This window comes from Panthera tigris, chromosome C1 (genome assembly GCF_018350195.1).
Source record: "Panthera tigris isolate Pti1 chromosome C1, P.tigris_Pti1_mat1.1, whole genome shotgun sequence".
NCBI classification, from domain to species: Eukaryota; Metazoa; Chordata; class Mammalia; order Carnivora; family Felidae; genus Panthera; species Panthera tigris.
Genome location: NC_056667.1, coordinates 211869199 through 212011050, shown reverse-complemented (window position 1 = coordinate 212011050; position 141852 = coordinate 211869199). Strand labels below are relative to the sequence as shown.

At 45.6% G+C, this 141852-nt stretch overlaps 3 protein-coding genes, 1 non-coding gene and 1 pseudogene across 6 annotated transcripts; 2 read left to right on the top strand and 3 right to left on the bottom strand.

Moving 5' to 3' along the window:
* The first annotated feature begins 21711 nt into the window (after window positions 1-21711).
* Window positions 21712-22973, top strand: LOC102954739 (annotated as a pseudogene).
* Window positions 22974-27526: 4553 nt separating this feature from the next.
* LOC122241631 lies at window positions 27527-27634 on the bottom strand. The gene has a single exon (XR_006221872.1). It is a non-coding gene; the product is annotated as a U6 spliceosomal RNA (small nuclear RNA).
* A 12748-nt stretch (window positions 27635-40382) lies between these two features.
* Window positions 40383-64510, bottom strand: COPS7B (COP9 signalosome subunit 7B). Of its 2 annotated transcripts, none has more exons than XM_007082966.3 (7): window positions 64289-64510; window positions 57649-57826; window positions 53822-53897; window positions 52151-52239; window positions 50285-50487; window positions 47864-47969; window positions 40383-41628 (listed from the first exon to the last, which is right to left on the bottom strand). In XM_007082966.3, exons 2-7 carry the CDS (start codon window positions 57808-57810, stop codon window positions 41470-41472), a joined length of 795 nt encoding a protein of 264 aa, XP_007083028.1. In that variant the 5' UTR covers window positions 57811-57826; window positions 64289-64510; the 3' UTR covers window positions 40383-41469. The 2 variants fall into 2 exon arrangements, with proteins under 2 accessions (XP_007083028.1, XP_042851567.1); XM_042995633.1 differs by lacking the exon at window positions 64289-64510 and adding an exon at window positions 59716-59824.
* A 344-nt stretch (window positions 64511-64854) lies between these two features.
* PDE6D (phosphodiesterase 6D) lies at window positions 64855-116809 on the top strand. Its single transcript, XM_042995634.1, has 5 exons — window positions 64855-65120; window positions 112565-112653; window positions 113262-113387; window positions 114112-114217; window positions 116224-116809. Exons 1-5 carry the CDS (start codon window positions 65071-65073, stop codon window positions 116303-116305), a joined length of 453 nt encoding a protein of 150 aa, XP_042851568.1. The 5' UTR covers window positions 64855-65070; the 3' UTR covers window positions 116306-116809.
* Window positions 116810-131508: 14699 nt separating this feature from the next.
* PTMA (prothymosin alpha) lies at window positions 131509-136512 on the bottom strand. Of its 2 annotated transcripts, none has more exons than XM_042995630.1 (5): window positions 136267-136512; window positions 133448-133519; window positions 133085-133181; window positions 132507-132580; window positions 131509-132260 (listed from the first exon to the last, which is right to left on the bottom strand). In XM_042995630.1, exons 1-5 carry the CDS (start codon window positions 136309-136311, stop codon window positions 132213-132215), a joined length of 336 nt encoding a protein of 111 aa, XP_042851564.1. In that variant the 5' UTR covers window positions 136312-136512; the 3' UTR covers window positions 131509-132212. The 2 variants fall into 2 exon arrangements, with proteins under 2 accessions (XP_042851564.1, XP_042851566.1); XM_042995632.1 differs by having other exon boundaries at window positions 133085-133178.
* Between the last annotated feature and the right edge of the window lie 5340 nt (window positions 136513-141852).

The following is a 141852-nucleotide window of genomic DNA, read 5'->3' as shown; positions in this document are numbered from 1 at the left end:
GGGTCGGCCAGTTTCTCTCAGACCTGCTAGAACCATGAGCTTGGCAGTTCCCACACCTCTCACCTCCCAGCATTCCCATCAGAGACAAACTGGGGGCTTGGGGGGGGGCACTCTGAAGGGAAAAATCCCAGGGATGGACCCCATCTGGTCTAGCTGGGGTCAAGGACCCACCTCAGGCCCACTGACCATGGCCAGAGTCCAGGGGTCTTGTGATGCGGGCATCCCATCCCCACGAGGACCACTTGCATTCGGTTGCTGTGGGGCCGGATTCACCCTCCCGGTGGGGGCTGGGCAAAGTGCATGTCCCAGCAGCTGGGTGGGCCTGGGGTATAATTCCCCCGGCTCCCCAGGGTTGGTGCTTGCCATGGTCAGGCTGCCGCCAGCGGCTGGCTCTCCCTCTGGCTGCGGCAGACATAAGCCATCTGAGCTCTGCACATGGCTGCCTGCCCCTTCCTGCAGCAGGTGGGGGCGCTTAAGAAGGGCAGTGCCTACTGTTGAGTGCTCCGTACCACATGACCAGAGGGAAGGTGCTGGGGGAAAGGGGACTGTCCCCCTGGAGGACGGAGCCACCGGAGGGCCTCAAGGTGGCCAGATGACGGAACTGCCTCCAATCCCCCACCTTCTCCCTGGGAGACCATGGACACTCTCTCTCCTTCCACGGAGACTGGGGAGATAAGGGTCCTGCTCTGGCTGATGCCCAAGAAGTGGGCTTCCTGCTGACAAGGGCCGGGCCCTGACCAGGGTGGGGAAGACCTCTGGGCCTACAGGAGGCTAGTCTGTAAAAGTGCATTCACCTGCTGGAGGCCCTGCCTAGGCTGCACCAGCCCCAGACGGACACCCTGTTCTCAATCCCAGCAGCGAGCTTTCCTTCCCAGAAGCTTGGGGGTTCCTGCCCCCTCCCCAGACAGAAGCAGCCCTGAGGGTAGAGCACTGGGTGACTTTGCCAAGCAGCCCTGGGCTTGGGGCCCGGCTCTCCCAACCAGCCGAAAGCCTCCCAAAGCACGTGGTTCCCGTCCACAGATACCTTGCTGGGGTCCAGTGACCCACAAGACACCCCCTAGGGCGCTGGAGAGCACATCAAGAGGCCAGGGCTGACCTTGCCCACTGCCCACATGCCCCTCGTGGGTCCTGGAAAACCCATACTCTCCCCATAGGCCAGGTTGGGCCACTGCTAAGCCTGGCCCTGCCTGCCCCCAGGTGCCCCGGGTGACTACGAGATCTGCTTGGAAGGGCTCTGGACTTGCCCCAGCGCAGCACCCACGAACTGAAATTACTCACAGGCCCTCACCAAGCCCTGTGTCTCAAATGCCATGGGCTGCTTTTGGAAATGGGTGGTGGTGGTTACAGAGAGTGCCAGACTCTCCCATCATTTCCAGATTTGCTCAGCAACCTAACCATGTCTGGGAGGCAAAGTAATGGCCCTCTTAAAGAAGCCCACATCCTAATTCCGGAACCTGGGAGTATTTTGGCTTACGAGGCAAAGGAGACTTTGCAGATGTCATCACACCTCAAGGGTACAGACCTTGAAATGGGGAAATGATTCTGGATTATGTGGTGTGCCCAGTGTCCTCGCAAGGGGCCTTAAAAATGGAGGAGTGAGGGAGACGGGTCCCTCAGAGGGAGACATGAGCACAGAAGAAAAGCACGGAGATGCACTCTGCGGGCTTTGAAGGTAGAAGAAGGGGGTCACGAGTCAAGGAGAATGTGGGCACCTCTAGAAGCTGGAAAAAGTCAGGAAACAGATATTCCCCTGCAGCCTCCAGAAGGGAAGGCTCCCACGCCAACACTTCTGATTTGTTGGTCTTCTTAACCTACCGAACTGTATGGTAAATTTGTGTGGTTTTAAGCCACAAAGTTTCAGTAACTCGTTCCAGCACCACTAGAAAACTAATATGCCGTGACAGCCTGGCTGCTCAAGAGAGAAAATTTCAGAGCTGCCGCAGGGTTTTTAACTTTTTGTAACAGCTTTGTGGAGATGTAATTCACATATCAAGCGATTCTCCATTTGAAGTGCACAGCTCACCAAAGAATTTTAAGGGTTTGTTGGTGTTGCCGTTGCTGTTGTTGTTTACAACCTCTGAAGTAACCATCATTAACCAACTCCAAGGGGTGCCTGGCTGGCTCAGTCGGTAGAGCACGAAACTGGCCGTCTCGGGGTTGTGAGTTCGAGCCCCACGCTAGGTGTAGAGATTAAGTAAAAATAAAATCTTTTTTTAGAACACACTGACAACATTCCAAGTACATCTCAGGGGCCTGTGCAAAATATTTTGCATCTTATCAGTGGTTCTGAAACAAACGACTGATATCAAGTAGCTCATCCTCGTCCGGTTGTGCTTCCTGACGCAGAGGTTCAACATGAGGTGAGAGGAAGTGAACTTGGTCTTGGCTTACCAGCTGGCAGCAGAAGCCCTCTTGGGAGAGGAGCAGAAAAACGCCTTGACATGTTGGGGGAAAGGCGAGCTTGGAGAACATGGAGGGGACAAACATTCGGTCATCAGGGCTGGCTGAGCTGTTCCGTCGGGGACAAGGAGGGAGAGAATGAAGAGAGAGGGCCAGAGAAGCTGGGGCCAGAGGGCCGGCCATGCCAGCAAAGGAGGAGGAGGGACACTGACACCATCTGCATCAAAGGGTCCGTTTGTAGTTGTTTTTGCCAAGATGGAAATCCTCCTCCTGGTGGGTGGGCGTTTGGGGGATGGGAGGATAAAGGACTGAGCCGCACGCTTTGATCCTGGCCTGCAGAGCAGGGTCCACGCTCATCACTCATCGCTCATCGGTGACTTGGGGAAAGCACTAGGTGCTGCAGAGTCCCGTGCAGGACTGCTCAGGGCGCCCAAAGGACCCCAGGGGGCCAAGAGACAACCCCCACCTGACACGGACGTGCCAAGCTCATGTGTACTTGTGCATAGGTGGGGAAGAGTTTATCAAGTTCTTGCTGTGTCGCACAGCTTTTTGCCTTACTTGAGCCAATAATTAGTGTTCGCTGCAAAAAATGTGGTATTTTGTTTTTTTAAGTTTTATTTATTTATTTTGAGAGAGAAAGGGCATGAGCAGGGGAGGGGCAGAGAGACTGGGAGGGAGAGAGAGAATCCCAAGCAGGCTCTGCGCTGTCAGCACAGAGCCCGATGTGGGACTCGAACTCATGAAGCCCTGAGATCATGACCTGAGCCGAAATCAGAAGTCAGAGGCTTAACCTACTGAGCCACCCAGGCGCCCCCAAAATATGTTTTAAATCAAGAAGTGACCAGCATCCTCCCAGCTCCCCTCCAAGCCCCCATGCTGTGGATGGATGTTGGGGTCCCCGCCCCTTATTATATATTCTCCTCTGTGTGATCCCCGAGACTCTTAAGCGCCAGGTATGATCTGGGCTGACCGCCGCTGTTCAGGGAGTTTGGAAAGCATCTAGTCCTGCAGCAACCTGGGGGGGGCATGACCCGCTGGCTGGATTGGGCACAGAGGGCAGGAGCTGAGTCTGCAGTTCTGGCCTCTGCTCTTGGTTGAGCCATGAGGCCCCTTCCCCACCCCGCCCCCAAGCAGGCCCTGTCTGGGGCACATATATGACCACACCCCTGTGGGGGTGGGGTGAGGTGGCCCAGAAGGCCCTGTGTTGTTCTGAGGCCAATCTTCCACAAGCCCTACAACTAAGGTCCTCTGTTTCCCTCAGGGATTCTCCAAGGGGTTGGTCAGATTTTTTTCTTTTAACCTTTGAAACAGGAGGGCTGATTACAGCCGCTTTGCCCAGGTCATTGTCAGGTTCCCTCGTTTGAGATCAGAGCGCTCTTGTCTTGCCCCTCTCTTTAATGTAAACTGAGGCCAGGGGCAGGCATCCTTTCCCATTCTCCTAAGGTGGGCAGGGACTGCTGTCAATGAGTCCACGGAGGTTTTCCTGGCAGCTTCTTAAGAGTAAAAGGAACAAAATATAAACTTGGGCTCTAACAGCGTACCCTGACATTCCTATAATTCTAAGTTTAATTTTCAAGCAAAGACAGTAGTTACTCTAAACTGCAATGTGTGTTTATTAAATTATATGCCTGTATGCTATTTGGGTAATTTAAAACATCAGCAGCACAGTCATATATTTTGTACTTAAACTAGGACAAACGATATTTTATCATACATTAAAAATAAATTTAGAATTTCAGCTCTATGCAGAGTGATTTTTGTCCGTCATGCTCGCCCCTGCATTCCCAGCATCGAGAAAAGTTCCTGTCACATAGTAAGCACTCAATACATATTTGTGGAAGGAGTGAAATAACTAGTTAATCAATTTTTACAGATTTTAAAAATACATTAAAATATCTTTGGTGTTACACCTCACACCTTCCTCGCAATGCTAAAGAAGAATAGAATGCAGTCATTTCCACATTCTTTTAAAGATATTCCATCTATCAATCGTGCCTTCCTTTAAGTGTATTTAATGTTTTATTAGAACGAAGGGGCACCTGGGTGGCTCAGTAGGTTAAGCATCCGACTTCAGCTCGGGTCATGATCTCACGCTTCGTGAGTTCAAGGCCTGCGTCAGGCTCTTTGCTGACCGCTCAGAGTCTGGAGCCTGCTTCAGATTCTGTGTCTCCCTCTCTCTCTGCTCCTCCCCTGCTCATGCTCTCTCTCTCTCTCTCAAAAATAAACATTAGAAAGGAAGGAAGGAAGGAAGAAAATTGGAGGAGTGCCTGGGTGGCTCAGTCAGTTGAACATCTGACTCTTGATTTCGGCTCAGGTCTTGATCCCAGAGTTGTGGGATCGAGCCCCTGCTTCCTGAGCCTCAGTGTGGAGCCTGCTTAAGATTCTGTCTCCCTTTGCCCCTCTCCCCAGCTTGTGCTCTCTCTCTCTCTCTAAAAAAAAAAAGAAAGAAAAATGATTAGAGATCCCCATGGCATTACATTTATCTCCCCTGAAATGAAGCCATAATATATTTTCACTAATAACCCTGAAACTTTTGACCTGATGGAAATTCACGGGGAAAGACCAGAGCAAACCATATTGGCTCCAAGAAACCCATGATGTAATAAAAATTCAGAAAACCACAAGTTAACCCCTGATTTTACCACTTAGTATCTCTGTGACATCAAGAAAGTTCACTAAACCCAGGACTTCTCATTTGCAAAATTAATATAACAGCTCATCCTCTCACTTCATGCGGTTGCCATGAACATCAAATGGAATCACACATGGGAGCATTTTGTAAAACACCACTCAAAATTAAGCGATCCTAAAAAATAGGTATGGGTGCCTGATTACACATACCAAAAATGAGTATCTTAATTTTTAAAAAGTCAATCGGATAAACAAAAGTTGCTCAGACAGTTGTCATTTGTATTTCCTAAACCCCACTGCTTATATACATAAAGTTATGTAAACATATATATGTATGCATTGGCTTTTGATCAGTGCTTAAAGAGAGCTCTCTGACCTTAAGATTATAAAATATTTTACCTGTATTTTTCTTTTTTGATAGATTTATTTTTATATTTAATTAATCTATCTGTCATTTATTTCAGCATTTAAATTTTTTTTTTAACGTTTATTTATTTTTGAGACAGAGAGAGACAGAGCATGAACGGGGGAGGGTCAGAGAGAGGGAGACACAGAATCCAAACAGGCTCCAGGCTCTGGGCTGTCAGCACAGAACCCGATGCGGGGCTCGAACTCACGGACCGTGAGATCATGACCTGAGCCGAAGTCGGCCGCTTAACCGACTGAGCCACCCAGGCGCCCCTATTTCAGCATTTAAGATAAACAGCAGGGAATCTAAATAACTCATTTCCCCCCAATGATGAGCCAGTTGCCCCAAGGCCATTTATTGGCTAACCTGTACTTTCCACACTGATCTTTTTTTTTTTTTTCTTCCAGACTGGTATTAATTGCCTTTTTTTTCAGCTACTAAATTCCCATTTGAACTTGAAGTCAGATCTGGACTCTGTTTTAATCTGTTCATCCGTCTATCTCTATGCCAGCATGACACCATTTTGATTACCATAGGCTCAACAGAGTAGTTAAATATCTGATAGAGGGTAACTCTCAAGACATCACGCTGGGTGAAAGAAGCTGGACACAGAAGAGAACATTGTGGAAGATTCCACGTCGATGAAATCCTAGAACAGGTGAAACGAATCTACCGTGACAGAAAATCAGTGGTTGCCTCCATCAGGCCCAGTGTTGGGCGGGGGACTAGGGAGGGTAACCTTAAAGGGGCATATGGGAACCTTCTGTGGAGATGTTCTATATTTTGACTGGGTTGGTGGTTACAAGAGTACATACATTTGTCAAAACTTATCTAATTGTAACTTAAAATGCATTACATTGTATGTAAATTATACCTCATCTAAAAATTTCTAATAAGGCAAGTTTCCTCGTTTCGTCGCTGTTCCCAAAAATTGCTTTTCTCTGCTTATACAATTATTCTTCCAGATGAATTTTAGAACACCTTTATAAAGTTAAAAAAAATTCATCAGACTTGTGATAGGAATTGTGTCCAATGTGTTTATTAATTTGGGGTACAACTGACATTTCTATATTAAGACCTTCCATCCACAAAGAGGATGTATCTCTTCATTTGTCCAAGCCTTCTTTGATACACTTTTGTCATTTTGGTAAAGCTTTGTCATGTATGGCACATGTAGGCCATGCACATTTTTATGAAGTTATTTTAGGATATATTTTATATGTGGTTGCTATTGTCAAAGGGTTATTTTAAAAATTGTATTTCCGAACTCATTTCTGACATGTGAAAAGGCTCTTGATTTTTATGTATTTACCTTGTTTCTGGACACATTATATGAGTTTCTTATTGGTTTTTTTTTAAGTTTATTTATTTATTTTGAGAGAGACAGAGAGACAGCATGAGTGGAGGAGGAGCAGAGAGACAGGGAGACAGAGAGGATCTCAAGCAGCCTCCACGGTGTCAGTGCAGAGCCCCACGTGGGGCTCAATACCACAAACTATGAGAGCATGACCTGAGCCGAGATCAAAAGTCAGACACTCGGGGCACCTACGTGGCTCAGCCAGTCATGCATCTGACTTCAGATCAGGCCATGATCTCATGGTTTGTGAGTTCAAGCACCCACACTGGGCTCTGTGCTGACAGCTCAGATCCTGGAGCTTCTTCGGGTTCTGTGTCTCCCTCTCTGTCTCTCCCCTGCTCACACTCTGTGCCCCTCTCCCCGCCCCCCCCCCTCAAAAATAAATAAACGTTAAAAAAAAAAAGTAAGTCAGACGCTCAACCGAGCCGCCCAGGTGCCCCAGTTTCTTATTGTTTTCATATTCTGTTAAGTTGATTTTATTTTTTAGGTGGATAATCATATCATCTGGACATATGATGGTTTGTCTTTTATTTTCCAATTTATCCTCAACTTTTCTTTTTTAACCAAATTTAATCATCTGAAACATCTAGAGCTTTTGAATAGTTGCTATGATAATGGGCATTTCTGTTTATTCTTGATGTAATGAAAGTTGCTTCTGTTTTTCCTTGGAGTACAGTGTTTGCTGTTGGTTTCTGATAAATACTTTCAACCATGCCAAGGACTCACACTCCTGTTTTTAGAGTTCCCAGCATTTTGGTCAGAAATGGATGTTGAATTATAACCAGTGTCTTTTCAGCATTTACTTAAGTCAGTGGCTCAATATTGGCTTCACATTAGAATCACCTGGAATCTTTAAAAATACTGTTGTCTGTGTGCCCTCTTGCCTAGATTCTGATTTAATTGGTTCAGAGTGGAGCCTAGGGATCAGCATTTTTAGCTCTTCTCGCAATTATTCCATCTACCCACAGGTGAGAACGATCGATCTAGAGCTTTGCTTCTCAATCTTTATTTTTTTTTAATGTTTATTTATTTTTGAGAGAGAGATCAGGGGAGGGGCAGAGAGAGAGGGAGACACAGAATCCGAAGCAGGCTCCAGGCTCTGAGCTGTCAGCACAGAGCCCGATGCGGGGTTCAAATCCACGAACCATGAGATCATGACCTGGGCCAAAGTCGGCCACCCAACCAAGCCACCCAGGCGCCCCCAATTTTTTTTTCCTAATATTTATTTATTTTGAGAGAGACAGCATATGTGTGTGAGCAGGGGAGGGGTGGAGAGAAAGAGAGAGAGAGAGAGAAAGAGAGAGAGGAAGAATCTCAAGCAGGCTTCAAGCATCAGGACAGAACATGACATGGGGCTTGATCTCAAGAGCGTGAGATCATGACCTGAAACAAAATGAACAGACATTTAACTGACTGAGCCACCCAGGGACCCCTGCTTCTCATACTTTAATGTGCATAAAAATCGCCAGATAATCTTGATAAAATGCAGATTGAGATTCAGGAGGTCTGGAACTTGAGATTTTGCGTTTCTTGTACTAAAAGTGGCATCCTTAAACCACCAGCGTGGGCATCATCCAGGAGCTTTCTAGAAATACACACACTCAGCCCATCCCAGACATACTGGATCGGAACCTGCATCTTGAATGGAGCTTCAGGTAAATCTTGCGTGTATTAAAGTTTGAGAGGCACTGAAGATAATTATGTATAAGGTTTTTTTTTACTTTTATCCTATTAATGTAATAAACTACAAGACCAAATTTCCCAAAATTGTAACTACTGTTGCACTCCTGTAATAAAACTGGCTTGATATGCTGATGAATCAGATTTTCTAATATTTTATTTAATATTTTATATCAATATTCAAAAGAGAGATTGATCCGTATTATCTTTTTGTGCTGATTTGTCAGGTTTTGGTATCAGGGGCTGACTCAAGGGTTATTCTTGCATATTCATGCCTCATTATATGTACTTTTTCTTTGTAAAACTTGCCAGAAGGTTTCATCATTTGTTGATCTTTTCAAGGAATGAGCTTCTTTTTTCCCCCCTTTAATATATGTTGACTTCCCATATATCCCAAAGTCTATTTTTGAGAAATTCTTTTTTGACCCTTTGACACTATTTAATTTTTTTTAATTTATTTTTTAAAGTGTATTTATTTTGAGAGGGAGAGTGTGTGCGTGCAGCGCATGAGAGTGGAGGAGGGACTCAGAGAGGAGGAGAGAGAGAGAGGATCCCAAACAGGCTCCGTGCTGTCAGCACAGAGCCTCACTCGGCACTCAGTCTCACAAACCACGAGACCACGACCTGAACCAAGGTCAAGAGTCGGCCAATTAACCAACCGAGCCACCCAGGTGTCCTCATTTCACGCTATTTTAATTGTTGTAGCTCTGGGCGGTATTTTTGTATCTCTTACCAAGAGATTTTGGTAAATCCATGGAGCATTCTAAAACCTCCCTTTTGTCTCTAAGTTGGTCGCTCCCTCCAGGAGTCTGGTAGAACGTCAGGAGATGTGACATCACTTCGGAAAGGGTTCACCGTGTACCACTCTGTTGGCTGGCAGATGCTTGCCGTGTAGGTATGTGGGCCTCCAATCTGTCAGGCCTGAAACACATTCACCTTAATAAATGTCTTTACCACATGCTGAGAAGTCCTGAAAAGGAGCCTGGGACTCTGGGACCAACCCAGCCAAGAACACTCTGTTCCTTCCTCCATCTTCATAATGAAACGCTGACTGCTTGCTAAAAGATGCACAATTTATTTTAAATATATGAATAGGATGATTGTTTAAAAAGAGCTCCAGCTGGTTAAATTCAGGCCCCTGCAATAAAACTCCCCTCCGGCACATTCTCTGGCTTTGGGCCCCACGGGCTGCAGGTTCTCTCAACTAAACTGGAGACTGTGGTCTTGCGTGTTCAGGTTTTCCGGTGGTGTATTTGATGTTCTGAGTCAGGGCAGCAGGAACCGCACTGGCCTCCAAAGGACTCCCTCCATGATTTCAGTGATCCACTTGTAGACCACTCTTGCCAGTTAGGAAAAATGTCGTTTGGTAAAATACGTTCAGTGAACCATTGGGCAAAAAAACAAAAAACAAAACAAAAAACAAAACAAAAAACAGGTGGCTGCTTTCTTTTGCTGTGATCCGGCAGGTTCTGTCTCCCCCATCCTTTGTGTTCAAAGGACTGACTTCTTGAGGTCCACCTTCCAGGGACGGAAGGGCCTTCCTGAGCTTCAGGCCATCCCAGGTATCAAGTTTACCAGGGCTTTACCAGGCCTTCTTCAGCAGGTTCTCAGGTTCAGTTAACAGACTCAGCCTGGCATCCAAGTCAGTCTTGCCAAAGCCCCAAGGCTGCCTGGTCTCTTCTCTTTGTCTCAGTCACCCTGTGAGGTCTTTTTCCCTTGGCTTCCAACATCCTCTTCTCTGTATCAGGAGGCACCTGGGTCCTGTTCGCATGAGGATGGACCATGGAAAGTGCCCAGAGGTGGCTTGGGGTGACGCACGGTTGTCAGGACTGCATGTCAAAGAGTCTAGGTTAGGAGCAGGTAGGGCTGTGCCGACACTACTTCTAACACAGAGCGAGGGAAGACACAGGATAGGGTACCAGGGTGGGGCACCGGGGTGAGGGAGAGTCAGGGAGAGTGGGGGAGCATCGCTGAGCTCTGTCTCTAGTGATCTGTGTTGGGAGAGAGGAGGGATCAATGGTCCTGGGTTGGCTGTCTTCATGAAGTTTAGGACTTAATTAGGTGGAACAGAGGAGTTGGGCATACGAATGTACATGGGGTGCATGTGGAATGGAAGGTTAGTAGAGGGAAGAAGAGGAAGATGGGGCTGAAGTACTGGTTGCAGTTCAGGTGGGAAGAAGCTTCAATGCTGAGCCAAGGCGAATGGACTTAATTATCAGGCACTGGGGAACAGGAGTAACTTAAGAAGTCTATTTGGGCAACAGCTTGCAGGATGTCTGGAGCCATGAACTCTGCTCTTCACACTCTGCTTATCCTTGAGCTTGAGAACAATGTATCAGGCAGGTTCCCGATGAGTTGTACTGGGTAACAAATGAACTCAGAAACCCAAGTGGCTTAGAGCAGCAATCAACTATTTCACATTCATAGATCTGCAGGTTGGCTGAAACAGCTCTACTTCAGGCTCTGGGTTCCATTTAGTGTCCCTCCGTGTTTCTCATTCTGGGGCCTATGGCCACCTGAAGTATGTTCTTCCCATGGTGAACAGCAGGAAGTGCAAGAGAGGTGGGTAGCATCACACATCCTCTTTGGAACTGGAATATCTGTCATTTCTGCTCAGATTCCAATTGAATTATCTGAGCAGGTCCCTTTGCCCAGCCCAACATTCACAGAGCAGAGAAATTCACTTTGCTTACTCCAGTGGAAAGCAACTCAGCATCTCAAAGCAAGAGTACGGATGTAAGATTGGAAACAATGATTTGATTACCACCAACACCAACTAACTTCTTCAACAACTTTAGCTCCTGGTTCATGAGTGTCCACGTGGCATAACAGGAGTGCTGAATAAGGTCTGGGGTCCTGGGCTCTAACCCCAACTCTGCAAAGCATTTAGTATTAAAGACCCTCAATGTCCCCCTCTTCCACATAAAAGTTTTTTCTGCCTGCTTTTCCAGATCTCCTCCAGCTCCAGCCATCATGAGTCTTCGATGCTCAGATGGTTCCAACTGTCATAAGCATGATGGATTTGCTAGGGGTGAAGACCAGAGGCTGGAGATCATGAGATGAGCATGTAAGAGCGCAGGCCTAGAGTGGAAAGAGGGGAGTGAGTTTGCAAAGAAGAAGAAAGCTGGGTGTTAAGGAGATCCTGGTGTTGGTAAGCAAGGTTACACATTTGATTCCTGTTCCGTGGGCCAGTTTTCCACACTCTGCCTGACAGGTCCAATGATTCCTAACCAGGATTATGCGATACGTGGAAGGTTTGTAGAGAGAAAGCAGGCCCGAGAGATCACTTCTATGCATTCTGAGATGAAGAATCAGAATACAAACATAAGTTCTGTGACCTTTTCCTCATTCCACCAACCTTCCATCTGGATTCCAATTCGTAGGTCAGGAGCTATTTTGAAACCAATAGTGGCCTTCATACCTTTAATCTGTCAGAGTTGTGAAACCGAACAGCTCTCAGCGGGTGAAATTCAGCAAATGAATGTTGGAGGTCTCTGGTTGCAAACAAGGGAGTCTGTGTGTCTGGACAGAAGAAAGTATGTAGGAAGGCTATCAGATAACTCAGAAGGCTGATGGAAAAGCAAAAGAAACAAGCTCGAAAACAGCAGGGGACAGGGTGGCACTGCACCTGCAATGAGCCAACATTGATTCTTTTCTGTCCTGTGTCCCTCTACTTGTCCTCGTATCTCAGAGTCCCACGAGAGTCTGATGGATGGAGCATAGGTCCTATGACCCAAGGAGTCATGGGCAGTCTGAGTTCTGTGATGGGATATGAAGACCTCTTTGGTTTCCCCAGCAATCAGGTTGAGAACTTTCTGATTTACTGCTTCCCAAAGACTGCACCCAGTGGGACAGGGGTGTTTTCCCCCAAAGAGATCAAGGGAAATGGACATTGGATGGCCATAAACAAGTGCCCATGACAAATGTATGGAAAAGCACTGAAAAATGTACCATTGCAGTGGTAGAAAGACAACAATTCATAGAATTGCTCTCAGCCATAATGTTTGGAGAGGACTAAGACCCACAAGGGGATGCCAGCGTGGATATCCTAAGCCCCAGACCAGGCAATCCCATGGCATTCCTTTCTGTGACTTTCTCTGGAATGGCCAAAATTGCTAAGGTTTGTTATCCCAAAAAATGTCATTTAACTCCTCTCCCATCTTCTACTTTACAGTAAAAATAGCTAATATTTACAGGGCAGTTACTATGTGCTGGGCACTCTTCCAATAATTAACGTAAATCATCTCATATAATCCCCACAACGATCCTTATTAGGTGATTACTATACTTATCCCCATTTTATAGACGAGAAAACCAAGGCACAGATGCTAGCTCACTAGGCTGGCAAAAATTAGAATCAGGATCTAAACCCGGGTAGTCTTGGTTGGAATCATTTAATCCTTCCATGAACAATCCTTCAAAGAGGATGCCCTGGGTACAAGCTTGCCAGAGGGACTTAGGACAAAGAGAGGTCTTAATCAGGGGAAACTGGGGCTATTTTGCAGGTGCCTGCAACAGGAAGTAATCATGAGGCCCAAGGAGGAGAAAGAGACTGGGTGGGAGAAGGCAGTTCTTAAAATCCATAAAATAAAACACAAGGATGGAAAGCTTTAAAAACCCTGGAGGATTTCTCTGAAGTGTTGAACTGTGTGGAGAGTCGAAATGGCTGCTAATATCCTCGCGTTCCTACTTCTGCTCCTACCTGGCGAGGGACTTGCATTTCCTGCGGGTTCCCGGGATGGTTTCTATTCCATTCCGAACTCGTCTGTCACGCGGACTGGCCCGTGTGTGCAGCCAGGTGTGGAGGCTGAGCACAGCTGGCTCTAATTTGAGGGGCCTTCTGCCATTTGAAGATGACCTCACTCCATTCCCTTGACTTTTTAATATGCAATTCACGCCATTTTTCAAAAATTGGGGTAATGATTTATTGGCTTCTTTTCTTGCTATTATCCTGCAGTGTGAGGTTTTGTGTGTGTGTAAGGGCTTGATAACTGTTCTTGATAGGAGGATTGTAAATGTATCTACTACAGGAGTGATCACTTTATTTCCACCATGCTCGCTATATTTTAGTCCTGGCCAAGGAACTCCTTCCCATCATCCTGTGTCTCCCACCTCTACCTTTGACAGGTGAATGTAGAACAAAAGGGTGATGGTTAAGTGGCTTTGGCATGAACAGCTCTGTACCTTGCCTCTGACATTTAGCTGTATGACTTTGGGCAAAACAGGGGACTATACCACATGGTCTATCCCAGCAGCAGCAGGAAATACCCGCTCCCTCGGTCCCTTCTGTCCCTCCTAAGGCAGTGGTACTCTGTACTGCCCTGACCACAGCTGATGGGCCAGGGTAGGCATCTGACCTATGAATGTCTGGCATGAAAAGTGAGTGGAAACGAATGAGGCCAATCAGATTCCCTTTCAGAAACCTAAATTGGGAGAGGCACCTGGGTGACTCAGTAGGTTGAGCGTCCAACTTGGGCTCAAGTCATGATCTCTAGGTTGGTGAGTTCAAGCCCATGTGGGGGCTCTGTGCTGACAGCTCAGGGCCTGGAGCCCGTTTCGGATTCTGTATCTCCCTCTCCCTGCCTTCCCTGCTCATACTCTGTCTCTCAAAAATGAATGAACATTAAAATAAAAATAAAAAGGAAAAAAAAAGAAACCTAAACTGGGATAAAGAAGCAGCTTTAATCACAGCAGCTGGGTCTCAGTGGGCAGTGGTGAAACCTGGCAGGGAAGCCCCAGATCATCTTTTAATTTCTTTTTAATGTTTATCCATTTTTGAGAGAGGGAGAGAGACAGAGCGTGAGTGGGGGAAGGGCAGAGAGAGAGGGAGACACAGAATCTGAAACAGGCTCCAGGCTCTAAGCTGTCAGCACAGAGCCTGACGCGGGGCTCATACTCACAGACCGTGAGACCATGAGCTGAGCTGAAGCTGGACGTGCAACTGACTGAGCCACCCAGGTGCCCCTTAGATCTTTTTTTTTTTTTTTAATGTTTAATTTATTTTGGGGAGGGAGCAACAGAGCTCAAGCAGGGGAGGGGTAGAGAGAGAGAGGGAGACACAGAATCCAGAGCAGGCTCCAGGCTCTGAGCTGTCAGCATAGAGCCTCACACGGGGCTTGAACTCACCAACCAGGAGATCATGACCTGAGCTTAAGTTGGACGCTTAACCGACTGAGCCTCCCGGGTGCCCCTTAGACCATCTTTTTATCAGATGACAGAATACCTGGTCCTAGAGCTACCTTAAATCCACAGCTCATCTCCAGGGTGCGGGGACACAACGGTCTCTGTGTTAGAATGTTGGGGGGCACCTCTCCATCTGATTATAAATGAAAACAGGAGGCTGCAGCCATGTTTGCCCGGGAGGGGAGGGGATGGAGGAGGCAGCCCACTCATGTCGGTGGGGAAAGAAACCTTTACACAGCTCTCCTCCCCTCGTGGGGGCTTGTGGGGAAGGGATAAAGAAAATCAGGGAAGAAAGAGACGCCTCTGGTAGTTCTTCAGTCCCCTTCCAACGTGTGTGCTCAGCAGATACTCTGTTTAGCAGAGTATTATTGGGGTTGGGGCTGCCTGGGGAGGCCCGGACCCCAGTGAGAGAGGAAATTAAACTTCTCGGCACGATGTGGAGGAGGAGTTTGGAGGAGGCACAGAAAAGACCCCCAAAACGGAATCAGGGTGTGTTGGGAGCGCCTCTCCAAATGTCCAGGAGGCTGCAGGCTGCCAAGAGAGGTATACAGGGGAAGTTCCCGATGATGGACACCTAGAAGATTTTTAAGACAATAAAAATATTGAGTCAAACAGTTTGCATTCCTGTGAGGTAAACACCTTTTACCATCCAGCACGTTCAGTAAAATAGCACAAAATATCCATTAAGAAAATACCCCAGAAGACAGAGTGCCTGGGGGTTTCTGGATCCCTCAATGAACACCCACTGCTCGAGGAGCTGGGGTGAGCCTCTTGTTTCTAGAACCAGAAGAGTCTGCTACAGAACATTTCCCGCAGCAGGTCACAAGGACTGGGGCGTGGGGTGCACGGAGTGCCCAGCACGGTGCCTGGCGCGGGGAGGGGTGCAGCCCATAGCATCACACAGAAGCTAATCGGCACCACCCCCAAGTGCCCACTGGGTGGAACACGCAGCAAAGATGGAAACAGAGACAGGACTTCCTGTTGGGCTGACAGCCACAGCCTTGTTGATCCAAGGGCTGAGGGGACACAGGCATTTGTCAGGAGAAAATGAAATGGCCCGGAGGCAGCTTCATCAGGTGGTAAATGCCTTGAAGGGACCACAGTATCACCTGAAAGACAAATGAGCTCTGGATTTTGTGTGGCCCAAGCTTCCCAGTCCCACCAGCCCTCATCACAGGCATGGAGGTAACCTGTGCTACCATGGGGACAACCCCCATTTACTCCCAAGGACCCTCTCCCTTTGCACAGTTCCCTGCGGCCGTTTTCTGGGAGGCCACAGAGGTAGTCACACATGAGCTCCTGGACAACCCCATTCAGCTCCTGCAGGGTGTGTGACGGCCTCCCCACTTGTACCTACCACCGGCATCTGTCAGCATGGCCGTCGATGCCCCGTACATCTCGAGGGCCCAAAGCTCTGAGCCACTGTTCAGAGCTGAGTGTTGAAGCTCATGCTCTTTGACCTCAGCTCTCAGGACAACTAAGATGAAAGGCTGTCAAGGCAGGGCATGAGGGAGCAAGCTTTCATACTGCTAGTGAGTTTGGTCCAAGGATCACAACATAAACTCATTTCCCTACAAGAGAAACGTACTGTTCACGTATTCGGTCATCGAAAACAAAAACAAAAGCAAACAAACCCCCATGTGTTCCAAGGACTTGGACATTTTCACATTGAACTTGGCATCTCCAATCTAACTTTTGCGAGGGGCACTCTGGGTCTCTTGTAATAATCTGTGTCCTGTCTGGGACACATACTGTTATCTGTTCACTAGATGATTTCCACCTCATCTGGACTTCACTTCCCAGCCTCCTTTGCAGTTAGGTGTGGCCATGTGACAGTTCAGAGCAAAGGAATGTGGGCAGCAGTGACATGTGCCACTTCCAGGCTGGCCCATGGAAATCTCCCACGTGTGATCCTCTGTGCTCTTCACCCCCCCCCCCAGTCAGCTTGATGAGGACAAGCATGGCGACCCTGGAAGTGACATGAAGACAGCAAGGCCATAAGACGGCAGGGTCCTGGGCCCAAGAATCAGTGCCTAGAGGAGAGCCAGCCTGCCAAGCACAACACCCACTTTGGACTTTCCATCATGTTTGAGCCCCATATATCATGTTTCTTTGTTACAGCAGCTAGCATTCCCTTAAGTAAAGCCAACTGGAAGATCTATGTGACCATTAGGGAAAATGTTGTCCTGTTCTGAAACTTGGAAACTTAGATGTGTTTGTGGTATCTGCTTCCTTTCTTAAAGCTGCACAAACGAACTTGATTTTGTCAAATACTAAAAATCAATATACGGTGCTAAACACATGGAGAGGAACAGCAAGACCTGCTTCAACAGCTTAGGATAAAAAGGGAGTCACGTCTCTACTGAATTTCTAGTTACATGTCTACAGCTTTTATTAGCAGGAAGTTCAGTATGTCCATCTTGAGGCCTCCCCAACACATATCTGACACCAGGCAGAGAATCACTGCCGTCTTTGCCTCTGATGCTGCCACCCACTGTCACTGCTAACAAAGGGTCCCCAAATCTGCAGGATGCTTTGGACCGCTGCAGTGATGCCCCTGCTTATGCTGACCCTCGTCTGAGCTCCAAGGCCTCAGTTTGTTTGGGTCATCTTCATGAGCTTGGGACGCTGCCCAAACCGCCATGCCAGCAGGGTGGCTGAGTGGGGGACTGCCAGCCTCAGCCCACACTGTGCACAGAGCAGCACGGCCCTGTCAGCATAGCAACCTTGGCCAGAGTCCGCTAGATGACCCCACGGGCCTGCCTAGCTTCGAATCTCAGGGAGAAGGGGCTCGGGTCTCAGTTCTTTCCTCCCCGGAGGCTCTTGGTTTGCGTGTGCCAGAACTCTGCACGCCAGGGAGGCCAGCACCTGCTAAGCCTGTTCTTCACTGACCCCCACCTGGAAAATGAGAGCCCACTCTCCTTCCATTGCAAAACAAAGGGGCCACCCAGTGACTCTCAACAGATCCAGATCGACTCTAAGATGTCCTTCTGTTTCGGCTTGTTCAAAAAAGCAGCTGGGAGCTTTTTCTTCTCTATTAAAAAAAAAAAAATTGCTGCTTATTACATTGAGTTGAAGGGAATAGATGATGAGCCCCTGGGAAGATATTAATTTCTATTTTGTTACAAAAACATCCAAGCAGACTGCTGAGAATCTGATCCCCTCATTTTGCTTGTAAAACATGTTTTATATTAGTTCATGCTTTTTTCCAGAGTATATTAATTTGCATTCGCTCCTTCTTAGAATTTGGCTAATGGCTTATTAATTTTTTTAAGACTGTCTATAAAGGAACTTTCCCTTCAAATAACCATAGTATTAAATCCTCTAAAGAACCAGCCCAAAAAGAATTTGTGAGCCCAGCATAGCCAGTCTCCCCGCTCTGTGCCCGCATTTGTCACCTGTGACTGGGGTGACTTCACCCAGCCTGTGGTATCCGATCCCCAAATGCTCTGTCCTGAGGGCAGGCAAAACCAAGAACTTGTCCTTTTCTCACTCAAGATGAAATCCAATTTCTTCTTAAAATTAAAAACAAGATAAGACAGAGGAAAAGGAGGACCCTTAAGCAGCGTAGGACCACACGGATTTATGAAGAAGGGGTGTCAGGCCCACGATAGGGTGCACTTGCCTCAAGTTGTGTGCCTCCCTCTCCCTGGCTGCAGGGTCTGCTGGGCGCTTTCCTGATTTTGAGCATTCTCTATTCCACCCCAAGTACTTCTGATACTGATTAGGGCGAGAACTCCCGTCAGGATCCACGGCCAGTGGGTGGCCACAGGGCTAACTGAACCCCCTTCCCCAAGCCCACTTGCCCCCAGGCATCTGATGGGAAGGAAGAGTGGACTGCCTGGAGAAGCCAGGCCCCTTCCTCCATCCTGTCCCACTTTGCCCCACTCTGCAGAAGGGTCATTTCCTTCCACGTGCTATTGATTAAGTTTATCAATTCTCTCTCTTCTTCCTCCATTTTGTTTAAATTTATTACTTCCTTTTTCTCCTTTCTCTTGGTTTGTAACTTAAAGGGAACAAAGTTCATCAGGTATGGACTTGATTTATTGTTTCTCTTTTTTTCTCTCCATAATATAAGCCCTGGGAGCAATAAATCTCCTCTAAGTACTGCATTGGCAGCATCCCAGAAATTGAGATATGTCACTTCCATGGTTTTGTTCTTTAAATATTCTGTAGAGTCCTAAATGTCTTCCCTAACGAAAGGTTTATTTAAGAAAGGATCTGCTCCGCTGAACACAATAAGAAACAGCTGAAAAAGAGGTTCAGCTAGAGGAAGGGAAAGGCCGGAGATAGAATGATCATTTGTTGATAATGTGATTTTATTCCTAAAATTACCAGATGAAAAATTCTTAGGACTAATAATAGTTTACTTAAAGTGAATGGATACCAAATAATTCACAAATCAATTCCTTTCCTCTATACTAATAATCAGAAGGCAAAAGGGTGGGGGAACAGTAAAAGTACATACACTATAGCAACTGTAATAATATACCCTAAAATTAGTTTAACAATAAATGTGCAGAAACTATATAAAAACTGAGAGTTACAAAACAAGAAAGTAAAAATGCATGCCATGTTCATGGTAAAACTCAATGTTGTAATGATTTGAATCTTTTCAAATCGACTGTATAATGTCAATCAAAATATCAATGGAAATTTTTAGGAAAAGTGCCCAAATGATTCTGAAGCACATCTGGAAAACTAAAGAGACACAACTCCCCCCAGGTCTCCTCCTGGGGAGGAGAAGGTCTGGGCTGGGAGAGTTGGGCATAAATGGCAGGGGTGGGAGGCAGGTAGGGACAGGGCAGTGGCCACTACCAGGCCTTACAATCCCTGAGCTTTGAAAGTGGTCCCAGTTGTTAACTCCCAGACGTGACTTCAGGCATTTCCCACTGAGGAAGACGCAGTTCCAAAAATATTTACTGAGCATCAGGCTGCAAAGGGAGCAAGCATACTCTTGGTGAAATTGGCTGTTTTGTTGTGTAGCGCTCTGACTCTTCTGTTCGTGTTGGAGGGCCATGTATCTTCTAAGAGCCATAAAAAGAAACCTTCAGTGACAGATAAACTTTAGAGTGTCATTCAGTGACAAAGATAAGGCAGTTTCTCGATGACAATGTTGAAGTATAAGTGGAGTATTATTTGCCCATATAAATTATGGCTGAGGCCGGGTTAATTTTTCCAAAGGTTATATATGGATGAGAAAAAGGGTGTTAGCATTTTTATGAGGTCATGGAATGTCAGGACTGACTAATGTTTCTGAATAAGTATCTCATGCATGGAACTTAATCCTCTCCCAGCTCCCTCGAAGAGGAAAGCCCAAACGGTCGGACAGCCACCTATGATCTGCCATTCCTGTGTTAGAGCACTTGCTAAAAAACTTACTTTGCAATGTGGAGGCCATGGACTCATTCTTCAGGGCAGAGAATGACTGATCACCACCCTCCTGTCTCTTTGGGATGCTTGACCAGTGAGAAGTGCACATGCCTGTAGCCATACTTATTGATTTCATAGGATCATAGTCACTCTGCAGGCCCCATACCCAGAGGCCCTGCTGTAGAGGTAGATTGATTATAGATTCGTGTTTGATGGTACTCCTTGGGGCTTACAATAAGGCTTCTTCCAACTCTCCAAAAATGTGCAAGAAGGGGAGAAAAGATTGCCCTCCAAGAGTGATCAAAAAGAGGCTTGTAAGAATAGCCAGTTAGGACTCCACCTGACCTATGTCTGACCACCACCCTCCCCCACAGAAAGAATGGCTTATATTTGTGTTAGGCTTCTGTGTGGACATGATTCCCATTCTCTCGGTATATACCTAGGAGTGAAATTGCTGGGTCAAATGGTAACTCTATGTTGAACTTCTTGAGGAACGACCAGACCATTTTCCAAAGTGGCTGCACCATTTTACATTACTACTAGCAATGTATGAGGGCTCCAATTTCTCCACATTCTTACCAACACTGTTTTTTCGGTCTTTTTGATTATAACAATTTTAGTGGGTGTGGGGTGGTATCTCACTGTGGTTTTGATGTGCATTTCCCTGGTAAACGATGTCGAGCATCTTTTCACATGTATTGGCCTTTGTATATCTCTTTGAAAAATATCTATTTGGATCCTTTGCCCATTTTTTAATTGGTGAGAGGCTATTTTCCCCCCTCCTGACACCAGATACATGGTATCTTTTCCAACTTCACTTCTTCAACTCTCCAGCGCCAACTGGGTGTCCAACAATTAATCCTATTCTAACACTGCCTGGAGTTAGCACCAGACTCCACAGGTTTAAGAGCTCAGTCCCACAAGAGTGCCTCCACTTCAGAAGCCACCTGCAAGTATTAGGTCCCCAGGTTACCTACACGTCTGTCCAACTTGGCTAAAAGTCAGGGGTTCCCACCCACCCCAGGTTCAATAATTTGCTAGGACAACTCATAAAGGTCAGAAAAACTCCAATGAGTCCTGAGCATAGACGCCTCGGTCCTCATGGAGTTGGGCTGTGCCACCCTCCTGACCTATGGATGCGTTGGCCTACTCAGAAGCTCTCCAAACCCTGTCATTTAGGGGTTCTCGTGGAGGTTTTATTATGTAGGCATGACGGTGCCATTGGTGATTATCACAATCCCTAGCCCCTCTCCCCTCCCTCGAGGTTGGGGGGTAGGGTTGAAAGTTCCAAGCTTCTAAACAAGGCTTGGACTTTCTGGAAACCAGTCCCTGTCCTAGATACCAAGAGGTGGGCCCCTCTTCCAGTTTCCTCCCTTGCTTCCCCCCTTCTCCCTCCTCCCTCTCTCACACACACCCCCCTTTGGGCCTCCTTTCTATGACTCCATTTTCTCTGCTGCCGCCAGGGGCCAGGGTCTCCTGCGGGGAGCCCAGCCGGTACCCCAGGTCTCCCTTCAGGGCTGGGGTGAACCTCCGGGAGAGCCAGGAGGGGAGAGATGGGAGAGGGTTGGGGCAGAGGGAGCAGCGAGCCCACCAAGTTTTGGGGGGGGGGCGGTAATCAGACGGGGGAGGGGGCAGTAATCAGGCAGGGGGAGGGGAGGAGCAGGGAGGAGGCCTCAGGGCCCCCCCACAACTATGGAAGAGCAGCTGCTGGGGCCTCCCCCTCCAGGTGGGGGCTGGGAGCGCCTGGGATTGGTGGGTGGGGAGCCTGGGGACCCTGATGAGCCTCCTAGTGGCAGAGACCCTGGTGCGGGGAGGGAGGGGGTCCCGGGAGGTCGATGGAAGCAAGACATCAGGGACTTTCTGCAGCAGATAATGACCATAACCGACCAGAGCCTGGACAAGGCCCAGGCCAAGAAACACGCCCTCACCTGCCACCACATGAAGCCTGCTCTTTAGTGTCCTGTGTGGAACCAAGGAGAAAACCGGCCTCGGCATTCGAAGCTCCCAGAGGAGCCGGTGGGCCCACATTGGATGCGCCCAGACAACCCGCTTCTGGCATGGGTGTGGCTGGGCCTGAGAAAGGAGGGGGCTCAGCAGCAGCAGTGTCCCCCTACAACTCCATCCAACACTTGGGCTATGGCAGCAAACCTGCTCAGATCTGCCACATCTGCCATTGGGAGCTGGAGAAACGTGAGCGGCGGGCATGAATCGAGTTCACAACCACGTCACAAACCTGCTGAGGGAACAGAGCCGCACTCGGCCTGTGGCACCCAAGGAGATGGAGCACGTGTCATCCATGGAAACTTCCGTGCCATCCAGATGCAACTCAGGCAGAGCACCTGTGAGGTTGTCATGGCCCCACGTTCCCGCTTCTTGGATGGATGGCAGAAGAAAAGGCTGCAACTTGAGCACACAGGCTACCGAGGTCTCAGTGAGTATTTCTACTGGCATCTGAGTAACCCAGAGCCTAGTGATGAGGCTGAGGAGGAGCTTGGCAAGAAGTGTGGAGGTGTCTCGGGTCTCCAACTGGTTTGGCAACAAGCGGATTCGGTATGAGAAAAATACTGGGAAGTTCCAAGAGGAGGCCAACACCTATGCTATCAAGACCTCCACATCAGTCTCCCAGGAGGTCCACAGCCACACCAGCTCCCAGATACCCCCTTCCTCTGCAGGCTCTGGTGACTCTTTCAATCTCTCAGGATCTGGAGACATGTTTCCGGGGATGCCTGGGCTCAACGGAGATTTCTACTCTGCTCCCCAGTGGAATCACTCCGGCACTCAGTGGGGTCAGGGGGCTACAGGGATAACCTTGGGGGAGGCCAGATGTACAGCCCTCAGCAAGTAAGGGCAAATGGTGGCTGGCAGGAGGCTGTAAGCCCATCCTCAGTGATGTCCCCAACAGGGGGACCAGGGAGCATTCACTCTGACACCTCCAACTGATCTTGCCCTCAGGGCCACAGGGGTGGGGGCTCACAAAACGACTTTTGAAGAGGACACCGGCATCCAGAGGACAAACCCCAGACACAGGAGAAGCACAAGACAGAGAAGGGAGAATGGGGTCATCCCTTCCCCAATCAGACTCTCTCAGTGCTGGGGGTGCTGTGCTGACTATGTGGCAGGGAGAATGGGCTCCCCTAAGGGGAGAGTGGGGTCTGTTGTCTCCTTTTTTCAAGTCTTTTTCTCTTTCTCTCACAAATACCCAGAATCCCATTGTTCAGATCCCTTTCCCTTCTTCCTGTCCCCCAACCACAAACCATATTCCATTTCTTTCTTTCTTTCTCTCTTTCTCTCTCTCTCTCTCTCTCTCTCTCTCTCTCTCTCTCTCTCTCTCCCCCACTCTCCCTCCCCAACCTTATCTGCCTATCTGCTCTGGGATCTGTGGAGAAGCCAGCCCTGCCTGACCAGAGATGCCAAAACTGCAGACACACCTTCTGGACAGAGGACATGGGCCACAAACCCCGTGTCTCCCCACCCCCTACCCCTCCAGATGGCTTTATTACCTCATATGCAGCTCATCTTAAACCAACAGAATCGCTCAGTGGACTAGGGGGAAAAAAAGATACCTAGAGGTGGATGAAGAGTCACCCCATTAGAACAAAAGAGGCTCCTGTCACACTTATCACTCAGGAAATCCCAAGGGTTTTAGGAGCTCTGTGCCAGGAACTAAAAACAAGGACCAAATATCTTTCGTGTTATACCACAATTAAGTTATTTGCCTTTTTGTTATCGAGTTATGAGTTCTGTACACAATCTAGATATCAGTTCCTTATCAGATGTATAATTTCTCCCATTCAGTAGGCTGTCTTTTAACTTTCTTGTTGGTGTCTTTAGCGCAAAAGATTCAATTTTGATGAAGTCCAATTTACCTGTTTTTTGTCTTAGTTTCTCACGCTTTTGGTATCATATCTAAGATGCCATTACCACATCCGAGGTGACAAGATTTATCCTTATTTTCTTCTAAGAATTTTATGGTTTTAGCCCTTATATTTAGGTCTAAGATTCATATGGGGCTAATCTATCTAATGTGAGACACATCCACAACTTCAATTTTTTTTGCAGGTGGATATCCAGTTGTCCCAGTGCTGTTTGTTAAAAACCCTATTCTGGGAGAACCCCTCTACTTGCTAGACGGGATGCGGCCTGATTCATGAATCACTTAATAAAGCCAATTAAGATCTTCAAAACAAACCAACGAACACGAACACACACACACACACACACACAGCGCCACACTATTCTTTCCCCCATGGACTGTCTTGGCACCCTTGTTAAAAATCAGTTTGACTACAAATGTGAGGTTTATTCCTGGACTCTGAAATCTATTCCATTGATCAATGTGTCTATCTTTGTGCCACTACCACATTGTCTTAATCACGTTTTTTTCTTTCTTTTTTAGTAAATGCTGAAATTATAAAGTCCTCCAAATTTCTTCTTTTTCAAGATATTTTTGGTGTTCTTGGCCTCTTGAGTTCCCTACGAATTTTAAGATCAGTTTGTCAATTTCTGCAAAGAAAACAGCTGGAATTCTGACATAGATCACATTGAGTCTATAGATCAATTTGGGGAGTATTACCAGTTTAATAATACTAAGCCTTTTGATTCATAAACAGGATGTCTTTCCATTTATTTGGGATTTTTAAATTTAACATTTTGCGGTTTTAAGACTGTAAGTTTTACACTTCCATTGTCAAAGTTATTCATTTCATTCCTTTTGGTGTTACTGCAAATGAAAATTTTTTTTTAATGTTTGTTTATTTTTGAGAGAGATAGAGAGACAGAGTGTGAGCAGGTGAGGGGAAAAGAGAGAGGGAGACACAGAATCCGAAGCAAGTTCCAGGTTCTGAGTTGTCAGCACAGAGCCTGACATGGGGCTCAGACTCACAAACTGTGAGATCGCGACCTGAGCTGAAGTCGGAGGCTTAACCAACTGAACCACCCAGGTGCCCCTGAAATTGTTTTCTTAATTTCATTTTTAGATTATGCATTATAAGTATATAGAAATTCAACTGATTTTTTATATTAATCTTGTATCCTGCAACCTTGTTGAATTTATTAGCTCTAATAATTCTTTTTAAAAAACACTGTATACTAAAATGACAGAAGTTAGGAACTCTTCCTCAAACCACTTCATTCCAAAAGTTCAGAGAACTAATTTCACATTAAAAAAAAAAAAAAAAAAAAAAAAAAAAAAGAGGAACACAAAGTATCAATGTAAAAGTCCCACCCAAAGTATCTGTAAGAAAAAAAAGATAAGCAGAACATCCATACAGACAGTAAGTGAAACTATACCAAATATTCCAAGTCAAGAAAAAAAACATTACAAAAGTCAGAGTTAGAAAAACTCAGAAGTGAGAGCACAGCACTTAGGATAGATTTAGAAATAAAAGAAACAATAATTTCAGATATGAAGTCTAAATTAGAAGAAATACAAGAGCAAATCAGATGATGCCTCATGAGACATAAAATGTGAAAAGTAGGAATTTTTTAAATCAAAAAAGAAAAGCACACATAAAGGAGTTCAAGAGAAAATGACAAATACTGGAAGTAAGCAAAGAAGTCCCTGAAAATGAAACTCATAACAAGGGAACATAATACTAAAAACAATAAAAATTAAATTAAAAATTAAAAATAAAGAGCATGGCAGAGATTTGATATTACATTGCATTAGTCAGGATCCACTTAGAAGAAAGAAACCACAAAGGGGGACACCTGGGTGGCTCGGTCGGTTGGGCGTCTGACTTCAGCTCAGGTCATGACCTCGTGGTTCGTGAGTTTGGGTCCTGAGTCGGGCTCTGTGCTGACAGCTCTGAGCCTGGAGCCTGATTCGGATTCTGCGTCTCCCTCTCTCTCTATGCTCCTCCCCTGCTCACACTCTGTCTCTCTCTCTCTCTCTCAAAAATGAATGAACATTAAAAAAAAATTAAAAAAGAAAGAAAAAAGAAATCACAAAGGACTCTGAGTAGGAAAAGTCTTATATAAAGGATTACTAACTGTAACAGGAGGCTGGAATAATGGAGGGATGACCAGTAAAGATTAAAAGGAACTTTAAAGAACACGGAAGCAGTAAAGCCTCTACACCTAGGGCTGAGACAGAGGAACCGAGAAAAGGGCCTCCTTCCCCAGGGTTGGTACCAAGACCCTGGTAGGAGACACAGCTGTGACTCACTGGATGGTGGCCTGAAACCAGCCAAGGGGATGCCAAGGGAAGCTTTCCAGGGGTGGCGCCCTGTAATGCTGACCACCAGGCTCTGCTGGAGCTAGCTCCGGGAGCTGCAAACACTGCATGAGCCTGGTGCAAGAGGCACCCTAGGGTCAAGAAGAGAAACCCCTTCCTCCTCCAGTGCCCCTACAGCGCCCTCTACTGACAAAGTTCAACACTGGGCCAACTCACAAAGGGGAACTAGCTTTCCGGTTTAGCTCCATTATTGCAGAGCGGACAGTGAAGATGGCTTTGGAAGCTGAGACACTATAGATTAATAACTGGTGCCTATATATTAAAAAAGAACACAATATGCCTGAGAAAACTGACTCAGAATGAGCAACACCAAGACATATTTTGGTAAATTTACTGGATATTAAGAGGTGGAGGGGATCCTTTAATCATGGAAGTGAAAAAGAACAAGTGACTCACAAAGGAAAGAAAATTAGATTATCATCAGACTTTTCAACAGCACTTCTTTGTATGAGAAAAAAAATGGTGTGACCTATCTAAGGCAAAAGTCTGAGCCAAGGATCTTATATTCAAGAAAAATGACCTTCAAGTATAAAAGGTACGAACTGTAATCAATGTACAAGAACTCAGGGAATATTGTTCCCATGAGCATTTCCTGAAGAATTTACTAGAGAACAAGCCTCAGACTGCCAAAATTACTAGCTATATCAGCAGAAGAACTAGCAGAGAGCATTAAATACATAATTACTTGTAGAACCAAAACTGTATGACATTTAAGAGAGGATATGGTATATGAAAGCTATACGCTCTATTGATGTAAATACAGAACAGCTAGGGGTGCCTGGGTGGCTCAGTTGTTTAAGTGACCCGACTCCCGATTTTGTCTCAGGTCATGATCCCAGGGTTGTAGGATCAAACGCATCAGGCTCCATGCTGAGCATGGAGCCTACTTGGGATCTCTCTCTCTCTGCCCCTTCCCCACTTGCACTCTCTTTCTCTCTCTCTCTCTCTCAGAATAAATAAATGAATATTGTATTTAAAAACACAGGGGGGTGCCGGGGTGGCTCAGTTGGTTAAGCGTCCGACTTCAGCTCAGGTCATGATCTCATAGTTTGTGAACTCAAGCCCCATGTTGGGTCTGTGCTGACAGCTCAGAACCTGGAACCTGCTTTGGATTCTATGTTTCCCTCTCTCTCTGTCCCTTCCACACTCGCACTCCCTCTCCCTCTCTCTCTCTCTCTCTCTCTCAAAAATAATCATTAAAAAAAATTTTTAATACAGAACAGCTATAAAAATTAGGGTGAGAACCTTTTTTTTTTTTTTTAATATGGAACGCTTCACAAATTTTGTATGTCACCCTTGCACAGGGGCCATGCTAATCTTCTCTGTATCATTCCAATTTTAGCATATGTGCTGCAAGAATGAGCACGAGAACTTTCAAACTCTTCTCAGTTATCATTCTGGTGGTAGCAGCATTAGTATTGATATTCCCTGTTGTGTGTGTAATGTAGCCTAAAACAAGTGAGTAATTATGAGCTATTTTAACTATCATCCCCCGTGTCCTAAAAATCAAGATTCTCAGTGTGGAAGAAAGAAGAGACAGCTGTAATTTTTTCAAAGATTAAATAAAAAAAAATCTATAGTCCTGAAACTTAATTGGAAAAACAGTATGAACTTATGACGTTTTCAATCTATCATTTTATCTCTATCGAATAGCTCTGTCCGTTGAAAAGGCCTGGAAACAATGACCAACTCATAGCAGCTAGTATCCCTGGAGTCCACACTGTGGACATGTGGACATTTTATGACTGTGGTCATAAAATGCCATTTCCCACTGAAAGTCAGAGCTGCATGCAGAAATGACTGACTGCAGGTCAGAAGAGGAAATACAAACGAAGTCTAGAACATCTTGACATAAACGACAGCACACACGCCATCACAGACAGGCTCATCGAGCCCAGGGTAGCGTCAAAAGAACACCGAAGCCAATTCACAAGGGTTCCCACTGGCCAAAGACAGGACAATTTGAGCTTCGAACATAGTACCAATGGCAACAAACTGAAACTCACCAGGTTTATTTAAATCCGTGAACTCATAATGATAATGAAAAAGTGAACTGGTCACCTCCAGAGGATAAGGAACCAGTTTATTATTTTGCAAACTGATAAACACAAGGAATAAAGGCATTTATCCTGCCTCTTCTACATGAGCTATACCACTGGGTAACCTCATGGTAGATGAAAGGAAGCATCTGTTTATAAAGAATTCCAGCAAATAAATGAAAAAGAAATGACGGAATTAAAATATCATCATTTTGTAGTGGTGGCAGCTGTGGTTCTTCTCATTACCTCATGTAAAACACTGGAACAGTCTCATCAACGTTGCCATCATCTGTTTAACATTCTCAAGGTATTTTCTCAAAGCCTATTTACTTATAAATTGTGTGGAATGACAAAATTAATAAGCAATAAAATGTGAATCATACCACAATGAAAACGATATATGCCACCATTTTGGACCCCCAGGGAATTAAGGATCTAGGGACTGAGCATCCATAGCTATGAACACCACCAAAGGAGAGACAGCCTGACATTATGTGGCCCCTGATGAAGGAACACATCACCACCTAGAGTCTTGCCAGAAGACAGAAGCTGAGTCTGATCGAGCTTCTCAATCCAGCTGACAATGCGTGCGGCACAGGCAAAGGGCAACGGAGCATGCTGAAATGTCCCATGCGTGGGCAGCAAACAAACCCCGCACTGTGGGAAATGCTACAGTCAGATGGCCTGGATTCAACAGACAAAATGAAAGGAAAAAGATGAGAGGGGACTCGAAACATGAAAAGGAGGTAAATAAAGATACATTTTTAAAAGTGGGCAAGACAGAGCCATCATTTCTAAAGATGCACACTTGGACGCTAAGACCATAAACATAAGGAAGTGATTACTACAGAAGCCAGGCAGTGGTTACTCCTGGCGGGGGGTATGACTGTGACTTGGACAGGGAACATGAAGGCGTTTCTGGGGTGGATGCAACATTCCACCTCTTGGGTTACAAAAGCATTTGGGGTGTTTGCCTTATACTTCGTGAAGCTCTTTGTTTTGTGTATTTTTCTGTATCTCTATTCCAAAAAAAAGTTGTAAGTACAAAGATTTAAAAAGGAATATTAAAAAACTGATGCACGTGTCACATAACACCATGGTACAAAATAGTGCGCTTTGAGAAATGTTGAGCTTTTCCATAAGCTCGGGTACTGAGAGGCACTAAAAGCCACCTTGCCACAGGAAAGTCCCTCTCAAAGATCTCTGTGCCCATCTGGACTGGGTGGACTTCACGGTGGGGGTAGGGAAGAGTAGAGCAGGAAAGTGACGTCCGTACCGGACAGCCTGAGCAACTGTCCAGTGAACGCAGTGTAGATGGGGTGGGGCAGGGAGGGAGGGCTCCCACCTAAATACATCCTAAGCCGTGCCTAGCAGATGCAGCTGAGACCCAAGACCCTGCCTCAACCACAGCATCTCCTAAGCGGCCCACCGGGCTCCTGCAGACCTGTACCAGGCCAGTGGGGACGGCCAGAGATGCCACCACCAGCTTAAAATCTTGAGGCACGTGGAGACCCGCAGAACAGGGACTCGGAGGCATGGACCTCTATTGTGGTAGAAACCTCCTAGGGTATCTGTCCAGCTGTCATCCCCGTTTATGCAAGAACTGCACCCCCATCCCAGTAGACATGCCTGAACTATATGATCCTGTCCTCCCCATCACAGCTGATTTGACCAGAGAGGAACGCCCCGTGCTGGAGGCAGTAGACCCCTGTGGTCTTACTGTCCAGCATTTATTTCCCCTCCCACTCGCAGCAGCCCCTCAATTCTTTTCAGACACCTCCTGTCTCCCATGTGGTCAGGGGATGGGATGATCTTATCTCTAGTTTAAGTTTAAATTAAACCAATAAAATATCCCTATATCCAAGTGTTCAAGGAGCAGTTAGGAGTCCAGGCACAAGCCAATCAGTGAATGTCATTCCCTTGGCCCTGTGATTGGTTGAGGGATAGGCACTGAAACTGGTCCAGTTAGAATGAACCTTACAACTCCTGTAGGAAATGATGAAATCCCCCCAGTCCCTCACTTCTGTGTCACATGCAGTGAGGATGAAAGGTCCAGGACTGCTGCAGCTTCTGTTGATCTTGAGGGAAGGTGCCTGAGAATAAAGCCAGAACTCAAAAGTATGCAGAGCCATGGACATTCCAGAGAAATGGAGCAAGATTTCTGATGGTACTTTGAGCCTCCGGGACCAGTTCAGTCATTCCTCTGGATTTTATTACATGAACCATTATTCCTCCCTTTCCTTTTTTTTTTTTTTTTTGAGAAAGAGAGCATGAGAGTGGGGGAGAGGGAGCATGGGGTAGAGAGAGAGAGAGGGAGACAGAATCTCAGACTCCACACTCAGCACAGAGCTCAACTTGGAGCTCGATCCCATGACCCTGGGGTCATAACCTGAGCTGAAATCAGGAGTTGGATGCTTGGGGCGCCTGGGTGGCTCAGTTAAGTATCCCACTTCGGCTCAGGTCATGATCTGGTGGTTCGTGAGTTCGAGCCCCGCGTCAGTCTCTTGCTGACAGCTCAGAGCCTGGAGCCTACTTCGGATTCTGTGTCTCCCTCTTTCTCTGCCCCTTGTCAGATGCTCAATGCCACCCACGCGCAAACTGGCCTGGTTTGCAACAGATTTTCTGCACTTTGTAATGGTGTGTATGTTAGGAATGTTATGGCTGAAAGTAACAGAAAATGCTACTGACATTTGACTTAAACAAATATAGGTATACTATTGCACAAAACAAGAAGTCCAAAAGATGGTGTCTAGGACTATTCATATAGCTCAGCAATGCCATGCACACACATGAATGCATGTAAAAGTCATGGCATCTGAATAAGGCCTGGATTGTACCAATATCACTTTCCTAGTTTAGATACTGTGCTAACGTTATGGGAGATGCCAGCACTGGGGGCAACTGGGTGAAAGGTACATGGGGTCTCTACTTTTTGCAACTACTTCTACAGCGGTATTTGTAATTATCTCAAAATTAAATGTTTTTCAAAAGAAGACATGTAAGTGCATAGACAATTCTGCATAAGATTTCAGGGCTTCCTATCTCCCGGAGGCTCATCTAGCTCCTGGAGCAGCATTCACAAGTCCCCTGCCCTTCATAATCCCACTTTCCACAATCGTCACCAGGCCATCCCTATTATGCTGTTTCAATTTCTCAGTGAGACTAAGAACAAGACAGCTCAAAGAGAGTGCCTGGCATACACGACAGTGTATTCAACCATGCGTGTGTGCATATACACACCCTTACTCTGGCAACAACCTGGGACTCACAGTGCCACAATGACAGGAAAAGTGCCTTCCGCCTAAGGGCTCCTGGATGTCTCCTACCAGACAGAATTCATCTACCACTCTGGGACCTACAGTCTTGGCCTTTAAAAGTCATCATCTTGTTCCAAACCCACCCATACACTTTCAGACAAATCATTCACTTTGGATAGGAAAGTAACCATCTTGTCTAAGTTCCCCCTGAACCCATTGACGCCAACACCCCAGGACCCAGGATCTGACTGTCAAAAATAACACTGTTAAGGTTCGGGTTTCAACACCATGTCTTCAGCACCCTGGTGCACTGCTGCACTCTGCTGGTGACTTCTAGGTAGTACTTAGAAATCCTAAAAAAGCAATGGCCCCAGTGGAGAAATGAAATAAGGGACAAGAACAAGAAAGTCACAAAAGAAGAAATGCAATGGGATAATCAGCATATAAAAAATATTTACCTTCACTGGTAATTAAAGAAATTCAAACTATAACGTCAAAAAGATACTATTCCCTCTTAATCAGATTGGCTATAATGGAAAACAATGGTAAGGTCTTGTGCTGTTCAGGGCTTGTGCCACGAGGCACACACAGAAAGTACTCAACACCAGCAGGGCACCCTCTGAAACCACCAGGGCTCGGGCACCCTGTGGTGAAGCTCTGGCTCACACAGCTGGACAGAAGTAAGTCAGCAAGGCCTTTTGGGGGAGTTTGGTTCTATGTACCAATGACCTTAAAAATTCCAACTACTCTCTCAAACATTTCACCTCTAGGAATTTCTCCTAAAAAGTCATCAGACAATTGAGTGAAGAAATTATAACCAGAGGAGCCAGTCTTCATATTGCCATGTTCTCAGACAAGATGCCCTCATTCTTCTCCCAGAAGTGAACCAGGCAACCATTTCAAATTTAAACACTGCTCACCCAACCACCCCCCCCCTCCCCCCCCCCCAACAAAACTAGAACCAAGCCTGTGGTTCCTTTGAAGCCGACCCCCAAGAGGCTGTTGCGTGAAACCTTTCCCCACACTCACAGTAATGGGGCCGGTTTTTACCTCTTTTACTCCTTTACTACCTCTGCACGAGAACAAAAGCTCTGTGAAGTCAGATGTATCCTCTGGTTCCTTCACAGCACTCAGAACGTGCCTGACACACTGTAGACAAACAATACTTGTCGAATGAATGAATCTACAGGCATCAGGCACGGTCTGGAAGCAAGAAGGTGAATAAAGGGGACTCGCTGCTCTTTAACAATGGCAAGTGCCACCCACCCTGGAATTGTGTTGAGTTTAGGGAATTCTTTTCTTTAACAGAGATCTAGGAAGGCAGTTCTACAGACCTGCTGAGAGCAGAGACCGCACCATTTTCTAGCTGTATGACCTCGGGTCGTGTCACCTCTCTGACCTTCAGTTTCATCATCTTAATAAAAAGATAATGATGCATGCTTCAAAAAGTTAATGTCAGAATTGAATTATGTGATCCATGCAAAGTGCCAAACCAAGTGCCCCGAACAGAAAAGTTATTCAATAAATGTTATTTGTTAGTAGTCTTCCTTACTGCTGAGAATTTGTATTTTTCCTTGAGAGATGCGGAGAGAACAGCCAAGAAGATCGAGGCCTCAGCACTGTACTCAGGTAGGCAAGGCCAAGTTCTCTGCAGAGGGGTGAAGAGAAAGAGGGGATCATTGAATGTCCAAGGAAGAGGTCCCCAAGGAGAGCATTACCACATGGATGAAGGCAGGCCAGGAGTTCCGTGGGTAGGAGGGAGCTGAGGCCCAAGGGAGCCAAAGCAGCATGGAGGAACTGACCCAGGCGGATATGAGACAACACCCCACCATCCCAAAATGCTAGGTGAAGGGGACAATCGTCAAAGACAAAGGGCTAGTATCTGTTACGTGCCTATAAAACTCTACATGAATAGGGAGATTTTTCACATAAATACTGTATGACCAATTGTCCAATGGCTATACAAATTGATGCATTTACATCATGGACAAAACTAGGGCCTAGCACTATTCTTGCTGATATCTCTTCCAATTAGCTAATGCTGAGTAACAAGCCACTCCCAAGCCAGAAGCCTAAACAATAGCAGCATTTACAGACAGTACTCGATACGTGATAATTCAACTTACGATTCTTTTGATTTTACGATGGCGCAAAAACAATACACTCTCGGTGGAAGCCATATTCCAAATTTTTGATTTGGATCTTTACCCACGGCTAGTGATGTGCACTGTGATCCTCTCATAATGCTGAGCGGCAGCAGAGAGCTGCAGGTCCCAGTCAGCCACCCAATCAGAAGAGCTAAGGGGCACCTGGGTGGCTCAGTTGGTTGGGTGACCAACTTCAGCTCAGGTCATGATCTCATGGTCTGTGGGTTCGAGCCCCTTATCAGACTCTGTGCTGACAGCTCCTCCCCACCCCTTGTGTTCAGTCTATCAAAAATAAACAAACGTTTAAAAAAAATTAAAAAAAAGAAGAGCCAACAACTGATATATACAACCATTATGTGTGTCATTTTCACTACAGTATTTAATGAATTACATGACATAGTCAACACTTTATTATAAAATAGGCTTTGTGTCAGATGACTTTGCCCAACTACAGTTAATGTGAGTGTTCTGAGCACGTTCAAGGTACACTAGGCTAAGCTATGATGTTTGGTAGGTTTTTTTTTTTTTTAATCTTTGTTTTTGAGAGAGACACAGAGTGTGAGCAGGGGAGGAACACAGAGAGAGGGAGACACAGAATCCGAAGCAGGCTCCAGGCTCCGAGCTGTCAGCACACAGCCCAATATGGGGCTCGAACTCACCGACTGTGAGATCATGACCTGAGCCAAAGTCGGATGTTTAACCGACTGAGCCACCCAGGCGCCCCGGTAGGTCAGGTGTTTTAAATGCGTTTTCAATTTCTATTTTCAACTTACAATGGGTTTATCAGGACATAACCTCAATGTAAGTCAAGACAGATCTGTACCGTATTTTCCTCACCAGTCTGCAATCTGAGGGCTCGGCAGGGAGAGCTGGTCTCCGCTCCAGTTTGACACCGGCCTCCAAAGTTAGGCACTGGAATTACCTGAAGACTTGCCCGTTCTTAGGTAGCACCTGTACCAGGCAGATGCCTTGGCGTCTCTCTCTCTCCCTTCTGCCCTCCCTCCTCCTGCCCCTGCCCCTAGGGGTGATCTCCCAGCAGGGCAGCATCAGCAAAGCCAAGGATTCCAAGGCACGCATCCCAAGAAAGAGGCAGGGGGAAGCTGTATTGCCTTTTCTCATCCAGCCTCAAAAGACACTCGGCCGTCACTTCTGCCACAGTCTATTCAACAGCAATGTGTCACTGAGATGGACCCATTTTCAAGAGGAGGAAAATCAGGCTCCACCTTTTGTGGGAGGAGTAGCAAAGACTTTGTAGACATACGTTAAAACCACCACAACATGGAAAGATGTTTACAATACATTAAGAGAAAAAAAATTACAGAAGAATAGGAACAGCCTGGGAGAGCAAGAGCCCCTTTGCCGTCTATGTACACCCAGTCCTGGGGCCTGAAGCTGACCTCCCCCAGCCTCCCAGAGGTACAGCCATGCCTTAATTTCAGGTGCCGTCTGAGTGTCAGGTCTGGATACATAAATCCCAGCTCTGCCACATGGGAACTCAGAGCTCTTTCCTCAGTAGTAAAACCAGAGTAAAACCAGAGTAGTAAAACCAGTAGCGCTCACCTTACAGTTCCTGTGAGGATCCAGCGAGCTACCCGTGAGGAGCGCTCACCTCAGCACCCAGAACACGGGCGCCAGCTGCCCCACCTGGACAAGCCTAGACTGACGCAGGCCCGTGCGCCGGGAGCCAAGATCCTGCTGAACGTCCTGGGGCAGCGACAGGATGCCATTCTACGTTCCACTAGCTCCCCGTGACAGCGCAGCGCGCCTCCGCCTTCCGGGGCTCCAGGTAACCACAGCAGCCGCCTCCACCCACACCTGCCCGAGACCGTGCCTCTGCCAGTTCCTGTGGCACAAGCACTGTGGGCTGGGGAAGGCCTCTCCCTAACTGAGCACCACGGAGGCATGAGAAGGGAGCACAGCCCCTGCTCTGAAGAAGCTCATGGTCTAGTTGGCGGGGGGAGGGGCAAATCAATCACAAAGGACTATAATGCAAGAAATAGGTGGGAACACCAAAAAAAGGAGTAGGGTACCAAATGGTGCAACTGGGGATTGCCCCTGGCAATGGGAGCTTTTGTGGACGAGCGTTTGCCAGGTGGAGAGGGGCAGGGGAGGGAGGAAACCCAGACAGAGCAAAGAGCACAAAGGTAAAGAGGTCCAACGGTGCAGACGGGCACGGCGCTTTCTGAGCCACAGAAGTTCAGGAAGACTGGAACATACGGGGGGAGGAGGGGAGGGACACGTGACAGGGTCTGGGCCCACAGCGTGAGGGGGCTTCTCAAGACCAGACAGAAACTTGGATTTTATGGAGGGGATGCCATGTAGTCTGCAACAGGGACTACTTACTTGAAAGATGACGAGGGAGGTGGCGAGAGGCTGCACTGATGGCAGGAGAAACTGCTGCCACAAACAGGGAAGGATGGAGAGGCTGAAATTTATGTTCTCCCCAAATCTGTGTTGAAGCCCTAACCCTAATGTGACTGTACTCGGGGATAGGCTTTAAAGAGGTAATTAAGGTGAAACGAAGTCATAAAAGTGGGGCCCTAATCCAATATGACTCGTGTCCTTATAAGAAGAGACAGAGACAACAGGGATATACATGCACAGAGAAAAGTCCACGTGAGGCCACACGAGGCCACAGTGAGAAGGGGCCCATCTGCAAGCTGAGGAGAGAAGCCTCAGGAGACGCCAAGTTTGCCAACACCTTGATCTTGGACTTCCAGCCTCCGGAACTGTGAGGGAATACATTTCTGTTCTTTTAGCCCCCAGTCTGTGGTATTCTGTTATGTCAGCCCTACAAAATAGTACACTTGGCAAATGGTAGGCACCATTTATGGCCTACCTGAGTACAGCTGGAAAACAGCACGTACAGATGCCCACTTGGCCGCTGACCACACAGGCTGGGAGAACGAGTGGAAGTAGATTGGGGTGTTAGGCAATAGACACGGAACCATGGGAATGAGTCACAGAACTTATGGAGAACGTACAGAAGTAAAATAAGAAGGTCACCATGGAACCCTAGCAAACGCCTACAACTAAAACCAAAGGAAGAGATGCCCCTGAAAAACATTTAGAACAGACAGGAAAACACAAGACAAATCTAGAGACAGGCCATGAACACTAAGAGAACACTTAAATAAGTGAGCTCAACAGTGTGAACTGTAACATAAAGATGAAGGCAGGTAAAGACTGAAGTGATCAGGGAGCTGGAGATCAATGGTCTCCTTGACAAGAAATTCATCAGCAGGTGGTTCGCAGTAGGCATCACGTGGCAAACAAATGTAGGTGTGAGGAAGGAAGTAGAGACAGGGTAGGCAACTCTCCAGCCTGACTGTCAAATAGAAAAAAGGTGGTGGCTGGGGACATCAGGTTCAGGGAGAGTCTCTGAAAGTATACAATTCCTCATCACACACAGCCATTAAGATGAAAGGCGACAGAGGCAGAAAACTCCAGGGACAAGAGAGGCGGATCGATACAGCACAGGTGGATGAATTACACTCACATGGAAGGAGGGTCATCCTTTCCACTGTGGTAAGAACAAAGGATGTAAGGCTGGAAGGTGGGGAGACCCTAGTGTTTTCTTTCCACTACAAAGCCGGAAAATACAGTCACCCGCTGAGAGTGACGGGTGATGGAATAAGCTGCTTCAAGAGGATGGTGAAACTCGAACAGCTGTAGGCCATGAGCGTGTGCTGCCTAAGGACAGATGTTGGGATGGCCCAACAGCTCTGAGGACTCAGTTACATTTAGAAACAATCGTGCAGTGGCACCACCTTGCAGTCGTGGGACTTCTCCAGCAGCAATAGGAGGTGCTACATGAGTTCTCAATCTCTTCAGATTTTCCTGTGTTTCTCTGCCCATGCTAAGATTTCTTCAGGGGCATCCCTCTCTTCCTTTAGTTTTTTTTTTTTGTTTTTTTTTTAACATTTTTAAAAGTTCTTAACTTATTATTTATTTTTGAGAAAGACAGCATATGTGAGCAGGGGCAGGGCAGAGAGACAGGGAGAATCTCAAGCAGGCTCCGTGCTGTCAGTGCAGAGACCAATGTGGGTAGGGCTCGAATTCATGGAAACTGTGAGATCATGACCTGAGCCAAAATCAAGAGCTGGACGCTTAAATGACTGAGCCACCTGGGAGCCTCTCTCTCTTCCTTTAGAGTCTAGCTGGGAGTGTTGCTAGGGTTCTGTGGTGACCTTCTTATTTACTTACATACCCTCTCCATAAGTCCTATGATTCACTCGATAGTCTGGGAAGGTAACTAGATGAATGCATAGTGGGGTCTGGCTAGGGAAAAGCAGTATAAAGACAGGCATAAATGACCCCAAGAAGAGTTAGGCTGCACCCTATCTTTCCTTTCCCCATCACTTACCTCCTTGTGGGTTTCAACCTTAACTAAGAATAGTTCTTATCCCTAAAAGACTCAACATTCCCTTTTGATAATAAAGTTACCACCCACCTTTACCGTCCTGAGGTCAAGTCATACACAATCTGCCTAACAAACATAAAGTTTAAAAGATCCTTTTTAAGGTCCTCAGGATAACGTAAAGGAAACACAAAGTGAAATTTCTAATAAAAAAATAGATTTCAATCTGTAAATCTCAAGCATAACTACAAGAAAAGACTTAATGAAGCAGTCAGATGCTCATAGCTGTATACAGGACCCCCAGGAAGATACCGGTATAATCACAGAATGACCAAAGTATGCTATACTCAAAATTCAAAATACATGAGTATGCGACAGTCCTTCAGGTCCAGTAAAAATCAATCAATTTTCAAAAAAATGTTTGAAATCTCAGGCTGTTAGAATACGACTCTAATTCTAACAACCAGAAGGTGGTTTGGTTTCCAGCAACCAGCACATCAGACAGAGAAGACAGCAAATACATCGTACATCACAAGCTGTTGATCACCTTAGTTCTTTGGTCATCACCCCATTTTCTAAGGCTGAGAAGCACAGGGTGAAAAAGAAATCTACCATCAGTGGTGGTCATCTCAGACTTACAACATATGAACAGCCTGTACTGGGGGCTTTGACCACCTCCCTACTGCTTCCCAAGTAGGAACCAGAATGTGTCTCGTTTGGACAGTAAAGACCAGAGGACTTCAGGAAGCAAACAGCTGAGGCTTAAAGAAGGTGGTTAGAGGCACTGCTGCCAAGCTGATCCCGCTTAATGCTGCAGCGTCTCCCGCCTAAGATGTTGCCCTGTTGATGACGACACTCCTTCTAACACCATACGTTAAAACCTTCTGGTGATTTCAGTCCGAAGCCCAAGCCATCACAGCATGGCAAGTGGGACACCCAACAGAGCAGTGAACATCCTAGCTCTTCCCACCATGCCTGAAGACCCACCACCATCCTCTCTGCGTCCTTGCAAAGTGGCTAAGTGGGTTTGGGAAGCAGAGGCTGTGGTGCGTGGGGTGTCACTTAAAACAAGATGAGCCCTCGGAGGAACAAGGAGGAAAAGGATGCCAAGGGTCTGTCTGGGGAGCGGACAAATTTTAGTACATGTGCTGTTGACACAGCACTGGGGGGCAGACGCTAAATCAGAATGTACCAGAGAGAAGATGGCGGGATGTACGACTCAGATCTAGGAGTCTGTCTGCCACTTACATCAGGGTACTTCGGGTCTCTGAGTCGCCACTTTCTCATATGGAAAGTGAGGATGACTGTGGTAATACCTACTTACTTACCCTTTACCGGCCGGAGGAGACTGAGTGGAAAGTATTCAATGGCTTATTGTACATGGAGACACTTTACAGAGCACTTGACAAATGTGTTCTAAGTGCTGCCGTTACCATCTTTAAGGAAGCAAACAGCAGACTTGTAAAGATGAACCTAGAGCTCCTTAGGGCCCTGGGGCAAACATTTCACACAAGTCAAGCCAGCTTCCTGGTCTACTTGCCAGGTGGGAAAGATAAGGATGAAAGACCACCTGCCAAGAGCAACATGCCTGTTTCAGGTATCGAAAGAGTATCTGTAAAAACCTAAGAGGCTGGAAGGTGTTTCTGAGAAACAGATAATGTTTCCAAAGATTTCCTCAAAATGTGTTCCACTAGCTATTACCAAGAATTTGGAGAGATCAGTGTGGGAATAGGTTTCCTCACTCAGGCCTCTTCTGAGACCTTAAAAATGAATTTCCAATGTGGATGTGGGATACAGGATGTGCCGTATTTATTTAATAACGGAACCCCTTTTCCACAGAGCATCTGTCAGGGGTTTCGTGGAACATACTTTGAGAATTAAACTCTCCAGTCGGGCACAAGGTTAGATGGGCACACAGACCAGCTGAAAAGGGAAACGAGAATACTTCACTGACATTCAATCCAACAGTCGACACCTGCTGGACAGTTTGGAAAAAGGAGAAACCCATTTTTTCACCATGGTACTGAAACAGTGTCACATTTTCCCTGAACCACCCTAACTCCAGACCCTCAAGATCCACCAGCCATGCAACCCCGCACTCCACAGTCACATACGTTAAATCTACACTTTTATTTTTTGTTCTAAAATGTGCTTTTACTCCCAATGAACTTGAATAAGTCGGTCCAGGACCACCACCTCCCCTTTAAAAACAACAACAACAACTACAACACACGCACACATACACACATGCCACCCTCCAACCAGGTGAAAAATCCCCGGCGATTAGTCTGTAACAAATATTGACACGAAGGGGAAAAAAAAGCATGTTGAAATGTATTAGAATCAGAACCTGTACAAAAAAAAAAAAAATTAAAATATAACCTGAAACAGTCAAGTTCAGAAAGGCCAGTCAAGTCCTTTTCTCTTGCCAGGAGAATGTCGTCATCAGAGGGCCCTGGGTCATCAGCCAAGGAGGGGCAGAAAGAGAGAAACAGAAGCAGCAACAGGTCCTTCACCAGACAGAGGGGCCTGGGCACTGCCATCCCCAGCACGGACACAGCCGGGAGGGATTAAAGATCTCGGGGGGGGGGGGGGGGGGGGGGCAAGTGTCGGCAGACAGTCCCGGGCGGCAGCTGGGGCCTTCGCACCGAAAACCAGTCTGAGTGGTCAGGGGCAGCAGGAAGCGAGGCCAGCAGAGAACACCAACCCGGAAGAAACTTCTGCCACCCAGCAGACCCACAGCGCCCTCCACTGGTGCTCAGATTCCAGAGGTTAGTGCTCCCAATGGATGAGAGATTGGAGCTGGGCTTAAGAGGCTGAAAACCCGCAGGTTTAGTAAACATAGCCCAGCATCACATCCCTCCGTGGCCTGATCGGAGCTGCCAACAAGGGATAAGGCAGGAGAGGGGAAACAAAGCATTTGATACCTGGCTAGAGATCACCTGCACCAGTGTGGGAACTGTGGTACATGGGCTGGAGAAGGCACACCCCCCTCCTCACGCAGAGAGGGGCCTCCTCCGCAGTCATCCCTGTGGGCCGGCTAAAGCTGCCTCCGGCTTATGACCAGCCTGACAAAATGACATGGAGCAAAAGAAAAACTGGGAGGGAGACAAGCCCTTACACAGAGACGAGAACCTCCTGGAGGAAAGCTGGGCAGTGTCTGACCCTGTTGGGATGGCATCAGTGGAGCCCCTGAGTCTGAAGGAACTGGGGGAGGAGGGAGGGGGTGAGGGAAGGGTTAACGGTTCTTCTGGAACAGTACCAACAGGGTGGGAGGCGCTGGTGAGGGGACGGGCAGGTCTGGAACTCACTGAAGGTAGAGAGGGGAGGAAATAGGCCCTTGGTGTCCCCTCCCCACCTGACCCAGGCCTGGTGAGTGCCAGCTGCCCCAGCCGGCCCTAGTGGCGGCTGGAGACCAGACCTTTCACTTTGGACATCTTCTTGGTGGGCTGCCTCTGCTCAGCGTGAGGGGGACACTCCCGTTCAGCCAACTGCTGCTCCATCTCCTGAGCCGAGGAGGAGGCGGTGGCTTTGAGTGTCTTCTTAATGTTGGTAACCTGGAGGGAGACACAGGATTAAGGTGCTCAGCCTCTAAGTGCCAGAAACTCACTGAAACCTGTTCTCATTGTACTGGGGGCCACCCAGGGAAGAAATCAGAATCCTCTGCAAGAAAATCTGAGATTATCTTCAGAAACCCAGATGAGGAGAAACAAGCAGGGGCCACTCATGAATCACGCAAAAAAAGGAACTAACACTTTCTTGGTTGAAAAGAGTGAATATGGGGCGCCTGGGCAGCTCAGTCAGTTAAGCATCCGACTCTTGATTTTGGTTCAGGTCATGATCATGCGGACAGCACGGAGCCTGCTTGGGATTCTCTCTCTCCTGTCTTTCTGCCCCTCCCCCTGCTCGCTTGCTCTCTCAAAATAAACAAACTTAGAGAGAGAGAGGATAAACCAGTGGAAGTGGACCATCTGACAAAGAGGTACAACACACCAGGTTAAAATGGCCTTAGAAACAAAAAGGAGGTCCCAAGAATGCAATAGTCAGCTAACCACTGGCTCATGTATGAAACTAAAAATGCTTTCATAGGAACTTTGGGAATACAGCTCCACGAGCCTTCTGGAATAAACAACTAGTGGATGAAATTTAGCCAACCAAGTGACAAATGATGAAAACACAGCAAAAGGACCGACAGACAAGATTACGCTAGGTTTCAGCATACCTTTCTTCACTTAACAAAGGAGGGCTCAAAAATATTTAAGCAACTTCTGAACATTTTCCACATCGGAATATATGTCCTTGGTAACATCTGCGTATTGTTATTAAGAATGTTCTACAATTTTTAAATTAGTTCCCAGTTTGCTTTGCACTTAGGTATAGCGCTGCTATGAACAGTCTCCTATATGTTTACCTGTTCGTACTTGTGTGACCAGCTCTGGAGGGCATATTCCTAGAAGTGAGCTTTCCAGATCAAAGGGTTGGCACATTTTACATTTTAACAACTATCATTATCTTGTGGAAACTGATTGCACCACCCTGTACTTCTACCAACTGTGTCCTCCTGTGCCTGTTTATATACACATTCCCCAACAGCCGTTCTAAAAGATCCTTTATGGGGCGCCTGGGTGGCTTGGTCGGTTAAGCGTCCGACTTCGGCTCAGGTCATGATCTCATGGTGAGTTCGAGCCCCACATCGGGCTCTGTGCTGACAGCTCAGAGCCTGGAGCCTGTTTCAGATTCTGTGTCTCCCTCTCTCTCTGCCCCTCCCCTGTTCATGCTCTGTCTCTCTCTGTCTCAAAAATAAATAAACGTTAAAAAAAAATTAAAAAAAAAAAAAGATCTTTTGTGCTTTTGCCCTTCAGCCAGATGAGAGGAAGAAAAACGGGAGGAAAAGCATTGGAAGGAAGAAGAGAAAGTAAAGATGTTTCCCCAGTTTGACGGCCCCCATGTTTTCTGGGAAGCAGGCCTGGCTTGCTATAAAGAAGGGAATTGTGGGGGTCAAAAGTTCTCAGCAGTTAGACTACCAGGAGCTGGAATAAGAGGCAGTTCAACCCAGAGACGAAACAATCCTGTGACTGAGGCCAACACCAGGCTCTTGCAGATCTATCATCTGCAGAATGAGCCTTGACTAGATTAAAGCTCATCATTTATTTTGGTTTTTGTTGTTGTTTTGTGATGAAGGAACAGCCACGCCCTAAACTGATGTCACCCTGATCAACATTATAACCTTTCTGAAAGGACGGTGAACAGAGGGCTGTGGGCTGGGACACTGAAGACACAGGGCAGCCTAAGTCAAGTGTGGCTTCGTCCTGTGTCCAGTCAGTCCAAGACATGCCATCTCGAACCCCAGGCGGCACACGTCCCAGGGCGTCACTGCCTGCTTTGGGATCTCTTGTTCAGGAGAGTTACTTGGGGATAGAGTAGAGAAGAATCTGAAGCAAATGGATGGCCTGCCACTTTTATCTTGTAAAAGAGATATTTAGGTTTTGTTTGTTTTATTTCAAGGCGTATTTTGGCTGCCAAGGTAGGTCCACCAATTAAACCTGTTGTGGCCGCGTGGAACAATCAGGACAAGTCCACTTCCTCTTTCACAGAGCCACCCTTCAAATGATGGCAAACATCCCCAATGACTTGTCTTTTTTGGCCTAAGTGTCCCTGGCCCCTTCCAATTTTCTTTGAGTAGCTAGCTGGCAGGCCATCACATCTCATTTACCAGATGACCTAGAGTTTGTCAAGCCCCACAAACCATGGGCCTCAGGAACTTTCAAATGGGACTGTACCCGCTAACAAGACTGCAGCCTAACTCCATCAGAGACCTTAAAGATTCAAGCCAAAGGAGGGAGAAGAGCCTCCTGGGGGAGGAAAACTTTTGGCTGTGGGGCAAAGGTGGACGAGAGGAAGCAGAGTCACAGCTGGGAAGGTCAAAGATGAGGAGAGCAGCGAGTGGTGAGAATGAGCCTCCAGGAGGAAGCAGGGGCACCCTGTACTCTGGCAGCCGCCAGACTCAATATCCATCACTAACTTAACCCCCTGGGATTCTCTACAGAATGGAAAGCAGCTTACTTTGCCCAGTTACGGTTTTTCACCTACATGCCTGGAACACAGCCTATTTTGTGAATGTAGCAAGAGCTATACGCTGACATTCCGTAGAACATCAGACATAAGCACATTCAAATGTAAAGAAAAATACATTCCAAAATCAAATATAAATGAAAAGGTGTTTCATATTGTTTCAGCTAATCATTACCTCCCCTCCAGATTGTTGGCTGCGAGATAAGGAAATAGCTCACAATGTTAATGTTCTATCTCCCCCAGGTATGCTGGAATTGTAACTAATATGTATCACTTCTGTGAAAGGCAGAAAGGAGAGAAGACTCCTAAGCAGTTTATGATGGGACTGACTTCACTAATAGGGAAGGCTCTCAAAACTAATATTCACCAGAAAAAAGCTGCTGTTATAAGATTTGGGGGGAAAAAAACATCAAGTTTTTCCCTCTGAGAACAAGCAATCTAATTTAAGGAGAAATAAAAGATCAACTTAGTTGAAAAAAATGCCAAAAAAAAGTTGGGTTGAGGGTAACAGAAGCATAAGTACAAGCAGAATATGACAGAATTACACATTCATTCTTAATAGATTTGTTTTCAAGTCAACAAACTGGGATGCCTGGGTGGCTCAGCGTCCGACTTTTGATTTCGGCTCAGGTCATGATCTCATGGTTCCTGGGATTGAGCCCTATCGGGCTCTGCACTGACAGCATGGAGCCTGCTTGGGATTCTCTCTCCCTCTCTCTGTCCCTCCTCTGCTCATTCTTGGATGTGCACGCTCGCCCACTCTCTCTCTCTCAAAATAAAAACAAACAAACAAACAAAAAACAGCTAGCCTTCCATGTGCCTTAAGCTGGGGAATGGTAAGTATCCTACACAGAGTATGCATGTACTGAATGGAAAACTGACAAGGCTCTGGGTTTTGACCATGTTCCTTCTCTCCTCATACTGGTCTGTTCCAGGTTTTCTAAAAGACTGTTAAGTCAGTAGACTGTTTTAATTGGTGGTGGAAGTGGCCTTGGTATTTTCCTCAAATTTCTTTCTCTCAAAATTTAATTAAATTATCACCACCACCTGGTGGCAGCATCAGGCTCTGGCAGCAGGAGTAACCTCAGCTGTGGTTTTCCAACAAATCCATGTGCACAGGTCCTTTTTTTTTTTTAATGTTTATTTATTTTGAGACAAAAACAGAGAACATGAGTGGGAGAGAGCAGGGGGAGAGGGGGGAGAATCCCAAGCAGGCTCCATGCTGCCAGTGCACATCCTGACGCAGGCTACATCTTTGCAAACTGTGAGATCGTAACCTGAGCCGGAATCAAGAGCCAGACGATTCACCTACCTAGCCACCCAGGCGCCCCTCTCTTTTTTGTTTTAATATCTGTAATTTAAGGAACCCACACTGTTCTCAAGTATTGGTCATGGCTCAACATTAGTCAGTGCCTTCTTTCATCAGATGCCATTTGTCACAGAAATAAACTTGAACCACTCAAAATTCTAAAATTAATATCATTCATTTTTGCTAGTGACCACACTCCAAGCCCACCACCTACCACACTATGAGCAACAGTCTGGGCACAATGGGGCAGCCAGCTACTAACCAGGTTACAATATGGTTTGCTTCACACAGGCCACCCCAAGTCAGGTGGGCACGGTTCACCTCCAAACCTCATGTTTCCACGGTTTGATTTACAGAGAAGTATCAAGGATAGGAGAGAGTGCTCAGCCCTTCCTACTTTGCTGAGACATCAGTCTCAGCTCAGAGAAGAGGTCACCATATTTAAGAGGGGAATTATACAGATTAGAGAAACAGCAGGCTTTCTATCCTAATTGTATATGTTGTTGGCTAGTGCTAAATTAAATGTAGTTCATACTTCTATGGCTAGAAGTAGGGTTAAAAATTAATGCACTGGGGGCATCTGGGTGGCTCAGTTGGTTAAGCGTCCGACTTCAGCTCAGGTCACGATCTCACGGTCTGTGAGTTTGAGCCCTGCATCGGGCTCTGGGCTGATGGCTCAGAGCCTGGAGCCTGCTTCCGATTCTGTGTCTCCCTCTCTCTCTGCCCCTCCCCCGTTCATGCTCTGTCTCTGTCTCAAAAATAAATAAACATTAAAAAAAATATATTTTAAAAAATTAATGCACTGAACCAATTCACAGACTTGGTAGGTATGTACCTACAAGCATGTAGGGGGCTGTGTGTACCCAAAATAAATTTGTTCTAGTTCATGAAAAGTCTAGTTCAGCAGTCCACCAACACATAGGGTGTACCAGAAATATTCAGTACAACAAACATTTCAGCACCTACTACGGGTCAGGCATGTGACAAAGAGATGGTCTTACATAGACAAGAGAGGTTTTATTTTCAAGGAACACATATGACAGAGTAAGGGAAATCTTCAAATTCCACGAGTTCCCCTTTGAAACCTGACTGAGACTGGGTGGCTCAGTTGGTTAAGCATTCGACTTCGGCTCAGGTTCATGATCTCACACTTTGTGGGTTCAAGCCCCATGTCAGGCTCTGTGCTGACAGTACACAGCTTGCTTGGGATTCTCTCTCTCTCCTTCTCTCTCTGCCCCTCACCCACTCACACTTTCTCTCTCTCAAAATAAATAAATAAACTTAAATTAAAAAAAAAAAAAAAAAGAGGAGCGCCTGAGGGGGGCTCAGTCAGTTAAGGGTCCGACTTCTGCTCGGGTCATGATCTCACAGTCTATGAGTTCGAGACCCACATCATGCTATGTGCTAACAGCTCAGAGCCTGGATCCTACTTCGGATCTGTGTCTCCCTCTCTCTCTGCCCCTCCTCCGTCTGTGCGCTCTCTCTCTCTCTCTCTCTCTCTCTCTCTCTCTCTCTCAAAAATAATAAAAAAAGAAAGAAAGAAAGAAAGAAAGAAAGAAAGAAAGAAAGAAAGAAAAGCACATCTACATCTACATATTTCTTATGTTTCTTAAGTATAACTCTGGGTCCCATTCTGCCATAGTCTTGGCCACCTGATTTATAAAACCCATTAAATAACATTAACACTTCAAGCTCCATCACACTAGAAAAGGACTTTCAATGCTAAAATGTTTATCTTATGGGCTCCAAATTCTGAGGTCTCCCTACAGGTGTCCCGGCCACAGGCACACAAACTCCCATTAATCCAAAGGCTAGAGCCTATGTCTTTCGGACAGGTTAAAAGTGTCAGGAACAACTAGGTGTCACTAAAACCACAATCACACACTTTTAACTTCACCTGCTTTTCACCTGCCAAATGTTTTCCCTTTCTTCCTTTTTTCAATATGAAATCTATCATGCATGTCAAAAGGTTATCACACGTATAGTTTAAAGAATAAAGTGGACACTGTGAGCCTATCACACGGCTTTAAGAAGCAGAACAGAACCAGGGCCTTGAAGCTCCATGCGCCCCTGCCCCCTGCCCCCCTCCTCCATCCCGCCAGCTAACCACCATCCCCTCACCCATCTCGAAGACCTATCCCCAAACTCGTTTCTTTTACTCCACAGCTGCAGAATGCATGTGTACTGCGGAAGGACAGCATTCTCCACTCTCCCAAGCCTGCTCACCCTCTGGTAACCAGGAATCAGAAAGGAGACAGAGAGCATCAAAAGCAGGGACCACGTCATACTCATCTCTACCCCACTAGCCCAGTGCCTACCTGTTGGTGACTGTTTCACCTGCGCCAAGAATCGCAAGATGAAGGAGCAAACAGGGATACCCTGGAGCAAGTAACAAATGTTCTCTTCCTTACCTCGGCCTCTACCTGCTGCTGAGTTCGGCTGTGGTTCTCCTTGTACTGGTTGGCTCTCAGAACTTGCTGCTCGATGCCCAGCAGAACTGCTTCGCAGCCATCACACCTACAAAGGAGATAATGGGCTCTGAGCCACAGAAAGGTCTGGGAGCTCTCCACCTCTCCCAAATCTCCCTCCCTAACCCCTTATGGGGACTTCCTTTAACACCCTGTCTGCCAAGGAGGGCTCTTGTGCTTCACTCCTTCCAAGACCAGTGTTTCTGAATACAAAACACAAGGCACCTGGAGACAAACACGGAGGATGTGGGATGGTTTCCTAGAACACAGCTTGAATTTCAACCTTTGTCTCCAATGGGAAAGGTTTACAGAATGTGCCCTTAAAGAGACTAGGACAGCCCTTACAGGTAGAACAGATTCACCGCTTTCCTCAAAGGAAATAATGATTTTCTAAAAGCCTCCCATTTTAAAGATTGCCCCTTTCCTCAGAAGTTTGTTACTTCCTAATTGCCATCCCCCTTATTTCATTTCCCAACTTTTTATTTTGAAAATGTTAAAACCTAAAAAAAAACTTGAAAGAACAGTACAATACCCATTTACCCTCTACCTAAAAGTCAACAGGTGCAAACATTCCGCCATATTTGGGGTACTGTTCTACCTAACAATTTTGTTTTAAATCTAACTCAGTGCTTTAACATAAGCTTTAAGAACCTGGACTGGCAGGGGCGCCTGGGTGGCTCAGTCGGTTAAGCGTCCGACTTCGGCTCAGGTCATGATCTCGCGGTCTGTGGGTTCGAGCCCCGCGTCGGGCTCTGTGCTGACAGCTCAGAGCCTGGAGCCTGTTTCAGATTCTATGTCTCCCTCTTCCTCTGACCCTCCCCTGTTCATGCTCGCTCTCTGTCTCAAAAATAAATAAATGTTAAAAAAAAAAAAATTAAAAAAAAAAAGAACCTGGACTGGCAAACATCTTGGGATGGGGTTAGGATGGCACCTCTAGGTGGAAACGCAGTGAAGCCAGACTATGGATGTGAGAACAGTGTCAGCCATCTCAAAGATGGAGTAAGAGCCAACACCGGTAGGGCTAGAGGCCTGGATTGTACTCCAGCTAGAGCACTTCCACACAAGGGGCGTTTTCTAAGTTTTTTCCCCCCATTTACTCTGACTGAAGACTTTTACAGTATTTTGAAAGTTCCTGCCTGTGTCAGAAAGGTGTTTGGGGTCATACCTGGGACAGAACCTGGGGTAAAGGGTAGACAACACATACCCTGGGGTCCAATAGTAGCTGAAGGAGGGAAACTTGGGGGGCTCTGAATGTGGGGTGGGGGTGGGAAGTCAAAGCTGAGCCATTCATGCCTGGAAAGTTTCAGTCTGTTTTAAAGAAGACAATTTCAGGGGTGCCTGGGTGGCTCAGTCGGTTAAGCATCCAACTTCAGCTCAGGTCACGATCTCACAGTTCATGAGTTCGAGCCCCGTGTTAGGCTCTGTGCTGACAGTGTGGAGCCTGGAGCCTGCTTCGGATTCTGTGTCTTCCTCTCTCTCTGACCCTCTCTGGCTCGTGCTCTGTCTCTGTGTCTCTCTCTCTCATAAATAAATAAACATTAAAAAAAAATTTTTTTTAAATGAACAAAAAAATAAAAAATAAAGAGGACAATTTCCCTATCCCTTGCACAAAGCTTGAGTGCTCTGCTTCGTGATCTCCAACAACACCACGTGCCTGCTTGGGGACATGCTCTCCTGACCTCCAACTACGCCCTAACCCTGCCCTCCTTCAAAAGTCAGCTAGAACCTCTTCTCCAACTAGTCCCACGTAGCTTTGTAAGCTCCAAATCATTTCAATAACTCCATAACAAATCCTTCTAGAACATGCAAAGCTATTGCAAACATCAAATCCTATTAACAGAGAACATGCAAAAACAAAATAAAATACAGAACATGCAAATGCCCCCCTTCTTTTTACATACCAGAAGTTATCAAACAGTCTATGTGTACATCTTGTGTTCCAACTTAGAATAACCCATTCCTTGTCTTCATGATCCCTCACAATGTTTTGCCAACACTAGCCCAAGGTTACTGATGCTGAACATGGGTTCTCTTATCCAAGGAATCTGATCAACACTAACTTCCTGAGCTTCATCAAGCTCAGAGGCTGAGTTTGCAAAGCACTGGATCCACGTCAGAAGCCAGGTCTCAGAGGCTCCAGCTGCCAAGACTACCATTCAATAGTCCCCCCACTGCAACAGGACAACCAAGGCCCTGGGAGGCCTGCAGTGACTCCTGCTGCCACACAGCTTTAGTCACAAATGCAGCCCAACCCCCTGGCTTACTGTCCCAAGGCTCCAGCTCCCAGGCAGCCCCAGCTGACACTGGAAGACATTTCCCCAAGCGGAGGCACGAATGGCACACCCCTCCTTCTTTCAGCCTCACCATTCATGCAAGGTCTTGACAATATTATTGATATCCTTCTTTCGGATGTCACGGCCAATGCAAAAATCCACTTCCAGCAGCTGGTTTCTCTGGTCCAGCTTGCCCTGGATGATGTCGGTATAGACAGCCTCAATGATGAGGTCTTCCAGTTCCCGGAGATTCCGCATCTCCAGGTCCTTCAGCAGCACGGAGTAGGGGATACACTGTAGATAAAGCCATGTGATATTTACAAAAACTGCTGACAAGCACTAAAGAAAATGCAGGTGTACACCTGCCTCGGGGCTTTGGGAAATGCAGTCTGGTTGTAGTTATTAACATCTATGGCAATAAGACATGGATAAATGAGCTGTGAGACCTATAGGATCCAAACAAGACCCAGAGCCTCTAGGAATGCATTCTCCTAGATTCTCTACCCCTGGACTTCACCCAGACTTTAGCTTTCATGTTGTGAAGCACTCTTAGAAAGTGTCCGAAACAAGAAAGGGAAATACTCAGTGTGTGCCACTCTGCCACCTTCTGGAAGCTTGCAGACTTGACATAAAATGCCAGATCATCAAAAAACTCCAAACAATTTCAGACACTGGAGAGAACTGGCTGCCTGCCCAGGAAAGCACAAGCAAAAAACATTTGCAAGCTAACATATCCACCTACAGGTAGCCAGTGGGTACTGCATCTGTTTTCTCAGACTTGCAACCAATGTCAGTGCCCCAACAAGAGTCCCTTACTGGGGTACACCAACATCTTGCATTTCTCCAAGACAACTGTATATCTAAATATCCACTTTTGTGGACACATCACTACTAGTGTGGAAATTAACACAACAATCAAATCTGCAAAATCAGACAGGAGGAAGAGGTATACAAAAAAGAGAGTAACAGCAAACACTGCTAGGGAGATTTTTAATAACTAAAGGTATAGATGGGTTTATAATGACAGGTTGCAGAAAGAGGAAAAAAAAGTTACCCCTAAAATTTGCTACACTTGGGAAGTCCATGATCAGGACAAAAAGAAAGATCAGGTCCTCATTTCCTAACAAAACAGCCATCCCACCTGAAATGCCAGGCTGAGAATCAGAAATTTGTGACTAGACCAGGGAAAATGATCTCAGCAACTGAAATGGCAACGCAAGAACAAATCTACATCTCTCAAGCTCAATCACAAAGGGGAAATGTAAAGGGCAAACCTCTTCCGATGGCAAAGCACTACAAAAACTTTGACAGTTATGCCAAGGTTGGGCAGAGAGCCAAAATCAACTATAAATTAATGGAATCTGGATCTTCTTTGTTAACGGCTATGAGAAGCTGGCTGCAAGGCCTTTTCTAAATTGAGTGGGGCAGAGACCTCAGAGAGATGATGAAGTAGTTTTCTTATAGAAAGTTAGGGTCTAAAGATAGCATATAACGCAAAAATCCAGCTTAGTATAATTAACCTTGACAATCCCCAGAAGAAGGCCACATATTAAAAACCTAGTCTTGGTAAGTCCAACAAAGCCAGTTTTTCCTCCAGCACTGGCACAATTCACTGTGCACTGAGCAACAGATGGAAGTGGTTAACCTGCCTTGAGATGTCCTGCTGTTTGAAAAACTACGTCTCCCTTTAGTACAGCAAAATGCTCACACGGAGTGAGTCACCACAGCATGCCAGAACTGAGACCTGCTGATTCACAATGTCTCCTGGGCATACTTTTCCTGAATGAAACGGTGAGTAGTTGTCTAATTGTTATCTTTTCTTCTTTTGTCCTTTGCCAAGCAAATTTTATGCATTTATGACATGACTACCGTGCACAGCTAGCAGCTCGCACACTGATGCCAGTGCGACACCCGCCTGAGGGTGAGGAGCAAGACGGGAAAGAGTTCAGGACTGTACCTTCATTCTCGACGCCAAGCTCACGATGGTTAGGTGCTTCAGCTTGTTCTGCTGAGCTGTGCTCAATTCTGGCAGGCTCTCCTTGTTGGCTGCTCAGTCCCACCCACCACAAAAATCAAGACACAAAATAAAATTAGAATTTCTTTACCGAACAAGCTTACCAACTCCCCACATGAAATCTACTATTGATTCACTGTCATGACTCTGCACTTATTCATGAGACAAATGTTCCACGAGCACCTCCTGTCTTCTTTGAAGGACTATGTGCTCCTGAAAAGCCAGGCATGAATGCACAAAATGACAGGACAATCATCTTAATCTATCTGTGCCCTTTGTGACATTCAACCAAGCTCAACATGTCTTCACTGGGAATCTGTTACGTGCAATGCACTGTCCTAAGTGATTCAGAGACGTCAAGGATAAATTAGATGGGCTTTGTCAGGGCTGCTGCGCTATACAACCCCAGGGATAATAACCACCAGACTCGTGCAACTCAATGGCCTTGGACTTGTCCTCGGTCTTACAATCAGGTATTTCAACAGCTACAAGTCCAAGACAGAAATACTAGAAGAAAGGTACAAACCACCAGAAGAGAGCCAGAGAGTGAGGAAGAGGAGGAGAGGCAGAAAGGGAGAGAGAGGCAGGCAGGGGAGAAAAGGAAAGAAACAGAAAGGGAGAGAGCAAGTGAGTGCAATCACATTGAGGAGGTACAGGAAAGGAAAACAAAGATGGAGTTTGAGATGAGCTTTGAAGACTGGGCAAAATTTTAGTAATAATAATAACAGCAGCAAAGGCAGCAGCAAAGACCATGTGTACACACACACATGCAGTTAATCCTTCACAACGACCTCACAAGATAGTTCCCAAATGCCTTCAATTCCTTATCTGTAATCCTGGATTCCAAAAAGGTGAATCCAAACTAATTTTTTTTCTTGAGCATGGTGCTGAAATCCATCTGGTGGCAATTCCTGACCTGAATTGATGCAGGCTTTTAATCCTACTTGTTGTAAGTATCCATTTGTTTAGCTGAAAAACTGAATGTGTTTTGACTACAGGTGCTGTCCACGTCTTGAAGCGTGTTACATAAAAAGGTATATATGTGGGGCGCCTGGGTGGCGCAGTCGGTTAAGCGTCCGACTTCAGCCAGGTCACGATCTCGCGGTCTGTGAGTTCGAGCCCCGCGTCAGGCTCTGGGCTGATGGCTCGGAGCCTGGAGCCTGTTTCCGATTCTGTGTCTCCCTCTCTCTCTGCCCCTCCCCCGTTCATGCTCTGTCTCTCTCTGTCCCAAAAATAAATTAAAAACGTTGAAAAAAAAAATTTAAAAAAAAAAAAAAAAAAAAAAAAGGTATATATGTATCATATTACCTCTTTAGAGTCCCCAAAATTCTAAATTCTGAAACATCTAGCCCAAGGAGTGCATGTTCAATTGGATTTTCCCCGATCTTTCAAATTATTAGTAACCCAATCTAATTTTACCCCAAGTTGAGATAAAAATATTGACTAGAAGGCGCCCAAGACATCATCCTTGCTCTCTTTCCCTCTCCCTCCCCCAACTTCCCATTCCTGCTCACCAGTGCACCTCACAAGTCCACAAAGCTTCAGCCCTGAAATTCCTTGGAAACCAAATAGAGTGACATAAGAAAAGTCTTTGGAAGATCTTAACCAACTCACCTATGTAATCTGGGTATGTTCCATAGGCAAACAGGTTCAGCAACTGCAAATATGCAGCATTAGCTCCTTCTGCAAGCTGAGGAAGAAAAAATAAAAGAGTTCACAGACGTCTACCAGTCACTGCAGGGTTCAAGCAAAGGATGATGATCGTGTGCCTCAGTTGACTGTTTCACTAGATGGTCCCTGAGGTTCCTTCCAACTCTGATTCTTTGGAAAAAAATAAAATTTAATTTTAAATTTAATTCTTCTCTCTTAGCAATACGTGTTTTACGCACTGCACAGCATACCCAAGTAACTACTTCTGTCTGTCCATCTCTCTCTCTCTTTCTCTCTCTCTCTCTCTCTCTCTCTCTCTCTCTCACACACACACACACACACACACACACACACACACACACACACACAGGAGTTAGTACTGGAAGCAGTGCAGGTTTTCTCAGGATTTCCTTGCCATTAAAACAAAGAGTGGAGCAGCCTTGTCTACATACCAGGTTGGTGGGTACAACACTAGCCACTATCAGTCCAACCTGAACAAGGTGTAAGGCAGGTTCCGAGGTTCGGGACCACGCAAGTAGAAGGAGCGCTAGGAAAGATTAGCACAGCATAAAATGTAACACAAGAGCCCAGGTGGGACAGGAAACCACAATATCAGGCAGCTTCAAATAAAAACATTCACTAAAATTACTTATTCCTCACTAAAATGGCAAAGAGTCATCTGTGGAAGTAAAACAGAGATACTAATCTGTCTGGAACTGCTCTGCTCTGTTGTTGGTTAACTGGGTGTTTCTTTTACTTACAAATGTGTACCTGTTACTCCATAAACTCCATATACCAAACTCCATAAAGTAGTACCCAAGGAGTATTCTGTTGATACTGACAGTAATACTACTTAATTTGACCTATCTTTTTATTGGGACGCCTGGGTGGCTCAGTCAGTTAAGTGTCCGACTTTGGCTCAGGCCATGATCTCTCAGTTCTTGAGTTCAAGCCCCGCGTCGGGCTCTGTACTGATGACAGCTCAGAACCTGGAGCCTGCTTCAGATTCTATGTCTCCATTCTCTCTGTTCCTCCCCAACTTGCTCTCTCTCTCAAAAATAAACATTAAAAAAAATTTAAAAGAAAATAAACTTTTATTTTATTTTATTTTGTAAGTTTATTTTGAGAGAGAAAGTGCGAGCAGGGGAGGAAGAGAGACAGGGAGAGAAAGAATTCCAAGCAGGCTCCACACTGTCAGCACAGAGCCTGATGTGGGGCTCAAACTCACAAAACCATGAGATCATGACCTGAGCTGAAATCAAGAGTCGGTTGCCTAACCAACTGAGCCACTAAGGCGCCCCTAACCATCTTTAAAAAAAAAAAAAAAAGGTTCCAAGAACTACATCCATAATTTCAGATCACTGAAAAACTACTAGTGTTCCCAGCTCACATACAGAAAAACAAACAAAAAAAAACAAACTGTGGGGAGATAGAGGTGATTTGCTCAGCACCCGCATGAGAACTCTCACATCCTAATAACCTAATCTACCCTATCAGGGTTATCAAGAACTTCTTGAGGTCCTGAATCAGAGGAGGAAGAGATCATCAAACGTAGCCCCTACTTTTCAGACAGATGATTACAAAACTAACCCTAAAAGACTATTTTCTCTAGAGTAGATACTCCAAAACTGCTCCCACTGGCCTAAATCAATGTCTTTCTCACTTTAATTTCCATCCATCTCCTCTTAGCCAATCTTCCTTAGTTACGAAACCACCACTTGACATATTCATTTAGGCTTTTCATGAACCTGAAGGAACATATTACCCCTTTGTCATCTCTTCTGCTGATAAAATGATGAACTATCAAACCATAAAAAGACACGGAAATTTAAGTGCATATCCCTAAGTAAAAGAAGCCAATCTGAAACAGCTACATACTGTATGATTTCAACTCTACGACATTCTGGAAAAGTCAAAACTAGGAAGCCAGTAGAAAGATCAATGGTTGCCAGGGATTAAGAGGGGAGGGAGGGATGAAGAGGCGGAAAAAGAGGATTTTTAGGGCAGAGAAATTACGCTACAGGACACTGTAACGGTGGACACATGTCATTACACATTTCTCCAAATCCACAGAATGTACAACATCAAAAGTGAACCCTAATGTAAACTACGGTGTTTGGGTGATAATGTGTCACTATAGGTTCCACACTGGCTGGGGATACTGGTAATGGAGGAGGCTATGCATGTATGAGGGCAGGGATATATTGAAAATCTCTATACTTTCCTCTCAATTTTGTTGTGAATCTAAAACTGCTCTAAAAAATAAAATCTATTAAAAAAAAAAAAACAAAAACAACCTAGCTTTAAAAATTTTTCTTCACAGGATTCCTTTTACATCACTGGTAAATTAAAATTTGACTATAAGCCAACTGTGTGTCAAGCTATATATTAAGTGCTAAGGAAACAATGAGGAGCACAAGAGACCTTACCCTTACTGAGCTCACAGTCCAGCAAGCAAGGCTGACACTAAATAAAAATTCACAATTAAAAAATAAAAGCGGCTCTTTCGGTCTCCGGCTGCCATAGGAAGACAAGATGATGCAGGTCCATACATCAGCAATGGACAGCCACGGGGAACCGCTCCAGTTTCCTAATCAAGAGGAACAGCAGATGTGCAGCAGTGAGTCCCACAGCCTGACGGCCCACACCTCTCCTACGAGGGGCTGATTCACCACAAGGCTGTGGACACGGAGCCAGCAACTGCCAGCCAAGGTGTCCTAGTGGTCATGAAGTGAAGAACCAGTCGGCAAGAACCCACTACCTCCTATATGTGGACCACCATCGACAAGAATGCCGCCCTCAGCAGCACGGTGCACACAGCAAGGCGCACGCAATCCACAAGAACGAGCACCACACAGATCTGTGCACGGCGGCCATCCGTAGAGCCAGTGGCCGTCCACAGAACCAGTGGCCATTGGCAGTGCCAACACCATCCTAGGCAGCCAGAGAGAAGTTGTGATGGGGAAGAGCAAGCTCACCCACCCTCCAAGAGCTTCTGAGCACAACCCCCAAAGTAATAAAGATGTCACCAGACTTTTCAATCAATTAGTCAACACAAAATTATCAATCAATAAATGTAAAAGTATCCAAAGTGAGAAGCAGAGATTGAAAAGTATAGGTTGCTTCACAACTCTTTGTTCTACCTGGTCATTCTTCACCAGTCTTCTCATTTTTAAGGCACAGTAACCAAAATTAGATACCCAAAGTTTTAAGGACAACAATCAAAAAAAAAAAAAAAAAGTAAACAAAGCAAAAAGGACTACTTCCCAGCTTTTCATGTCATATTTTTTTTACATACCAACTTAGCATAACATTGTCTTTTTCATCAGGACAATATATTCCTTCTACAATATATTCCTTCTTCATGCCCAGCTCATTCAACAGCAACCATCTTCTGCTACGTATGTACCTAACCAATCTTTGTCTATATTTGCCCTAGAGGTTTTTGATCCCTGCAAATGCCTGAAACAACCTCTGTTAAATATCAGCCGGTGCTTATACTCTACTTTCCTTATTTATCAGGTTCAATTGGATTTTTCCCCCTACCTTTCAAATTATTAGTAACCCAATCTAATTTTACCCCAAGTTGAGATGAAAATATTGACCAGAAGGAGCTCAAGACATCATCCTTGCTCTCCTTTCCTCCCCATCCCCCAAATTCCCATCTCTCCCTCAACAGTGCACCTCACAGGTCCACAGAGCTTCAGCCCCGAAATTCCTTGGAAACCTGGAGAATCACAGGAAGGTTTAGATCAAAGAAGACAGAGAAATTGTTTGGAAACTGCTCTTACCTCCTGCACATTGGCCAGCTCCAGCAGTTCTCCAAAGACATACACTCCAGGAGCCTCCAAGACTTGGCTTATGAGAGCAGTGAGGGCTGAGCCACTGGTACCTTTGGCTAGTAAAATAAACTGTTCTAGGAGGTTACTTGATGGTTTCTGTTCACCTGCCATTCTCTGGCCTTGAGATCTGTCCAAAAGAAAAGTGTTTCAGTCATTCTTCCTTCTCCTTTGCAAAGTCTATGCTTATTTAATGCCAGATCAGACATCAGTAATACTTTAATTTTATAGTATTCAAAAAGAGGGGCGCCTGGGTGGCTCAGTCGGTTGAGTGTCCAACTGCGGCTCAGGTCATGATCTCATGATTTGTACGTTCGAGCCCCGCATTGGGCTCTGCGCTGACAGCTAGGAGCCTAGAGCCTGCTTCAGATTCTGTGTCTCCCTCTCTCTCTGCCCCTCCCCCACTTGCACTCTGTGTGTGTGTGTGTGTGTGTGTGTGTGTGTGTGTGTGTGTCTCAAAAATAAACAACTAAAAATTCAAAAAGAAAAACAGCTCCTGAGTCCGTATGCTACAGCCACTTTGTGAGACGGACAGGGTTCCACCTAGAGTTAATGGGATTTTGTCCTTGCTCAAAGGTTTGAAACACATTTAGGAAAAACCACTTCATCCCCATCTGGCCCTCTCCCAACAGCAAGCAGCACCTTCTAAGCCCTTAAACCTGACCAGACCCAAAGAAACACACAGGAGTTTCTCAGGAGCGGTTTTATCTACCTCACTTACAGACTCTAGTTAAGAGAGAATCTGGCCCGTACACAGAGGCAGCAGATGTAAGCAAAAGCAATCAGTTACAGCTTTCAGTGTATCAATGGAATCCCACCTACAGCCAGATACAAATGAGGAAAGCCACAAAAAGTAGACAAGACCTCTCATTAAGTCAAAGAAGTCATTTAAGCATAGAAAAAGGGGGGAAATCATATTGAAAGATAAGCAACATATTCAAACTCAGAAAATACATGCTGTGTAAGTCCATAAGGAAAATGCCTCTATTTGACTTCCCACTGCCATATGATTTTACCAACTATGACTTCAGAATTTGTACAAAATCCTAAGAAAATAAAAAGGTTTGAGAAAACAATGAAGATACTGTACTGCAATCCTGAAGATATCCGGGAGGACGGCCCCTCAATTGTACAATCCAATTACATGCTGGGTGTATGTGAACACACACTGCATACCTACACTGCAGGAGTCCTGCATAAGAAAAGACTACCCCTCCAAGAATGACACATTTTGGGGGTACTAAGACAAAAAGAAGAGAACAATTCCAAGAACTGTTTGGTGCAAGAGAAACTAAGTTTTCCTGTGGAGGCAGGCATAGAGAGCAGCAGCCTTTTCAGAGTATGACAGAAACAATGATGTCGCCTCACTTAGGGTTACATAAGAACGTCTCGTCGGAAACAGAAAAAGTGAAGTGCTAAGGGAATAAAAGTTGCTGAGGAGAAAAGAGGAAAGAGGAGAGGGATGGGGTAGGGTGGGAGAAGGCGGGAGAGAGGTGATGGTTAGGAGAGTAAAGAAAGAAAACCTCCCCTCCAAGCGGACACGTGTGGAGGCTGAATGGAAAGGCCTGGGGTGGAGAGGGAGTGGAGAAAAGACAGAAACTTCAGTCCCTCAAAAAAATTCCGGCCTAAGGCGCAAAGCCCTTAGGGGCAAAGAGGTAAGAAGACGCAGAGTCGCTTTTTTGTGAAGTGGGAGGGGCGGAGGAGGAGGGGAGAAGAATTCGCGTCGTGGGGGGGCGCTATTTTGATGGACAGCAGAGGGGCAAAGAGGCAGCCTGTGGGGGTGGGGAAGCGAGAGCAGCCGCGGGTTAGGAACTGAAGGTCGCAGGCTGGGGTGGACTTCAAGGCGGACGGCGTGCTCCAGGCAGGGCCGCGGGTGCGGAGTGAGGGGCCGCGGGGCGCGCTCCCCGGGGCGGGGCCGGAGCGGTGTGGCCGCGGGCTTTCCTGAGGGCTGGCGCTAAGCCAGACGGCTGGGACAAGGCTGGCGCGCCGGGCTCCGCCCTCTCGCCAGCCCCTACCTACCCTCGCCACCTCTCCGTCCTCTCGGTCGCTGGCTCGGCCTCCCGGCGCCTGTCCGCAGGTTGTCAAGCGTCCATGATCGGCCCGGCGTCCGACGCTTTTCTGCCTCCGCCGACCCGTTGCCCTTGCGGCTCCCCCGGAAGCCTCCTGCCGCTGCACTCGAGTTCCGCCCACACTACGTTCCCCCCGCGGCGTAGGCGGCCTCAGATCTCCCGTGCGGCCTGGGCCTGGGCGAGACCGTCAGAGGCGGGTCGTAGCCCAGGAGCCGGGTGGAGCGGTGTCCGAGGAGCGCAGCCTAGGGCAGTACTGGGGCCCAAACCGTCGCCATCACCATCTTGGGCCCGAAATTCACCTCTTTGGCCGAGCTACCCCTCAGGAGCTCCCTATGGCGACTGCGGCTACCCAGGGGTACAAAGACCTATTAAGTCTAACAACAGCTACGGCTTATTGTGCCAGGCGCGTACATTGTCTTGTTGAATTATCAAAACTCTATGGCCTGTAGCAGTAATCCGATTTTTCAGATGAGTTAACAAAGCTTAAAAATCCAAAAGCCGGTAAGTAGCAAAGGTTGCTTTGGAACCCAGGCTTCGGAAGCCAATGACCATATTCGTGACCTCTTCAGAATACGTTTTAAAATAAGCAAGAGACGGGTTGAGCCAACAATGGTTCTGTGAGCAAAATGACAGAGGTTGCGTTGCATTTGGTACTCAGCAACTCTCCCGGAAGATGGCTAAGGGATGCGAGGCAGCTGAACACTTAAGCTGGTTCCTTTAAAGCGTATACCACAGACTTTCGAGACTTGAAGAGCCCTGTTTGCCTTTGGTGAAATAGAGTGCAGAAATCAGACAGATGCAAAGGAGCATAGCACCAACTCACTGATCTATTCAAAAGATGTCTTGTTCTAATTTCTATGTTCTGGAAGATTTATACAAAGAGAAGACAAGGTTCTTGCCCTCAAATGGCTTCAATGTGGGGGCGCCTGGCTGGCTCAGTAGGTACAGCATGTGACACTCAATGTGTGGTGGTGAGTTCAAGTCCCACGTTGGGCATGAAGCCTACTTATAAAAAAAAAAAAAATCAATGTGTTATGAGTATGCTAGGGAAGAGAAAGGGATCTTCCAGGCAAAAAGGCAAAAAAAAATTTATTTTAAGGCAAAAAGTTGGCAGACCATAGTCACAGAGGTTTGCTCTGTGTAGCATACACTAATGCAGAAAAGAAACACGGAGTGTCTGGAACCCAAGGTTCAGGGGTGAGAAATGAGGGCTACAGACCCGGAGTCAGGTCATCAAGGGTCTTCTAAACCATATGCAAGGCACTATACCCAGCAAAAACCTTAATACAGCAAAGTTCCTACCTGGGGGAGCCCACAGCCCCTGAGACAGACAGACCTGTCTGGCTATGACAAACAGTTGCCATAGGCACCCTAGTGATACAGATAAGGCTCTCCTGCCTCTGCTCTGGGAAGAGGTGAATGAGGCAGGGTTCTAGAGGAGATGAGGCTTGAGTTGAGCATGGAAAAATAAGCAAGAAAATCACAAAAAGGGTAAGCCATAGAAAGGAGTTTTTATTTTATCTTAAGGGCACTGGGGAACTATTTAGGAGTTTTAACCTGTTAAGTGTGAATGATTGCCACTTTAGAATGATCACACTAGCTGCTATAGGAATGGATTGGCTATGCAAAGAGCTGGAGGCCAGGAAACTCTTGAGGGGACACAGTCTAGATAAAATATCATGAGGTCTTGAACAAAGGCAGTGGCAGTTGGGCATGAAAAAGAAGGGATGTTGTTGGAGACATTTAGACCATAGAATCTATTGGACTGGGTGACCAGCTGAATGCAGGTATAGGGGAGGAGGATATTACCCAGGATTCTGGCTGAGTAGGCCAGACAGAGCTGTCTTGGAGGTGGTGTTAAGTGAATAGGGCGGCAGAAAAGAAGAGGCAAATTTGGCGGTGGAAGGAAAACAACTAAGTTCTGTTTGAGTTCATAAATATTCTGGCAGTGCCTCCACTTCCTCCAGAATAATGTCCAGACTGCAAGGCTGCAGTGAAAGCCCTTCTCAGTATGCTTCCCTCAACATTTCCAGCTTTGTCTCACCCCACCTTCTTACAGTCCAAACTCCAGGCCTTCCCATGCCCATCACAAGAGGTGTACCTTCCCTCTGACACCAGGGTCTATGCTGAAACTTGCTCTCTCTCTTTTTTTAAAAAAGTTTTATTTATCTATTTTGAAAGAGAGAGAGAGAGAGCGAGAGCGAGCAGGGGCAGAGAGAGAGGGAGGGAGAGAATCCCAAGCAGGCTCTGCCCTGCCAGCGTGCCCAGATGCCCCAGCTCTCTCTTCTTTTTTGCAATGCTCTTCCTTCGTATTTGCCTGTTAAAATCCTACCAACCCTGGCGTGCCTCGGTGGCTCAGTCAGTTAGGCGTCTGACTCTTGATTTTAGTTAGGGTCATGATGTCACCACTGTGGGATCGAGCCCAGCATCGGGCTCTGTGCTGACAGCGTGGAGCCTGCCTGGGATTCTCTCTCTTTCCCTCCTTCTCTGTCCCTCTCCAGCTCACACGCATGCTCTGTCACTCGCTTGCGTTCTCTCTCAAAATAAGTAAATAAACATTAAAAAAAATCCTACCAACCCTGTAGGCAAAGATTTCTTAAACTCAATGCAAAAAGGCACTAGTCATAAAACACTGAACTATTGCACTGCATTAAGAATCGCTGTTTACCAAAGACACCAGTGTGAAACTGAAAAGGCAAGCCACAGACTTGGAAAAGATATTTGCAAAGCCTATATCAGACCAAGAACTCCATACCCAAACTTTATAAAGAACTACAAATAAATAAGAAGACAAAAAGCCCAAACTAAAGAGTGGGCAAAAGACTTGAACAAGCACTTCACAAAAGAGGACATTCAAATGGTCAAAAAACAAATTAAAAGGTGTTCAACACCAGAGACCATGTAAGAAAAAAACTATAAGAGACCACATTTAGCCAAAATAGCTAAAATTAGAAAGACTGACAAGACCCTGTTTTGACAAGGATGAAAGACAACTAGAATTTTTTTACATTGCTGGTGAAGGCAAAATGATACAAACCCTTAGGAAAACTGGCAATATCTAATGTTGCTGATCATATGCATACTGTACAAGCCAGCTACTCCTCTCCTAGAAATGAGTGCAGTCTACAAAAAGGAAACCTATAAGAATGAGCATTGCAGCTTTGTTAATAAAAGCCAAAAACTGATAGCTGACAACCTAAATACCCATCAACAGAATAGATAAATATTGCTACATACATACAATGGAATACTAGTAAGCAATTTTTTAAAAAAGGCTGCTGTTACATATAACATGGATGAATCTCACAAAAATAACTGCTGAACAAAAAATGCCACTTACTCTACATACTAAATGATTACATTTAAATGAAATTCAAGACAAAACTAATTTGTGGTAATAGAAGTCAGAAGAGTGGTTTTGGGGGTGGGAGGATGCAGTGCTGATTGTGGAGGGGCACAAGGGTGTTAGAAATCTTGATTTGGGGAATGGTGACACAGGTGTATACATATGCAAAACCTGTGCCCTTCCTGCATATGCCATACCTCATTAACAACAACAAAAAAATTTAAGAGTAAGTTTTTCAGCAGAAAAAAAATCCACCCGTCCTTCAAATTCAAATGCCACCTCCTCCATCAAGTCTTGTCAGCTAGAATTAATCTTTCCACAGAACCCCTGTGGCATTCCGATGACCTTTCCCTTATGACATTTATTGAAGCCCATCTTAAATCTCAGCAGAGTCTCCTTTTTTTCCTAACTAGATGGTTATCTTCCTTGTGGCAGTGACAATGCCTTTCACCCTTTGCCGGAAACCTGAAAAGGCTTTTTGTTGAATTACATGGAAGGAAAAATTGGGTGGGTGAAAAAGGGACAGGAAGAGGAAGGAAGGCCTAGGAAAAGAGATAGGAGATCTCTAAGGAAACCTTAGCTTACAGTACAATTTTACCTAGTTCCTGAACTGAAATCACATTAAATGTCACCTTGAGCAACAAAGAACAAATCAAAACACCAAGTCCTTCCTAGACTGAAGATAAACATCACACTCCTTCACTTGCAGGAAATTCACCAAATAAATGCTTACTTAACCTCTGGGTATTTCAACCTGGATGGGGAAACTTCACCAAGCAGAATAATAATCACATAGCCATGCTGCTAAAAATATCGCCACCTTAGTGTGGTGTAAACAGCCCAGACTGCGGATCAGGAGACTTAGGGCCGAATTCTAACTCTATCCCAACTTGCTGTAGCCGGTGGACAATCTCTGAGCCTCTCTGGGCCTCAGTTTCCTCATATGTAAAACGACAGGGGTTGGATTGGCAAATTCTCTTAATATCCCTTCCGGTATGGATATTCTGAGTATACAATCGATATCTCTCCCAGTCCAACGCAGTAGCACACCAGAAACCCCTGCAAAACAAGTAAAAAGCGCCCCAGACCAGCAAACAAGCACAATTTGAAGGAGTCATTTTGTTACATTATCTTCCATGGTTTAATCAGTGTTTTTGTTTGTTGTTTGCAGTCTTACCATGATTTGCAGGAGATTTCTGAGTTCCATGTAAACAGATGTTACCTCTCTGTGGGCTGTCATCTTCTTCTGAGAGTTAACGGGGTCTTCCCGCCTAGTTTCAAGTCTCCGAATTCAGAAACCCCCAAGGCGGAGGACGGTTTATGAATTTGCGCACACTGCGCGGCACACTGGAGTCTAAGTTACAGAGGAACGGGGTGCAGGGAATGCTGGGATTTGTAGTCCCTGGGCCTCTTTGTTGCGTGATGGGATCTGTGGTCCCCCGAGCACTCTCCTGGAATGCTGGGAAATGTAGTCTCTTTCGCATCGCCCAGTGCAACCTGCTGTCATCCCAGAACCTTAGTGTGCCCAGCGGCGGGAGCGGGCCCCTCGAGCCTCTGCAGATTTGAAGCCAACCCTCCGCTGGGGCAAACTCTAGGCAACAAGACCTAAGAAACGATTTGTCCTACGGGACTTCCCGGGGAGGGCCCTTCCCACTGACGCTCGTCGTCCCCCCCACCCCCTCCGCGAAGCCGCTGAGTATTTCTATTGGCTGGTCAGGTTGCCAGTCGGCGAGGCGGGCTTTCCATTGGCTTCGGGGCGGGCACTCCGAGGCTAGGGGGAAGGAGAAGAGATCAGGAGCGGGAGCTGAGGGGAGGGAGAGGCCGGTCCGGGTCTGGCCGCTACCGCTGCTCGCCCGAGGTCTCCAGGCCGGGCTGCGGCTCCGTCCTCGGCTCCTGGGCACCGTCTGCGAGGCTCCGCCGGGCCAGCGTGGGAGAGCCGCGGGCGGCGGCCGCCGCATCATGTCAGCCAAGGACGAGCGGGCCAGGGAGATCCTGAGGGGCTTCAAACTGTATCCGCCCGGGAGCGGGGCGGGGCCGGGAGGACTTGGGAGGCGGTCGCTCGCTGAGGAGACTGGCGGGGGGCGAGGGTCGCGCCAGGTGGACACCGGACGGGAGTGCGGCGGGAGGCGAGGGAAAGAACGGCGTCCATGCCCCCGGCGGGACCGGGCGCTGGAGGCGGGGCAAGGGGCGTCCTGAGGGAGGAAGGGGACGTTGACGCGAGCCCCGGGGGCTGGAGGCGGAGGAGACCCGGAATTGGGCCGGGAGAAGCGCGGAGCGTCGGACACGGGTGTCGGGGAGGCCAGCTTGGCTCCGAGCTTCGGCCCGCACCCAGAGGCCGGGAAGGGGTTGCGGCCAGCAGGGGAGGGCCGAGGGGGCGCGGTGGGCTGGCCTCGGAGCCCAGCAGCCCATTTGGCGGGAAGCACCGGGGGAGCAGGAAAAAGTGACTTGGAGCGAGTGACCTTGTGTGGGACAAATGCAGATGCTTGTGTGAAACTCTCCTGGGTTCCCCCATCCCATCCCATCCCATCCCACCCCACCCCACCCCATCCCATCCCATCCCACCCCCGCCTTGTTTCCACAACTTCTCTGCCTCACTTGTGGCTCCTTCCAGGACTGGAGCCGAGGAAGGTGGGGAAAGAGAAGTCCGGGATCGACCTTATCTTAATTCTGGCTTGGCCTTCTGAGGCATTGGATGGTGGCTGCTGCTTTCTCAGCTTTTCACTTTTCTGTCCAGCGAAATGAGGACCCTAAACTCGTGCGTGAGATGCCTTCAGGTGTTTGGGTTTTGCCCTGGGACTCCCGGCCAAGGTATCCGCTGGATCGCGTCGGTGTGGTTAACGCGTAGACAGGGTGGAGCTGTCCAGCAATTATTTGATTACGTTGGGGACACGGTAGGATTTAGCAGGATATAGAAATCATTGCCTCGGGCCTGTTGTGGTGCCGCCTGTGCAGCCTCTCTCCTTCACGTAGTGAGGAAGCCTCGTGTTTTAACGGAGTGTTGGTCGGTAACCGTATGATGCGGATGAAAAAATGCAATCCCGTACATTCCAATTTCACATCTTCCTGCTGACCTTAATCTCTTTTTTACATCCTGTGCCTACGATACGGAACATTCTTAAATTCCTCTCTCAGCGAAATCGTAGTCGTCCCTTTCGGTCTCCTCCCCTAACAGATTTGGCGGAGACTGTTCTCTGAGCCGCCTGTGTGTTTTCACAATGCCCACTTCAGCCCTGCAGGTTTTAATTGCTTTGTCACAGTCAGAAACCCAACTTGGTAGTAAATGTGAGAACCAGAGATGCAAAAAAGTTGCAGGATGTTTTGGATGTACCAATGAGAAGTTTCACACGGAAACTGACCTGCTGTGCTTCCTTGGAAAAAACAGCGGGCATCATCACCTATGCGTACTGCCATGCGTTGTAAACTTTCCTACTTTCACGTGGTGAAGTTTAGTGACAGCCTCTTTCATCGCTTCATGCACCTTTCCTTGTTTCTCTTCATAATGGCACCTAGAAGTAAATAGGGATGGCTGACGTGTTAGAAGAACTCTGACACAGATTTCATTTTTCCCTTAAGGAATTTGTATTGTTACTTAACAGGTATGCTGTAGACAGTAAAGCCAGAGACTGTGGAGAATTGGGAGATTTCAGAAGCAACGTTTTTATCCGATAGGAATTGATGTATTGCCGAAAACAAGAAAGAATTTTTTAAATGGCTTTCAGACAAAGCGGAAGGGGAAAGTTTAACTTCTCACCTCATTCTGGGCTCTTGCAGCTGTCTTTCTTTGCAGAAAGAAAGCTTTGTCTTTCTTGCAGAAAGACGCTAAGGGACAAACAGGGAGGAGAGTAGAAAGAAGAACCTGCGACAGCCCTCTAGAAGGGCAGGTGAATTAATCAGTTCAATGATGACGCTAGTGTGTCAAGAAACAGGCTTTCAGAGAAGGTTTGACCTGAGCTGATTAAATCTCAAGGGAAGCAGCCACATAAAAAAGTTAGCATAGGACCAATAAGATGCCATCGTCTGGTACCCTTTATTGACATCTGAGGATTAAGAGAGAAAAGGAAAAGAGTTCTAATATTTGCTAGTACCTTCGAGGAAAAAAAACCAATATTTTAGTAAAACAAACGACCTGTCGCCCACCTTTTATTGGGTAAATTGTTTTTCTAAACTTTCCTTGTATCTGTTTCTGTAAGAGTTTTTTCTACAAAAAGAAAGTGCCGAGATATTCTCCTACTGACCGTGTTGACAATACTCATTTTTCACATTGACTGTGTCTTTTTTATTTTTGCCAATTTAGACAAATGAAATCTTGTTTTAATTTGTATTTCGCTGGGTACCTAGATCCCTGGACAGGCAATATAGCATGGTGCTTAAGAGTGATTCCGAACTGTAGAGCTATATGCTGTCTGCGTTGGAATCCCAGCCTTGCACTCTTGGTTGTGTGTCCCTGAGCAACTCCTTTAACCTCTGCCTCAATTTCCTCATCTGTAATCAGGGATAAAAATAGTACTTATCTCATAGGATTGTTGTGAAGATTGAATGAGTTGATAGCTAAAAGCATTTAAAAAAAACACCTGATCCCTAGTAAGCATTATGTATTAGCTATTGTTAGAGAAGTTGCAAAATCTTCCGTTTGGCAATTTCTTTTCTGTGAATTGCTTGTTAATTTGCCCTTTGCCCATTTTACTTTTGATTTTTTTACTTTTCTTATTGGTTTATAGGTGTTTTTATTTTAATATCAATCATTTGCCTGTTCTGTATATTGCAACTATTTTTTATCAATGTATTGCTCATCTCCTTTTTTGTTAAGCAAATTTTAAATTATCATTTCAAATTCATCAATATTTTGCACATGGCTTTTGCATTTTGTGTCTTAAGAAGACCTTCCTGACCTTGGGCTAGTCATTCAACTCTCATTTTGCATCCATTTTTTTAATATTCAAACTGATAAAAATCATACAGATTAAGTGAATTGTTATAACAGACAGATAAAACAAGACCTTCCTTATCCCAAGATTAATTAAATACTCTTTATTTTCATCTTTTTTTAATGTTTAGCTCTTTCATCCACCTGGAATGTATTTACACAGATGATATGTGGTAGAACTCTAAGTTCTTGTGCAGTTTTAAAATAGATTTAGGGGAGCGCCTGGGTGGCTGTGCATACAGCCCACTTAAAAAAAATATTTAGTGGGGGGCGCCTGGGTGGCTTAGTCGGTTAAGCGTCCGACTTCGGCTCAGATCATGATCTCACAGTTCGTGGGTTCGAGCCCCATGTGGGGCTCTGTGCTGACAGCTCAGAGCCTGGAGCCTGCTTCTGAATCTGTGTCTGCCTCTCTCTCTCTGCCCCTCCCCTGCTCACGCTCTGTCTCTGTCTTTCAAAAATAAATTTTTAAAAAATGTAAAAAAAAAAGAAAAAGAAAAGAAAAAGAAATATTTAGGGACACCTGGCTGGCTCAGTTGATGGAGCATGCAACTCTTAATCTTGGGATTATGAGTTTGAGCCCCACATTGAGTGCAGAGATTACTTAATATATATATAATCTTTACAAAGTAAATAAAATGGTATTTAAATTTTCTATTACAAACTCCAGCCACCTAGAAATGACCTTTATTGATAATTTAATACAGCCTTCCAATGTAGCTAATGTAATGTATTTGCTTTTATAAAAATAGAATCACAAGCATTATTTTGTAACTTACTTTTTTCACTTAATTTACCATGTTCGTAATTTCCAAAGATAATTATTTTTAATTGCTTTCCATGACATAGACGTATCACAGTCCTTTTATACTAGTTTTCTAGGGTAGTCTGTATAATGCACTGTTCTACCTATTCAAACTGCTCCTCCTCAAAATAAATATAATTGATCCTTGAACAACATGGGTTTGAACTATATGGGCTCACTTATGCGACAATTTTTTCAATAACTACAGTATACAGTATTGTAAATGTATTTTCCTTATTTTTTTGCATTTTCTCTTACAATTTTCCTTTTTGTTTTAATTTTTTTTTTAATGTTTATTCTTGAGAGAGAGAGAGAGACAGAGCTTGAGTGGGGGATGGGCAGAGAGAGAGAGACACACACACACACACACACACACAGAATCCAAAGCAGGCTCCAGACTCTGAGCTGTCAGCATAGAGCCCAATGCGGGGCTGTAACTCACCAACTGTGAGATCATGACCTGAGCCGAAGTCAGATCCTTAATTGACTGAGCCACCCAGGGGCCCCTCTTATGACTTTCTTTTTTTTTGTTAAATTTTTTTAATGTTTATTTATTTTTGAGGGAGGGGAGGGGCAGAGAAAGAGAGAATGAGAGACAGAATCCAAAGCAGGCTCTAGGCTCTGAACTGTCAGCAAAGAGCCCTATGCGGGGCTTGAACTCACAGACCTCAAGATCATGACCTGAGTGGAAGTCAGACACTTAACTGACTGAGCCACCCAGGCACCTCTCTTACGATTTTCTTAATAACATTTTTTCCTCTTGCCTTACTTTATTGTAAGAATATGGTATATATTCATATATATAAGAATGGGTATACAGTGTATATGCTCTGTGTGTGTATGTGTATGTATATATATATATATATATGTATATATATATATATGAGTATATACCATATTCTTATACATATATAAGAATATATGCCATATTCTTATATATATATGTGTATATATATATGTATATATATATATAAACACATGAAGCACGCATTGACTGTTTATGTTGTTAGCAAGGCTTCTAGCCAACAATAGACTATTAATAAGTTTTGAAGAGTCAAAACTTATATACAGATTTTTGACTGTGAGGAGAATTGATGCCTCAACCCCTGCATTGCTCAAGAATCAACTGTACAACTTTATTAATATCAAGAAACTGACAGACTACCATAAGAAAAATTATGCTTTTATGATTTTATTATTTTTACTCCATCTGGAATTTGCTTTGGTCTAAGGTATGAAGTAGTAATTTAACTTTTTCTTTGAAGATTAGCTAATCATTCCTATTTACTTATATTCCAGAAGTTAATATAATATCTAGAATGTAAATGACTGCCTCCAAATCAAGAAGATATTTAACTGAAAATGGACAAAGGCTATGAACAGTTCACAGAAGAAAAATAGCCAATGAATAAGTTAAGAGATATTCAACCTTAATAACTCAACAAACTATCCCTTTTTCCCAATTAATTGACAAAAATTTAAAAGGTTGTCAATAGGGGTGCCTATCTGGCTCAGTTGGTGGAGCCTGTGGCTCTTGATCTTGGGGTCATGAGTTCAAGCCCCACGTTGGAGTATTTTTAATAAATAAAAAAATTTTTTTTAATGTTTATTTATTTTTGAGACAGAGAGACAGAGCATGAGCAGGGAAGGACAGAGAGAGAGAGAGAGAGAGAGAGAGAGAGAGAGAGAGACAGACACAGAATCCAAAGCAGGCTCCAGGCTCTGAGCTGTCTGCAGAGAGCTCGACATGGGGCTTGAACTCCCAAACCATGAGATCATGACTTGAGCCAAAGTCAGACATTTAACCGACTAAGCCATCCAGGGGCCCCTATTAATTTTTTTAATGTTTATTTATTTTTGAGGAGAGAGAGACAAAGAGAGACAGAGCATGAGTGGGGGAGGGGCAGAGAGAGAGGGAGGGAGACACAGAGTCCAAGCAGTCTCCAGGCTCTGAGCTGTCAGCACAGAGCCTGACACAGGGCTCAAACCCACAATCCATGAGATCATGATCTGAGATGAAGTTGAATGCTTAACCAACTGACCTCCCAGGTGCCCCCTCAAGGCCCCACATTGGGCGCGGAATCTACAATAAATAAATAAATAAATAAATAAATAAACAAACAAACAAACAAACAACCAACCAATCAATTGATAATATTCAGTATTGGCAACTCTTGATGGAAAGGGACTTCATTTGCTTCATTTGCTGTGTATGTATAGCTTTTATGGAGAATAATTGAGACCTACAAAAGTTTACACATAACTGAAGCAGAGCATAGAGCAGTGGTTAAGAGTGTGGACTCTGGGTTCAGACTTAATGCCTCCACTATTGTTACCCTACACAGAGCATTCAAACTCGGAACCTCGGTATCCATTTAATTTCCTCAGAGGGTTGTTATGAGCCTTAAATGAGACTGCACATATAAAGTACTTAGTACAGTGCCTGGCACATAGTAATAAATGTTAACTGTGTTATTTGTTTTATTAATAATTACTAACATTATGATAATAACCATGATGTTAGTATTACTGGAAAGCCATTTTTTTTTCCTGAGATAAACCAATGCCTTCATGCTGTTATTCTCCTTATTGAGAAACCATAATATTTCTGTTTTGCCTCTTTGAAGAAATGATTTAGTTAATAAGCAAATATGTATGCCTAGTGTTTTCTTGTTTTCTAGGAACTAATTACATTTCAATTTATGACAACAGAAAAAGAGCTAGTTTGGCTCAGAAGGTTTCTGAAAGTATTTTTCACTTGTGTTTTTGCATTTCCTGTCCATAGTTTGGTCCTGGATCCCCCATATCCTCTTTCTCATAGCACCTTGATCTTTGACTTTACTTCCAGTCAAAAATAGTTGGCTTTAGATCTTTTGTTCACTTAGATTTCCTTATTAAAAATAGTTGACTGGGGCACCTGGGTGGCTCAGTTGGTTAAGCATCCAACTCTTGATTTCAGCTCAGGTCTTGATCTCAGGGTCATGAGTTCAAGCCCCACGTTGGGCTCCACGCTGGGCATAGAGCCTACTTTAAAAAAAAAAAAAAAAAATAGTAGACCGTCAAACTTTTCTTGAATATCAGTATTCCCTAATAGATGCCTTTGCCAAGTGTTAAAAATGAGTTTGTGGTTTATGCTTTTCTAAAATACAGTTTTGTTTGTCAACTGAAGCTCTGGGAAAGCAACCAAAACAGAGCATTCATATAGCCAGTGAACTCTGTGGATCACACATTGTCTAGTCATAAATTTCAAGTAGATTGTGATTGCTAGTATGTTTTCCAGGATCCTCAAGCATGGACTCTGAGAAGTTGTTATTATTATCCTGAACGGATTAAATGAATATAATGTCATATTGATCATGTTACTTAGAATTTTAAAATGGGTATTCCTACTTTCACATTTTGGGGAAGACTTTGGAATATAATTAGATATTTATAGTCTTCTTCAGACCTTCTAAATTTCTTTCAGGATTCTATATATGGTTTATAGTGAAAATTATAGTAACTTCTGGAGAAATGGAACAGAACATGGTAAGACTCCCATGAAAAATTCTAGCTGTATTATCAATGTATTTGATAAAGAGCTAGCAACAGTGCTGAGGTTTGGCAGCCCTAAGTTCTTATTAAACTTGACCTCACTTTTGGCTCACAAGCCTTCCTTGTCAGCATTCTGCATCCTCAAATCCCCATGACAGAGGAGAACTTGACTTCTGAATGTATGGACTTGTCCCTATTCCTGAGCTTTAGCATCATAGGAAGGTAGTTTAAAGGCCAGTCATTGCTTGAATACTTAAAATTTAATTTTTAAGATTTTTAAGAGCAGTGTTCTTTATTTGCTTTTGACCTGCTGATAATTTTGGAGCTGAGAGGAAAAGCAAATCTATTTTCTTACAGTCCCATGTCCATAAAGATCACAGTGATTGGCAAAGAAGGTAATAGTCCCACACGTGAGGAATTTGTTTGGTCTACAATGAGGGGGTCATGGTTAAGTGGTGCTGTCCCAGAGGAGAGGCACTAGAAACATGTCATACATACAATGATCTGAGAAGTGGGAAGGTTTGACCTAAAGATGAAAAATGAGGCAAAGGATGTGAGTGTTCTCTTCTGAAGCTTAAGATACTGTTCCAAAGAGAAGTAAACATGTTCTGTGTGGCTCTCAGAGAAGTATGAGACTCAAGGGTAGACATTATAGGGGACAAGGTTTACTTAGCCCAGTTTCTAACAATTAGAATTACCTTGAGGGGAAAAAGAAAAAAAAAAATACACACACACATATTTTCCAGAAAGTATTTTCAGCAGCACATGGGTGCTCCTGTCCATCAAGAGTATTGCAGCAGGAGATTATACATGCATCAGAGAAGGTGTTAGAGTAGATGGTCTCCAGAAGGACTCAAATCCTTTTCCAATACCGCATTTCTTTGATTTGGTGACAGTCATTCTTAATTAACAAGCATTCTTTTCAGCAAGTATTTCTATTCAGATATATGCTACACCTAAAATAGGCAAAACATTTTTTTGTAATTTGATATAATTAAACAAGATATCATTTCCATTTTCTTTTTCAGACCACTCTTCCTAGATACTCAGTACTGATGAAGTATTCTGTTCAGTGCATTGTGGATCCACTGATTCAGAGTCATGGAGAGCAGTTATTGTCTCTGAATTTAGATGCGGCCTACAGAACTAAACAAAAAAGCTCTAATATAAATAACACTTTAACTATGACAAGAAGAAAAGGGGTGGCCTAATAATATCTGACCTTCCTATAGTCTTTTTCAATTTTTCAAAGTACTTTGATATATTATTACATTATGACAACAATTCTATACATTACTATCCTCACTTTCTAGATGGGAAATTAAAGATTGATGAGGTTATCACTGAGATAAAGGCAGAACCTTAATTTAAACCTTGCTTTATCTTTGTATAAACTGGTTTTTTCTACAGTGTACCATGATGTCTCTCTAGAGAAATTTTTTCTGTATTACTGATTTTGAGTTTAGAAACTTGCCTCGGTATTTAAGTTACAGATTTATTTTTCACTTGAAAATCATTCTTTTCTATTGTGGTCTTCTTTGTTTTTCCTCAACTCTCAGTTACAGAGAGTAAGGTGTAGCTTGGGATTAGAGTTACTTGAAAAGGACATCTTCCAGAAAGTTTTAAGCAGCATGTATTAGTCTATTAGAGCTGCTATAACAAAATACTGTAGACTAGGTAGCTTAAACAATGGACATTTATTTCTCAACAGTTCGGAGGCTGGAAAGTCCAAGATAAGATACTCTCTCATTTGGTTTCTAGAGGGGTCTCTGCTCCTGGCTTGCAGATGGCCATCGTCTCCCTGTGTCCTCACATGGTGGCAAGAGAGTGGATGGGCAGGTGGTAGGACAGCACAACTATACCATATGTGGCACTGCTACCTGGGTGACAGTTCTACTTGGAAAGGGTGGTTCATGGACAGGTTGTTGCTAAATGAAAGGGTTTTTAAGAGAGACTAAATCTGAGAATCTAACCCGGCCACTTTCATGGAATAAGAAATAAGGAATTTAACTCTAAGCCTTTGCTTTTGAGCCATCTTCTGTGGAAAGAGCAAAAGCAGAGGAGCTCTGGCCTTAGGCTGCCACTTAACTGGCCATTCATTCAGACACGTGTTAGCAGGATCTATAAGTGCCATGTAAACTGTTAACTGAATGCAAAATGATAAACCAGTTTCCATATCCAAACAAGTTGTATAAGGGAGAGAGGAAGGGACAGTAACAGGCAGAACACAATGTGATAAGTGCCTAGTAGCATAAAGTGCTGTGGAATCTCAGAGGAAGAATGGCTGCTGCTGGAGGTGTTGTGGAGGACTTCAGAATTGTCATTTGAATAGGATCTTGAAAGATGAGTAGGTGTTGAGCAGTTTAATTTTGAAGACATTGGAGAGTAACAGGAAGAAAAATGATGATGTGAAAAATTCAGAAAGAGAGTGTTTCAGCGGGGATTTGGGATCAAGAAGGAGGAGGAAGGAGGGTTAAAAACAAGTCCTTGGAATTGCTGGAAACTATTCATTGACTGAATGAATATTTGAGACTCTACTGAACATCTGATGATCCCTTATGATCATTGGTGAGCCTTTTGACAGTACCTGATATTTGGGGAAACAAATTAACTATAATCTGCCAAGATTTGAAAATGGATAATAGATGAGGAAATAAAGTCACCAAGCATAGATTACTCTATTTTTTTTTTAAGTTTATTTATTTTGAGAGACAGTGTGACCAGGGGAGGGGGAGAGAGAGAAAGGGAGAAAGAGAGAATCCTAAGCAGGCTTTGTGCTGTCAGCACAGAGCCCAACACAGGACTCGAACTGACAAACCTTGAGATCATGACCTGAGCTGAAATCAAGAGTCAGACGCTTAACCAACTGAACCACCCAAGCGCCCCAAGAATAAATTGCTTTATAAAGAATCTGGTGACCTAGGAAAGCAGAGATTAGAGAAGTGGCTTTAAGAGCCTGGGTGGCTCAGTTGGTTAAATGTCCAGCTCTTGATTTTGGCTCAGGTCCTGATCCCAGGGTCATGAGATCAAGCCCCATTTTGGGCTCCATGTTCAGCATGGGATTCTCTCTCCCTCCCCCTCCCCCTCCCCCTCTCCTCTCCCTCTTCCTCCCCCTGCCCCTCTCCCCTGCTCAAGCACACTCTTTCTCTTTCTCTAAAATAAATAAATGAATGATGGGTGGCTCAGTCCGTTAGATGTCCGACTCTTGATCTTGGCTCAGGTCATGACCTCATGGTTTCATGAGATGGAGCCCCCTGTCAGGCTCTTTGCTGTCGTCCACAGAGCCTGCATGGGATCTCTCTCTCTCCCTCTCTTCCTCTCTCCCTAATCCCTCCCTCCCCGTTCCCCTCTCCTCCATTGCCCATGAGTGCTTTCTCTCTGTCAAGATAAACATTTTTTTAACAATTTTAAATGAATAGCTGAATGAATGAAAAGTAGCTTTAGTAGATAGATCTTTATTAAAGAATGGAGGGGTGGAGTGCCTAGGTGGCTTAGTCAGTTAAGTGTCCGACTTCGGCTCAGGTCATCATCTTATGGTTCATGAGTTCCAGCCTCTTTTAGAGCTCTGTGCTGACAGCTCAGAGCCTGGAGCCTGCTTCGGATTCTGTGTCTCCCTCTCTCTCTGCCCCTCCCCTGCTAGCTCTCTCTCTCTCTATCTCTTTAAAAAATAAATAAACCTTAAAAAAAAAAAAAAGGAGGGGCACTTGGGTAGCTCAGTCAGTTAAGCTTCCGACTTCAGCTCAGGTCGGGATCTCACCATTCGTGAATTTGAGCCCCGCATCAGGCTCTGGGCTGACAGCTTGGAGCCTGCTTCAAATTCTGTGTTTCCCCCTCTCTCTCTGCCCCTCCTCCACTGACACTCTGTCTCTCTCTCAAAAATAAACATTAAAAGAATTTTTTTTAAATAAATAAAGTATGGAAATCACTATGGTGCCTGACTGGCTCAGTTGGTACAGTATGAAACTCTTGATCTCAGGGCAGTGAGTTTAAGCCCCACATTGGGCATAGAGATTACTTAGTTTAAAAAAATGGAAATCACTTATTTAAGCTATCTAACCTTGTGCAAGTTGCTTAACATCTATAAAACAAGGAAAATGCTTTGTCTGCTTTACAGAGATGTTAGGAAATTTGAGTGAAATAATACATGCCTACTCACTTTAAAAACCATAGCTCTACAAATGCATTATGCTTACTATAGCATTGTTTCAATTATTTATTTTTGCTTTAAAGTTCAGGGTTGCTTTCTCTTTTGTAAATGTGTAGGTTTCATGTTTCAGGGTATTAATAAAAAGCCAGAGTCTTAGTGATTCTTTTTTACTCCAGCTTAGAAATCTGAAGCTTTGTTTTCACAGTTCTGGGAGGTAGTGACTATTAGAGTGATAGCAAAGGAAGCCTTCTACATGACACTTATGTCCTATTTGAAAACCAAAATCATCTTTGCTTTTGCTTTTCTTTTTTTAAGAGGATTATAACTTGAAGAGGGTACCTGACTGGCTCAGTCTATGGAGCATATAACTCTTGATCTCAGGATTGTGAGTTCTAGCCCCATGTTGGGTATAGAGATTACTTTAAAAAATAAAATCTTTAGAGGTACCTGGGTGGCTCAGTCCATTAAGTGTCTGACTTCAGTTCAGGTCATGATCTTGGGGTTTGTGAATTGAAGCCCTACATCGGGCTCTCTGCTGTCAGTGCAAAGCCTGCTTCCAATCCTCTGTCTCCCTCTCTCTGTCTGCCCCTACCCCTCTCTCTCTCTCAAAACTAAATAAAACATTTTAAATAAAGTAAAATCTTTAAAAAAAAAAAAAAAAGAGGGTTATAACTTGAGGAAGTTGATTTCCCTCTCAATACTAGCATTTTTTAAAATCTAGGTAAAATTCACAGATCTCTGAATGTGGCTTTTGGTTAGATTCAAAGCAATATCCCTCTGCCTCCAAATAGTATATAAGAAATAGTGGCTGATACTTTCAGGAACATATCCTTGGGAAAGGACCTTGTATTATCTCTTCTTCAATCAGGAGGTTCTGGGAAGCAAATAAAAATGCAAAGTGGATCTCTAAGAATCTCTAGGGCTATGTCTATTCTAGCCTGTTTCTGACCAGTTTTAGGCACATAACTGCACACATCAGTAGAGTAATTGACCTGTTAGAAGAAAAAGGGTTTGTTTCATTTGACTTTGCTAGTGAGAAGACTGTGTTATATTTCAAATAGTGATCTTTTTCTCATTACTAAATTACTTGCCTCCACTGTTTCCCAGGCCAGTTTGAATTTTGATTGTATGCTTTCCAAACACAGCGCCTTTGCCAGGGCTAGAGTATTATTTCACAGGGATATCATCACCACTGATTACAGTGCTGCATATTATGTTTCAAGGATACTGAAACCTGGTTTCTCAGGGATCCATTTATATTTTCTCACCTTGTCCCCCACAAACAGGAAAAAATGCCACAGGGAAAATCACTGGGAAATTTTGGGGCAGAGAAAGATGTGTAAATGTCTGTGAATTAGAATTGGTTCTTATAAATGTAAGGATATGTACAGATTGCTCTGTGTAACCAGTGCTAGTGCAGAAAAAGCCTACAAGAAGGGCTTTGAAAGAAGTGATATTTAAGAATTATTGAAGGTTCGGGGTGCCTGGATAGCTCAGTCAGTAAAGTGTCCAACTTCGGCTCAGGTCGTGAATTTGCAGTTCATTAGTTCGAACCCAGCTTTGGGTTCTGTGCTGACAGCTCAGAGCCTGGAGGCTACTCCAGATCCTTTATCTCCCTTTCTCTCTGTGCCCTTCCCTCACTCATGCTCTGTCTCTCTCTGCCTCTCAAAAATGAAAAAACGTTAAAAAAAAAAAAAAAAGAATTAACAAAAGTTTGGGGCACCTGGCCCACTCAGTCAGTAGAGTACGCGACTCTGGACCTCAGGGTTGTGATTTCAAGCCCCATGTTGGGTGTAGAGATTACTTTATAAATAAATAAATAAATAAATAAATAAATAAATAAATAAATAAAAGTAAAAGAATGAAGGTGGGAGCAAGAAAAGGAAATGAGTTCAGAAAGTGAGCATGGAGAGAGTTTGAGTGGGGAGAGATCATAAAGGCAGAGTGTTAAAAGCAAGCACGAAGAAGAAAGAAAAAGAAAAAGCCACAACCCAAAACTAGGAAAGCAGAGCAAAGAAAGGCATTCCTATGATGAAAATGCTTAGGATACCACCAAATAGAAACTCCCTTTGTTTATTTCTGGTCATTGCAGCTGCTTCCAGCCCAGAGAAATGAGAAGAGAGAGGTTTTTCTTCATGCCTGTGACCTTGGTGTTGAAGCTTTGCCTCCTTTTGCTCTGGCCTGCCATGGTAGACATTGGCATATATCAGTATGTGCTGAGTCAGGCACTTTGCCTGGAAATTCTACTTACCTTGAAATTCCTCAAACTATAGGTAATGAACCACATGCCCATATATAATTTACAGATACTCTGCCAAGTCATGAATTCAACTTCAAGTAGAATGGGTTTTTAAATTCTAATGTGTTTTTACCTGCAATTCGCCTGCCTGACTTAGCTGTTCTCCTTAGGGAGAAGGGGGGTTTTTTGGTTAGTTGGTTTGCTTCTTGTTTTTGCCGAGCTCCAGTTCTAAGTAGTCCTTTCGACAGCCTTCTGAATCCTCAGTGAGCAGTTCTCCATGTTTGGCTCCTGGATACTCTTCACTGAGCCTTGCTTTCTGGTTGCTCAGCCTGAGAGAGAGAATTCTAGTCAACCCCTCTGACTTGCTCTCTGATACTCATTGTGGTTCAACACACATTTGAGTGCCAATTATGGGCTGAGCACTGAGAAGGGGTAAATAATATTGCGCCAGTGGAATTTAGCTTGCATTCTGGTAAGTACTGTGATGCAGGTGTAAACGTGTACAGGTGCACTGAGAAGGGATCAAATAGCCTTGCCTCAGGGTGTATCAGGGACCACAGTTAGAGAGGAAGTTGGCGTAGCACTGTGGCTTTAAGGAGCATGCTGGGAGTGGGATGCATGTTGTAGGCGGAGTAGAGCAGCATGTGCTAAGCGCTGAAGCACAAGAATATACCGTCTTTGGGAAATGTAGCAACTAAACATGGCTGGAGGATAGGGTGCATCTGGGGGCTCAAGAATGGAATGAAAGGCAGAGACCAGACTCCGTGTCTTTCTTCCCCCCAACAAACCTTAATTTACCCTCTTAACTTCATTATCCCAGGGTTATAGCACTTAATTATACCTGCTACCCTCTGAGTTCTTGTTCTTTATCAAATTGTCCTTTCTACTTGACACTACCTTCCTATCTCACCCCTCTCTGTTGTTCTTTTAACCTACTATTAACTCATAACCCTTTAAAAAGAAAATCGGGCGGCTGGGTGGTTCAGTCAGTTGACTTTGGCTCAGGTCATGATCTTGGAGTTTGTGAGCTCAAGCCCTGCATCAGGCTTGCTGCTGTCAGCACAGAGCCTGCTTCAGATCCTTTGTCCCCCTCTCTGTCTGCTCCACCCCCGCTCATACTTTCTCTCTCTCTCTCTCTCTCAAAAATGAATAAACATTAAAAAAATAGTTTCAAAAAAAAAATCAACATTCCCCAACCCTGTTTTTTACAAAACCTGAACTTTATATGCCCCTCGGAAAGGTTTATGTCTGAAAATGGAAGGACTTTTTTTTATTGGACATTGACATAGGATTATACTGAGACCATGTCAGGACCAGAGGTCTTATCTTTGTATCTAGAACAGTCCTTAAACTATTACTGGTAAAAATCCAGGCTTTTACTTCTAATCCTTCACAGACCAATATTTTCATAAAATAAATAAAAATGAGTTATTAGAAAAATGACATACAAAATAAAAGCTGAAAAATTTTATTAGAATCAACAAATTACTCTGCTTAATTGCTATTAAAGTTTTTAAACACTTAACCTTGCCACAGACTGGTAACAGACCATTCACAAACCAGCTTCACTGGTCTGTGGATCACATTTTCGGCAGCACAGCTATAGAATCCTCAATACAGCTTGTGGGTAAACAGTAGGACTTCAGTGCATGTTTTGATTTGTAATGAGATGGCTACATGATTACAGTAGAAAAGAGAAAATAGCAGTAGCAGCTCTCCTTGGGGGGTGGGGGGAAATGATAAAGGGAGAAAGAATGCTGCATGTTACTCTCCATATAAAACAAACTCTTTCTCATCACTCTCTCTGAACATTGTCGTTCCTTTGTTTCTGTAGCAAGAAGAAACATATTAGTAAATCACTTGTGTGGATTTCTGAGAAATGATAGTTTGATCTTGCCGATTATGCAAAACTTAACTCAGTGTTTGCAGATGTCAACCCATGTCTCTGAACTAGCTCTCATGAGCAAGCCTTCAGTTGGCTAGGATTGATTTCAAATACTAACCCCTGCTCTTTGAATCAAAGCATTATTTCTCCATTTTGTAATATGGACCATACTGCCAAATGCTTTCCCTGCCTCAGATTTTCGCTTCCTTTGGTATCGTCTGAATAGGGTAAGAAGTCTTTTTTTTTTTTTTTTTTTTTTTTTTTTAAGTACACCAGGCATGGAGCCCAATGTGGGGCTTGAACTCATGAATGACTCTGAGAGCAGACTGGAGCTGAGATCAGGCATGGGATGCATAACCAGCTGAGCCACCCAGGCACTCCAAAAGGTCTTTTTATCAAAAACTTTGTAACAAATTAGCCTTCAATGTCAATTAACATAATTTTAGCTTGCTTACAACACTGCAAATTCTCAGTTCTTAAAAGCCAATTGTAAGGTCTTGAATCCCTTTCAAATAACAGGGATTCATGGTATCATTCAGAAGATAGAAAAGCAGGTCTGTTTTTTAATATTCAGACATTTGGCTGCTTTTGAAGGATATTGTTATTTTGAAATATTCAAACTCAATATTTGAATGTAACTTATAATAGGGGAGTTTTATTCTCATAAGTAGAATTTTGTATCCATCATGGATCAGTACAGCATCAATAACTCAGTACATCATCCTCATTCTCTGCTAAACATACCCCAGGAGAACATTGTTAGCAGACCAAAAAGATCACTTCCATGGCATATTTGGGGATCTGGCTGCCTTTCGTACCCTCTTATCAGTTCCCTCAGCTCTTCCAGCTCTGGATACCTGTCCTCACAAAAAAATACCTAGGACCCTGCAGCTGCCTGAAGCCACTGTCTTTCTAAGAATATATAATGTAGACATATCTCTGAATGCTAGCTATGTTATTTACTAGCTGTGGGTTGCTTAGAAAGGTATTTAACTTTTGAGAGCACCACTGTTTCATGTGAATGTGAGTATTAAATAAGATTGGAAAATTTAAAAGAAAAAGAGCTCTTCCTACTGTGCTTGAGATATATATATATATTGAATGTAGGGACTCAAATATTAGTTCTTTTACCCTGCCTCATCTTTCTTTGAGTACTAGCTTTAAGCAATGAATGTAGCCAGCTGCCAGATAAGGCTGGAGGTACTGTTTACCTTTTCCCTGGCCTCATACTGTCAGCAATTACTAAGTTGAGCAAGACTGTTAGGAAGCCAGCTCTGAGAAATGCAAAAGAGCTAGGACTTCGTCTGCATTAGTAATGAAGCACTGATGAAGAATCGTTGACTTTGAGACATCTGGTTGGCTCAGTGGGAAGAACATGTGACTCTTGATCTCTGAGTGGTGAGTTTGAGCCCTACTTTGGGTGTAGAGATTACTTAAATAAGTAAAACTTAAAAATAAAAAGAATTCTTAACCCTTTTAGCCATCCTTAGGCTAATGCAGTGAGTGAGGTTTTCCTTACCCTTGGAAGGCTTTATAGAAACTCAGAAGAGAGACCAGAACCTTAATCTTAGACTGATCTGTTTTCCCAATTTTAACTAGGCCACACGCCTTAGCATTTGAACGTGGAAGAGACCAACCCTCAACTGGTACTAGATCTGTTACTTGGACATTGTGGCTTTATCAATTTTATATAGTTTGATGTGGTTCGATAATTTCCAAAAAGTTTGACTAAGCTAGAATATGGTGTCTCTAGTCACACAAAGTGTCATTTTGTAAATATATTTTTTACCCATCAAAGATATATAAAAGATCAAGAATCAGGGACCCCAGGGGTGCTTGGGTGGCTTAGCCTGTTGAGCTTCCTGACTCTTGATTTCAGCTAAGGTCATGATCCCAGGGTCATGGGATTGGGCCTTGCATCAGGCTCTGCACTGAACATGGAGCCTGCTTAAGAGTCTCTCTCTTTCCCCCTGCCCCTCTCCCCCACTCACGTTCTCTCTCCCTTAAAAAAAAAAAAAAAAGGGGAGAGAGAGAGAATCAGGGACCCCAAGAGTAAATGAATTCTGACCTGGGGAAAACACTAGCAAGCATAATCCGAGCTGGCATTCTGTGATACCAAAGACAGCTGTATCCTGCAGTGTTTCGAACTGCCTTTCTAGCCTCTGGTCCTGGAAGGACTGCTTACCCTGTACCATGAGCTTAAATATCATGACTTACTCATCTTCTGTCCCCCTGTCTTACGTATAGTCTCTCCCTGATACAAACTGGGCATGCAGGATAGCTGATCTTGTCATAAATGTTAAGAATATAGACATTAAATCAGGTGGTCAAAAACTAACTTTACTGCTTACTGGCTTGCTGACCTTTGAGCAAGGTACTTGCCATCCCTAAACCATAGATTCCTCATTCATATACCAACTCTAATAATCAATGCCTATTTCATAGCATTGTGAGGATTGATTTAGATATGGATAAGGCACTTAGCCCCATGTCTGGCACTCAGTAAATGTTAGCCATTGTCATTATACAGTAAATAAGTGCTGAATGTAAAGATCAGCGGTACTGTTATGATTGTCTATGTTTCTGCCAAAGATCCTTACACTCAAGAAATGTGTAACATGAATTATCTGGCAAAAGAATTCTTTTCATTTCTTAGTAAAATCTTCCCCTTTCATTTCTTCTGTTCATTTAAACAGAAATTTACTTAGAAATGGCCCCCTTTAGGGGCACCTGGGTGGCTCAGTCATTTAAGCATCTGACTTCAGCTCAGGTCATGATCTCACGGTTCATGAGTTCGAGCCCCGTGTCTGATTCTGTGCTGCCAGATCAGAGCCTAGAGCCTGCTTTGGATTCTGTGTCTCCCTCTCTCTCTGCTCCTCACCTACTCACATTCTGTCTCTCTCAAAAATAAATAGACATTACAAAAAAATGGCCCATTTAATAAGGAATGTCTGATAAAGTATACCAGCTGATTCTTATAACTGCTCCAGGTAATCTTATATGAAAGTTTTCATATTTTATTGTTTTTAAAATTACTTTGGAAAAAGTAACAGCATGGTAGTGACATGAATATTTTTATATTAAGTATTTATTAACTTTGTCATGCTAAAGAAATATCCTAAACATTTCCAATTTCCATGGGGAAGTCCTCAGGGAGAAGAAATTTTTCCCTTTTTTTTTTGTAATACCTCTAGTGACGTTTAGAAATTCAAAGGGTATTGTGGAGAAGCCGCAAAGAGACCCCACGTTTGAGTTTCTTGATGTTCTTTCTGTGCACAAAGAGAAACATTTGGGCAAATAGTCCACTGTTTGTTGTTGGTTCCCAAAGCACTGCCCAGGGAGACTTAATACTCTTGGGGTCTCTTCTTAGGCTCCCAGGAGGGAGTTGATGGAAGACGGTTTTAATCTACACCACCTTCAGTTTATTAGCTGTAGTGGTTCCCAAACATGTTTTTGGCAGAGAAATAAACGCTGCAGGTCTCCTTGCAGTGTTTCTCTGTCCCTTTCTAGCACTGCAGCCAAGGGTTTTCTTTTTTCCGTAACAATTTTTTAGACATTTGATCTTTTTTTCTCACTGCCCACCTCTCTTCTTCCCCCTGCTTGTTTGTCCTCCTTTGTGCACACAAAATAGATAAGCTTCAATGACTGGTTTTCCTCTGAAAAATGTATTATTGCGAACTTTTTTCCAGTTCTCTAAAATCTTAACTTCCTAGAAACATCTTTTAACAAACGGCGTCAGTTCCTTGTTCATCCCCTGTTGATCACCACTCCCTGTCTTATGGTGTAAAATATGGGCTTCAGGGGCTACAAGTTGTTCTTTACATTCTTAAAAGAAAGGTTCTTTCCCAGAACCCTAAATCTCCAAGCACAGTCCCTGAGCCAGTAGTCTTGGCATAACCTGAGAGCTAGTTAGCAACGCAGCATCTCAGGTCCTACCCCAGACCTACTGAACAGGAATGTATATTTTAACAAGGTCCCCAGAGGATTTGTATGCACATGCCAGTTTAAGAAAGCACTGCTATCAACCATGATGTGTTCAAAGCAGGGGAAACTGTCATGTAGTTCTCAACCCTGGCTGTTCAGTGGAATCACCTGAGGAACTTTGAAAAATACCAATACTTGGACTCCATCTCCAGAAATTCTTTATTTTCTTAATTTTTTAAATGTTGATTTTAGAGAGAGCGCGCGAGTGAGCGTGAGGGGGGAGGCACAGAGAGGGAGGGAGACGCAGAATCTGAAACAGGCTCCAGGCTCCAAGCTGTCAGCACAGAGCCTGACACAGGACCCGAACTCAAAAGCTGTGAGATCCCTGAGGCCAAGTCAGATGCTTAACCAACTGAACCACCCAGGCACCCCAGTCCATCTCCAGAAATTCTGATTTAATTGGTCTGGGAAAGGTCCCATTGGGAGTTTTAAATGTTCCCCAGGTCAATTCTAATATGTATCCAAGGTTGAGAACGACTGTTGTACATGAATCTTATAATTTGTCCTAGATTTTTAGAATAGCATGTATATGTAAATCAATGCAAAACTAATGAATAAAAAAAAAACAAAAAAACCTATATTTTTTAAAATCACATCTATTGGGAGGAAGTATATATGCATAGAAAAAATACTGGAAATACGTACACCAAAATATTAAACAGTAATCTCTGGGTTATAGGATTTATACCTTTCTTATTTTTTGTCTTTTATTTTTCAAACTTTTTAAAAAATTTTTTTATTAATGTTTATTTTTGAGAGAGAGACAGAGCATGAGCAGGGGAGGGGCAGAGAGAGAGGGAGACACAGAATCCGAAGCAGGCCCCGGGCTCTGAGCTGTCAGCACAGAGCCTGACGTGGGGCTCAAACTCACGAACCGCAAGATCGTGACCTGAGTCAAAGTCGGATACTTAACCAACTGAGCCACCCAGGCGCCCCTAACTTATTTTTGAAAGAGCATGCACAAGCAGGGGAGGGGCAGAGAGAGAGAGAGAGGGAGGCAGAGGATCCAAAGCAGGCTCTGTGCTGAGAGCAGAGAGCCCGATGCAGGGCTCAAACTCAAGAACTGTGAGATCATGACCTGAGCCGAAGTCTGACTTAACCAACTGAGCCACCCACGTGCCCCATCTGTTTTGTTTCTTAAATTCCACATTATTGGAATCATATGGTGTTTGTCTTTTTCTGACTGACTTATTTCGCTTAGCACAGTATACTCCAGCTCCATCCACATTGTTGCAAATGGCAAGATTTCACTCCTATTAATGGCTGAGTAATATTCCAGTGTGTGTGTGTGTGTGTGTGTGTGTGTGTGTATACATACATACATACCACATCCTTATCCATTCATCAGCCAATGCACATTTGGGCTCTTTCCATAGTTTAGCTATTGTTGATAATGCTGCTATAAACATCAGGGTACACGTACCCCTGCAAATCTGTATTTTTGTATCTTTTGGGTAAATACCTAGTAGTGCTATTGCTGGATCATAGGGTGGTTCTGTTTTAACTTTTTGAGGAACCTCCATACTGCTTTCTAAGTGGCTGCATAGTTTGCATTCCCACCAACAGTGCAAGAGGGCTCCCCTTTCTCTGCATTCCCGCCAACATTTGTTGTCTCTTGTGTTGTTAATTTTAGCCATTCTGACAGGTGGCTCTTATCGTGGTTTTAATTTGTACTTCCCTGATGATGAGTGATGTTTAGCATCTTTTCATGTGTTAACCATCTAGATGTCTTCTTTGGAAAAATGTCTATTCATGTCTTCCCATTTCTTCACTGGATTCTTTGCTTTGGGTGTTGAGTTTGATAAGTTCTTTATAGATTTTGGATACTAACCCTTTATCAGATATGTCATTTGCAAATACCTTCTCCCATTCTGTAGGCTGCATTTTAGTTTTGTTGAGCTCTGAAACCCAATAAATAGAACTTGACTTTCCTCTTGCAGAATATGCTGCTCCCAGGGAATTCTTAATGATGTTTGGATTGCAACCTGTGTGTCCTATTGGAGGGAATTATATTTCTAAACTTCCTTTTTAGGTTAGTTGGAATTGTGCTTCAGGACAGTATCTCTTACAGTTTGAGTTTCCTGTTTATCAATATGTACTTTATGATATGGAAAGCTGGCAAATTCTTAGAGCAACATCTTGAAACCTCAGTGGTGTGGAATTGGCCAAGCTATGTAATCAAAGAAAGTCAAGTACATCCTCTTTCCCAAACCTTAGGAATAAAAACTGATTTTACAACTTCAAAACAATGATCTACCTCTCAAACTGTTCTGTCCTTAACCCAGTTAAGTTGTATCATATGGGAAGAGAATAATTTTGCTAGTGGTCTCTGCAAGAAAGACACAGTCTGCATTTGGGGAAACTTTCAAAGATGCACAGTAGCTTGCACTGCAGGAGAAAAGCTTTATTTGGCATCTTCTTTACCTTATAACCTTTTCTCTACCAAAATCTGTATATGAAACATTCAGAAGTGTGCAGTTTTGGAAAAATAGGCTTAATATTTATTCACAGAATTGAAGTTCTGACTAATAGAGCTTTTAAACTTAGCATTTCTTCTGAAGAGAAAGATTCCCAAGCACTTCATAACCTAAAGACTTCAGGAGCTGTACCTGTTGACTGAGGTCATGGCATGATGTATATTCTTTAAAGTACTTAATGTTTGGTCTGAGTTTTACCCTTAACCTGAGATGGTAGCACACTATCAACCTTGGCTATCTTATCTGAATATGCAAATCAGGAAGAGACAAGATAGCACAGGGACAGGGTATAACACTGTATTGCAAGGTGATACAGGTTAGCGAGTGTGTGTTCAGCTTTGGAGTCATGTTTTAGACACTGATATTTATCTTATCTAACAAGACTTGATCACAAGTAAGCTGAAGATGGTACTTTGTACAAGCTTCCCTTATGGACAGTCCTTCTCACATGGCACTGTAATTATTATTTTACCTGGTGGTTTTCCCTTCCTGGAGGAGAAGCTCCAGGGAATATGTACAGGTATTATGTATTATTAATCATAGTATATCCTGGCCCTGAGCCCGACACTTATAAATCTTCAGTAGATGTTAGACAATTGGAATGTCCAATTCAGCCTTGTTATAATCCAAAACCCTCTGATCGTATTCAAATCTGAGTTAGCTTTGGGCACCTGGGTGGCTCAGTCGGTTAAGCATCTGACTTTGGCTCAGGTCATGATCTCGTGGTCTGTGAGTTTGAGCCCCGCGTCAGGCTCTGTGCTGACAGCTCAGAGCCTAGAGCCTGCTTCAGAGTCTGTGTCTCCCTCTCTCTCTCTGCCCCTTCTCCTCTCGTGCTCGGTCTCTAAAAAATAAATAAATGTTAAACAAATTTTTTTTTAATCTGGGTTAGCTTTATTTTTTATTTTTTCACCAGTTATAACTTGATCATCACTTAATGCCAGTGAGTGATTAACAACTGTAAAGTTGATGACTATTCTGGACATTCTGGAAGCAAATAATTATGAAACCTTTTATCTAAAATTACATCAATATTGGGGCTTTGGGGGCACCTATCTGGCTCAGTCGGGGGAGCATGCAACTCTTGATCTTAGGGTTGTGGGTTGAAGCCCTATGTTGGGTGTAGTGATTACTTAAAATCTTTATTTAGAAAAAAAATTTTTTAATGTTTATTTTTAAGAGAGAGACAGAGTGCAAGCAGGGAGGGGCAGAGAGAGAGGGAGACAGAATCTGAAGCAGGCTGCAGGCTCCGAGCTGTCAGCACAGAATCTGACGTAGGGCTCGAACTCACTGACCACGAGATCACGACCTAAGCTGAAGTCAGACACTCAACCGACTGAGCCACTGAGGCGCCCCTAAAATAAAATCTTCCCCCAAAATCGGGGAATTTAAATTTTAGACCACATTTGTGTCCAGAATGAACATGTGTTGGAGTATGTGTGTATAGTGCACTGTCCTCATAGTGCTTTACCTCTTAAATAAGATGAAAACACAAAGAAAATGATTTCTCTGGCTACTGATGTTAATATATTAGGTAAACTGAATGTTTGATATTTGGATGCCTAGCAAAGTTATTGCCTGAGAGCATTATTTTGACCTCTTAAGCGTTAGTATCTGTGGTAGTCAGCTTGGAATTTGTTCAGCCTGATAGTTTTTTATTTTTATTTTTAATAAATGAAATATATATGATTGAGATTAGTGTAGAATATATATTATACTGTATTTTTAACTGTGTTTTAGTATATACCAAATTACTATTTATACTGAGTTCTAAATATTGTATGTAAGAGGAATATTCTTGGGGCACCTGGCTGACTTAGTCAGTAGAGCATCCGACTCTTGATCTTGGGGTTGTGAATTCGAGCCCCACATTGGGTATAGAGATCACTTAAATAAAGTTTAAAAATAAAGGAATATTCTGTACAAAAGAGCATTTCTTCATAAGCTTAAGAGGTGGCTTAGTAGAGGTAAGACCTGGGTTCTAATGTAGTTCTACCTCTCACTAGCTATGAGGCTTTGAGTCTGTTAATGTCTCTGAGGCTGTTTTTTAATCTTTATTAATTTTTTTTTGAGAGAGAGAGAGTGCATGCCCATATGTGCACAAGTGGGGGAGGGGCAGAGAGAGAGGGAGAGAGAGAATCCCAAGCAGGCTCCCCACTGTTAGTGCAGAGCCTGATGCAGGACTCCAACTCAAGAACCGTGAGATCATGACCTGAGCTGAAACCAAGAGTCGGACACTTAACCAACTGAGTGACCCAGGCACCCCTGTATTTTAATCTTTAATATGGGAATGATACCTACTTTAAGAGGGTCAGCTGAGAAAATATGTTTAAAAAAAAATTTTTTTTTTTAACGTTTATTTATTTTTGAGACAGAGAGAGACAGAGCATGAATGGGGGAGGGTCAGAGAGAGGGAGACACAGAATCTGAAACAGGCTCCAGGCTCTGAGCTGTCAGCACAGAGCCCGACGCGGGGCTTGAACTCACGGACCGCGAGATCATGACCTGAGCCGAAGTCGGCCACTTAACCGACTGAGCCACCCAGGCGCCCCGAAAATATGTTTAAAAATGATTTATAAACTTTAAGGTGCTATACAAATGAATGATGGGTTTCATTGATGGCCTTAGGTTTGATAAACCAATTCTGTATCTTTTTGTTATTGCGTAATCATAATCTAGTAAAACAATGGTTTGGAAAACATTTGGTTGGAAGGTTTTCTTGGTCATAAAAAATAATTACCACTAAGCTTTTTGTATATCTACAGAGTCTATATGCAGACTAGACTCTTTTTTGTAATTTATACAATAATACTGCAAAGAAAGGTGGAACAGGTTATGTTAGACTCTCCCTAGTTTTTCTTTTAATATTTTTCCAGTCTTCTCACAATATAATCAACATGTTTTTTCTTTTTCTTTTTTTTTTTTTTTTCGGAACAAATCCAGACCAAGAATATGTTCTTTGTTCTAGACCCTTTCCATTCCTATAGATCCCTTTTTCACATGCTTACCAAGTGTCTCTCTGTTCTTTATTGGATTTTTGCTTTTGAAACATTTTATGACCCTTTTATTAATTTTGAAAGTCTTTTTTTTATATTTCTGTAATTTTTTAAAAAAATAATTATATATTGTTGATGAACATTTGGGTTGTTTCCACTTTTTTGATTATTATGTATAATGCTGCTATGAACATTCATATACGAGTTTTTGTGTGAACGTATGTTTTTATCTCCCTTGGGCATATACCAAGGAGTGGAATAGCTGGGCCATATGGTAACTCCATGTTTAACTTTTTGAAGAACGCCAGGTTCTTTTCCAAAGCGGGTGCCCCATTTTACATTTCCAGCAGTAGTGGATAAGGGTTCTAATTTCACTACATCCTCATCAACACTTATGTCTTTTTGATAATACCCCTCCTAGAGGGTATAAAATGGTATCTTTTTGTGGTTATAATTTGCCTTTCCCTAATAACTAATGATGTCCAGCTTCTTTTTATGTGTTTATTGGCCATCTTTGGAGAAGTGTCCAGATTCTTGCTCACTTTTTAATTGGGTTATTTGGCTTATTATCGAGTTATAAGAATTCTTTATATATTCTGGATACAATTTCCTTGTCAGATCTATGATTTGCAAATATTTTCTCCCATTCTGTGGATTGTCTTTCTACTTTCTTGATAGTATCCTTTGAAGCTTAAGAGTTTTTAATTTTGAATAAGTCCAATTGGTGGGATTTTTTTTTTTTTTTTTTGGTCACTTATGTTTTTGTTATCATATTTAAGAAGACTATGCCTAACTCTAGATCACAAAGAGTTACTCCTGTATTTTTTCTAACAGATTCATAATTTTTAACTCTTACATATGGATCTGTGATCCATTTTGAGTTCATTTTTATGTATGGGAGAGTTGGGAATCCAGTTTGTTTTTGCATGTAGGTATCTGTGGTCTCAGCACCATTTGTTGAAGACTCTTCTCCCATTGAATTATCTTGGCAACCTTAGCAAAAATCAATTGACCATATATGTGAGGTTTATCTGTGTATTCTCAATTCCATTCCATTGATCTATATGTCTGTCATTATGCCAGTACCACACTATCTTGATTACTGTAGCTTATAGTGAGTTTTGAAATCAGGAAATCTGAGTTGCCCAACTTTGTTCTCTTTCTTGGGATTGATCGGCTGCTATGAGACCCTTGATTTCTATATGATTTTAGTATCAGTTTGTAAATTTTCGTAAAAAAAAAAAATCCACCTGGGATTTTGATAAGAATTAAGCTGAATCTGTAGATGAATTTGGAAAGTATTGCCATTTTAACAGTATTAATTTGTGCCATCCATGTAATTCTTTTTTGATCTACAGGAGAGAATAACAAAAAGCATCATGGAAGAAGTTCTTGCTCTCCTTCCACAAGTAAAAAGCCTCCAGGGAGAATCCAACAAGTGGATGGATAAAGAAAAAAAACCCTCAGAACCCTGTTAGTCATCCATCTTTCCCAGTTTCCTAGCACAGGAAGTTATATAACACTAAGCCTTGGAGAATCCACACCTAGGGTTTCCATAGGCTGACAATGGGCCTCTCCCCTACTGATGGGGATGTATATTTTGCTCCTTCTGACCTCTAAAGTATCCTAAGTGATCAGACACAGTAGAGCAGGGGAGACATGTTTGTTTCCTAAGTAGATGAACCCGTTGGTTTTGTCTCCTTCAGAACTTTCACTTTCCTGAACATGAGAAGATTGCTTTTCGTTGTTGCCATTTTGTCTTATGGCTGTTAGTTTCTTTTGCTTGTCTTTTTGGAGGAGTTCTTTAAACTTTATCAACCAAAACATTTTGGGAGTTAGCAAGATAAAATTTGCAGGTTTAGCATAGACGCCATGCTTCTTCAGTCTATAAACTGTAGGCTTCTAAAGAAGCAATGTGTAATGATTCCATTGGAAATCAGTTTGTAAACCTAAATACAAGATGAGTTAATGGCTCATTTTTATGTTCCTTCAGTTCTTGCCCCCCACCCCCCCGCCCTGCCAAATTCTACTTGTATGTAGTTGCACTCTCATGTAATAGATCAGAGTAAAGAATACACAGTGGTAGGGTTTGTCCTTCCCATGCCCTTGAGGGTTTTGTCTTTCTTACTCTTAAGATTCACACTCTTTTAAATGTTACCTTTGGGAAAATTTGGCCTCTTCTCTGCTCAGGAGGCTTGGCTCTTTGTATTAAGAGCCTCTTTTTTATCCTCAAAAAACTAAAGGAGGATAAAGGATGCCTTTTGCTGATGGAAACCTGGTTTTTGTTCTTGATCCCTGATGGCATGATTTCTGACTCTGGAAATGATCTTCCTCTCTTCTAACAAAACATGGTGCTTCTAGTATATTCTCTGTCTGAAAGTCAAAGGGTAACAAGCAGTCCCTGGAGGAAAGCATGGGCTCTGACTGTTTGCTGAGTGATGTTGAAGCCAGATCTAGTGACAATGCTCAGTTTTCCCTGGGGAAATCTCTAGGTAAGGGAAGAATGACAGAACTGGCTCATTAGGACTGCCCAGTGATCATTTGTAGAAATCCTAGGCAATTTTTAATCTTAAAAAGAAGTCAATCAAAAAAAATCACTTGCATCTTTATCCCACTGTTTGCTAGCTGTTTAATATTGGGTAAGGTTTTAATATCTCCAAAACTTCATTTTCCCATCCAGAAAGTGAAGTAATAGAGGTAACAATACCTAAATCATGGGGTTTTGTATCTGTAAAGCCCCTAAAGCACGGCTTGGCACACCCGACTGTTAATGAGATGAAATCTATAGTATAGGAAACAAGACCTAAGTATAAAAAGTTTAAGTGGGAGATAAAATAACAATGCACACAAGCTATTACCAGCTAGTGAAACAGACTTGACATTCAGAGAAAAGAGTGTATTTGGACAATAATATTAATACCGATCTAGTGAGTACTTCCTATGTTTTAGGCACTGTCATTTAATTCTCATCAAATCTTCAGAAAAATCATGTAAGAACATATTACATTTTGGCTGGCAGAGCCATGGTTACAACGTTGGCTGTGAGACTCCACACCTGTGCTTTTTTTTTTTTTTTTTTAATTTTTTTTCAACGTTTTTTATTTATTTTTTTTGGGACAGAGAGAGACAGAGCATGAACGGGGGAGGGGCAGAGAGAGAGGGAGACACAGAATCGGAAACAGGCTCCAGGCTCCGAGCCATCAGCCCAGAGCCTGACGCGGGGCTCGAACTCACGGACCTCGAGATCGTGACCTGGCTGAAGTCAGACGCTTAACCGACTGCGCCACCCAGGCGCCCCTCCACACCTGTGCTTTAACCACATGTACACTGATGGTAAGAGAGGGAATGGAACCAAATATGAGAGAATGCTAGAATATGGAGAAGTAAAAGGGAAAGAAAAGAGGATTTCAGGTGCAGTGTCGGGCATAGGAAGACATAGAAAAGGTTTCAGGGGGTGGTGTCACATATAGAGATAGGTCAGTGATTGAACCAGTAGACTGGAGCAGATATTTTTTGAGGCAAACTGGAGGCATCTCAGAGTTAAGGGTGTTGGATGAGGGCTGTGTTTATACTTGATCCAGTGACTGTAGAAAGCACTGAAAGGTTTTGAAGCAGAGAGATGGCAGGATCCAAGTGAAATTTTAGAAACAATAGTCTGGCAGTAGTGTGCAGATTGGGTTGAAAAAACGTGCAAATGCATTTCAATGGGAGAAATAGCAGGGCTTGGTGACTGACTACAAAGGAAGGTCAGGAGGTCGTGAAGGTCAGTGCCCAAAGAGACAGAGCCCTCAGGCAATTTTGACACCAAAATAGCTTTGTCAAATTTGGAAACCTTGAGAATAGGCTAAAAATGTCTCCCTGACTCTCATTCCTGTAAACTTCCTGTACTTCCAAAATTCAGGCTCCTCCTGGCCTCAGCCCCTTGTGGTGGCCTCAGCCTTTTGCTTATACTCCACCCATTTCTCTCCAACAGCACCCTGTCTGAATGCCCTTTTCCATTCTAAACAAAACCCTTCCCTCCTGGGGCTCTTCACAGAGTCCTCCCTCCCATTCCTACCTCCCTGACCCTACCTCCCTGACACCTGACCCTTCCCCAGGAGGCCACGTCCTTGGGAGGGCTAGGGAGGACAGCTCTTCCCCACCCGCTGAGGGCCAGGCTCAGGGTGCCAGTTTGACTGGTGAAAATTTGCATTTCCCCCATGTTTTGCCTAATGTTCTTTTGAAACGTTATTTTTTTTCTTGTATAAATGCTCCTTGTATAGTAAAGACCCTGTTCCTTTGCTTGTCATAATACAAATATTTTTCTAGTTTTTCATTTGACTTGATTTATGATGGCTTTAAGGTGTAGAAGGTGTTCTGTTTTTACTTTCAGAAATACTTTCAGAACTAAATTAATTCAGGGAATACACAAATATATTTTACTTGTAAAAACTTAACAACAATTTGAAGAAACTTGTCTCTTTTTGTCTGTATGTACCCAACCCTAGTCCTCTTTCCTTTCTACTGAAACCACTCAGGTTCTAAACTTTTTCTGTGGAATCATATATATTTAGTTTTTTTTTTTTTTGTTTTTTTTTTTTATGATTTCTTCTTTTGTTTTTCTGCTCGGGGAGGCCTTCTTTATCCTTAGTTCATATCAAATATTCACGTCTGTTTTCTTTATATCTAACTCTTGAGGCCACCTGGGTTAAGGGACCCCCTGCTTTTCAAAAGTTCGTGTTTGGCCACTTCACTTTTATGAAAGACCTACATCAGTACTTGTTTTCACTAACTGAAAGAAATCCAAAGAGAATCTTCACTTCTATGGAAAAAGGTAAAAAGCAACAATAGCGTTGAGCGTTTGTCCAGCCGTGAGCCATTATGGAAGCAGTACCCACCCCGAGCTGCGAGCACAGCGCCATCCAGCTCCTACCCTGGAAACTACACCCACCATAGCTTTGAACTGTGTCTGTGAGAATCTGTGCTTAATCTGGATTTACTTTGCGCATCTGTTGGCAAGATGTGTTCTAAGGTATCAGAAAAGCCTAAGAGAGATGGTTTTATAGGTGTAGAAACACTCAGAACTTTTTCCACATAAACTCTAATTATTTCTTTGCTTTTTGCCATTTCGGCTTACGAAAGGTTTTATAGGAACGCTGTACTTTTGGATAGTGGGGGAAACTTGTCTATTACAGTAAGCAGTTTGAGATAATTAACTTTTTTCACTGATTTGGAATTTAGCATATATAAAAGTCAGTATATGCTAGGGCCACAGCTAAGTTTTTTGGTATATCAATCTGCCTATTTTTATGCTAGTACCACACTAATTGTAGTTTGGAAAAGTATACTTTAGTGTACTTCCCGCCACTACCACCTACGCGTTCTACATTACCTTTTTTCCCCCCATTCTTAAGGTTTGTGGAGGGCCTTCCTGTTAGCCTCCTTCTTTACCAACCCTTTCCAAAACCCTCCTCTCTAAAGTAAAATCCGTTTTCTCTCTTGAATTCCTTGTTTGTTTGTTTTTCAAGTAGGCTCCATGCCAACGTGGGGCTTGTACTCACGACCCTGAGATTGAGTCCAGTTTTCTACTGACTGAGCCAGCCAGCTGCCCCATTGAATTCCTTAAGTTTTAGAAAGTTTCCTTATTTTTCTAGCTACCCTGGTTCCAAACCACCACCAGCTGTTTACCACTATTAACTTTTCTTAATTTTTCTCCCACCCTGAAACCTGTAATTGTCAGGCAGAGAAATGAACCCCAGTCAACGGAGGACGAAAAACAAAACAAAACAAAACCCTCCTCCCAGCCTTTTCCGTAGTTTCCCTTTAATTTCACGTGGACTATACTCCTGGCCTCTCTTTGCCTTTTTTCCCTATTGAAATTTTTGTTATACTACTGGAATATCATTTGCTCTGATATTACTAAGGAATAAAAACTAAGTGATAAGGTTTAAAACATAAGTAAAGTAAAACAACAATGGGGTATTGAAGGCCATAAAGAAAGGCACAGCTGTAAAGTCTTGAATGTTTTAGAAACTAGCAATGTGGGTGTACATGTGGGTGTCTTTGTTAATTTTTTTTATTTTTAAGCTTCATTTTGAAATAATTTTAGCTTACAAGAAGTTGTAAAAATAGTACAGTGAATTCCCGTAAACCCTTTATCCAGTATCCCTCAATGATAACATCTTACATAGCCATAGTATATTATCAAAACCAGGAAATGGACAGTGGTAGAATACCATTAACTGCTGTTTTACCTAGATAACAGACATTCTAGAATTACCCTGAGAGTTCACTTGGCAAATAACCATGCAAAACAGTCATGGAACCGGCAGCTTTTCAAGTATCTTATTTACATTCAGGCTTGGTGATGTACATCAAAAGAAGCGAGAAGTTGAACAAAGAAGCAAAGGGTAATAATTGGACTTTGTTGTCAAAGCCAGCTCTTCAGAATTTCCTCCTGATCCTCCTCTGACAGACATTTCCATGTTCCCCAAGTAGCCAACCAGAAGTTTCATGGAATAGCAGATTACTCGTCCTGTTTGGTATGTTCTGTCTCCAGCTCTATCCTGTTTCCAGGGGAGGAGCCAGGAGTCAAGTTAGGCAGGGGAGGGAATCCATAGCCTCTGCTGTTGTTACAAGTCAAAAGCAAACCCCGTAGCCCTCCCCTGTGGCTTCTGACTGAGACAAAGGAAAATAATATGACAGGAACAAGTTGACAGTGGCCGCATCTGCCAGCAGTTACTAATATAGCCTAGATGTCAGGTTCTTTTGGTCACACAAAGTTTGTGCTGCCCTGGATGTTTCCCATAGATAGTTTGGTCTTCGCCCTTGCTTGAGGCAATATTGGAAGGGTATGCTTATCATAGAGTGTCATCGGTATATATGACAGTGCTACATTTCAGGTTCTTTGGGGAAAAAAAAACAACTAACTTTAGGAAGACATCAAAGGAAATTTGTTTTTTTGTTTTTGTTTTTTGAGAGGTCCTGTGTGGCAAGGAAAGGTGTATTACAGTGGTATGACAAATTAAGGTCTGGCTTTTTAGGGGAGTCAGTATCTGCAATGTGATTAGATAACTCATTTGGTACTTTTAATTTTTTTTTTTTTAAGTAGGTTCTACACCCAGTGTGGAGCCCAAAACAAAGCCTGACACAGGGCCCGAACTCAACACTTTGAGATCAAGACCTGAGCTGAGATCAAGAGTCAGGCACTTAACTGATTGAACCACCCAGCAGTCCCCATTTGGTGCTTTTAAAACAGAGCTTTTTAAATTGTTTAATTTACCAAAACAAAAACAAAAACAAACTTCATTTTCACTGTTTCTTTTTCTTTTCCCACCAACTGTTTTTAATGTCTTAGGGGTTTTGGGTTGTTTTGTTTTTGTTTTTGTCTTTGTTTTTAAGAAAGAGAACATGGGAGGGGCAGAGAGAGAGGGAGACAGAGGATCCAAAGCAGGCTCTGCGCTGAAAGTTGCAGAGCTCAACGTGGGGCTCGAACCCACGAACTGTGAGATCATGCCCTGAGCCGAGGGAGATGCTTAATCAACTGAGCCACCCAAGCACCCCTCCCACCAACTGTTTTAAGTTGCTAAAATTCGCCTGTATAAAAAAGCATTCTTTCTGTGTTCCTCTTTTTTTTTTTTTAATGTTTTTATTTATCTTTGAGAGGGAGAAAGACAGTGCATGAGTGGGGGAAGGGCAGAGAGAGACACACACACACACACACACACACACACACACACACACACACAGAATCCGAAGCAGTCTCCAGGCTGTGAGCTGTCAGCACAGAGACCGACGCGGGGCTTAAACTCCTGAACCACAAAATCATGACCTGAACCAAAGTCCGACACTTAACTGCCCGAGCTACCCAGGCAGCCCTCTGTGTTCTCATATTAAGGCATCTCATAGGCTCTTAGATGCGGTATCTTTTTCTAGTTAAAAGTGTGCATTCACATGACCAGCAAGCAGATGTACCTGTTTATTTTTAAAAGCTAGCAAATCTCCTGTGATCCTTGATTTTGGCTCAGGTCATGAGCTAACTAACAGTTGTGAGATTGAGCCTCTCATCAGGCTCCTGTGCTGAGCATGGAGCCTACTTAAGATTCTCTCTTCTCCCTCTGTCCCTACCTGCCTCCCCCCTTGCGACCATGCACATGAACTTGTGTGTGTGTCTTTCTCAATTAAAAAAAAAACAAAAAACAAAAACAAAAAAAACCTTTAAAAATAAATAAAAGCTAACAAATCTCCAAAAATAGTATGGAAATCTAAAAAGACTCTGTTATTTATTTAGAACAGTACCCATTTTAAAAAGATCCCTTTGTTGTGTGTCAACTATACTTCAATAGTAAAAAAATTGTAAGTAAATAAAAATACAAAAAAATTTTCAGCGTAAAATCCTGTGGAATATTTATGTCAGCAAAATTCAAGGACTTCCAAATGGATGTGCCTATTATTTGAAAGTGAATTGAAGACATTTATAAGATAAAGATTGTGTGTTTATGGTTTCTACACTTAATGGGAAAAATCATTCTAAATGAGATTTATTCATTAAAAGCATTTAAGACCAAAATAATGATTTATTTGTGCTTGTTCCAGATTTATGCTAGTAGAGGGGTGCCTTGGTGGCTCAGTTGGCTAAGCGTGCGCCTCTTGGTTTCAGCTCAGCTCATGACCTCAGGGTTTGTGAGATGGCGTCCCCACGTCCCTGCTGTCAGCACACGGCTGCTTGGGATTCTTGCTCTCTCCCTCTCTCTCTGCCCCTCCCCTGCTCATACGCACGTTCATGGCTTGCTCTCTCTCTCTCAAAATAAATAAATAAACTTTAACAAAAAAATATTTATGCTAGTTGAGCTAGTGATCTTTGTTTTTCTGGCGTAGCTTTAGGAATGTGCCCCTGTTTTGACTTTGGTAGTATCTTTAAGAGATTTCATTTTCCAAAGTTTATAATTCTAAACTGTCCTTAAAATGACAGGAAAGGATTATTTCTAGAATCTGATTATTTTTTAAATAGACTAAAAATAAGAACTGTACAACAACTCTAAGATACCTGTTAATAAGTGCCATAAGAAGGAGATCATTTGGACTTTACAAAGTAGAATAAAAATAAAATACTGATCGGGGCACCTGGATGGCTCAGTCTGTTAAGCGTCCAGCTTGGCTTCGGCGCAGGTTATGATCTCACGGTTTGTGGGTTTGGTCCCCAAGTGGGCCTCTGGGCTGACGGTGTGGAGCCTGCTTGGGATTCTGTCTGCCCCTCCCCCACTCATGCTTTTTCTCTCTCTCTCTCAGAATAAGTAATAAACTTAAAAAATGATAATAAGGGTGCCTGAGTGGCTCAGTTAAGAGTCCAATTTTGGCTCAGGCCATGATCTTGCAGTTTGTCAGTTCAAGCCCCGTGTTCAGCTCTCTCTGTCAGCACACAGCCCACTTCAGATCCTCTGTCCCCACTCTCTCTGCCCCTACCCAACTCGTTCTCTCTCTCTTTCTCTCTCTGTCTCTCAAAAATAAATATTTAGGGGCGCCTGGGTGGCTCATTTGGTTAAGCGTCCAACTTCGGCTCAGGTCATGATCTCACACTTCTTGAGCTCAAGCCCCACATCCTGCTCTCTGCTGTCAACACAGGACTGGATCCTCAGTCCCCTTCTCTCTCTGCCCCTCCACTACTTGTTCTCCCTCCCTCCCTCCCTCTCTCTCTCTCTCTCTCTCTCAAAATAAATAAACTTAAATTTAAAAAACTAAAATTAAAAAAATTTTTTAATGCCGATTAAGAAATCAGTCCCCTTTTTGCCTTAATTCAAACATAATTCTAAAATGAAAAGCTTTCATTAAAAAAATAAAATAAAAATGAATAAAATGAAAGGCTTTCCTAAGAAAATGTACCCTGGAAAAAACTGATACTGACTATTCTTATACAGTGTGCCCTAAACCTAATAATCTAAAAATAGTTTCTCTATCATTTGTCCTTCCTAGCCATATTATCCAAAAGAAAAATAAAATCTTTGGTAAGTACCTTCGTACACCAGAAAGTTACCGATTGACGTAGCTAAATGCCAGAAACTCATAGTCAAAGATTTCCCTGCTTTTGCTGTCAGCTCAACGAGAGGAAACACCTCTGCCCTCAAGAAGCACCTGGTCAAATTAGGGAGACAGTAACTAGTACACAAAACCCCCACTGAAAGCACTATGAGTGTTGAGAAGTGTAAGAGGGAGCAAGTACTAGAAAATCACAGAGGAAGAGAAGAAACAGGCACTGAGGAGGGGCCATTTGGCAAGTAGAAGCTGATTTTTAAGTGTTATTAGTTCAGAGATGCAGAATTATAGTGTCTTAGCTGGGAAGTACGTGTATATGGCCTGATAATTCTGCCCCTCTCTTTAGAGAGGCTGCATGCACACCTCTGCCTTCAGTGAAGTGACACCAGTGACTCCAGAGTTGACATGGTAGAAGGTGCACAGGCTAATCTGATCAAATTCAGTGGACCCTGCTGGACTCTTCTCCTTCCAAAAGAAGTTGGTGTATATTAGACTGATTAGGAACCCAGACCCAAATCATCACTAAAAAGAAAATGAAAGAGAAATTTAAGTGACCTAATGTTAAGAAAGGACTAAAAGCTATATTTTAGGGGCACCTGGGTGGCTCAGTCGGTTGAGAGTCTTACTCTTGATTTCAGCTCAGCTCGTGGTACCAGAATCGTGGGATTGAGCCCTGCATTGGGCTCCATGCTAAGCATGGAGTCTGCTTGGGATTCTCTTTCTCTCCCTCTGTCCCTCTCCCCCACTTGCACTCACTCTGTCTCTCTAAAATAAAAAAAAATAAAAAACAAGAACTTTATTTTTTTTATTAATTTTTTTTAAGTTTATTTAAAGAGAGAGAGCATGTGTGGGGGTGTGGGGAGGTGTGCAGACAGAGAGGGAGAGATAATCCAAGCAGACTCCGCACTATAAGTGCGAGGAGAGTCTGATGCTTAACTGACTGAGCCACCCAGGCACTCTTCAAAAAACAAGAACTTTAAACACTAAGACATTAGGACTTTACTCAGTGAAAATCTTTTGAAAGTTTTTGAAGGGGAAGTAATGATATGATTCAGCTTGGATTTTAGGAGCGTTACTCTAGTCACTGTGTATTCGATTATAAAGGCTAGATGAGTGGTACTTCAACTTTACTGCACATAAAAATTGCTTTTTACAATGGCACTCCCAGGGCGCCTGGGCAGCTCAGTCAGAAGAGCATGTGGCTCTTGATCTCTCGTGAGTTCAAGCCCCACATTGGGCATAGAGATTACATACAAACATACATACATACATACATACATACATACATACATACATACATTTTTAAATGAGCATTCCCAGACCTCACTTGGGGAGACTCTAAGTAGGTTTGAGATGAAGCCCTAGAAACAGCATTTTTAACAAGATCATCAAACTATGCTTTGAGAAACAATGGACTAGAGATTGAAGGAGATAAGTTAGTTGAAAGGCTATTGTAACAACAATAGGGACACGTGGGTGGCTCGGTAGGTTGAACTTCCGACTTTCGACTTAGGTCATGATCTCGAGGTTCATGGGTTTGAGCCCCACATCAGGCTCTGTGCTGACAGCTCAGAGCCTGCTTCAGATTCTGTGTCTCCCTCTCTGTCCCTCCCCGGCTCGCACTCTGTCTGTCTCTCTCAAAAATAAACAAACATTAAAACAATTGTTAAAAAAATAAGAGAAAAAATACCTTAAGACAACTGGCTAAACTACAAGTGCCAACACTGGGGGGAAATCATTCTTCTCTAGTCCTTTTTCTCAAAGAAATCTACTTAAGTCTCTATTTTAGTTAATACATATCAATCCTGATTTCTATGTGAAATTGGGTAAGGTAGAAAATCAGGACTTAAAGTTAGGTTTTATTGGAAATGCTAAAACTAGGGAGCATCCCTACCTTTAAATTGTTTTATGGTTAAGATAACTCAAACCCCTCAAATGCAGTTTTTCTCTCTATATCTGATATGTAGAATATAAGTTTTTACAAACAAAAGTAGAATTAGGTCTTATGTGTACTTGGAAACAGATGAAGGGATGCAGATTAATATACGAGCAACACAAAGGACTGCAGCATATTTTCTGGGAATTAGAAGATTTTGAGTGAATAAAACCAAAGTCAAATATTCATACAACTAAGTTTTTGGTGACTTTTCCCTTATTGAAAATTACAGAGTATCTAAGATAATATGTTCCTTTCTTTTTTCTTTCTTTCTTTCTTTTTTTTTTTTTTTTTGTGGGAGAGAGCCCAAGCAGGAGAGTGGGGGTAGAGGGAGAGAGAAAAAATCCCAAGCATGCTTCATGCTCAGTTCAGAACCCTACACGGGGCTTGATCCCACCACCTGGAATTATGACCCAAGCTGACATCAAGAATCAGATGCTCAACCGACTGAGCCACCCTGGTGCCCCAAGATAATATGTGCTTTTATTAGAGAATTTGAAATAGCTTGTAAAAAGTTACTTCGTCAAGTTTTTTTGCTTTTTCCAGTCCTGAATAATAATGATATAATAATGTCCAACATTTGCATCATGTTTTACAATGTATAAACCATTTTTGTAGGCATTTCATATAATGCCGCAATAACCTTAAGGCTTTGGTATTATCTGTGGTTTATAAACTAAAACTCTTGTAAGTTAAAAGACTTATCTAAGATCACAGCTATTATGCAATAGAAGCAACTCCAACCCAGGTGTTTTGCTCCAAACCAATTTTTATTTTCCCCTCTCTCAGCCTTGCCTTATGACTATATGCTAATATATCCTGTGGTCTCTCTCTTCCTCCCACAGCCCAAATGAATCCCTGAGACTTATAAGTGAGCTTTTTTTTTTTAAATTTTTTTATGTTTGTTTATTTTTGAGAGAGCACATGCATGCTTACACAAGTGAGCAAGGGAGGGGCAGAGGGAGGGAGACAGAGTTTCCAAAGCAGGCTCCACACTGACAGCAGAGAGCCCAACATGGGGTTCAAACTCCTGAACCTGAGCCGAAGTCAGATGCTCAACCTGCTGAGCCACCCAGGCACCTGTATAGATGAGCATCTTAACTAAATATTCTTAAGCAGATTGCTTAGTGTTGAAATATTTTCATGTTGGGAGATAAAAATTTAGGGATCTGAGCACAGTCATTTGATAATAAACAAATGGCCTGATATAAATAAATAATTGAATCAAAAATGGGAGGGGTGACTCAGTCAGCTAAGTGACTCAGTCTCAGCTCAGGTCTTCGTCTCAGGGTCATGAGTTCAAGCCCCACGTTGGGATCCACGATGGGTGTGAAGCCTACTTTAAAAAATAGAAGAGACCGATCTCTACTGCAAAATTCCAAATAACTCATATAGTTATTCTTACCTCAAGGAGATGGAGAACTCCCCACTCATTAGTTTGGGCTGCATATAGTGACTTCCTTCCAAGAATACAACGTGGAAAGGAGGGGAAAAGTATATTTACAGTGGAGAAACGACAAGCACCACCTCAGCCAGGTGATCAAGATCAACATCAACAGTAATAAGTCACGTGGATAGTACGTAGCCATGACGTGATGGGATGAAGATGGCATTTTACCTCAGTGGGTCTTCCTCCTGAAAACCCACAGCTCCAGCCTCATCAGGAGAAAAACATCAGACAAACCCTGATTGACAGACACCCAGAAAATACCTGACCAGTACTAAACACGGTCAAGGTCATCAAAAACAAAGGAAGTCTGAGAAACTCTCATAGCCCAGAGGAGCTTCAGGAGACATGACAACTAAATGTAATGTGGGATCCTGGACCAGATCCTGGGACAGAAAAAGGACACTAGATTAAAACTAAGGAAATCTGAACAAACTGTAGGCTTTAGTTACTGATAGTGTATCCATATTAGCTCATTAGTTGTGGCAAATCTGTCTCTAATAGGGGAACTAGGTGTGGGGGTGTATGAGAACGGTGCTATTTTATAACCTTTCTGTAAATCTAAAACAGTTTACTTCTTAAAAAGAGCTAGAACAGAATAACACTTGATAAACCAGTTCCCTTCCTGGTGAATTGTTAGGAATTGAAATGATACAGATCTTCCATCCCTAGATGAGTAATCAGGATCTGAGTTAATATCATTAGAGAGTTATCTCAGTATCACTGGGAATTATCCAGCTTGAGTATGAGTTGTTTTGAAGGGCATGAATAAATAAGTTTTTTGGCCATATATATAGAGGAAATCCACAAAATTAGTAGAATAATGCCCAAATATAAGGTGACCGTGAATATAAGGCAATCTTTTACCATTCCAATGAAAAAATATTTTTTTAAGTGATGTGAGTGGAATAGACAAATATATATTTTACTTCTCTAACACCATAAGTTTATAAAATAATGTATAGATATAAAAATATTGTGCTTTATATGTCTGTCACTTTTTATGAAACCGTATTGCCCAAATTTTTTACATGCAACTTTGATGTCAATACCTGGCACATAGGAAGTTGTTAATTAGTACTTAGCGAATGAATGATAGTTTGAGGGGCACCTTGGTGGCTCATTGAAGCATCCAACTCCTGACTTTGGCTCAGGTCATGATCTCATGGTTTGTGAGATGGAGCCCCAAGTAGGGCTCCACGCTGACAGCACAGAGCCTTCTTGGGACTCTCTCTTTCCCATTCTCTCTGTCCTGCTTATGTGCTCACTCTCGCTCTCTCTCTCTCTCTCTCTCTCTCTCAAAATAAATAAAAAGGGGGGGGGATGCCTGGGTGGCTCAGTCGTTTGGGTGTCTGACTTCGGCTCAGGTCATGATCTTACAGTTCGTGAGTTCGAGCCCCGCATCGGGCTCTATGCTGACAGCTTGGAGGCTGCTTCGGATTCTGTCTCCCTCTCTCTCTCTCCCTGCCCCTCCCCGGCTTACACTCTCTCTCTCTAAAAAATAAACACTAAAAAAAAAAAAAAAAAAAAAAAAAAAGAAAGAAGAATAGTTTGAAATCAGATATATGGAGAGACCTGGATCAGTCTGTGAGGATCCTTAGAAGGTCTTTGACCAGGAAAGTAATACAGCAAAGCTGAAGTGGTATTTAGTCTCCTCTCAGGGGAAATGGAGATAGCACAGACTGCTCAGGGGAAGCCAGGTTGTGGTCAGGGTTGGCATGGGGGCACAGAAGGAGGGGGGCCAACTTAGGAGGCAGCAAATCTAGATTCAGAGATCACTGTAGACTGAGTGGTCCCAAGAGTGTGGGGGTGTGTAGAGTAAGGGCAAGAGCACTCAGGTGACATCGTGAGCAGAAGACACTAGCGTGTTGAAGAAAGGAGACTTATGGCTGGAACGTGGCAACTGGGGAACTTGCAAACCATGGAAAGGACTTGAGTTTTGTTTTTAAGTGCAAAGGAAAACAAGGGATTGCCGTCTAATTCACAGTTTTTAAGAAACTGCCTTCTGTGAGGAGTATGGATTGAAAGAGGAGGCAAGAATGGAAGCAAGGAAAACCATCAGGAGACTAGGTAGGAGATGATAATGAATTTGTAACAACACTCTGTTCACTAAATGCCCGGGCACTGTTCTAAGCACCTTACGTGAACCAACTCATTTAAGTGTGCTGTCCAGTTAGCACCCTCTTTCATTCTCAAAAGTACAAGTTTGGATGACAAATTACAGGAATCTATGAATCAGCCAATTAACATTTTCAGGGAGGCAGTCAACCTACCCATCAATTTCAAATCATTGTATGAAAGCCACTAACCAAGACAACTCTACAATACACGATTCAAGCAGGAAAAACTAGAATCTCATCTCTGAACTTCTTCCTTATTGTTCCCATCTGTTCTGGGCCCGTCTCTTGGTTATCAGTTACATGTGGGCATTTCTATTTGTCTCTTTCTCAGTATCTTTTTTCTTTCACTCCATCTGTTGTGTATGCCTCTCTGTGTGTTTATGTGTTCTATGTTTCTTTCCTCTTTCCCCTTTTTGCCTTCCCCATTCCTCCTCTCTCCTTCTCCCCCTCCCCTAATCACCCTCTTGTCTCTCCTCTCAACTGGCCAGTGAGGTACTGCCATGTATCTGTTCTGTTTAATATGTAAAAATTGAGGTTGACCATTTCCATTTAAAACTAAGCAAGAGCCAGTACTCATTCCAAAATGCTTCTAGATGATTGTCACTAAATATTTTAAATTCTTTTATCCCAGTTCCTTCATTCACATCTGAAGGAAATTTACCTAGTACCTCATTCACCTGACTAGTTTCTTCCAGCCCCCAAGCCTTCACTTCCCACTCCACCACCACCTCCCTGGCTGTCTTCTCTACCTCAGGTCTGTCCTCAGCTCCCGCACTGGATCGAAATCATACCAGGTCACAGCTATTTAAAACATAAGAGGACTTATGTAACCTTCTGTGTTGAGCCAAGTGACTCTCACTCTTCCATGTTTATCTTAGTTTATACTTCCTTTTTTACCTTTCCTAAAAGGCTGGACACTTTACCATCTATTGATTTTTTTTTTTTTTTTTCTGGAGCTTATTGTTTCCAGGCCGAAGCTTATTTTTAAGATGCTCTTACATATGAGAGTGCTACTTTTGTCTGCCTGGTTCCAAATAAGCTACCAGGAACAGCTCTCTGAGAGAGGCTTCCCATAGTAAAGGAGTGTTCCTTTGTGCTCATCTTGGGTATAAATCACCTGGGAGCTTTTAAATGAGAAAAGACCTGGCTGACCCAGAAGGTGGTATTTATAAATAGTCCTCCAGCCCCCCTCCTTAAAGCCTGTCTGCCTAATCCTCTCCTCTCTCAAGATTGGAAGTGACTTGACCTTTGAGTCTTAAAACTCAGGCTCTTTTTCTCTGAAAAATCTAGTTAGCAAAAAGCTGTTAAAAATGTTTTCAGCCAGATGATCAGCCATCAAAGCTTGCCTTTCGTTTCCAGCATTTTTAGCCAAATATGCTGCTTCTTTTGAGGCCCATCTTTTGTCATTGTTATTATTTTAAGATACCTACCTTAATAATTTTTATTTCTGGGGCACCTGGGTGGCTCAGTCCGTGGGGCTTCCGACTTCAGCTCAGGTCATGATCTCGCTCTTCATGAGTTCAGGCCCCGCATCAGGCTCTGCTCTCAGTTCAGATTCTGTCTCTCTCTCTCTCTCTCTCTCTCTCTCTCTCTCTCTCTCTCTGCCCCTCCCCCACTTGTGCTCTCTCTCTTTCAAAAGTAGATCAACATTAAATAATAATAATAATATTTATTTCTTTTTGCTATTGGGCTGTTATGGATTTGTATTTTTATGATTTATAAAGCTGTTCCCAAATGGCTGCATCTCTGCCATGAATTAAAGAGTATTCCTTTGTACCTCTGACTTACAGAACTTGGAGGGGTTCTAAGCAGCCTCCACCCCAACATCACTGGATGGAACTCTGTATGTATTTCTCTCATTTTGTGTGACTTATTGAGGGTAAAGTCTTACAGGTTTTCTTAGGATTATAAAATGAAGCACATGACATAGACACTGATAGGTTTCCAGACTAAGGTACACGTAGGAAATGCCTAGTTGTTGAACTAGCCAAAATATTTTTTTAATCTATTTCCCAAAAAGATAATTAAAGTTCTTAAATTGATTATTTATAAAGAGAAGAGGTGCTTATGTTAGGGAGATAAGCCATATATTTTTAGCAGCTTATCTCCCTTGCTATAAAATGGAGGAAGCTTAAATTCACTATCCACTAATTACCGGAGAGAACACTCATTTTCTTTCTATCCTCTAATAGACCGAAGAGTAAGTTCTGGTGCCAGGCTTTTCTTTGCTGACCTGGGCAAGCAGCAATAATGCTTTTTCTGAAAACTGCTAGGTCTGATCTAGCTGTTGCTTTATGAAGGGAGCCCCTGTTCCCAGGCTTTTCTTGCAGTTTTGCTAGAAAGCTCCACTTGTGTGTGAGCCTGAAACTTGAAGAATAATTTTAGTATTGTCGTTTAATTGAAGAAAATCTGGTGTCCAACGTAGCTATATTGGTACACGTGTCTATCTGAAGAGAAAGAATGAAAAGCATGTATACGATAGGTTAAATGAGTACCGTGTCTTCTGAAAACCTTGAGCTTAAATGTCTAAGGCAGTTCTGTTTAGATCTGAGCTCAAGAGTGGACTTGCTGGACAGAGCGATAGTATACATTGTTTCGTTTCTCCAGTTGGGGAAGCTTTCTCTTAATATATGGAGACCCCAGAATACATAAGTGTATTTGTAGTAATTGGAATTTTAATACATGATCTAGGGGCATCTGGCTGGCTCAGTTAGTAGACCATTTGACTCTTGATCTTGGGATGATGAGGTCAAGCCCCACATTGGGTGTAGGACCTACTTTAAAAAAAAAAACAACAAAGTGATCTAATAAGTATGTATACTTTTGACTTGCTTTTGAATTTAGTTGTTTTAAAAAAAAAAAGTGGAATTTCAGGGATGCCTGGATGGCTCGGTCAGTTAAGCATCCGACTCTTGGTTTTGGCTCAGGTCATGAACTCAGGGTCCCTGAGATCTAGCCCTGTATTGGACTTAGTGCTGACAGCACAGAGCCTACTTGGGACTCTCTCTCTGCCCTTCCCCCCCACCCCCACTCTCTCTCACTCTCCTCTCCAAATAAACATATAAACATTAAAAATAAAGTGGAATTTCAAAATATGAAGCAGGGAAGAGAACACCACATAGGTGTATAAGAGCAGCAGTATCTGATGATACAATGAGCATACAAGGAGACGTGGTTAGGATTGCACACACCGAGAGGAGAGTAGCACAGCAGTGGTAGGTTCATGTGGGAGGGTGGGGGTATAGTGCACAGGCAAATGGAGGGCCCAGGAGGCTTGGGTACCCCTCACATTCAAGGCACTCTACTGGATAACCCCTGGCTACCTTTTGTGACTTCTCTCTTACCGCAGCAAAACCTAGAAAGAATCTCTCCAGAGGGTTAAATGTACCATTACGTGCATAGTGATGCTAACCAGCTGTGCCGCTTGGGGTTCAACACCGCAAGCTGCCCAAACAGTGGGAAAAGCCAAAGGCTCCCTGGGGTTTCAGAACTGACTGGCAGTCGGACCAGAACCTGCAGCAACAGCCACACTGCAGGAAAGGTTGGCTTAGCACTACCTGCTGCCCCGTTCTGAAGAACGGCCGCCTTTTCCTCAAACCCTTGTGTGACTGGGCCCTCGAACTGGTGCCCAGGCGTCCAAGCCTAGGCCATGTGCTTGCCTCCCGCTGTTCCAGGCTCCCGAGAGAAGGATTTGGGTCTGCTAGTTACAGTACCGCCGAGCAGTGGCTGTCTCCCACGAGGGCATGGAGGCTGCAGGGTGCTGTTGGGAAGAGGGTTTGGTTGCTAGACGGCAGAAAGAGAAAACACAAGACCTGCAAACCAAACGCTATCACCTGTATTTAGCTGAAGCTCAGTCTCTTTACAAATATGAACGATTTTTCTCAGACTTAGCCTCTATGGATAGATAATATTAATTTTCTTTTTCTGTAATTATTTGTCCATTGTTAAAAAAAACACCACCTCAGGACTGTCTTCGTAAGTTTAGTCCATCTTTGTCACAGTTGTGTGTGTGCGTTGCTCAGTGTCCTAGTTCTACCTGGTTTTGCATGATGAGCAGAGTTCTGTGCCCTCTGACTCCTGTTTTCTACTCCCCGGAGAAAACTGTTTTCAATTTCTGGCTGATTTATTTGGTATTTGTCTTCATATTTCTGAGTTGCACACTGTGGCTATGTCTTAGTGTTTCCATTTTAGACATTGTTTATCAACTTCCCACTCTGGAAAATGAGTTTTACTCTTTCCCAGCACTTCTGCCTGAGCACACATACATGCTCTCCTTCCCCCAGCCTCGTGGGATAGCGGTATTGGGTCCACAGCCTGTGTCTTTATTATTATGACTATGTGAACATTTTTGCGATGAAGCCGTGTAGTCAACTATAACTACTCTTTTCTTCCAATACTACCTTTGGTTTTTCCCTGGTGATAATTACTGTCTTGGTTTTTTATTTATTTGCTTAGATTTTCTGTGCTTCTCACAAATTTAACCCCCAAATCTCCCCTAATTGTAGGAATCTTCCCATATAAACACATCAGATATTCAATGAATTTCTTAATCTCTCCCTAGGCATTCTTTTTTTTTTTTTTTACACGTATATTTATTTTTGAGAGGGGAGAGTCAGAGCATGAGTGGGGGAGGGGCAGAGAGAGAGGGAGACATAGAATCCGAAGTAGGCTCCAGTCTCCGAGCTGTCAGCACAGAGCCCAACGCAGGGCTTGAACCCATGAACCATGAGATCATGACCTGAGCCAAAGTCAGATGCTTTACCGACTGAGCCACCCGGGCACCCCTCTCCCTAAGCATTCTGACCTGTTCTTGTCTGGACCCTTGACCAGTTGCCCTCCAGACCCACTAAGGAGCTGTTGTTCTGGGGTCTCTTTCACAATCACTTGAGGACCTTCACCTGTATCTTGTTTCAGATCCCTTGCTTCCTGGATTCAATATTGTTCTCTTCCTTAGTCTTCACCTGTTACTTTGAAATAGCGTATTACCATTAGTTTCTTGAGAAAGTAAATCTTTTTTTAGTTCCAGGAATTTCCCTGAGAATTTTAAAGTCACTGCTTCATTTTTTTTTTTTCCTCTATCCTTCAGAGTCCCTGTTGAAAAGTGTAATTCATTCTGATTCTTTTTTTCCCATTCTGATTCTGACCTTTTATGTGACAGCTTGTTTTCCCTCTGAAAGCTTCTCTCTAACATTGATGTTCTGCAGATTCTCTCTGATGTGACTTGGGCACTTGCTGGACCCTTTCAATCTGGGGCATTTTTGTGAATTAACTCATTCATGACTTTCTCTCCTTGGTCTTTCTCTTCTGTCTTTCTTGAACTGCTGTTATTTAGATGTTGGACCTCTTAGACTGATACCCAGTTTTTGTATCTTTACTCTCCTGTGTTCTATCATTGTGGCTTTTTATTTTTCTTTCTGAAAGAGTTCCTCAACTTTGTCTTCCAACCCTTACATTGAGTTGTTTGGTTCTGCTATCAAAATGTGTATTTTTCTGGGGCGCCTGGGTGGCTTGAAGTTGAAGTCAGACACTCCAACTCAGGTCATGATCTTGTGGTTTGTGAATTCAAGCTCCATGTCGAGCTCTCTGCTGTCAGTGCAGAGCCCGCTCCGGATCCTCTTTCTCCCTCTCTTTGCCCTTCCCCCACTCATGCTTTCTCTCTGTCTCTCTCAAAAAGAAACATTTTTAAATGTGAATGAATAAACAAAATATTTTTTTCTAACATTATTTCTAACATTTTTCTGAATGTTCTTTTTTTCATTGCTATTTATTACTGACTCATTTATTGTATGATGAACAATACAGAAACTAGAAAATATAATTACTTGAAGGCATTTTATGACAAAAAGAGATTGTCAATCGACTAGCCTCAAAATTTGTAAGCTTGGGGTGCCTGGGTAGCTCAGTTGGTTAAGGGTCTGGCTCTGTTTCGGCTCAGGTCATGATCTCACGGTTCGTGAGTTCTAGCCTGTGCTTGGGATTCTCTCTCTCTCTCCATCCCTCCAGTGCTCTCTCTCTCGCGCTCTCTTTCAAAATAAATAAATTTAAAAAAAAATTGTAAGCTTGAGCCAGAGAAAATCACCAAAATATACAAAATTCTATTGTATATAATTTTTAGCGACCATAAGGGTTATGTTATCTCTGGCCGTTTTGTTTGTTTTTAATGTATCTTTTTAAAAGTTTGTATCTTCCTGTATATTCTCTTTTTTCCTCTGAGTTGCTTTTTTCTCCCTATTTTGGTCTATCTTTCATAGTAAATGCTTTCCTCAATTTCTGGTGATCCTTGGCTATTTTCTGATATTTAAGAGCAGGCCACTAAACAGGTGCGTGAGAGCTCTGGACTTGTGAGTAAAACTTACGGGCTGTGAGCCTCACTGTGGGGTGGGGTGGTCTGCGTGTGTACTGGTATACCTGTCTTATCTTTTTCTTTAGGTCTGTTTATTTATTTATTGAGACCACACAAGCAGGGGAGAAGGGCAGGGAGAGAAGGTGCAGAGAGAGAACGAATCTCGAGCAAGTTCTACGCTTCGTGCGAAGCTCAGTCCCACCATCCCAGGATTGTGACCTGAGCTGAAATCAAGAGTCAGACCCTCAACTGACTGAGCCACTCAGGCACCCCTCTTTAGGTCTTTTATCTTGGCTGGTCTGATTCTGTTGGAAATCTTCTAACTTTGCACTATTTATTTTCTACCACTTTCTTGCAATTTCTAGGTGTATATGGCCTTTGGTTCTTATGCTGTAGATAAAAATATCTCCACTGGGTCTCTGCTAAAATCTTTCTTTAGATGTCCTTTAGACCCTCCTGTACTCTTATTTGCTTCCATGGCACTTAGCAGATAGGCCAACTTGCTAAACAGTAAACAGGAGTCAGTAGGAACAGATCTGAGAGCTAGAACACATCTAGAGTACCAAGTAAGAGTCACTTTCAGCGCACTATTTTTCCTTAGTATATTTGATCAGAAATTGGATGAACCTCCGGGATGCTGAGACAGGGAAGATACTATGGCAAGGAACAGAAGACCTGTCAGTCCCCGGTGTGGAGCATGAAGGTACTCTCCAACCCTTTATCTGCACAGGGCTCTCGTGTTTCGGGAGCAGGGCCCAAGCATCAGGGAGCTGAATTAATGCAGACCCTAATGGGGGGCAAGCCCCTGCAGGCACAGCACATGTTGTTGGACTTCCTAGTTCCTTTCCTATCGTTCTTTCTCTCACTTCCCAAAGTCCACTTTGTGCTGAAATTTTAGCATCAGAACATACCTAAAGATACAAACCAAGATCTCAACTTTGTTGTTTTTTTTTCCAAAAGAAAATTTGCCTTTTTATCCCCCTGAAATAAAAGAAAAACTAAGGGGTTAAAACTAACAGAACACAGTAGAGAAGGTGCCTGTTCAGCCCACTTCCTGATGACAGCAGCTAGGGAAGGCCCTTAGATGCACTGTATCTTGTGTTTCTTGATGATCTTTCAGTCAGATGCACTTGACCAATTGGGGACCTCTGCCTAAATTAAAAAGTATAATTCTGTTACCAAGGCATCCTCTGAAATTTAACATAGATAATGTGTTCTCTAAATCAGCTCTAAAAAGCTCCCAGAAACTTGAAGCACCATAGTATGTGATTTTCGTTGAGGGTGGCTTCAATATTTCTTTTTCTTTACCAGCCCGTGTTCCCAAGAAAATCCTCAAGTGCAAGGCAGTGTCTCGAGAATTGAACTTCTCTTCAGCGGAGCAAATGGAAAAATTCCGCCTGGAGCAAAAAGTTTACTTCAAAGGGCAATGCCTAGAAGGTATTCTGTGGCCTTTGTGCCTAGAAGCCACACTTAGGGTGACAGGGAAAAAAAGGCAAGATCCAGGGAACTAAAGCACTGCTTTGGTAACATTCATTTCGCAACTCAATTTGTGATAGGATTCCCACACCCCGCGAGACTGGGGGCCCCCAGCAAAAAGAAACAAAAACAAAGCTGATGACAAGGGGCACTGAGCCCAAAAAAAGGGTTTCTGACCCTGGTGGGCCTGGGGTTGGTGTCTACTTTGTCACTGGTGAATTGTAACGAGGTCACGAGGAAGCAGCCGATTGGGGCCTGGTACGGCGCTCTCCATACAGTCTCAGGCAGATCTGACTGGCAAGGCCACTCTGCACTGATTTTCTAACCATGGACTGTAAGAGTGCACGTATGTGTGTTAGAGCCGAGATTCCAAGTAGAAGGCCTATTCTGTCCTTCTCTTTATCATTTACCTATTGCCTACTTCTAAGAAAGCCTTGCTTATGCTGTATCTGCCCACTGGTCCTAGTGCTTTAGACCCTGGAGCATAGGCAGCAAGCCTCTGGTGGGTTCAGAGGACAGCCTGAGGGGGCTTCCATGTCCTTTCTTATGGCTCTGGCTCCAGAGGTTTCTGACGGCTGCATTTATGGTTCTTGGGGTAAGAAGAGGCTCACTCCAAAGGGGGGCGGACAAAGAGTCCTGAGACTGTCTGGGACGCCCACTTACCCACTTTTCCTTCTTCCTTCAGAATGGTTCTTCGAGTTTGGCTTTGTGATCCCTAACTCCACAAACACCTGGCAGTCCCTGATAGAGGCAGCGCCTGAGTCCCAGATGATGCCTGCCAGCGTGCTAACGTGAGTGAGCAGACCACAGGGATTGTGGAGTGTGTCTAGAAGCAGGCGTTCCAGGCAGTGGGGGGACTGGTCAGCAGGCAACCTGGGTTGAAAATAAGGGTAAAGAGTATCCAGAGATAGTCAGATTTACAGGTTACTGACTTCTGTCATATGAAAAAGATAGTGTGATCAAATGGAAAAAATACACAACTTTAGGTTAGACTAAACAACTTTAGATTTAGACTAAATTCCTGATTAACCCTGACTAGCTGTGCAATCTTGGACAATACCTCTGGCCTTATTTTTCTCCTCTCTAAACATAGAATTAATAATTCTGTCTCACAGAGGTGTAGTCAGGACAAAATGAGATGATATGGAAGGACACTGGCATGTGCTATATATTAAATCTAGGCTACTTTGCTCACTTTCCTGACTACCAAACGTCTGATACTCTGTACGTTTCTTGAATAGCCTTTAATGGAGTCTGTCAAAGGTCTAATTTTGTTTTAGAGGATAATCTTTGGTTACAGTTTTTCAGAGACTAGCTTACCACTTTTAATAGCTATGCTTCCTGCTCAAAGAATCATTAGTTTGTCCTTTGTCCAAAACCACTGTCAGTAACAACCCACTTACCATTCTCTCTTGGAAAAAGGTATTAGTCTTTCAAAGGTTTTAGTAATACTGTGTTGTAGTGGGTTATTCACACAGATAATCGTGTAATATTGGATTGTCCCTTTAAACAGATCCTTGATGAAAGCCACACTGAATATAGAGGTTGTTTATAAGTCCTTAACAGATTTTTAATTACAATAGTAGGTGTTTTTATATTCTATTAGCCATTTAAATCTTGAGTTTCTTATGTACCTACTTTATAATTAATTACCAGCAAAAATGTATCTGCTGGCTATTAATTACGCCGGAAAAGTACAGGGTAGTATATAGAAGGGCGTTTTTTATATTTTATTAGCCTTCATTTGACTCCTCCTTGACCAGGCCCAATTTTTTTCAGGTACTAAAACCAGTAAGTATATGATGACATATCTAGGTTATTTCAGTCATATTTTACTTTTTGGAACCTAAAATCAGTTCCTCTGTTGCCGTTAACTTGGTTCAAGAGTGCTTTGGTTTGGAAACACTGAGATACCCACCAAGAAAAATGAAATTCCACTCTGTGCAGCGATACAGGTGTATCATTTGGGGTTCTTTCTGTTGCCCTTAACTTGGTTCAAGAGTGCTTTGGTTTGGAAACACTGAGATACCCACCAAGAAAAATGAAATTCCACTCTGTGCAGTGATACAGGTGTATCATTTGGGGTTCTTTGGCTGCAAGCCATAGAAACTGACTCCAGCTAATAGGACAGAGAGCTGAAAGGTGTGGGGTGTCCTGAGACCTGGGCAGCTCAAAAGATGCAGATGGCAGGAATCCGTGGATGATTTCCTTCAGGAGCAGCCATAGGAAGTATCCTGCTCTAGGGAGAGAGTCTGACTGGCCCAAATTATGTCCTATGCCTACCTCTTTGCCAGGTGAAGCGGGGGCTACTTGACTGACACAGACTGGAGATGGTGTGGGTCCCCAAAAGAAGAGCAGAGTGCTATTACCCAAAGTGATGAGAACAGATGCAGGAAAGGCCAGCCCTCAGCTGTCCACCACAGTAGGTGTTGTAGGGAAAGATATGACCCCTGAGGCCTGCAGGTGTCCAGGCGTATCAAAAAGTCAGTTATTTAAAAAAAAAAAAAAAAAAAAAGTCACATTTTATAAGCACCCCTGTGTGCAAAGTCCTCTACTAAGGGCTTTATATATATCAAGGATTAAGATATGCTCTCTCTTCTGTTTTCTGAACTTGCAGAAAGTTAAATGTCACAGTAGACTTCTAACCCCATTTAGACATAGATTTTAGTGTCCCCAAGCCAAGGTTCTAGGTGGGTGCATGTCCTTGAGCCCAGCAGACCCAAACTGAAACCACTTTGTGAGAATGAAATCTGTTGCCTAACACATTCACTCTTTTGCCCTCTTTTCTTACTTATAGTGGGAATGTTATCATAGAGACAAAGTTTTTTGACGACGATCTTCTTGTAAGCACATCCAGAGTGAGACTTTTCTACGTTTGAGAGAAGAATGTGTGTGCATTTCAAGAATTTGGGGTTTTGGGGGGAAAGGAGGAAACTGTTTACTTTTTTCCTCCACACATTTGGTTTTTGACACTTTCACCCCTAATTCCCTCTATGGCAAAACCCACCTGCAGCCACCAGGGGACCGGTTCTGTGTAGGTAACCAGATGGCTGTTTCCTCCCAAGCTGCCATCTTCCACTGACCAGACTAAACTCCCAACCCCAGACCAGGGTAGAAGGCGAGCCTTGAGTCCTTCCCACGGTGACACAGGGACAAACGCTTACCACGAGAGTGGATGCTCTTCCCAACCCCTCCCTGCCTCCTCCTTGGGCCCTGCAGGCAACACATCTTCCTTTGGCCCCTGGTTTTGGAAAAATTCATATTCCTGACTTATGTTTAGTTTTTTTCCTACCATTTCTATTTCATACATTCTCATACATCTAACTTGTAAAATAGACTGATATTATTATTACATAATGAATTAAAACATATGAATTAAAATATTCCTACAGTCTTTAGCATGGCACTGCTTTCATCTCTACTTTTTCTGGAACGTGAACTCGGCCCCATGATGGGAAGAAAGACATTTATCAGACCGTAGGATCACCACTATGTTTTACTCCAGAGATCGACTGATAGATCTTGCGGTTCCTGTTGCTTCAGTTGCTGCTTTCCAAGAATGTTACAACGTACCCAGACAAGACCCATGACCTTAACATTTGTCTTTTAGACATGATATTTAGTGGTTCTCTTCCAGAACATAGATGCGCCCGTTGTTTGTTTGTTGTTAACTTTTTTCATACCTTTATGATGTACGTTTGTTCAAGAGATTTCCTTGGCAGAGTAGGGACTCTTATATTCCTAAGTGAGAGAACAGAGGTTACAAAATGGAGAAAAAAAATCTCCTTCGAGTCATGTGGAGAATGATGGGAATGCATCTGGGATGGGGTGGGGTGCTGGGAGGCCTCAAAACCCAGTCAAATGGTGGTGTGACCGGTGTGGTGTGGGAGAGAGCGATCATATCTGCAGTGCCTGCAAGTCCGACATGAGAGAGAGAAGGGATCTTTTTTAGGAACTTACTCTGACCTCCCAGTAGCTTTCACTATCCTTTATAAAATACCGACAATTAAAAGTGTTGCGGTTCCCACAGTAGTAAGGTCTGAGGCCAGAGGGAGGAGACTACACCAAGAGATGGGCCCTCTGTGGTGTAGCCCCTGCTCCCAGATTCCTCCTCTCCTTCTGTCTTTGCCGAAGGGTCTGTTTGCATCTGTGGATGGGGAGAGAAGTACATTTTTAGTAGACTATTGCCCTCTTTCAGTGGTAATTCTATTCTTCACATTAGGGCTGTTGTCTTCAAAAGCCAATTTTTAAATTCCAAGGTTGGATTAAAACAACAACAACAAAGTTCAATGAATCCAGGTTTCCTTTTACTTTCTGGAAATACCATCTCTTTTCTCAGAGTGAGAGCTCGTCTCCTTTCCTTTTCCTAAACTGTATCTGCTCCCCATCAAGGAAGGCTCTCAGGGGACTGGACACCTCCCGGTGGAGAAAAGACCATCCCAGGGAAGCTTCTCCACCTGCTTAGAGCCTCCTTCACTGTCAGGGACACACTTCTTTGCCAGCTGCTCTTAGAAAAAAAGTTACAGCCCAGTCCTCCTTAGACTCTTACCATCTCCTCAGGCAACAGTGCGTATGCTCAGGCAATGTGGATCATCTTATCGTGAAACAACTAAGGCCAAAAAAGTGTGTACTCCAGGGACAGTGTGATAGAGGGACCGTGCAGGAGGGACCGGAGCAGGCCCAGAGGGGGGCTGCAGCTGTGGTGGACTAGGAGAAGGGGGGAGGAGCACAGGCAGCGGGGAGCACAAGCAGAAGGAGAGGACAGAGCTGCGGGGACGAGGCCCTTGTAGGTTCAAGTCCGCCTTGGTAGAGTGGGTGCAGATCCGAATGCCTGCAGAGCTGGGCCGTCCGTGGGTACATCGAAGGCCACAGAACGTTATGAAAGAGAGCATACAGCCCAGGCATAGCACAGCGTACAGCCACTCGTTCTCAAACATTTACAAGTACCTGCCAGAGACTCTGATTCAGTAGGCGCGGGGCCTAGAAATCCACCTGTTAGAACACCCCAGGTGATTCTGATGCAGGTGGTCTGTGGACCATACTTTGAGAAGTACTGGTGGAGATATTGAGGAAAAGTTAGAGAAGGAAACATGTACAGCCACACAGGTGGCTGTAAGATAAAGTCTCCGGGCAGCATGCTTGATGAACAAAGGGTGCTCCCAGTTTGGACTTGTGCAGGCAGAGGGTCAGCATTCAGATGCTGCGGGCAATCAAGAGGACCCGAAGAGTCTGCGTAGGTAGGGGAGGAGAAGACAGATGACCTTGGAGAAAGCTGTGGGAGAACTTAGAAGACCCTTTCAAACATAGATTTCTATGTAGAAAACTCTGGTTGAGGTTCGCTGCGTTCCTTGCCAGTGTTTTTGGACTTCTGTGGCGGGCGTGTGGTGAAGCACTGAGTCTGGCCCCAGTTGGGCAAAAGCAGGGGTTGCAGGCAGTCAAGTCTACCAAAGGCCACATTAGGTCACACTTATACTCTTACTATATATGCGTGTGTGAGGCACAGGCCTGCCTTTCACGTGCCTCTAGTAGAGGGACGTGACGGGAAGAAGTGCCTGCCATAAGGGAAGCACGGGTGAATTTAAAGGAAGAAGAGATCGGGGCGCCTGGCTGGCTCAGTCGGAAGAGCGTGCAACTCCTGATCTCGAGGTTGTGAGTTTGAGCCCCTTAAAACAAATACAACTTTAGGGGCGCCTGGGTGGCTCGGTCGGTTGGGCGTCCGACTTCGGCTCGGGTCATGATCTCGCGGTCTGTGAGTTTGAGCCCCGCTTCGGGCTCTGTGCTGACAGCTCAGAGCCTGGAGACTGCTTCGGATTCTATGTCTCCTCTCTCTCTCTGACCCTCTCCCATTCATGCTCTCTCTCTGTCTCAAAAATAAACGTTAAAAAAATTTTTTTTAAATACAACTTTAAAAGAAATGAAGGAGAGATAAAAAAATAAATGAATAAGATGAAAATTTAAAAAGGAAGAAGAGATGACACACAATTCAGAAAAATCAGCAAAGCCCTCTTCTCCGAGTCCTTCAGTTCTTAACCTCAAAATGTATTCAAGTCACCCTAAAAACCAAGTTTTTAAAAATAACGTTTTCCCTCAGTCCTGCTGCATCCTTCTCTTTCTCTGCAGATGCAAACTCCTTGGAATTGTCTCCACTCCTTCTTTCCACTCCCTGCCTCTCATTCACTCCTCAGCCACTGCTGTCTGTCTCTGGCCCCGGCCTCCTCTCCTCCAGTGCATACTCGAACGCCACTGATCCACTGCCCCCTTCTGGTCCTTCCTGTTCTGTCTCCTGCCTTTAATCCTTTTGACATCTGGAGATTCTTCTGGATTCTGGGAGCCCCTTTTCTGGGAGTTCAGCTCCTTTCAGACTCTTCATTTGCTTCCAACCACCTTGTCCCTAAAATGTTTGTTAGTGGATTTTTTTTTTCTTTTCTTTTCTTTTCCTTTCTTTTCTTTTCTCTTGTTTTCTTTCTTTCTTTTTTAGCTCTTGAATATCGAGAATATACGATATGCAAACCCTTTAAGCATTATACATTCACTCCACGCATATGTATCGAGCACTTTTTATATACCAACCACTGTTCTAAATGGTGGAGGTACTTGCTGGACAAGACTAGGGAAGTCCCTACCATTACATTCTAATGAGAGGAGACAGGAAGCAAATAATTTCAGATAGTGATCAATGCTCTGAAGAAATAGGACAGTGCAGTGGCAGCATCAGTCTGGTGTGAAAAGGAACAGAAGACGGCGTTCAGCTTTTGACCACCAAAACAGGCTGGATGAGTCCCCAGCGAGCCAACAGCCTTTGACAGCCAGGCTTTTACTCGAAAAGATGTTTTAAGTCCCCTAAACTATCAACAAAGCAAGAACCCGGTATGGTACACACGATTCTCTAATTTACTACAAGGGACTCCTCCTTGTGAGAGGCATGAACCGGCCCCATGCAGCCTGGTGCAGGGTGGAGAGGAGAATTGAGGAGAAAACGGGCCACAGAGGTCCCTGCTTTCCTTCACCACCACCCCCCAGGCTCGGGTGGGACTGGCAGGCAGAAACATCTGCCCGGGTGCAGGGAAGGAGGAGAACTTCAGAGCTGATGACCACTCCCTGGAGGTTAGTGGGGAGAATGGGCCGCCCCACAATTCAGACCAGCCTGTTGACCAGCTTTACAGACATCTTTTCCAGCCCTGCTCCCCGTGCTGTGGTTCCTACAACCACCTGGGCCTGTGGGGCCAACTGCATTGCCTCCCCTTCTGATTTATCCTTCGCATCACGGCCAAAAAGAGCCCCAAAATGTGCGTCTGGTTGCCAATCCCTCTGTATTGAATGGTTTATTTTTAGAATTTCTTGCTGGTGAGCAGGCAATTGTTTTGGCAGCTTTCAAAATACACTGTTAAAATAGTCCTCACAGTGAAGACATAATCTGCTTAGCGGTTTTTTTGGTGCTTTTATTGGGTCTGAAACTAGCATCTTTGGCTGTAGTTTTGAATAAAACAGAGGGGTGAAGTGGAATGGAGTGAAAAGTAGAGATTTGGTTCCCAAACTGTGCACCGAGGCACCCCAGGGCACTTCAGCAAATACACAAGGGTGCCAAAGGATATTTTAATTTTCAAAGGAAATGCAACAATTTGGGACATATGTTGTACACCGGTCACTATGAACTAAGGCAGTTCGGTTTCAACATCACATTACACCACGCTACATTCTTTTCGAGGAGGTATCTTTAAGAAACCGAGTTTTGGGAAGTTTGGGTGATAAGTAAGCACCCCTTAAAAATCAATGTGAATAGGAAATGAGGGTGGTTGTGTCCAATCTGATTCCAAAGTTTGAGAAGCTGTGCGGTGCTCAGCAGGCACATAGCCCATCAGTAAGTCATTGTGATTACAAATAAAATAAAAATATTTTTTCTCGCAATTTATGTGGCTTTTCTTTTTCCCAGATAATATGACAGCTACTAACTAGGTTAGGATATAAATATTTAATATACTACATAATAAAGAGAAGTGTTGTTTATTTTGGTTTAGTTGCATTATGAAAAAACTACTGACACGCTAAGGATGCTGTGAACAGAGGAAGTTTAAGGACTTTCTAGTAAAAGCCCTTAGGTGTTTTGTTGTTGTTGTTTTAAGATTTATTTTCGAGTAATTTCCACACCCAGTGTGAGGCTCAGACTCACCGCTCTGAGATCAAAGAGTCACATTCTCTACCAACAGCCAGCCAGGTGCCCTAAGCCTTTAGTTTAACATATGCTTTTCAGGGAGCTCAGTGGGTTAAGCGTCTGACTTCCACTCAGGTCATGATCTCGCAGTTCGTGAGTTCCAGCCCCATGTCGGGCTCTGTGCTGACAGCTCAGAGCCTGGAGCCTGCTTCAAATTCTGTGTCTCCCTCTCTCTCTGCTCCTCCCCTGATCATGTTCTGTCTCTGTCTCTCTCACACAAAAATAAATAAACATTAAGGAAAAAAATCTCTAAAAAAATATGTCTTTCAGGAGCACCTGGCTGGCTCAGTCGGTAGAGTATGCAACTCTTGATCTTGGGGTCATTAGTTTGAGCCCAACATCAGGTGTAGAGATTACTTAAAATAAAATGAAATCCACCTTTCAGATGGCTAGAGACACATGCACATAAAACCTTCAATGGTAGCTAGCAAAACTGGGTATTGACCACTCCCTCCCCTCCCCATCTCCCGAACTCAGACAGCTCTTGGTTCCATGGAATGCTTTTGAATTCTTGTACTTATTAGAGGAAATGTTTTCAAGGGAAAAGAAGGCATTTATTCAAATTTCTTAGAGTGGCTTTTTAAGTGACTTGATTTATTCAAATCATCCTCCAAATAGCTCTTCTCAATTATAAGAGGATAAGCAAGATTATTATCACATGAATGTTTTATGTATAATTATTTTCATCTGGGGCTAACATATGTGTATTAAAGCCATACAATATGGTATTTGAATATTTTATGGTGCACAGGGAACCCCTATGTCATCAGGGGTTCTATTTACAGAACTTGGAATTTCATTCCACTTTTTTATGTTGTTAGAGATTGATAATGGTCATTTCTTTTCTTTCATGGTATATTATTGGCCATATATATACTGTTTACTCAGGGCTCAGCCCTTGGTCAGGATTGGGATCCAAATCCCTTCTTCTGGCAGATTGTCTAATTGTTACCCTCTTTTAATTGGCTTGTATTCAGCGATGATCAGCAATACATTTGGTACAATTAGGTTAAGGTTTTTCTTGAGGGGTTTACATCTACTTAAAAGTAGACACTTTATTTATTTTGAGAGAGTGCACGAGCACACGTGCATGTGAGTGGGGGAGGGGCAGAGAGTGAGGGAGAGAGAGAATCCCAAGCAGGCCCTGCATTGCCAGTGCAAGTCCAACGTGGGGCTGGAACCCACGAACCGGGAGATCGTGACCTGAGCCAAAAGCAAGAGTCAGAGGCTTAACCGACTGAACCACCCAGGCACCCCAAAAGTAGACACCTTATATGATATTCGGGTGGTTTTATGGCCACAGTGATCCTCAAACATTTCCAGGCTCAGATGATATCATTCTGGCACAGAATTCTGAGACCTCACTGTGGATTTGGTGGCGTTTTGAAGAAGACACACAATCATTTGCTGAAAAAAACCTTGCCCCTGCCCACAGGCACCTCCTTGGCCTCCTTGCAGAGGCAAGTGGCCACTGGGAGTGCCACATCTAAAAAATGTCATGGCATTACAGGAGACGAACCGTTTATAATTTTTTTTAATGTTTATCTATTTTTGAGACAGAGAGAGAGACAGAGCATGAGTGGGGGGAGGGGCAGAGAGAGAGGGAGACACAGAATCCAAAACAGGATTCAGGCTCTGAGCTGTCAGCACAGAGCCCCACACGGGGCTCAAATTCTGGAATGGTGAGATCATGACCTAGGCCAAAGTCAGACACTTAACCAACTGAGCCATCCAGGTGCCCCACAAGAGACTACCATTTAAAAGCTAAGTCATTGTTTGTGATTTTGGCAAGCCCCTGAGCAGACCAGGAAAATAATATAAAGCCCGCCTACCTAATAATGGGACTCATTTAATGCCAAGGTCTTTAAAATGCATCCAGGGGCGCCTAGGGTGGCTCAGTCGGTTAAGCGTCCGACTTCGGCTCAGGTCACTATCTTGTGTTTCATGAGCTCAAGCCCCGCATCGGGCTCTGTGCTGACAGCTCAGAGCCTGGAGCCTGCTTCAGATTCTGTGTCTCCCCCTCTCTCTGCCCCTCCCCTGCTTGTGCTCTCTGTCTCTCAAAAAATGAGTAAATGTTAAAAAAATTTTTTTTAATAAATCAATAAAATGAAATGCGTCCAGACCACACTGTCTCCAAGGAAAGAAATGAGCATCTCCTGGAGAGAGATATTTACTGAGAGGTTGACCAGTAGAGAGGCCAGCGGCCCCTCAAAGCTGGCTAGGGACAATGTTGACAAAGGGGTCGGAATTGTAGAATCCACTGTCACCTCCCCCCTGGTGCTGGAACCCATCCAGCCTCAGTATCTTCAAGACTAGATGTCTGCCCATCATCAGTCTCCAACAGGCCACAGCCCCCAGCTCTAGTGGGACATTGTGGGGAGATTGGTGAGAAGGACCCAGAGAATACCTGTGGGAAGTGGTAGCGATTTTCCTAGGGTACAGAATGGAGTTGCAGATGAATTCCTAAGACAAAAGAATATGTGCACCTTTTTCTTAAATTTGATATACAGGGTCAAATGCTTTCCAGAAAGATTTGTACCACTTTCCACTTTTTGCTCCACCCAAACCTACTGATACCAACCACCTCTTGGGCCGTGTTGACAAGGGTCACAGGGCCCCAGACTACCGGCAGCTGAGAGAGCCTGCATGAGGCCCATGCAGGGTTCTGTGAGCCAGACTATGGAACCAGCTCCCAAAGGAATCCTTTCCTATCATCTGTTTAGTTCAGCAAACATTCCCTGAACCCTGGTGGGGATCCTTGTACAAGGTCAGCTTTTTCTGGACACTAATGTCCTTCAATATGTTAATAGGCTTTCTATTAAAAAAAAAAAAAATCCAGGTCGAATTTGGAATGAGCTGCACATGTGAAATTCTCCTCTTAGAGACTCCATTGTATATTAAAGACCCAGTGAGACCCTGTTCTGCAGAAAGAAAACCCTTCAACCTTGCTTACCTCAGCACTTTGGCAAACTGGATGGATCTCACCTCTCAGGCACACCTTGGAGCAGAGAAACAATTGGGAGGTGCCAGGCTGCATGAAGACGGGCGGGGCGGGGGGCCTCTCCCCTTATTCAGGAGTCGCACGGCGACTGAGTCCAGTGAGACTGTGTTTGGCTGTGAGGCGTAGGTGGGAAGACTGTAAGTTCAGTGAGTTGCTGGGAGGCCAGAGGACCAGAGAGCACCGACGGCTGGAGAAGAGCGAAAGGGCAACTCCAAGCAGTGGAATTAAGGTGGGCAGCTCGGGTGGCTGGGCCGTGCTCCCCCACCCCCAACCCAGCTGGGAATGAGTCAAGCGGTACTCCGATCCCACTGAGAGATGAACCATGAGCATCGCGGTATCTTCTGAGGTTGACTCACCTCCCTCTGCTCCCCCTCAACCTGGAAAACACACCAGGAAAGCAATGCCCACACCTCTTCGTTCCTCCCTCCTCAAGCTGTCTTTGTTGTTCATGGAGGCCTGGTTGGCTTTGGAGATTGGAGCCTGGAGTCCCCTATTCTCCTGTCTGCTAATATGACTCAGTTACAGACGATGGAAAACCCAACCTTAACCAGCCTAAACTAGGAGGAAATTTACAGACTTGCGTAACTGAAAAGTCCAGAGATTGGTACGGCATTTAGGCACAGCTCAACCCAGAGACTCAAGCAATGTCATCAGAACTTAGAGTTCCTCTGGGCACCCGGGTGGCTCAGTCGGTTGAGCATCTGACTTTGGATCAGGTCATGATCTCGTGGTTTGTGAGTTCTGTGAGTTCGAGTCCCACATCAGTCTGTCAGCACAGAGCCCGCGTCGGGATCCTCTATCACCTTTTCTCTCCACTTCCCCCACTTGCGCTGTCCCCAAAATAAATATATATAAAAAAAAATAGAACTTAGAGTTCCTCTGCCTCTTGGCTCAACTCTGCTTCTATCTGTATGGGCTGCAGTCTCCACCATCGATCTAAGTTCAAGGCTCACCTCCCAGGTCCAAGTTTCTTCCCTTTTCAACAACTCAATAAAAAAAATCCCAGATTTTGAGTACCTGGCTGGCTGAGCTGGTGGAGTACGTGACTCTTGATCTCAGAGTCATGAATTCAAGCCCCCTGTTGGGCTAGAGCTTACTTAAAAAACAAACAAACAATCCCAGGGTGCCTGGGTGGCTCAGTCAGCTAAGTGTCTGACTTCAGCACAGGTCATGATCTCATGGTTTGTGAGTTCAAGCCCCACATCGGCTCACTACTGTCAACACAGAGCATGGTTTGGATCCTCTGTCCTCCTCTCTCTGTCCCTTCCCTACTTGTGCTCTCTCTGTCTCTCTCTCTTAAAAATAAACATTTAAGGGCGCCTGGGGGGCTCAGTCGGTTGGGCGTCCGACTTCGGCTCAGGTCATGATCGGCTCAGGTCATGATCTTGCGGTCCGTGAGTTCGAGCCCCGCGACGGGCTCTGGGCTGATGGCTCAGAGCCTGGAGCCTGCTTCCGATTCTGTGTCTCCCTCTCTCTCTGCCCCTCCCCCGTTCATGCTCTGTCTCTCTCTGTCCCAAAAATAAATAAACGTTAAAAAAAAAATTAATAAAAAAAATCAAAAATAAATAAACGTTAAAAAAAAAAAATAAACATTTAAGGAGTGCCTCAGTAGCTGAGTCGGTTGAGTGTCCGACTCTTGACTTCAGCTCGGGTCACGCTCTCAGGGTTGGTGGGTTTGAGCCCCGTGTCCAGCTCTGTGCTGGTGGCACAGCATGGAGCCTGCATGGGATTCTCCTCCCTCTCTCTGACCCTCCCCTGCTCGCTGGCTCTCCCTCTCCCTCTCAAAATAAATAAACGTGCATGAATAAATAAATAAATAATTTTTTGAAAATCCCCAGGCTCACTCCGATTGGACCAGCTAGGGTCATGGGCCAACCCTGAGCCAATCAGTACAGCCAGGGGTTCCTGGGCACTGATTGGTCAAGACCAAGTCACGTACTCTGCGGTGGAATTTGAGAGTACCCGGGCTGAAGTTCTTTAAGAGGCAAACTGGACGCCATTTCAGGAGATTATTGCCAAGAGAAGGACGATGGGATGGCTGCTGGTGACAAAAACAACATATGTCCCCTGGTACCTTATGGAATCCTCACCAGCAGCTCCTTCCTGCCAGAGATCTGCTCTCTGCCAAGAGCCTCACAGCTGGGCCCCAGCATGGGTGCATGTGAAATGAGGTTGTCTCGAGTGACCACCTGGCTCTTGTTGCTGCATTTCTGCTGCCAAAGGCAGCAGCCTTGACAAAGAGCTCACGAGGGCGTACACCCTCCAAGCTGGGTCCCTTGGCTATGCTCAGGACCTCACGGAATCCCGGCCAGCCACAGGCTGCTAGGCCTTCTCGGTAAATTGCGCACACGCACTAGGTACCATTCCCCTAGTATATAAGGTCCGTGTTGCAGGCAGCCTTAGAATGTTTCAGCCGTTTCCTAATTCGAGCTCTCATCGCCTCTCTGAACTCAGACCAGACCCTGTGAGCAGAGGCTGAGATCTCTGAAGAGGCAGGCCTGAGGAGAGCACTGCCCCCTTCCCTGGCTGGCCCCACCCTTGCCTTCAAGGGCTTAGAGCTAGGGGTTGACAAGCGGCTACACTGCAAAATTGTACTACCCCAAGGAGAGCTGGGACCAGAATTTCCATCCCCGTGAAGCAGCTTTCACCAGGCAGGGACCACACAGTGGCCAGGGCCTGAGGTGGGCAGGGATGGCCCGTATCCAGGACATAGGAGGCCTCAGAGGAAGCATGGCAGAAGGCTGGGCACTGGGGATGTAGGCCGTCTTTGGACCCGTGGGTCGGCGTTGGCAGCCGAGAAGAGGTGGGACCAGACCCTGGCGCTCGGGCCTGGGGCAGCCTGGCAGGCAGCTCAGAGCACCAGGGAGTGCCTCTGGGAGCCTGGGACCTCCAGCCCCCAATTCCAAGGAGCAGAGGCTCCTGGGACTGTGATTTAGGTCAGCAGTCACGGTGAATAGCGAGCAGAGATGGCCAAGAGCTGGACCTGCCCTAGAAGGGTGCTGTGTACACCAAGCATTTGACCGGAGTTAAGCAAGAGGGAGCTCGGGGGACCGGAACTCAAGGTAGACACAGGAGGAACTGCCCCTGACCTCAGCTCGACTCTGGAGGGTCCTGGGGTCTCCCCTTGAGGAAAATAAGGACCAGATTCCTGGGCCATCAGCTGCCCAGAGGAAAGGCTTGCGAAATGACCACTGACTCTCAGGTCTGATTGGGGCTCCAGAAACAGAGAGGGAGGAAGGTCTTTTTGTGGGGTGGGGGTGGCTGAGGTTGCGCTCCCCGAGGCTAGGGCCCCTGAAGGGCTCTTTCCCGGACTGAGCAGAATCCAGCAGAGCCCCCTGCAGTTCCTCTATGTCCACCAGAGGGAGCCCGTCCCTTGCAAATCTTCCAATTTGGGCCGTGCGGGCAGCCTGGCCCACGGAGGGGACTTTGGGAGGAAGATGGATGCGTAGAACAGGTTGTCTGAGAACAGGTCCCCAGGGAGTGACAAATAGTGTAGCGGCCTTTAGAAGGACTAGTGCCAAAGTGCCAAAGGCAGCAAAGGGCTATTCCAGGCCGAACTTCGGGGGGCGAAGCGATGCGGTGAGGCCATGTGGCTGGGACAGAGGGTGCCGGGAGCTAGGTGTGGACATGGGACATTAAGATAGAAAGCCCTGGGCCTGGCTCATGACTCACACTCTTGTTCCCATTGTGCAGAGGAGGACAGGGAGGCCCAGCAAGGTTCAGTTACTTGCCCATTAACACAGCTGTCAAATCTGCGTCTGGATGGGGCTAAGCCTCTTACCTCTTTTCTAGAAGTTTTGAGGATAGTAGTTCCTTCCAAGCCCGAGGGAGCCTGGGAGCCTGATGCCAGCTCCATGCGTTGCCTTCTATGTTGCCTTCTTTGCCCCTTGGGCTAGAGACCCAGCCTGGGTTATCTGGGAACTTGGGAACATCTGCAGGACCGAGCTGCCCTGGAGCTGGTCAGCCTTGCCTCGAGAAGCCACCAGCCCAGCCTGTGCGGGACACATGGGGTGGGTGCTCAGGGCCAGAAGTTCCTTCCTACCGAAGCCTTGATCTGACCCCGACCCTGGCAGCAGTTTGGGTGCAGTTCAGTGGGCGACAGGCAGCCTGGGGCTTGAGCAGCCCAGGACTCGCCACACTTGTCTTCACAGGCTCCAACACCTGTGCAGGGCAAGCCCCCCACCCCCCGCCAGAATGGGGTGCCCAGCAGAATCCACGAACGAGGGTGGGGGAGACAAAGGTGTGGAATGCTGTCTCACAACCCGGAGGTGCCCTGTGGTGTCCGGAGAGCACTGGGCGCACATGTAAATGAACGAATGAATGAACGAACGAACGAACAAACGAATGAATGAATGAATGGAATCGGCAGAATACTGTGTGCAGGGAAACGTGGTAAACAAGGCACGGGGACAGCCAAAAAACACACAAACCGGTAAAATATACGAGCTCACGTTGTGAGACCTGCTTTGTGGTTGAGGGACAGAACCGGGGAAGGCCTTCTTTAAGTCAGGGACAGGGACGGCCTGTCTGGGGAGGTAACACTGGCACTGAGACCTAACATGGATCGAGTCATGAGAAGTTTGGGAACCAGACATCCCTGGGGCAGGAGTGGCAAGTGCAGAGTCCCTGCGGGAGGACCAAGCTTGCCTTGGACACAAGGGGGCTAATGTGCTGGGGAGCGAGGGAGGCGGGGCCTGGGATGAAGGGAGAGGTGGCCCTGGGCTCAGAGCTTTCACTTACTGAGAGGGACAGCATCTAGCTCTGTGTTCCCTGGTGTGACTTAATGCCCTGTGTCTTCTTGCCGGGCCCTCGTCCTGGCCTATCTTATTCGTACCTCGGCCTCGGTTACTCTGGCCCAGCCCAGGCCTCTCTTCTGCCCCCAGACCTGTGCACCCGACAGCCTCTGACAATTCACCTCAAACACAGCAAGGTTTCCGTGCAGGTCTAGACCTTCATCTCCAGCCCCTTCCACGTGGCAAGTGGCTCCTCCCTGTGCCGAAGGGCTCAGGCCCCAGCCTGGGGTCGGGGATCCTGGCCTCCAACACCCAACCTGTCCCGGAGTCTTGACACTTTACCCCATGTTGTATCTCAAATGCACCTGTTTCTCCTCCACCCAGGACTTCTTCTTAATCCAGGACCCCTGCCTCCGCAGATGTCACTTCAGTGCTTTCCAGGGAGTTTTCCTACTAAAGCCATTCCATGGCTTCCCCCCAAATCCTACCTCAGCACCTGGTGCAGACTGCCCGCCCCCTTTGCCCGTGCGCTCTTAGCACCCTCCTGCATCAGGGCCTGGCCGCGCACCGCTGCTGCCCCGCCACCCCCCCCCCCCCCCCCGATTTCATCCTCCTGGCCTTTCCAGTCTCAGCTTCAGTGCTGCCTCCCCAGGGAGGCCCTCCCTGCTGTCGGGACCCCTTGTCCTGGTGCTCAGAGTCCCCTTGTCCAAGATTCTCCTTAAAGAGTTGTGGATGGGTACCTCAGCTAACATCCCCCTCCCCCCAACCCCTCACTGCCCACGGGTGTTTTGAAGACTCCTTAATGCAGAGCAGGGCCTGAGGTGGAGGGAGGGCAGAGGGAGACGGGAGCGATTGTCAGGAGAGGGTTGTCTCTTTGGATAAAGCAGTGGGTAAGTCAGCTCAAGTGCGAGGCAAGAACTCCCACATACCGTGTTGGGAGGTAGGGAGGGTGCATGGTTTTTGTCCCCACCTCCTCCTCTGCCCACTCCTGCCTGTGGCATAGGCTCAGGCACACCGACCTGAGACGTATCCCTCCTGAGGATGGATCTGTGCACCACCCCCTTCCAGCCCCCTTTCCCTCTCATCCCTGCGTATCTAAGAGCAAGGCATCTTTAAGACCGAATTCGGGAGGGACAGAGGAGGCCCAGGGTCCCCCCAGCGGGTGGCAGAGCCCATACATTTACATGCTCAGTGAACAGGCCCCTCACAGTGGGTCCTGCAGCCTGTTAGCCAGTAGGACTTCAATCTCGCTGACAGCCTAGAGAATGGGTACCACCACGATTCAGGGGCACACACTAGGGATGCCTGTAGGGGGCTTCTGCTTGTGAAGCTCATCTTCAGGCCTCAGGCAGCTTAGGGGGCTCCAATAGCTCCCTCTCCCTGAGGGCTTGAGCTTGAGGTCACCGTTGCTTCACTCAGCTTTCCTCACTGCTCACAACCTGTGTCTGAAAATCCGAAGTGCCCACCTACCACCTTCAACTGAGCTCAACGGTCAGGCTGGCCTGCCCTTCTAACCAAGGTCCTACTTCCTTCTCCAGGCTGGAGCTTGGAAAATTAGGGCAAGGCTGCATTAGCGCCCTGAAAAGTTTAAAGGGACCAGAAGGTGGCATATGCCACATGCCACCACCAGGGGGAGCCACTGTGGCCACACTAATTGGGAGGCCCCAGCAGGAAAGGCCAAAGTTGTCAGTTATCCTACCGGGGGGCGGGAGGCAGCCTGGCTGGGGTCTTGGCCCCCGGCTCACATCTGGCCAGTGCAGACCCCAACCCTAGGGCCTGTTCCTCTGGAGTCCCTGGGGCTGCAGACATCACACCTTCCAGGGTACCCAATGAGGTGGTCGTGGGACGACCCTGAGGTAAGCAGGAGACCGACCCAGGTTAAGCAGCTCGCCCTTCAACCCAGAACTCCAGGGTCCTTCCCCATGTCTTGGTGGCCTGTCGTGGCTCAGTCGCTGACCACCATGGCCACCCACCATGCAGCCCAACGGGCATATCCATCCTCCTTGCAAACTGAGGATTTTGGCCCACTACCCCAGGAAACATAGCTGGGCTTGAGCTCAAGACCCTCCCCCTCCCATCTTCACCCCCTCCTCAAGTCTAAAGAGAAATGAAACACAGAAAAAACAGGCTTGAGACAGCTTTGTTAGAACAACTCAGCAAAATAAAATTCCGGTTTATTGTTGGACAACATTGTTTCACACATACATCAAACAGGCCAAAAAAAATAAACAGCAACTTCATAGACAAAAAAGGAAAAAAAAGAAACCTTTTATCTTTGGCCTTTTTAACCATCTCATACAAACCAACTACTTATAGTACAGCTAAGTACATACACAAAAAAAGTTACTGGAATGCTCGGAATAAGATTGTTTTTTTGTTGTTGTTTTTGCTTTTTTTACAAGGTTTTTTTTCTCCTTTGAGATTATAATGAACATGGTCACACCACAAGTAAAGTCAGAAGTAGGACAGAGAACGCTCCGAAGGCTGGTTTGGTCATCCGAGATCATTAAAAATGGCTGACCCCTAACAATATGTACAAAAATATAAAATGTAAATAAAAAATACAAACAAATTTTCCTTTTTAAAGTACTTTTAAGAAAAAAAGCAGGGCCTTGGAAGTTTTGGTTCTTTTTTCCTCCCCTGTTGCAAATTCACGTTGTGGTTTTGGTTGGGTGGCGGAGAGCGTGTGTCATCTGCGGGTGGCGCTGCCCGCGTGGGGCGGGCGGGCGGGACTCTCTACTCGAAGGTGACCACGTTTAGATTCTGAGACGGGAAGTGGAGGGTGAATAGGTCACGGTGGCCTTTTTTTGTTTTGTTAAGTTTAACTTTTCCTTTTTTGCTGTCTAGTCATCCTCGTCGGTCTTCTGCTTCTTGGCGTCGACATCGTCATCCTGGGCAGAGAAAGACAGTCAAGGCCCCTGCGGCGCCCCCACCGCTTGGCATAGCCAAGCAGGGGCCGGGCACTGGCCCCTCCAGAGGCTTCCAGAGCTCTGGGAAGGCAGGCCTAGGTTCCTTCCTATTCCTGCTCAAGACAAGGGAGCCTGCCTTTCAGGACCACTCACCACCCCAGACTCCAATCGGCGGCCCCTCGGGCGGTAACGCCTTAGCCCCCAAGCTACACCCAAGCCAGGACCCACCTCATCATCTTCAGCTGCCCGTTTGCCCGTAGCTGCCTCAGCCTCCTCATCTTCGTCTCCATCCTCTTCCTCACCTGCAGAACCAAACCCCAGGGTAAACCATGCTGCCTCCTCAACTAAGGGAAGAATCTTGGTACCCTGCCCACCCAGCGACAGCCAGAACTTGGCGGGGGGAGAGACACGCAACACCACAGCGCCTCAGGGGATCTGCCAGGAACAGAATCGCCAGGACAAGAGACCCCTGATCTCTGCAGCCCGACAAACCGGGCAGCCAGGGTACCACACCAGCCACACGGGCACAAGTCTTCGGAGGAAGAAAAAGGGCTCACATAGCCGGCTGCACCCCAAGAGGACAGATGAACAGATCAGTGCGCGGAAGGCACCAAAGGGAGTCAGTGTGGGTGCATAGGGCACAGCTTCGCCTCACTAGCCTACAACAAAGTCCTAACTCCACAGTACAAACCCGGCTGCAGGGGGTCCACCGGTCTCCAACCCCAGAAACCCCCAGTTCCTGCCCCTTTTCTAGACAAAGCAAGGGAAAGGTAACCCCAAAAGGGGAGATGACCAAGGCTACTCACCATCACCTTCCTCCTCCTCCTCTTCTTCCTCTCCCCCTTCTTCCTCTTCTTCATCTACCTCATTGTCAGCCTCCTGCTCCCCATTTTCCTCATTCTCCTCGACAGAAAACATAACCAGGTTGTTAATGAGAACAGGCCATCGGTCCTGCCCCATCCCTTCCCCGGGACCCCACCAGTGCGTCTACAGTCCCAGACCAGCTAAGAGAACTCATCAATTCATCTTCCTAAAGCTCCACCAGGGGACCACCATGCAGGAACTGCCCGAGGGCTCAGCCTCCTCCCCTAACCAGGATTAAACCCAAGCTGGAGTGAGAACTTCCTGGCCGGGAGCAGTTAGGGGTCATGGGGAAGGTGGACACTCACAGCGTTCCCATTAGCAGGGGCGTCTCTTCCATTCTCCGCCTCCTCCACAACTTCCTTCTTCTCCTTTAAGTCCTTCAAAAAGTAAGAGGGAACCAGTAAGTCTTTTTGAGAAACCCAGGGCTGGCAAAGAGGCCCAGGACTCAAGGCATGTATGTACCGCTGATGTGGGTGTCCTAACAGCCCCGTATTACACTTGGAAACTCTGCAAGGAAGGGCCACAGGATACCCAGGGTGTCTGTGGTCAAGGTTTCCTCCGATTTCTCAACCCTTAAGAAACACACCAAAAAGAGTCCCCTACAGTTGTTCCCACCGTCCCTTACTCATGCTTCTTAGGAAAAGAGCCACTGTGGCACCACAGCCTTAAACCCGTCTGGCTGGGCAGACGAGCCCGGGAACACTTCACTCTCACACACCCATCACAGACTGGTTTCCAACCAGAGGGAGCTCCGCCTCTCACAAATCCTCCTTGGAAGACAGCAGGTATGCGCCATAAATAAATAAGGTAATGGAGGGAGGGCCCGGGCGCTGCGGGGAGAACTCCCGTGGGCGGGTTAGCCTGGGAAGGGAATGGGAGGAAGCAAACAGGCAGAACTGGGGAGGCCGCCTTAGAGCCGAGCTTAAGCTCCAAGCCCACCGTAGCCCAGGACCTGCAAGGGCAGGTCTTTGGAAAAAACCCGAACCCACCAATCCCCTATATGTGACAGCTGTCCCAGGAGGTCCCAGACCGTTGCCGGGAAATGCACCCCAGCTTGGGTGACTCGATCCTTGTTCAGATGCGCGCGGCCCGGAGCTCCCCATCTCCCTCCCAGCTTCTCGCTGTCCGCGCGGCGGCTCTCGGCGTTCGGCCGCACCTCGAGGAGTGGACACGGTCCAAAGGGCAACGCCGTCGGGGGCGCCCCAAAGCCCCGTAACTTTTTCCACCTGGCACTGCCGAGCCGGCTGCCAACACAAACAGGCGTCGGGCCGGGCGCCGGTGCAGCTCGGCCTCCATCCAGTGAGCGGCCCCGGGGCACCTGTCGGCCCCATTACCCCCGGCCGACGGGCCGCGAACCCAGGCACCGCCCGCTCCCGCCCCCTGGCGGCCGAAGCCCCGGGGAGCGGGTGGGGGCGGGGAGAACGCGGCGCGCAGGCGCGCAGCCCCCGCCCGGCGGGCTTTGCGCGCGGACCTCGGCACGCACCGCGCGCGCGGAGCACGTGGCCCAGGGCCGCCGAGTGCGCCCCTGACCCTGGAGACCCGGGGCGTGCGGGCTGCGCTGGCCCGGCCACTGCGCGACTTGCGCGCCGGTCTTTCCGGGTCTCTCGACGCCCCCACCACAGGCCTCGACGCGTGGGCCTGCGTCTCGCATTTGGCGGGCAAAGTCCCGCGGGAGGCCGCCCCGAAGTCCACAGGGCTTTCTCAGACCGGCAGCCCGAGGCCGTCGGGGACGCGCTCCACGCGCTATTTATTCCCGGCGGGAAATTGCCTAGAAGGAAAGCGAACGCGGACGTCCGCACCGGGAAGGGCCGACCCTTCCACCCCCGACTAGTTCCCGGGCTGGGCCCAGAGGGGGCCGGGCTGAAGCCCTTGCGGAGATCCCAGTCGCCAGCTCCACTCCGCAGGGGGAGTCGCCCCTGGGAGAGAGCCAGAGGTGACGCCAGGGGCACAGAGGTTAAGGAGACGCCAAGGTGACTCGTCCCCGTCCCCGTAGGGGCACGAGAGAGGCGCGGACAAGAGCCTCAGGGTGAAAACGCCGATGTGCCTTAAAGTGCCGCGCTCCCGCTGAGGGCGGAGACGCTCGCCGCGCGGGCCGCGGAAACTACCCGGCGCGCAGGACCAGAACTGCGCCAAACGCCCAAGACCTCAAAACCGAGGGCGGTGAACCCGCAGCACCAGTCTCCCAAACACCTCTGGCGCCCGGCTTGACCCCGCAACGGGGCAGCCGCGGCCACAGCTTTTGTTCGTGTCCGCGTCGCCTCCGGAGCGGCCGCGCACACGGTGCTTCCCGGGCAGCCGCGGGGGGCGCCCATCGTCGCCGCGGCGCGCCGTTCCTTCACTTTCCGTTTCCTCCCCAACGGCGCGTGGGCTCGCCTCCTCCACAGCCAAACCCGGCACCGCTGAATTATTGAAGCTGGGCGGCTGCTCCCGGAGCACTCTCCCCGGAGGACGCCTACCCCCGCCCTCCCTGAGGGCCCCCAGGGCGGAGGAGACCTTCACACCTCCGCGGAGACAATCGACGTAGCGGCCGGCTGACCCGCTGCCCCACTCCGCCTTATCAGAGCTTAGTCCCGATAAAGCTCCTCGGACCCGCTGCAAGGCGCGAAACGAGGCAGCCCGGCTCCGAACAAAGAGCAGCGCCGCCGGCGGGCGCTCGCTGCGGAGCCGCCACTTCCCGCAGCCGACCCGCGCCTGCAACGCGCACCCCCCCCCAGCACTTCCGATTCCAAACGCGCTCGAGTTTCAAAGTTATTTCCGTGTGCCCTGCGGGCTGACGACCCCCAGCCCGGCCCCTCTCCTCCCGCCACTGTTCAGACGAGTCACAAACAAGTTTCAGGAGCTGTGCGACACCCATCACCCGAGCCCCTCAGCCCCCGCACCCGCCCTCGGGACCCCGAGGGCACCCCGGCCCACTCCTCGACGGGCATCACGTCTGCCCGCAGCGCTTCCCGCCCCCTCCCCCGCACACAAAAGAGTGGGCTGCCGGGGGGCCTAGGCCGGGGGCGAGCAGTCTCTCCACAGGAAGAAACGACAGCGAGCTTGGGGCAGCCCAGCCGTCGCGCGCCAAACACCGCTCCGGCGGCAGCCTTCGGACCCCGAAGGGGCGGGCGGCGTCCAGCCTCACCTTGGTGGTGATCTCGGAGCTGGTGTCCACGGCCGCGTCTGACATGATGGGGCACGCCGGTGATCCGATGCAGCGGATTAAAAGGAGAGCGAGAGTTCGAGGACTCTGGCGACAAAGCTGCCGGAGTCCGGGGTGGCGGAGGAGGCGCGCGGCGGAGGTGGTTGCGGCGAACGGGAAGCCGGACGCAGGAACAATGCAAAGATGGCTTTTCAGAGCAGCCAGTGGGGAACTCACGCGGCGCCAGAACCTTTAATATAGATTAGTGGGCGGCGCTCGGCCTCCTCTGCCCGAATGCTATTGGCTGAGCACAGGGAGCGGGCGCTCGCTCATTGGCTCGATTCCGAACAATGGGCAAGCGTGCTTAAAGCGGCAGTGCCTTGGTGCGTCCCGCGCTGCGCAGTCGCCGGCCGCACTGTCATTCAGGGCCTTAGTTTGCCGGGTCTCGGCGGCGCCGGCGCCGTGGGGGAGGGGCGCGCGAGCGCGCTCTGGGCGCGCGCTCCCGCAGCTGTTTTGCTGGGGCTGCTGACGCAGAAAGCCAAAGCGCGGCAAAGCTGCCCGCCCAGCCCCCCCGTCTTCCCCTCCCCGCTGCTGCTCGGAAGGAGGGGGAGGGAAGAGGAGGCGGCGACCGGCGCGCACGACGGCTGCCAGCGAGGGGGAGGGGAGGGGAGGGGAGGGGAGGGCCGGGTGCTGGGCTGCGCTCGCCCGGGGCGGTGCCCTGTGCAGTGCCCGGGGAGGTGCCCGCCCCCCGCTCCTGGGCACCTTCAACCAAGAATTGTCCCATGGCAAGTGGGCGGTAGCCCTAAGACGATCATTGAGGGCGCGAGGCCGAGACCCGCGCTCCTAGGCCGCCCCGTCTTTACGTCGTCAACATCCTCTGCCCAGCCCCAGACGCCCCAGTCTTTGAAGAGGTGACCCCTTTGCCCACCACCAGCCCCGGCGTTGGCCGCCTGAGCCACCCGACGAGCGGGCTCCGTGCCAAGCACACTCTCTGGGATTCGTGCTTCGAGGGGAGTCGTGGGCCGGTGCAGGCTCCTGCCTTCGAACAGGACAATCCCACGGGCGTCGCACCACACAGCGGTCTCCGCACCCCAGGGCATTGGACAGCGCCTGCCTCGGACCGTCACTGCCGTCGTGACAGCCTCTGGGAGCCTCCTTCCACGGCCCGGCCATCGAGTCTACCCTCTCTCACCGCCCTTAAGGGGCTGCGAGGGGCACATGAGCTTATACACTGAGGGTTTACTGGGGGAAATAATCGTCCTTTAGACCAGTTGGGCTAGTCCTTGGGGACTCCTTGAAGTTTGGGGCGCCATTTAGGGAACCACGCGGAGCCCTGAGAAGAGAACCATCAAGGCGCCACACTCAAGATGGCGTTGGGCTCGGTAAGCGTGGCGTGACGTGGCGATCAGATCACGCAGACGATCCGAAAACCGCAGGCTACACCCTCCTTATTGCAATCGCGCTTGGCTGTCGAAGTAAGAGGCCAGCCGTGTGGGAAGAAAGATTAGAATAGATGGGAAAACGTTCCAGAAAAAAAAATAAATAAACTCTCTGTGCCGCACTCAACATGGCGACAGATAGGGTTCATCCCCGTGTTGCCAGAAGGGGGCGCCCGACACGGAAGGCGGGACTCCGGAGGAACGGGCGCACACTGGCTGAGAGTGGCGGGCGAACACAAAGTTGACGCTTTGCGTCCTGCCATTGGCAGGTTCCGCTGTCTGTCTCTTGGGGCCGCCGATCTGGGAATGGAGAAAACCCGGAGTCTTAAGTCGTGGAGGAGGGACGGATGCCAAATCCAGTAGAGCTTCAAGTGAGGAACGGGAGGAGAGACTGAGTCGCCCTTCTTGTTTCTCTTAGGTCAGGGGCTCGCTGACCCCATTCCCACCTCGAGACTCCCTTTGCTGAGCTTACCACGCATCCGCCTGGCTGCCTCCTATGACCCGGGACTCCGCTGCCCCGCCGGGAGGAGGCACGGAGTGCAGGGGCGCCACCTGGGTCTGGGCCCCCTCCCCGCTTCCCCTGTCCCGCACGCGTCAGGCCCGCATCCTGGTTCACATCTGTCAGTCTGGCCGTTGGGGCTTTTCCCAAGCGACTTGTCCTCTGGGAAGAGAGAAGCCCGGGCTCCCTGTCCTTTGGCCGGGAGAAACGTAGGACAGGTGCTGGAAAGGGCGGGAGCATCGCGCCACCTCCTGCTGCCTGGCGGTCGCCATCCCGTCCCGGGTACGCGGCAGCGGAGGGGGCGTCTGCGGGTCTCCGTCCTGCCCCCAGGCACCTCAATGGCTGGAAGCGGGATTCTCGGCAGGGTGGGCGCGCGTCAGTCCAAGGGACTCGCAATAGTATCCCCAAGGACCACGCGTCCCAACTCTTTGTTCGGTCCCTTCCTCCCCCGGCCAGCTGCCTTTATTGCGGCGTGGACCTGGGGCGGTTCTTCGCCCCAGAGGAGGAAAGGGTTTGTTGTCCGCTGCCGCTGTGATCTCCTCCTTTGTGCCACAGTCTCCAAGAACTGGAGGGATTGTGCGGCATCGTAAATGAGGCAGGACAGCGCCTTCTACCTTCCTTGCATCCATTAATCTCTGGTTTACCCTAGAAGGAATTGTTCAGTCCACAAAACCCAGATGCAGCGAGAGCTTGGTCTGTGCCACATCTAAGCAATTGAGGCTTCTAACCTCCCTGGATGGTGACCTTGGGCAGTCTGTATATCCAAGCTGAAAACTGGACATGACTTCTGGATTATGGCTCAGGGACAGGGGCAGGGGCAGGGGTAGGGGCGGGGTGCGGGGGGGGGGCGGTGAGAGCGTAGGGGAGTGGTTCTGGGCAATGCTGCAGACGTTTGGGAGGAGCTGGGTGAGCGTGAATTTCCCTCGAAGAACTGCTTTGCCTGACCCTGTCCCCCTCCCCACCCCCTGTCCCCCAAGCTGTTAGCTCTGCTAGAAGCAGTAAGGAAGGTTCCTGCGCACCTGGTTCTGGAACCAGTATTTACGTTCAGCAAGCATTCACTGAGCGCTTGCTGTGTACATAGCAGGGAGTCTTTGGCTCACCCCTCAAGCATTTTCCTTTATCCTCTGCATCTTGCAAGGTAGACAGGACAATTATAGGGTTGAATCATACGAAACTGATGTTTTTGTAGGTCAAAACCAATTGAAAATCAGCGAATTTGTACGTTCAGCCTCCAATATGATATCACTTTACTTGTAACAAGTCAAAAGAGCAGACCAAGGATTATAGCAAGGAACTTGAAGTAACCAAGTGAATCAGTGACCAAGCTGGGGCTAAAATCCTAAAATGAAAGACTCTGCCTTGTTAGATGTGTCCTGGAGCAGAAGTGGCCTCCTTGGACCTCCTTGGACTCATAAGTGATGGAGTTATTTAGGCTATCAAGAGCCTCCGTTCCTCCAGGGACAGGCCACTCACATCATCTTCGCTGTTTCTGAATGGCTGTTCTTCCTGTCCTCTGTCACTTCCACTCACTGATACATCTCTGTCCTTTGCTGCTTCTGTGGCCTTTGAAACCTCCCAAGATGAGCTGGTATGCCCTGTTAGACCACATTTCCACGTGCATGTCAGAGGTGCCCTGGGCTTAGGTTAGAGCTTCTCTAAGGCAGGGGCCCCAAGTGGCCCCCAGGCAAGTTTTGTTTTTAAGGAATTTGTATAAGGACACCTCTGGGTTACCTACACATTCTCCAGTTGGGACCACAGGCCTCTCGCTGCCAGGCCTGAGTCACACTTATTTCACCTGTCTGGCCCTGTAGGCACTTATGTTTGCAACCCTTGCTCCTAAGCCATTTCCAATGTATTCCTGATTGGTTGTCTCACAAGTCTGCTTGATTCCCAAAAGACCAAAAAGGTTATAAACGCTGGTAAAGCTGCCTGGGTTCATATCCCAGTCTTGCCACATGCTAGCTGTGTGAAACTAGGCAAGTCATTTCCTCACCTCTAAAAAAAATGGAGAGGATAATAACAGTTGCCTACCTTCTGGGGTTATGGTGGGAATTGAACTGGTTAATATTCAGAAAGTGCTTAGAAGAGTATCTGGCACATCCATCCATCCAGGAAAACCATCGGTCTTCTCGGGGCCCCATTTTCCAGCTGCTTTCTGCACCTAAGTGGATAGGTTTCGGTGTCTGCAGGTCTCTGGGCAAAGGAACAATGTCTTCAGCAAATTCTTCCCATATTCAGTGGGAAATGAGGGCACCAGCCTAGCGGAGTTTCCGGAAGCCGATGATTTGGTGCCCGACATGCTCGGCAGCCCCTCTGGCCTCAGAGGAATGACAGAGTCTGGGAGGCAGCCTGAGTGGAGCAGGCCTCAAAAACTCCCGCCTTCCCGCCCTTCAGAAACCCAGGCGTTTCAGGCTGTGGTTTCCTTGCCCGGGCAGAAGGGCCTGGGGAGCTGCCAGGGGCCTTTCAACTCTCCCGCCTTGCCGAGCCCGGATGGGATTGTGTAAGAGCCACCCCCCACACGCCTGCTCCCCTGTGCAGCACGTCCGGGCCTGCCCTTTCTCCCCGGGAGCTGTGCCAGAAGGCCCTGGTACCTACACAGGTCTGGCAGCTCCTGCCAGAGGTCCAAGAGGCTCCTGCCTGGCAGGGGGAGGGTGGGGGACATCTCTTGATGTTCAGGGCCTGCCCCCAAACATGCCAAACTGGAGCTCTGGTTGGAGACTAGATAAGGAGGCTGGGGGAGGTGTGTGTGCTGTGTCCATGGCCACCGCCGCCTCCTGAGCACGCTCGCGCCATGGTGCCCGTTCTGGACTCCCGTGCACATGCCCCTCCCCCCCCCATGCTGTCTCCAGGAATCTTCCGCCTGCCCATGCCGTTTCCCAGCCCCTCTTCCCTGCATCCATCTGTGTGTGTGTGTGTGTGTGTGTGTGTGTGTGCACGCCTATTTGCATAGCTCAAGCTCCGTGGGTGTTTTGCTTAAGCTCTGGTTACCGTTCGTGAGTGCGTGGGCCCGGCATCATGCTGGCAGGTGAAGGTGCTCGTGGGGGGGGTGGTGCACGTGTGCCGGCACATCGGTCTCCCTGCCCCGTGAATGCCTGTGAGGGAGGCGCATCCAAGGAAAGGTTAAACACCTATATGTGACATGAGGAGGCATTGAACTGGACATCTCCACACCTGTCCCTTCTTGCCACCTGGCCCCACACGGGAACCCAGCAAGACAGGAGTCTCCAGTGGGTCCTAGATAAGGATCTGTGTGCCCCCTCCAGGTCAGAAGTAAGCTCGAAGTTGGGGAGAGGTAGCTTGGAATGTCTGCTTTCCTCATCTCTGTTAATCTCAAACGGGTCTCTTCCCTTCACCCCTGGCAGAGAAGCCACCTCCAGCCATGTTTACGGGGAGAGGGTGTAAGGTGTGGAGGACGCACCACCAGCCAGAATTTACTCATTCTCTCACACCAAAGTGGAGTACGGACAGAGTGACCAACTCTCCAGGTTGTTCCAGGACACGGGGCTTCTCAGTGTTACAACCAGGAAACTCCCAGGCACCCTGGGACACGCTGGTCACACTGGTTCAGTCCTTGTCCACAAGCGGGTGAGAATGGCGTTTCTGAAGAAATCTATAAGCACCGCCAAGAAGGGTCCTGTGGCCCCCGATCCC

Bases quoted from the DNA above. Each gene is read 5' to 3' on its own strand.
- COPS7B (XM_007082966.3), bottom strand. From the start codon at position 57,810: ATGGCAGGTGAACAGAAACCATCAAGTAACCTCCTAGAACAGTTTATT. The intron at 52,240-53,821 runs GTGAGTTGGTTA...GGGACTGAGCAG, and splicing joins AACATACCCAGATTACATAG to CCAACAAGGAGAGCCTGCCA. The intron at 41,629-47,863 runs GTAAGGAAGAGA...GTCTCCCTCCAG, and splicing joins AGCAGCAGGTAGAGGCCGAG to GTTACCAACATTAAGAAGAC.
- PDE6D (XM_042995634.1), top strand. From the start codon at position 65,071: ATGTCAGCCAAGGACGAGCGGGCCAGGGAGATCCTGAGGGGCTTCAAA. The intron at 112,654-113,261 runs GTACTCTCCAAC...TTTCTTTACCAG, and splicing joins CCCCGGTGTGGAGCATGAAG to CCCGTGTTCCCAAGAAAATC. The intron at 114,218-116,223 runs GTGAGTGAGCAG...TCTTACTTATAG, and splicing joins ATGCCTGCCAGCGTGCTAAC to TGGGAATGTTATCATAGAGA.
- PTMA (XM_042995630.1), bottom strand. From the start codon at position 136,311: ATGTCAGACGCGGCCGTGGACACCAGCTCCGAGATCACCACCAAG. The intron at 132,581-133,084 runs GTGAGTAGCCTT...TTGGTTCTGCAG, and splicing joins GGAGGAGGAGGAAGGTGATG to GTGAGGAAGAGGATGGAGAC. The intron at 132,261-132,506 runs GTGGGTCCTGGC...TTCTCTGCCCAG, and splicing joins GGGCAGCTGAAGATGATGAG to GATGACGATGTCGACGCCAA.